This window comes from Ischnura elegans, chromosome 2 (assembly GCF_921293095.1).
Source record: "Ischnura elegans chromosome 2, ioIscEleg1.1, whole genome shotgun sequence".
In the NCBI taxonomy this organism is placed as follows: domain Eukaryota; kingdom Metazoa; phylum Arthropoda; class Insecta; order Odonata; family Coenagrionidae; genus Ischnura; species Ischnura elegans.
Window position 1 is genome coordinate 109,680,514 of NC_060247.1, and position 126,897 is coordinate 109,807,410.

Below are 126,897 nucleotides of genomic sequence, written 5' to 3' on the forward strand. Positions count from 1 at the left end.
ATTCAATATTATGTTCCCGATCCGATTTTCGCTTAATGATGACTTCTTGACGAAATATAAGTTGTAACATCTATTAATTGAAAATTTGACGTTCATATGGACGAATAAAAAACTTAATAAAGGGAATAGTCACTCCTCGGTAAACATATTTATCTTGCTTAACAGGTGACTTAATAATTGACACATTTTGAGTTTTTTTTAAATAGCGAAGTACTTATGAAATGTCATTATTATATGAATAAAATTCAGTTAAAACTTACTTTTATCGAAAAAAGGGAATTCTATATTGTTATATCTTTTAAAAATTGACACGAGACTCTCGGCTTTACACATTTATTTGCACAAGTACAACACGACCATGCGTGTGCTCAGGCCAGGGCTCGCATACAATATGCCGCCTCCGGACAGGCTAGCTCGTCGTCAGTTCTTCTTCTCCTCGCGCACGCTAGCGGCGCTCCTTCCGCCACATCCGTCGTCAGCCCGACGTATCCCTCCGCCGCGCCGTGATACTAGCGCGAATTCAAACGCTGCTAACAATATGAAAAAAATTCAATTGAAACAATTTTTTTTTGCATTTCCTCATAATGTTGCGTTTTCGCAACTTGGCCGTAAATGAGTTAAATTCGGGTGACTAGCTTTTATGGTAAGAAATAAAGGGTGGGAACGACTGACAAGTACAGGCAACGATCAGGGCCGGTTAAAACGGTAAGCAAAGACCGCGGCCGCGTAGAACGCCAAGTAAAAGGGGGCGCCTAAGCGTTCATCCTAATGTTCTATACAAATCTATCAAAATGAAAGCTTGAAAAATCTGAAGACTTAAGACTTTTACTTACCCGCCATTTAAAATACCTCACTTCCGGTCCAGTTTTCAACCAGGTATCCGAGATTTTCGTATTCAGCGGTCGACAAAAGGGGAATGAAGGCGCATGCCATAATTTTATACGAAATTCCGCTCGAATTGCGAATTTCTGGACTAGGCAAATTCAAGGGTCTTCGAACTTTTCAATGTAAGGTCCACATTATATATTTCCCACATTCAAGCGGGCCGGAGGAATAAAAAAATATGCAAATCAGTGCTGGTAATTTAATTTCCTCAAAAATTAGAGTTTAAACCTAGGATAATTATAATGAAATCTCGTTGGAAATAAATCAGGGTGACCGAAATAGATTCCTGCCTTTCGTTTCATGCAACCAAATTAGTGTGACGAATGATATTACCGTTTCGACTCCAAACTCCATTAAAATCAGGTTCCAGAGTTGATAATACAATTATGAGAATTGATGTCAAATGGTCATCAAAAAATTTTTCTCGACAGTTAGATTCAACATTGCTTTGAATAATTTCCTAGCTTTGAATAATTCAGCGATTCCAGCCGTATGATGGTTATTTTTTTCAAGTCACAGGGCAAGGGACAGCCTAGATGAGGCCCAATTCCATCCCATAGAAATCGGATTTCTGTTGCCGCTTCGGTCGCATTTTAATCGTTTTTCAAAAATGTCCGCGACGCGACGATGAGTGCAATGCGATCCATAATTGTCCAATATACTGCTGTATTATATTAGTCATTGTGAGAATAGCATTGAAAAGTGATGAGTTTGATAGATCACATCAATCTATCGGGATTATTAATGATAACGTAGCCTACACGTAGCCTCCGAATTAACATATTTAATACATTTAAAAGGTTGATGACTGTTGTAAACAAGCTTAAGCTTATCTTGTATGATGTTAGGCACGATGTGGTGGAAGTTCGTAATATGTTGTTCGCAGTATGTTGAAATGACACATTGCAATATTTCCACATAAGTGGAAATATTGCAATGTGTCATTTCAACTTAAGCTTAAGCTTTCAATAAAGCTTAAGCTTGATATAAATACCTATATATCTAGATGGTATCGCTCTTTTTCAGTTTCTTCCTACGTTGATCAACTATAACAGTGATTAAACCATCATTTTAAATTAAAATAAACCGATGGTATTATTTTTAGTGTATTTGAATACAAGTTGTGCACTTATTGCATAAGTCTGCATCTCCATTTTCTTGTCTCTAGTTATGATTTCTTTAGAAATATCCGCGGCATTCATTCAATAAACACTTCTTGCTGAAAGCCATTGTGAATTGGCGTTTATTTATTGGAAATGGCCTACTTCGCTTGATATGCTATCAACACTCATTTGTTTAAGTGGCTAGGGCACGTAGTTGAATACATAAAGATGGCAGCGCCGTCGAAGTACCAGTGTTTCTAGTGCCGATACTCTGGTAGTACAGCTAAAAAAATAATGGCCGGTACTACCTAGTAAAAAATAGTACTCGGTACTACCGAATACCGGTATTTTTTGCCCATACCTAATCCACCTGCCCAACAACTTGGTGTGGCAAATGATTCGCCACAAGGTAATGTTAACCAACAACTGCTCAATCCATTCAAATTTGATTTCCTTACCAACCATGTGCAAGCGCTGTGTACATTATTATGCCAACGTGTGGTGATACGCGTTTTACGGTTGAAAAATAAGATTGCTTCGGAAAGGTCAAAGTTTATTCTTTCGGTATAAATATTCAATTACTTCACTTATTACTTCACTATTATTCAATAAACTTATACCTAAGTGACCAATTATGCGGTGAATTAAATAAATGATGAACTGGATTAATTTCATTGCCATTTTTTTACTTCCGCTCTTTGACTTCTATCATGCATAATTTTAAACCTTTGCCGACTACATGAAATATTCTTCGGAATGGTCTCGCTGGTAAGCTAAGTCTATTTATTCCCTTGGTATTTCCTACTATTTGTTTTATTGATCGTTTTGTTGTAAAAATATTTGATTTTATATGAAATTATGGACTATCAAAATGGAAATTTGTGATTGAACAGAGACATGAAATATATTTTTTCATTAATTTATTCATCAAATGTCAGTCGTTTTACAAGCTTTTTTCATATTCTCCTCTGAAAATCTCAAATCTTTTTTTTACAACATCTCTTCGCTGGTGGCCCTTAATACACTCATTTTAGAAGTCACAGCTTGTTAGAGTTCAATGACATTGTAAGCAGGTGTATTCTCTGTGCCTAAATTTTACCGAGGAATTTTCAAGGGGTTGCAGTTAGAGACTATATTCCACCGAGAAAAAGAACGAAGACTATTTAAATGAAAATTTAAAAGAATCTGTTACAATAGCATTCCATCAGTAATCGGAAAAAGAATTCCTTGTGATGTGATGTAGGTTATTTTTTGAAAATCCGCATGGTTGTTAAAGATTTAATGATGGTCATTGAATATAATCTGGGCACTTGAAGTAGACGATGGAATCTAAAATAATAAAATTTATTGAAATGGTGTTGAAAATAAAGGTAACACACTCTCCGTTTCACACAGTTTTATTTTTGGAAATAATAGATAAAAATGATGATAGTGGAATCAAAATTATTTTTTGATTGATAGCAGATTTTAAAAAAGTCTACCATTACATTTGGCTCTGATTTTAGGAAAGAGGATTGTTTGTTTTCTTTATCTAATTTTGATTTCTATCATTAGGCATACCATACTGAGTACAAGACATTTTGTAAAGGGTCAGCGAAAAATTAGAAAGAAGGATTTGTTTCGAAAATTTTCAGTGAAACGGCACCTCGTTCAAAAGAATTTCGCATTGAGGAAGCACTCATAGCGTGCATCCCTCCGTACATTAGGGGATGAGGATTCCATATTCCTGAGCAACGACTGACAATTGGCGCGACTATTGGCATCACCTTGAATATTCAGTGAACCACCATTGTATCTCGGCGAGGCCGTTCTATGTCGCTCTTCTCGGAGAACCTCGGGTGGCATATATAGGACATAGGGTCTTTTACGTAAAAAAAATCATCATTTTCGTATACTTCCATCAGCCACCTCCAACGTGGAGGGATGCTCAGCAATTTGAGAAAGTTCGCCATTTGTCGATCAGGCTTCAACTGGTTGTTAAGTTCTTCCATGCATTTGGCGAGTAGTTTCAGGCCGTAAATTACGTACCCCATAACTGTGTCCAGCGGAAGAGATCGCACACTTCTCAATAACGAATGTTTACTTCCGTTGTTGCGCAAATCAAGGATCACATCACGTGCCTTCGTCACGAAGCTCAAGAAATCAGTCAAAGAGTCGTTCGAACATCTATCCTCATCACTCGTGATTAAATGCCTGAGGTGATCTTGTTTTTGCAGTTTATTTTCCAGCTCAGAAACTTGTACTGCTTCTATTGTTTTGAAAATGTGAAGGACGCGGCATACTCCGTTGAGCATATTTCGAGTCAGTACGATAAGTGTTTTGAACGGAAACGTAATCATCAAATACACTGACTTCTCCACTCGATACAGTGCTTTATCAAAGACATTCACGAGGTCTACAGTCAGCTCTATTACTTCGTGCAAAGAATCCTTAGAACAGTTCAATGTGCCGTCTCCAAGAAAGTTTTTGGAAAAATATTGTCTATATTTACTGCGAAAAATTGACACCTTTACATGCTCGCGGAACAATTTCGCAGTCCTGACCACATCCTTCGAGACGTTATAACTACAAATGTTACTCTGCGTCCTCACTGCTTCGTCGTTAGTTCCTGCTTTAGACTTCATCCGTGTGATCACTTGATCGACTCGTTTACTTATTTTCATGAATAGATCGACAACCTCATCTAGGGAGTTTGCATTACAATTGCTTTCTGTCGTCCTATCCGTCACATCCCCGACGTCAGTGGCTCGCTCATAAGCTCTTGCGATCAGAAACTTCAAGCGCATCACGAGGCGTACAACCTGTTCCAGATAATCAACTGGACAACTCTCGGAATATCCCTTTTCTGATTTCCCGTCAGCCTGTTCCGTAGGCCCATCTTCTTGTACCTGCCTGACGACTTTTCTGATCGTATCGATCGCGTTCAAGATGTATCGGGCCACGGTGTCCATTGGATTGTCGGAGCATTTTTCAGTCTTGTGGTTTTCGGCGCCAGTGGGTTCTGGCTCTTTTGCAGCCCTTTTCAGAGCTTCTGATATCAAATCTTTGGCGTGATTGATGTTCTTCAGGAAAGAATCTAGCGTTTCATTACTGTCTTCCGTACCCGGCTTCTTGCTGTCCAGATTCACGAATCGTTCCATTGAGGCCATGGACGAATCTAAGGCGTGCCCTATACTTCTCACAAAATCGTCCATAGTGTCGTTAGTGTGGGGGCAGTTATCGCCATTCTCGTCAGGGAACGGTTGAGCTAGGTTTGCGCGAGTCAAAACTCGCTCTATCGAAGCGAGGAAGAAGAGGCCGGCGTCGTAACATTGTAGGAGCATCATACTCAGCATGTCATTGGGGCAGATCGGCTTTTCAATCATTGGATCTGTGCTGACGAGAAAAGCCTTGGGTGGTCCTTTTAAACGTTGGTCTTCAGCCAGGACTAAGGATATCCCGACGAGGACACAGATGGCCAGGGTGGAGCACAGAATTGCTTTCATCTTCAGTCAGGGATCTTTTCTTCTGGACCGAATGACTCGGTGATCTACGTAACTCCTTGCCTGCGACGTTTTCTGTGGACTCAGCTGGATCTGATCAGCTCATTGATTCAACTCGGGGAGATAGAATGGCTGGAATCTGCTACTGCCACGTACGTAACCTGCTGGCGAAAGAAGTTAGGAAGCATTACATTCACACTTAGGAGCATCTTTGGGTGATTTTTGCAATCCCGCTATAATTTTAAAATACTTTAATTGGATCCAGGTCGAGTCATAGTTAATTATAACAAAGGAGCCATGACTGGAAAGGACAGGGGAACGAAAAATGCCTGGCTTAGAATTTGAAATACCTATCATATTGAAAGAATTTCATTTTAAAACTTAAATAATACTATGTTTAACCCATTTTATCTCTGCTGAACTGAATTTAACTCAACTTATCTGTTAGTGCTATGTATCTCGCGGCAGGATCAACACGCATTGAAAGTTAAGAAAAAAATCTTTGTAACCATTGGCAGTACGAGAAATAATGCTGGATATATTTCCACCGGGAAAACTTTAATCTTTTATACCGTTTATATCCAGAGGTATCCAAAATCATATTTCACTGGGGCCTTACACCTTTCCAGCTTTTATTTACAAAAACAAAAAAAAAAACTTGGGACTTTGAGTCTATATGACAAGAAATCTATTGTCAAATAAAATAAAAGAAACCTCTAGCGTAGTTTTGAATCCAAATAAAAATAAATTGCATATTTTTCTGTTTTCATTTTGGTCCTATGACGCAGTGATTGGATGACTGATGCATTCGGCTGAGGTTGGTTGTGGGACTCGGCATGTGGGTAAAGGTCAATGTGGGTGGCTTTCCTGTAGAATTAATTATAGTGATCCAGAAATGGAAGATTTCTATTTCGGATATATGCATAAATATGTTGTTGTGTGACGTCTCAGAATAGCGAGCTGTATAAACTATGCCTGGAAATTGGCACTTTTCTCTTTCAAGAACGGCAAAACTTTATCGCATTCCTTTTTTACGGAAACATCCCTTATTTCACCTTTCACGGTGGAGAAGCTATGTCACTCACTCATCGGTAGACTCCGTCATCTGTCGACCACTGACTAGTCTCTCGTCATTGGTCAGTCACAATGTAGCCTTCAGTAGGGGTCAAAGTGCGGGCTGTGTGGTCTGTGCTACCGTTGCGCCTCGCTATCCACCAGTGTCAATGCCAGTAGCTCCTCTCCTTCGCGAGACATTGGTAATATCTTAACTTTTTGCTGTCCTTGGCACACAAATTCATTATTTTATGCCTTTTCATTGAATTGATTTGCAATTGGGATTTTAAATGGAAATAAGCCTCGGGCAAAGACTGTATATGTTTCTGTGTGATTATTCGCATCCCAACACCAAGGACAAGCACCCAAACTTTAACGTATGACCCGCATCGTAACTTCGGCTAGGATGTAAAAGGGATCTGTAGGTGCCCCTCTGCACCAGTAGGTACGTTTAAAAAATGATTCTCCAATCTTCTCTTTTCCTCGAGCTCTCACGCCCTCTGGAATTGGAGGATTGAAACCACGTCGATCGCATCACGAACAAATTCGTCAATATTAATTTTTTCTTCGTCCACCGGCAAACAGAAGGATAATAAATCCGCCCTCTCAACGATAGATAACATCTTCAGCCACCCAATAGCAATGCTGAGGCCTAGCACACACGGTGAACTTTCTGCAACTACAGTTGCAACAACAGTTGCAGAATGTTGACCACGTAACTGTTTTTACCTCGACAATGAGACCGGTTCTTGACGTTCCCAAAACAATCTTAAACCAGTGAAACACTACCGTAGTCCCGCGGTCGCAGTTACGTGGCAAACTCCAGTTGCACGAGACCACGTGGAGTTTTGGCGGTATTTTGACGGTCGTGTAGTGTCAGTCTCAACATGTGTCAGTCTCAACATGTGTCAGTCTCAACCCAACAGTGATAAAGAACTCAACAACAAGCTCATTGGAGCAGTGGATAAGCAACAAGAAACAATCTATCGCCTTCGGTATTGACTATAGTTTGAAACCACGGTATAAACTATGCCTCGATATTAGTACTTTTCTCTTTCAAGAACGGCAAAACTTTATCGCATTCCTTTTTTACGGAAACATCCCTTATTTCCCCTTTCCTATGTAATGGCACGGTAGAGAAGCTATGTCACTCACTCACCAGTGGACTCCGTCATCTGTCGACCACTTACTAGTCTCTCGTCAGTGGTCAGTCACAATGTAGCCTTCAGTAGGGGTCAAAGTGCGGGCTGTGTGGTCTGTGCTACGTGTTTAACGTTGTCCTCATCTAAGTCTGACATAGTAAGGGCACCCGGCAAAGCCAAGGCCATAAAATCAATACGCACCGCACTAAATAAGCATTTCACTGATTGAAAAATAGACGCAACTGATTCAAAACCAGCCCTTTGTTCGTACACCCGTGTGAGGACAGAAGTTTTGTTTCAGTTGGGAACTGGTTGCAGACGCAACTGGTTTCCAACTTTTTGACTACAGCTGGAAACCAGTTGCGTCTGCAACCAGTTTCCGGATGTAGTCATAAAATAGTCACTCTGTTTGCTGGGCCTAAGTGGTTATGCAATCTAGCGGGCATTCAACTAAGATACGCAGCCACTTCCATTCTAGCTGAATTTTAGTTTACCGCCACGCCGCATCCCAAATAAAGATATCATCATCGGCATAGAAGTCGCCTTGCGGAAGCTTTTAATGTTGATAAATGTCACTGTCTTTTAGCAAATTTTACAAAATTTTCAATAATTCAAAAGTGAACCTCAAAGTCTCCTCAGATGTATTGCACTGCAATAACAGAGCAGTGAAACTTATGACTTAAAATAACACAGGCCAACAATGAAAAAACTTTTTTCTGAAAATACCTTATTCTTATGTTTTTAAAGTTGCTGAATCCAAATATGATGGTTTTAAAGTTGTATCACCCACCATTTATTCACATTTTACAGTTGAATTTATGAAATCAAGCAATATTATTAGAATTAAACAGCTTTTTATAGTTATAATAAAATTGAAAAAGGAGCTCTAATGTACGAAGATAATGGGGGATTACTGTTGGTACTTTACCGAGAAGTTCAGCAAGCGATTCATCGCAGAAAAAGCTACACATAAGCTTCAATGAAAAAAGGGAAATATAATGTAGACCAATTCCAGTTGACAAGTGAACCCTGTATTATCACGCTGAAGTAAATACAACCAATTTTATCACGATGTAGTAAACAGTATATACAAACAATTTTATGATGTAACACAGTGTTTCATTGATTTCTCTATATACCGTATAAGGGTATTAGACTAAATATTATATATATATTGCTTGGAAACTATGGGCGATAAAAAACTAAGGCAAGGTTTGGATTGGGCACATAAAATCTATAAAGATCAGCTATTAAAACAAAAAAAGTTTTCAAACAAAATTATTTTGTTGGCCTGTGTAATAGAAGTGTGTCAAAGAAAGAGGAGTCCACCGCCATTTATTGTCGAGAGAACAGAATCACCTAAAAAGATTTTTCGGTGACTTAAAGTCAACTATGGTTGTTAGGCATGGAAAGTAATGGGACAGCAAACAGTTATTTCGATGCATTCATATAGACTCCCTGAAAATCCTAGTTTTCCTCCCCTTTTTCGCCTGAAGTGTACTTTGAAACAAATTGGAATTACAAATGAATCACATTGTCCCCGGCTTGTCATTATTTCTCTCTATAGCTGCACTCTGACATCATGTGCAAGCGAACGGAAGGAAGTTCCACGGGACTAAGGAGCGCGAATTAAGCAGCGCGTGGCACGGCAGGTGGTGGGGAGGTGGAGGGCGTGCGGCGCAGTGGCACAGCGAGGGGGGGGTTTGGGGGTTAAAACCCCCCCCAGAGCTCAGAGATATATTTAAGTTTAATCCATTTTACTTAATTGGATTGATATTACAAATAGAATAGTGTAAGGATTAATAAAATATCCCTCAGAAAGCCGTAAAACTCACTATTTTGAACAATTTATCTTAAAATTCCACAATTTATTAATCCCGCACCTACCGCTTATCCTGGTGGATATTCCATACCGCCACACACCCCGGTATTGGTTGCACCTAAACCCCTCCCCCCCAGCCTTAATTCCTGGCTGCGCCCCTGGTGCGACGGGCGCATGTGAGGCAACTTATCCGCATGAAGGAATCAAGACACGACAAAACAGTTGAAATTGTCGTCATTAAAAAAAATTGAAACACCGCGTTTGCCATGGAAAACGTTTTATGCGGGTCGTGAACCTACGCCTGCAAAATAACTGCATTTAGGCCCAATTGACGCCATTAGGCGCCTTAGGCACGCCTATAGCACGAACCTGGGAATTTTTTAAATAATTGTTTTCTCACCGATTCGCACATTTTGAGCCTAAGAACTCTTAAAATTTTGAAATATAAGCGCCGGCCTAACACCAACATGTCGTATAGATACGACAAGATGGCACTAATACTTCGATGAATTCAAAGGCTCTTCCTCCCAATTAACCCTTAGAAAAAAGGTGATACTGGACGACCTTGAATCCAATCCTGACATCATCATTCTGACCGCCGACAGAGGGAATGTCACCTTCATCATCACCAGAATGGATTAGAGAGACAAGTGGAAACTGTTGGTGGAGGATCCGGCCCATCTGAAAACTGAAGGACACAATGGCCAACATGTCATAGAACGGTAAGTAAGGTATCTCATCAAGTAGAGATGGAAAAATCGATTTCAATCAAAATCAAAAATCGAGTTTTAATAGTTAAAAATCGAAGAAATCGAGATCGAGCCATGACCAACGAGTTTCGATCCAAACTCGATTTTTCAACTTCCTCCCGAAAGCCTCCGATACACATGAATTTCGCTGGGGAATCCGCGTTTGAAGATTTATTTTTTTATAATTTTTATTTCATGTGTTAATTGCTTCTTCAATGAATGTCACCTACCTCGATGATTAAGCAGCAGACATTTTGCAACACTGTTGTGTCTTTTTTCTGTCTTGGAGGCATAATTTTTAATTAAAACACTACCTTTGCTGAATACATGTCAACTGACGTCCAAACTTCAGGAAAAAAGAAGATTAATTAATGAATTTATAATGGGGTCGTTCAGCCCATAATTGCAATTTATAAGATAATTGGTAGAGCCGTAGAAAATTTGGGTCCCTGACGTAAAAAAATCTCAATTTAGCTATTTTCCAATAACTTGAAAATGCAAAATTTGAAAAGTTAAAAAAGTCCACTTTTTTTGACGTCGCAAAAGTTCCAGTTCATCGAGCCGTTCTGAGAGACCCGATCCTTGACCCAATGAACCGTTCATGGGAATGTTAATCTTAAAGAAACGCGTTAGACGGATGCACTAGAATGAGAGATTGCGGAGAAGCGATAAGCTGCTATTCAATAGTCAGTGATGTGCGAAAAATCCACAGAGGAAAAATCATTCGCCTTGACCGGGATTCGAACCCGGATCCCTCGATTTCCGGCCGAGTGCTTTAGCCAGTTGAGCTACCGAAGCGTCATTCTCCCTTGTGGAAATTTGTGGACTATACCGGATAAGGTGGTATAGACTGCTGAGCATATGATGCGACTAGCAGTCCAGGTCGTGCGCCTGGCGCCACAGCCGGAGAGCAAAGCCCGAACTTTGAACACGAGAGGTGTTCGCTCTAGACTTATTTAAGTATACCGGGACCAGCCACGGCTCACCTATGATAGTTGCATTATATGCTCAGCAGTCCATACCACCTTGTCCGGTATAGCCCACAAATTGGAGCATTTTGGAATGGAGCAATTTCAATGGGACATTTTATATCACACGGGGTGCAATGCCGACCAAGTGCCGTGTGACTTCCATCTTGACGCTGAAATGAAGATGTGACTTGGAGGGAAGCGTTTTCAAATGGACGATGATGAGCTTCAGGACGAAGGGAAGGGAATTTGGAAACTGTGATAACCATAACCATTTTAAATAGATACCTTCCCTGCATACTCGCTCAGCAATCGCCCACCGAATCAAATCCGCTCATCTAGTAGCCCAACATTACGAATACGCTCAGCTGGCAGTAGCCGGAGCACAAACGCTCACCTCCGATGCTTGGAGAAAGGGAGGTGAGAATTTATGCCCCGGTTATACCAGCTGAGCGGATTCGGATTGTTGGGCTACTAGATGAGCGGATTTGATTCGGTGGGCGATTCCTGAGCGCTTTTGCAGTGGGGGTATCGTAATGTATCATCGGGGTAGCAGAAAAACAGGTAACTATTCAATAATCTTATGGGAAGTGATTAAAAAAATGGTTTAATCTCTGCCATTTCCAATCTCGGCACAGGAAATTTTTTTTCATGGCAGTTAACATGTGAGTTCACCGACTTTCACGCGACAGGCCTAACATAAACGCCTGTATTGGAAATGGTTGTAAAGTCCTTGGTTTGTAAACCGTGATAACCATAGCATTGTGAATGTATCAATCATTAGAGTAGAGGATACAACATGTAACTATTCTATAGTCGCATGGGAAGTGATTTGAAAGATGATTTAAACTTCGAAAAATTTGCGGGATGCGTTGCTATTTAGTTAACGAATACTATTATTAGAACTTAGTTTGGCGCAAAATACCTGAAGACACTCACCTTATCGCGGTAGGATTCTCTGTGACCACCCCGTCAGATTCTCAGCTTTGCCTTTGATCCATTAAAGACTGATATCTCGCTTATATGGCGACTGGATGGACCGTAGACTAAATGTTGTCCTTAAGTTGAGAGGAAACTGGAATACATACATCATTCATTGTTATTGTTTATCAATTATGTTCCTTTTGCGTGTCTCTTAGTCATGCCGGAAGTTTCACGTGCGAACTCAGGCAAAGCAATTAGAAACGTCAATGACGCGTGAACTTGTGAGAATATCGAATCGTCGGAGTTTGTATTTCAGCAAGAATTGCTAGAATTTTAAGAATATCAAGAATAGTAGGTTAGTTAGACCAATTCCTCTTACACAGGCGCATTGTATTTTTTATTCAATGACATCTCTTTATCGTAGTGGGCAAGTGGTTCCATAGGCGCCTCAAGTACGAACCCGAAATCTTAACACTTGGCTGCTGTCTGTCAAAGGCATCTACTAACTTTTGGGTAAGAATATCTTTCCCACCTCTCTAAACATCAATTTTCGCTGATGTGTACTTGCCGTGCGAAGTTTTAATTATTAGTCCCTCGTTACTTAAGTCGCCAGAGTGAAGTCGCCAGTACATGAGCGTGGAGGCGTGGGAGGGGGTTGAGTGTAGAGAAAGGAGCGGTGGAGTTGATGGGAGGAAATGGGGGATGGCGAGTGGTGTGGAGGGAGGGAGCCTCAGGCGGGGAGGAAGGGGATATCCGTAGGCGAGATAAAGAGAGACTGCGGGGGAGGAGATCGACAGGAAGTTGCATAGTATTTATCCCGATGAGGCTCGCGTGGTGCAACAGCCAGGGGCGGGGAAGGTGGAGAGGTACATAATGTGGGGCTAGAGAGGAGACGGGAAGTTTAAACAAAGTTCTATAGATCAGGGTGGGCTTCCTCCAGACAAAGTATTAGATTTTCTATGCCAAAGAAGTTGTCCCTCAAGGAAGCGCATTAGGCCCACTTTAATTTCTTTCACTCTGAACTGATTTACTATTGCTATGATAGACTATTGGGATCGCATTTTGGTCATTACGTATGGAGGTTTCCTTTCAAAAAGCTTTAAGTTATCAAACTCATTTTTGATCAAAATATTTTGGATCAGGATAGACTTCGTCCAGACAAGTGATGTCTTTGGTGGTGTTTGATTTTCTAAGCCGAAAATGAAGTCCTACAAGGAAGCGTAGTAAGCCCAATTTCGTTTTCAATAATCATATTATGGTAACTGGGCGTGAGAATCGCATTTTAGTCAAGTCTTACGGATGATTCTTACAAAAAGGCGTAGCGATAAATTATCAGGCTCTAGTCTAAGCCCGAGTTACCTGCCCCCATTCAATTCTCGCTTGAATTAATAAAGCTTATAGACGAAGCACTATATCTGTTCATTTTATCTCTGCGGGTCATCTTTCGTGAGATCCCGGACACTATCAGAGGGCCTCGCTGAAGGGGGAGGGGTAGTACCGAGAGAGAGAGAGAGAGAGAGCAGGAGCGACCTTAACGTTGCCAAATGTACACAGGCGCCCTAGTGCCCCACTGAAAAGGTGTGACTCATACATGGCCACAGATATTTTGGGCCCGGCGGCGAAACAATGCATACAATGTATAGCTACTTATTTAGAGGGGATTGAGGATAATCCCATCTCAGAAGCCAGGATATTGTCCGCTAAATGCGAGACCGCTGGTGAAAGGCATACATAAGCGTAACATTCTGATAAACGGGGATTGCAAGGGAATTCGTGAGGATGAGGATGCACAAAGAATGGAGAAAAGTAGCACGACGGGTATTTTATTAAATAATTTATTTTGTAACTTATTGCTGGAGTGGTGTGGCTAATAAATCAACCTCCTCGTCTTCCCTCCCGTCAGTGTCTTAATTTTCGGAGTCACTTTCGGAGCCTTCAATAAACACGCTCGGATGTTACTCTTTTAAATCAGAGGTATACAAAACTATATAGGTTGTAATACCCAAAAGTAAATACGGAGTGGAGGAAAAGGGCTAGGGTTTGGTAATAAAGGGATCGGAAAAGTACTGAGAGGGAATAGGTCGAGGGAGGGAGTCGGTGCTGACGGGAATGCAAAAGGTGAATAAAAATTTTCTGGAAAGGCGATGGAAAAGGATTGAAGTGGAAGAATAAGGAACAGTAAGTTATAAGTTGGATTTAAATGGAAGAATCGAATAGCACCAAGAGAACATGCGAGATTTGGCAACAAAGCTAGCAGATTCACGAAGTTGACACGACGGAGGTCTGAGAGCGACTGAAATTCCGAAGTGCTAGGCCACGCCTACTGTCTGCTGATTGGAAGAGGGAAAGTCACGTGTAGATAAACTTTCCCTCCTCTCACCCCAACTCGGTTAAGCCACACCAGCTCACCCGCAAAGATAATGTGAACAGACCTTAGTTAAGGCACCTTGCAATGGTGTGCCATTGCATAATTATGCGAATATGTATTTCCAAGGATTTTACGAGGACTTTCCCCTTCTGCTGTATTCTAAGAAAACAATGAAGAGCGAAAACATTTGGGGTTCACCTACCAACTCAGAAATAGCAATCAGAAACATCAATAACTCGTGGTTTTGTGAGAATTGCTGGCTTGAATGCGTAAAGTGATGAAATAGAGTCGAGGGAGAGGGCATTATTTTAAAAGTATGTGGGGAAGGCTTGGTGCAGCGATCGTGGATATATTGGATGCGGACTGTCGAGCGATTCAAGGAGGAGTCGGAGGTGTGGGGGCCGAGAGGAGAGGGAGATTTCGAGACCCCCTCACACCCCCCACCCCGACGTTTGCCCACGGCCGATGATTTCGGGGAGTCACGTGACTCGATCCCCGCCTCTTTCGATTAAAGGAATCGCCAAAACCAATGTAACGAGGTGTTTCACCTTCCCTTCGGAGGCCCAACTCAACCACCCCCTACTGCTCCCGCCCCCCACGTCACTTCCTCCTCAAAATCCTGAAAGCGATTCGGGGGAGATGCGCGTTTAATTTTAGTGCACCTATCCGACGGTTTGGCGCTGTGTATTTCTTCTCACACACACGCCACAGTGGGCGGAAATTGAAAAAAGCTTGACGAAACTAATATCTCCGTTATTATTTAACGTAGATCCACGATTTTTCCATTTTAAATGATTTTTACCTTCTAAATCCGAATATAATGTTATTTTTTCTGTAGACGTTTACAGTGTACACGAACTCACAAAAACGCCGAGTAAAGAAACCGTCGCTGATTTTCGATTTCAACAGCGGTGAGGGAATCAAACTTCTTCATCGACGAAGAACCAGAGCTTTTCCCGGTGGTTGACATAAAGAACTCTTCTCGGGTTTCCAACCGCATCAGGGTGTGCATTATGTCGGCCCACTTTTCGTTGGGAGACTTTCCCGGCATGTTCACGGCTGATTAATCATTAGTAGTGATGGGTACTGTGCGAGTGAGTCAGCTCAAATGATCGACTCAGCAGATAGAGCTGTGAGGTGAGGGAGTCTTATTTGGTGAGTCGCGACTACCTCCCCTTCGAAGTCCACACACGACTCTCTCCCCTCCGCGCTCACTGTGCATGTTGGAGTTGTGAGCGGTAGAAGTCGGTTCAATGCGCACACGACTCCCTTAGCGCACGCTGTGCGCTGGAATATGGTGGTTTCCTATTATTTTTTTATTGCCCAAATCGAAAGATTATTACTCCTGGAGCACCCATTTCACGCTTTTAGATTTTTAAATGATGATATCTATTTTCCGCAATTAAATGAAAATTGAAAAATTTCAAGCGCGCGAAAACGCGACGGCTAAGTATGAATGATGGGAAAAGCCCGTGTGACGTCATTCTGGTTCCCGCTGTCGCCGTGTGAGGTGACCTTGGGGCGAGGGTATGTGCTTCGCTGCGATGCAGGCTGCTATTAGGTAGCAGAGTACCCTGCTACCGGGTAGCGCTTGGCTTAAATAAGGATTATAAATACCTTATGAAAAGAACGAAACTTTCCGACCAAAGGCAGTTTTAATAGATGATTATTAAGAGATGTTTCCCTGAGCTCTGTGCCTCATGCATACCTTGGTAATCTCAGACGATGTAAAACTCCTGACCACTCGTATAGCAACTAGGTTCCTGTGACGTCACGTGGAGTGGCATCGCATTGGCGACAATCTGTCCTTTTTCAAATGATGTTAAAATTGACCATTGCCATTCGTCTAAACTGGGATTTGTAAAACCAAATAACTTGTATATTATGAATACACTAATGTTGGGTAACGAATGACAATCAGTTGTGGTGATTGATCACCCCCTGCCAAACACCCTAGTGGTGGCTCGCAGGGTATTATGTAGATGTATGTAGATGAATCAATGCCTTTCGTTTCCTTTGATGAAGGAAACTAGCCTAATGTGCGAGGCGAAGTCAGACTCCCGGCGCCCATGACTCCCTCAGTGCACACTGTGCGTGTTGGAGTCGTGAGCAGTGGAAGTCGGACTCCATGTGCACACGAATGCTTCCACAAAAATTTTCCGTGTGAGGCTCATCGCATGTTTGGCGGGTCTAAGGGAGCACATGGCACTTTTCGCGGGTAGCCCACTGCTCACCTTTACAGGCCGCTTGAAAGATTCTCCTGATTCATTTTCTGGGTATTACTCTTAACAATATCACATGAACCTTATCTTAATTATCTCTCCTAAATGTCCCATGCATCGTGAAAGAAAAATGGTGGAAGATGCTCATGTTTAAGTTTTCGGCAACGGAAAATTTATGAAAATAATACAAGACAAAAATGAAAATTTGTTCTTACACAAACAACTAAGATTAATCGAGGAAATTTATTATGAATTGTTAACATGATCATGTAGTTTTGGAGAGACTATTTTGTTACAACAGAATTTTTTAATTGTCGTCTTCTCTAAGCACCGGAAACTTAATACATTTTCCTACTTCCATGAAAGATATAACGTATCGGCAAAAATAGTTCCTCAGTTATATCACCTGTTAAACATTGTTACTATTCAATATGTGATTGATTTGAAATCAAATTTTCAAATTGTCATCTCGGAAATGTTGCATTTTAAAAGCTCGTTCAGAAATCTCCCCCGCACCACCTACCCCTCTTCCCAGAAGCGCTTTGCTTAGTCGCACTGTGTGAGCGGCTCTCTCATTAGGCCTGAAGTAGCCGGGAAAGTCTGCCAATGAAACGTAGGCCGACACGAGGCAGACTCTGACCCGGTTGGAATCCTGAGAAGAGTTCTTCATCCATGGTAGGCAGGCAGATCGAAGAGATACCAGGAATGTCCAATGCTACGTTAGATGTATTGAAGATGTGAAAAATAAATCAGCGAAGGAATAGTACCTATTCATTAATCACCAGTGTCATAATACACTTTTAGTCTAAAAGGATATGGAAAGATGGAATAACACACCGGGATAAATACATGACCGGGATGGGTGGAGGAGAGCTGTTTGCGAGGCCAAAGCCTAGCTTAGGTGTGAGTTGAAGTCAAAGCCTAGCTTACCACATAAGTAAGTAAGTAAATTAGCACAATACTCACCAGTGAAATTCTACTATTTCATGTGAACACAATCCATGCTGGAAAGTATCATTGCCACAAATGGACGCGTTCAGGGATATAAAATATGGAATAGATTGTCGGTAAAATTAAGGAGTACATCCAGGGGTGGATCCAGGATCTCTCTCCGGGGGGGGCACATGCAAGGCCGTATCCAGGATTTTTTTGCGGGGGAAGGCCCAAGGATACCCCGCAATACAAAACGAAATCAATGATAACGGGACCGTATTAAAAATCTTGCATATTTTTTTAAGGTTTGGGGGGGCACGTGGCTCCGTACCCTCCCTCCCTAGATCAGACTATGAGTACATCAGTGTGCTACTCAAAACTCGGTCGTTATTTTCGGCGACTAATTACCCAAATCAGTAACAACCTCATGTAAATAATAACTCAAAACATGGAGTGACTATCTCGAGTCTTCAGCGAATGTATAAATAAGTACATCGAAGATACTATTTTTACGTGGTGAACAGCAGTAGCATAGATGTAGACCGCAATATACCGAGGGAATTATGAGAAGGTTGTCACTAAAAAAGAGTAAAAAATACTGCACTTCTTTCCGCATTTGGAGAGACACTACTTGGGGGCAGTCAAAGATGGTTCCGATGGGACAGGAATGAGGTAAGAAATCTCGGCCTTAACCCATTCGGGTAAATAGACGGCGATTCGCCGGTTGGATACGATTTTCCTCAAGGTAAAGAGTCGGCGAACTACCGGTAGCGTCATTGTTGTTGCTGCATTTGAAAATTGTTTATTGAATGAATATTATCTTTAAACTAAATATCATGTGGGAAAAAAACAAATAAAATTATCCCATAAAAATTCTATGCATCTTGACACTAAATTTCATATTCTATAAAATAATAGGTAAATGAAAACCCTTGGAAAAATATTAAAGGCATTTATTTTAGAAACCATGAAAAATTAAGATGCGAATGGGTTTAAAGGATGCGTAGAGTGTAGGGTGCTACGCAGAACGGTCCGGGAAATCGTGGTGCACTAAATATGGAATATATTGCGCATTTGGAGGGGGAAGACGAGGTACGGCCACTTGGATGGGCGGGAGAAAGCCAGTTTCGGCGTGGGGGGGGGGGGGGGCAGTGGCGTAACCAGGAGGGAGGTACGGGGGGTCCGAACCCTCCCCCCCGAAATATAAAAGGACAATTATTTTCCTTTATAAAAGAAAACTGATCACTTTCGAACGTGATTATAGGAATTGTGGACTGTATGTTACGAATTACTATTACAATTTTTCGATCAAAGTAGAGCCATGCTGGCGCATACCACTCACGGTCACGGTCACGATCCGGTCACGCTGCGGGCAGGCCGATAGCTCCGTCTCCCAGGGTTGCTCTTCCATCATGCACGTAGGAAGTTCACAGGACGACTCCTCACAACACAAATTCACTCCCGTCCGCGAAGTGAAAAAAAAACTAAAGCAAATCGAAAACTCGAAAGTTAGTGGCATCGCCAAAAGGTGGCGTGGCTCGACTTTGTGTTGGGCAAAATACACAACCGTACAAAAACAAAATATTGAAAAATCATGAATTTACAAAATATTTTTTTTAACAAATGAAGTTTTTTCGATTATGAAAAGAGTTCAAACCCATTACTTGGTAACCTATTTTTTGCCCCTCTAGTTTTGGACGCCCCCGAACGAAATTCCTGGTTACGACACTGGAGGGGAGCTCGATGGATATTGTGGCCATAATCCTGAATGAAGAGGTAGGTCTCTACATTTTATGCCCAATATGAACGCCGATTTTTTCTCGGCTTATATTTTGCGATCCAGAGAGCGCACGGTCGAAGTAGAAGGCCGACGCGACGCTTCCGATGGTCTTGGTTAAAAAGCGAGCGGTAGAGTTTTCGTGGACCGCGATAGGCCGGGAAGAATGAAAGCCGGGAAAAATATCTTTCCATCTCTGGGTAGATGGAATAATGAACGCCACAACATATTACCCCGGCAGTTTATTCTTCCTTGAGGGATGCGATCGAAGAGTTTCGAGTAAGATGTAACTGTTGATGCGAGAGAAAACAGCGTTAGATTAAACCGGGCACAAAGTGGTGAAGATTTAAAGCTGGAACGGAACCCGGAAAATGAAATGTTTTGAAAAATTGTATGGTTAGTGAAGATTAATTTTATGCCCTACATGAAGTTACTTACAATATTAATATTCATGTAATGGGCTACAAACATATAAGTTTAAAAAAATTTAAGACCTCGGCGGCCACGAGGCTTAGTATTTATGAAGACACTAATTATTTTTGACAGGCTTTCACGGAAATTACACTTATGATATTTAAGAGCCATTCAATAGCGCACTCAAAAAGGTACAAGTACTAGGTGAATATCAGTTTTTATAGCCAACGGACATTTTAAGGCAAGTTACAACTATAATGAACGAGTGTTTTTTTCACGCAGGTGTTAAATTTTCAACGCGTCAATCTTGTTTCACAAATCTTACTAACCAAGTAAATATGCTGAATCACATAGGACGATGCGAAAAAATATATCAATTATGGCTAAGGAGATCGAAAGAAGCCGTCAAAGGGTCATCTCAAGAGAGCCGCAATCGACCCTCTTGAATAATAGTAGATAATCATAACGAGATAATATGTAGTGAACATAATCGAACACACTCAGGTAAACTTTGATATTGACTGTTAGCGTTACTTATATAGGCTCATTTCTTGAGTTTTTTGGTTTTCGAGTGGACAACACGCTGAGTTTACTTAACTCATCATTCCTTATCTAATAACATGAAAAGGGACATGTTATGCGATAAGAGCATAGCACGACAAGCACCCTATCGAATTTCCGATAAGAGACAGGAAAAAATGTATACCTCGTATTCCAGAATTTCTCAAATGATAGCTGATGAGCGAGAAAGCATTAAAAACACTGGGTAATACACAGTAATAAATACACGTTGTAGGTTCTCCTACTCATTCAAATTCAACCCTACAAAACTGAAGGTGGTTTCGCCATAAACTATACCTACTCCAATTATTCAACACTGTATTGAGTCCTAGAATTCCAAGACACCATATGCCTCGTTAGAATATCACTCAGCTATCATATGTTATTACAAACCGTTTTGCAAAACTGATTTGATTTTGGCTCCCAAATTGACTTAGGAATACTTGCTTGAGATAAAAGTGTCAATACATCAGGCATCGCACAACTAGTGTGCGCTCACTTCTCGTAATATCCCTGCATTTGTGAGAACGAAAACCGCGTTATGAAAACCGTATACCTTTGGTAAGACTTTACTTCTATTATGCCATATAATCCAAAGATATCTACCTGCTAGCAGAAAGAGAGAAATAGGACAAGTAAACAGTTCCAAGAGATATAAACTGATCTACCCGGGGTAGCACTGAGGAAATAGACAATATTGAATTAATTCGAGGAACTGGATAAAGAAAAAATACACTTCAACTATCAAAATTTCCAATAAATATGATAATAAAAGCCAATAATCGCTTAGGCCTAAAGTTAGGATTTAATAGCATTTAAATTTTCAACATATATCCGAAAGAAATACCCTATAGGTATTATAGTTTATTTTGAAATTAGTTATGTAGTAAGACAGGTCTTCAGATTTAGATATAAGCTTTTTGAACGAAGGATTCAGAATAGCTGTAACTCATTTCTTAATAGCATGCCTCTGAGTTAATATTACCCTCTTGACGTGGGAACTTACATTGCATAATCAAGGTTCGTCGTTCGCTTTTACCTTCCGTAGTAAAGTTTACTATGTGGCAAGTAGTGACCTGAAAATACGTTTTCTATAGTTATACGTAAGCGAAGTATTGATTTCTCAAAAGCATACCAGGTGCCAAGAGTGAAAAATATTAGCATACACCTATTAATATATAGCTTTGATTGGAGTTCTAAATTTGTGAGCCTTGAAAGCCTTGACCCTTTTATTTTCCCTTTTCTTCTAAAATTAATTCAAGTTCAGGAGTTGGCTGCTGTTGTTTTTTTTCAATTCCTTTGTAAAAATTGTGGAAATAATTCTGCTGTTTTGGCAATTTCATGGAAATTATTTTCAGTTATGCTTGAAACTTAACGTTGAAGCCAGTGGGGCAAGCTGGAATTTTTCTCGGGGGGGAGGGGTACAAAACTAGGGGGGAAATTTTGAAAAACGGGGTTTAACTAATTGGAAAGTTTTGAAATTTTTTAAAACTCTTTTCATAATCGAAAGAACTTCATTTTTCAAATAAATAAATGTTTTGTATATTCGTGATTTTTCAATATTTTGTTGTGTTTGCCGAAGCAAATTAATTATGCTTATTTTTTGGGGGGTGTCCGGAACCCCCGTACCCCCTTTCTGAATACGCCACTTGTTGAAGCGTGTTCGTATTGTTGCCCCAGTGGTGATGATGATGGAGCTTCCTCACGTATCTAACTTTAAATTTAATCCGAACTTTAAAAGCTTATTAGCCCGGGACAAAAACAGACATCCGAAGTGCAAAAGTAAGATTTCTTACCTGTTATAACAACTTTCTCGTTAGATCTCACTTTTTACCCCGGTATGGTGCATGAGAATATAGCAACAGGTAAGGGTTTTCCGTTTTCCATGGTACAAATGTTTACGAGGGGGACCTGCGTCGGAAGCCTATGGAAATCTTCATCTACATCTACATACTACGCCGCAAGCTGCCCAAATAGGAGTGTGGCAGGGGGTGTTAGGACATCAGCCGTTTACACATAATAAAGATTGATCAACAAAATTACAACTAGCATTTATTTAAGTTCTTTAAGGTTCGGGGGAAAAACAAATTTTCATATCTATCCGTTCCGCTAAATATATCTCTTAGTTTATCGCTTCTGTCGGACCTGGAAATATAGTGGGGCTCTAATTTTATGTTCTCCGTGTCGCTCTTAAAGATATCTATTCTCAATTGCTCAAGCAAGCTAAGCCTAGCGCGCAGCCTCCGAGTCTCCAGTGGCTCCCAGCCTAATTCGCTTAACCGCTCGATAACTCTGTCTGTACGCTTGTATCAGTTTATGGCGAATAAAGAAGCCTTCCTTTGTATTTTTTCAGCTCACGGATTAAGTCTTTCCTCACCGGAGCCAATATGCTCGCCGCATATTCAAGGTGCATTTGGATGATTGCGAGATAGCACCTTTCTTTTACTTTCTCATCCGTAAATTGCAATCCAAACTTCTTCAGGGCTATGCCGCAAATATTCCTTAAATATCTTGTTGCGTATTTGTGCTGTAACCATTTTTTTCAGGTGTTGTTATCACACAATGGCAAGATGATTTATTTTAATGTAAGCATTTAAACTGCTTTGTTTAATGTCACAACTAAAATTTTTCACGAAAAAATGGTATCGCCTTGAAGTCTTTTTTATGCATTTAGAATATTGACGTCACGAGTACAAAAGCTTAGTTGCAATGCACATCTAAGAAAACCTCTGGAATTTTTATGAGGATATTTCTTCGATGACCCGATTCTGGCGACAGAAAATGCGTAATATTCAGTGTCGATGATATAAATTGAACGAAATAAATATTCTCAATCTTATTCTAACTAAAAGTTGAAAAATTCTCATCAGTTGTGTAAATCTTATCGTAATGTAAATCGTAGTCCATCACTCTCACGTGAATCCGCAATTTTGGTGTTCAGCGGGTTCAGAATAAGGGAATAAGGGCTGATGTCCGAATTTAATGAGAAATTTCATTCGGCGTGCGAATTTCTGGAATTTAGCCAGGACTATAGGAAGGAATGATTTGAGAGTAAGTATTAAGCTGCCTCGGTTTGCCACTTTTTCGAAGGAACGAATCGTAATACCCGGGCAAAAGTTACAGACTCGAATGGGGATTACAAATACGATTTTTTCTCCAAATCGGTTAATATCATATGTCCACCACTTTGCCTTAAAATTTCTAAATTTTTAACGAAAAATGTAAATAATTTAAATTTGGTTTGAACGAGAAATCGTTTTTTTTTTGCGATTGGGTATAACTTTGGACATTAAATGATATATATTAGACCAATTATGTCATGAGATCAGGACCCAGGTCCTCTGAGGGTTACAACACACCAGGGCCGGGAACCTAGTCGGAGACTTACAAGTCTTAGCTCCCGGGGAGGGGTTTGGAAAGGAAGGAAAAAGGAAAGAGGCGCCGCCGTGATAGGAGCCCGACGGCCGCTATAGGATAGGGATAGGGAAGGAAGGGATGGACGGGGATTTAGTGGGCCCTCGCCGCTATGGAAGCGACCAGGGGCCCACGAAATAGCGAAACCCAGCATCAGCCATTAATGTGCCAACGGTTTTGGAGGATTTTCCTACTAAAGAGAAAACCCATCGATCAAATCGTTGAATACCAAATATTTCAGCTACATTTCTTTTCATTATCAAGAAAATGACCTTATATCGTGTCCTTGAATAAGACTTTTTTTGGGTAGGAAACCCGCAACCCGCCGCGTCACTTTACGCTACCAATGCTTACGTTGAATGAGATAGAAATGTTTTTCTGGCAAAAACGTGGCGATCATGCCTGAAAGTGTCAAGAGTAGTCACCAAGATGGGAACCCGGAGGCAGAAAACATTAACCGAATTGGAAAAAAATGGGGAATTCCACTGAAAATGGATGATTATGCGATTAAAAAATATCCATGGCGCTGAAAATTACATTGAAAGCAGTTCTTCTCTAACCTGCGTAATATTCGTAAAATTTCAATTTGAAAATTGTATATTAATCTTGCGCTCATAACGACCCATCGCCATGTTGGCTGAGCATGACGTCAGAGTCCAGTAAACAATAGGTTTACGTGGTGCCTGTAGATTTTTTGTCCCAGTTTAAAAAAAAAACCTATGTATCTGACTATACAAATAATTTTTTATATGTTAATTCCATCATCAGTCATGTGAAATATTTATCCTGAATAGTTTAAAGAATGTATGCTTACTGTATGATCCATCACAATCTTGACAAATAGCGTTTATTACTTTTTCATCCTCCTCATCCACGGCGATTTCCACAGAGTAAGATTATTGTTCTCAATTAATGCTCTGGTGTCACCTTAGCCCCAACATTGCAAACGCTCAAATTTATTAACACTTGAACCTAACAATTTCGGAAGCACCGTACGTCTCTCTTCCAGACCTTATGAATGCTAAGTAAATCGGCGTAAAATATGATCCGTTGTATTTCTCCAAAACGTTAACTTCACCTATTCCAATATTTCACCAAGTAAGTACACATTAAAAGCAATGAGCAAATGACAGTAGTTGAATGAGAGACAAACCAAGCTTTAGATTACTATCGAACGAGATTATTGATTTAATTTTTGTTACATTTCAATTTTGCGGCTTCTCAACTCCGCGCCGATAAATCTTTATTACTGGAGAAGAAATAAGCGACCATGAATTAATATAACTTCAGAATGTTCCCAGAATGCGTCTTTACGAAGTTGGGGTCAACCATTGCGCAATATAAGTACCGTAAAAACTTTTTAACTATTCACACACCCTTAACGTTATGGATCATTATCATCGTAGATAATTGTTATCGTCGTTACTGTTTTGTTATTGCCATGGAGCGAGTCTGCTTACTCGCATTCTGACATCACATGGTGTTTTTGTAGCGCGAAAGAATTTAGTAATTTTTGCGAACTTTGAAGCTCTCTAGAAACGAGAATATTGAGAATTATGAAGTCATATTTAGCATACGTTAATAACTTTAACTGACTTATCTAAACTTGTAAAAAAATTACCTTTTTAATTTTATGAGAGCACCCCATTCATATTTGTTATTCCCATGCGGGTACCAAACTTTTGCCGGGTATAACGAGACGCTCCCAAAAAAAGTGGCAAAACAAGGCACTCTAGTAAGTATCAGGGGTGTACAGTAGGGCGGATCGCAAAAATCGATTTTTTTCAAATCCATCTGGCCCAATGAAAAAAAGTTGTGGGTCCGATCAAAAATAAGGCCTGAAAATTTTGAGACCTCTAGGTGAACCCCTGACCCTCGCTCAAATGTAATTTAGGGGGGGAGGGTCAAAATTCGAAAAATACAATATTTTATGGTCATTCCCTATAGATTTTGCCGAGTTACTGCACTTATAGGGCAAACATTTCGTGCATTTTGACGTATCTACCACCGTTTAGCCACAAAATGCCTAATTTGAGTCCGCGTCCGCGAAGAAAATATTCCAACGCCCACGCAGCGTCGCGGATACCAGTGCCGCAGGCCGATCCCTTCCCCTCCACGCTCGCTTCTCCCCCTCCCACGCCTCTAATACAGCAAAATTCATCCCGCGCATGCTGCTAGGAGGTCGTTTATCTTTGATAATATAAATCAGAAGATGGTAGAAGGTAAAAAGCGATGCGTAGTGAGACCACTTGTCCCTTATTTGGCGCCTCGTCGGCGTTAAACAAATCGATATTACCAACTTTTAGACATGTGATGAAATAATTTTAGACCTGCGCACGCAGGAAAGGAGACTACGGTCTTGAAGACGCCTCTCGAGTGGCTATGAAGGTCTGCTCTTCATGCGTTTTTAAAAATTAGTGTGTGTTCTACTAATTTTTATTCTATATTTCGTGCTAACTCAGTTCATTCAGTTACAGCAGTAAGTAATGTTTTTATTTTTGAAGTTATTCTTCTTTTTTGTTGTATGAATTAATACTAGACATTATTTTTGGAAAGGGCATTCGTAAAATGTTTTATTCGCATAAAAGTTAGACTGTTTTATGCAGTTTTACTCCTGTTTGTAAACACTGAATTGTCTATGTCTTCTCTGCGTAAAAATTAAAGCACAAACTTATCCGTTTATTCTTTTTTCCGAATGTTACCTCATGCGAGTCGCTATGCCTTATCATAAAACTCGTGGAGGAGGGGGGGCTCAAGTGAGGAGAGGGGCGCTCAATGGAGAAGTGCTTATATCGTGACTTTGAGTAAATCCGTCCCTTGGGGTGTAAGGGGGCTGAAACAGGAGTAAAATAAGGCTAAGGTATGATGGAAGGGCGGAAGGTTAGGGGACCAAAGGCATGAGGTAAAGCTAACCGACATCTTTCTACTCATTCCATTTTGCTATTGATTTCCTTACCCGCCATACTAAAGTGCTGTGTACATAATTATGCCAGCGTGTGTTGATATTCGTTCCACGGTTGACAATAAGAACAAAGTTTATTCTTTCGGCAAAAATATTCAATATTTCTCCGTAGGCTTCAAGAGACCGATTATACTGTAAACCAAATAAATAATGAATGGGATGAACTGGGCTGGAACTAAACCTGAGTCAAACACATTAAAAATTCTTCGGAATAGTCTCACTGGTAACCTAAGTAATTTAAATACATTGATAGTTCCTACTATTTGTTAAGTAATAGTTTTGGTGAAAAAATGCATCATCAACATGTGATATTGTCAGTGAAACCAGACATGATACATATTTTTTCACTCATTTATTCAATATCAATTGCTTTAAATTTTTTTATATTCTCCTCTGAACATCTCGAGATCTGGGAAACAAATGTTAAATATTATGGCACCATCTTGAATTGTCAATGAAGCGCCAGTGTACCTTGGTGAGACTATTCTAAGTACATGAAAATGAGAAGGAGACTTCATTGCTTTCCACAGATTTATTTCGTCCGTACGACATGTTTCGACCATAGAGGTCATTATCAAGTACAAAAATTTCGAATTTTAAGCAAACACATATACTCTTTGAAGGGGTTGAGGGAAAGAGTGGAAGGGGTGGGTGTCTTCCACTCTTTCCCAATTCTACGGTCTACGGTCAGCCCACCTAGTTCAACCAAAGAGTCGTGAGGACAGTTCTCCGTGCCCACTGCATGAAATTGTTCGGAAAAAAAGTGAATATACAATGCGAAAAATGGACTGCTTTAAATACTTGCGGAACAATTTGACAGTCCCTACTCCATCCTTCGAGACGTTGTGACGACACATGTCACTCTGCTTACTCACTGCTTCGTCGTCATTTCCGGTATTTGACGATTTCCCTGCGATCACTTGATCGACTTGATCACTTGCTTTCACGAATAGATCCACTACTACATCTAGCGAGTCCTTGGTACAGTTGCTTTCTCTCGTCATTTCCGTCGTATCCCAAACGCCCGTGACACACCCGTAAGCTCATGTGATAAGATATTTTGCGCGCATCAGGAGACGCACGATTTGCTCCAGATATTCTTCTGGACAACCCTTGCAATGTCCCTTTTTCAATTTCTCGTCAGCTATTTCCGTCGGCCCATCTTCTTGTATCTTCCTGGCTAATTTCCCGAACAGATCGATCGAATTTAAGTGGTATCGGGCCACAGTGTCTAGCGCATTGGGAGAACATTTTTGAGCCTCGTTGTTTTCGAAGGGGTTGAGGGAAAGAGTGGAAGGGGTGGGTGTCTTCCACTCTTTCCCACCCCTTCCACTCTTTCCCTCAACCCCTTCAAAGAGTATACCTATATGTTTGCTTAAAATTCGAAATTTTTGTACTTGATAATGACCTCTATGGTCGAAACATGTCGTACGGACGAAATAAATCTGTGGAAAGCAACGAAGTCTCCTTTTCGTTTTCGTGTATTAATATCCACAAAGTTGAGCCGGAAACCATTGAATGTACTATGCTAAGTCTTTCGCCACGGATATTACTTGGCATATGTAGAGCATTGGATCTTCTACGCCAAGAGCACCGGTAATTTCGCTTATTTCGATCAACCACTTCAAACGTGGAGGGATGTTCAGCATTTTAACAAGCATCACCATTTGTTTATCAGACTTCAACTGGTCATTAAGTTCTTCCAAATATTTGCCGTATATTTTCAGGCCGTAAATTGCGTGCCCCATTACTGTGTCCAGCGGAAGAGATTGCACACTTCCCAAAGACGAATGATTGCTTCCGTTGCAGTACAAATCAAGGATCACATCACGTGCCTCCGCCATGAAGCTCAGGAAATCAGTCATAGAGACGTCCGAACATCTATCCCCATCACTCGTGATCAAATGGCTGAGATGATCTTGGTTTTGCAGTTTATTTTCCAGCACAGAAACTGGTAGGGCTTCTATTGTTTTCGAAATGTTACGGACACGGCATATTCCGTTGAGAAAATTTGGAATCAGTTCTATAATTGTTAGGAACGGGAACGGCTCCTGTAAATACACTGATTTATTCACTCGCATTAGCGCTTTGTCACAGACATTCACGAGGTCTACGGTCAGCCCACCTAGTTCAACCAAAGAGTCGTGAGGACAGTTCTCCGTGCCCACTGCATGAAATTGTTCGGAAAAAAAGTGAATATACAATGCGAAAAATGGACTGCTTTAAATACTTGCGGAACAATTTGACAGTCCCTACTCCATCCTTCGAGACGTTGTGACGACACATGTCACTCTGCTTACTCACTGCTTCGTCGTCATTTCCGGTATTTGACGATTTCCCTGCGATCACTTGATCGACTTGATCACTTGCTTTCACGAATAGATCCACTACTACATCTAGCGAGTCCTTGGTACAGTTGCTTTCTCTCGTCATTTCCGTCGTATCCCAAACGCCCGTGACACACCCGTAAGCTCTTGTGATAAGATATTTTGCGCGCATCAGGAGACGCACGATTTGCTCCAGATATTCTTCTGGACAACCCTTGCAATGTCCCTTTTTCAATTTCTCGTCAGCTATTTCCGTCGGCCCATCTTCTTGTATCTTCCTGGCTAATTTCCCGAACAGATCGATCGAATTTAAGTGGTATCGGGCCACAGTGTCTAGCGCATTGGGAGAACATTTTTGAGCCTCGTTGTTTTCGACGCCGGAGGTTTCCGGCTCGTTTTCGGCCCTTTTAAGAGCATCAGACCACAAATCTCTAGCATGAATGATGTTCTTTAGGACGCAATCTAGCGTTTCATTGCCGTCCTCCGTACCCGACTTTTTGGTGTCCATATCCAGGAGTCGTTCCATCGAGCTCAGGGTCGAATCTAAAGCGTTCCATATACTGCTCGCGAAATCGTCCATGTTGTCATCAGCGTGGGGGCAATTATCGCCTTGTTCGTCAGTGGACGGTTGAGATCGAGTCAAAATTCGCTCTATCGAAGTGAAAAATTAGATGCTGGTATTGTGATGTTGTTGGACTATCGTGTTCAGTATTTCATCGGAGCAGTTCGCCTTTTCACTCGTTGGATCTGGCTCTCTAAGTGTTGATCTTCGGCCAAGACTAAGGATATCCCGACGAGGACGCAGATGGTCAGGGTTGAGCACAGAATTGCTTTCATCTTCAGTTAGGGATCTTCTCTTCTGGATCGAATGATCTCGGTGATCTACTTAACCCCTTGCGTGGGAAGTTTTCTGTGGGCTCAGCTGGATCTGATCAACTCAATGGCTCAACTCCAAAACATATAATCGCTGTAATCTGCTACTGCCACGCATGTAACCTGTTGGCGTAAGAAGGTAGGAACCATTAAATTCACATTTGGGGATATTTTCAGGTGATTTATTTTTATACTGCCATAGTTTTAAAAGACTTTGATTAGATCCTGGTAGAGCCATAGTTAAATACTTTGATGAGAGAGCTATGCTCGATCAAACCGCGGGGGATAGGGGAGCGGAAAATCCGTGGCTGAGGACTTGAAACACGTGTCATAATAAAAGAATTTCATTTTAAGACTTAAATAAAACTGTCTTTAATCTTCAACGCGTTTCATCCCTGTTGTATCGGGGGTTAGATGGAAGATGGGACTTTCTAGTCCCAACATCGCCCAATAAAGACGTTTTATTATTATTATTATCATCGAATTCAACTCGACTTATCCGACACTGTTGCATAGAGCGTGAAAGCGTCTACACATAGCTAGCGGTCCCATTATGCATAAGTTTCTTGATTTCTGAACTCGGTACTGTTTTGCGGAACGGATTTAGAATTCAAATGGTTGCAAATCTATAACTGGATACGGATTGAATACCAAGGCGAGCTGATAGATTTGTTAAAAATTGCTACGATAAACAAATTAATGCTAGCGAATTTGTAAGAGATGTGAATGGGAAAGTCTAAACGATCAAAGGGAAAATTTTTTATTACATATTTTTCATAATTGCAAGTTTAATTATTCTTGCCTTATGTTTAAGATGCATTGAGAGAGCCTAATTGTAACGGTGGAAACTATTGCATGGATAAAGTTAGGGAAATAGACTACAAAATCGATAGATTTGAGATTCTGTTTTTTCCGCGTAAAATAAGAGACCGCAATACCTACAATAATTTAGCTGTAAGATAGCTTGACACGGAGTGTGTAAAATAGGCTCTGCATGCATAGTAAATTACTTACTTTAATTGTCAACACTAGGTATCTGCATGCATTTCTTGGTTTATTATAACTCATGCATGAATCACTCACTTAGCTAACTTCTCGTTTTCTATCATTAAATATTAGTTTTATTTGCATGGCAGCATGTTTGTATCTTTATCACTCTCCTAGTTTATTAGGACTTAAGGTCTGGCTACGCGTATCGTTGTCCTGACTGGTTGATCTGTTTCTGACAAAAGAGTGCGTTCCTGCACCTCGATTATGTAAATCTGACAGCAACGACGGCCAGTGGCGCAGCGAGGGGGGGTTTTGGGGGATAAACCCCCCCCCCCCAGAGCTGAGAGAAACTTTTAAGCTAAATCTATTTTACTTAATTGGATCAATATTGCTTACAGAATAGTGTGAGCATTAACAAAATATCCCGCAGAAGGCCGTAAAACTCAACATTTTGAACCATTTATCTTAAATTTTTTTCTGGCGGAGGGCCTCCGCACCTCCCGATTACCTTGGCGGGTATACCACACCCCCAGGCACCCCAGTATTAGTTGCGCCTGAAACCCCTCTAGCCTTAATTTATAGCTGCGCCCCTGACGACGGCGATAGGTGAATATCACGTTCTCCTATCACTTTCTGCTGCATCGAGCGATCATTTAAGCCACCGTCTTCGCGCATATCACGTCCGTGATGTGACGTCACACGCCAAGATTCGAATCGCCTTTCACGGTAACGGAATCCTGCGACACATCTCTGTCCGAGAATGCGTTGTCTGCGGTGTATTTGAAACAACAATGACAAACAACGATAACGTAAAGTGGAGGCTGTTCAAGGATAAGTACTTCTCAATTGGTAATATTATGATCAATTATTATGGTAAAGTTATGGCGTTAATTGAAGTGTGTTTAACGGTGTTGATGTATCGGAGAATGTTCTTGGCAAATGTTGATGATAAAACTTCGATGTAAAGTAATTGACGTTTAAATAACGGATGTACTTCAATTTTTAATTGGAATCTCTGATTTGGTTTGATTTGGTTTGCACGGTTTGTAATAAACCTTAGGATATTATTAACCCTAGAACGGTAACGCGGGGTGAAAAAACACCCCAGACTGGTTTAAAACTCGCGGTAAAAAGAAATGCCTTACGTTTACGACCCCGGACCGTAACCATAATTCAGTTTCAAGGTCTGAGAGTGGAGGAAGCACACTCGCAGCGTCAGTAGCGCGTGGAGGCTTGAGCAGTGAATGTATGAAGTACGTCTGGGGTGTTTTTTCACCCCACGATACCGTTTGCGTATAGTTTTCGTCATTTTAAAGTTTTTTTTTTAATTTTCATGTTGCTTGCACTTTTTAGGTAAGTAATGGGTGTATATTGACCCCCTATTTATATATTTACATATATATTGTCGCGCGTGTATAAGATAGCATCCCTTTTGTTTTTGTTGTGTAAAGATTCGAAAAATGGCTAGGAAGTACAACTTGAGATCTACGATCTGTGCGGCAAAAACGATTTTTCAAGTTTGCGCATTTCTCAAAATAAATGCCTTTTATGGAGAATTGACCAAAACCTTTATAATGCCCTTAAAAAATAGTATCTCCTCTTCAGAACCTCGTTGGAATTACTCAATTTAGTCAAAAATTTACTAAGATATCGTAATTTAAACGAAAAATGTTATTTTTTTCTAGTTTTTCACGTTTTTTGCCGTTATTGATCGATTGTTCCGGACCCTTCAGCTTTTTAGGAAAACTAGTGAGCTCTCTTGATTTTTGATGAAAAGACAAAAAAATGAGCCATCCTGAAATCTTTAAAGCTACACTGGGCCCGAGATACGGGCCCTTGAAAATTGGGGTGTTTTTTCACCCCGCGATACCAGAATAGGTAAAGAAAAATAGCGTTACCGTTCTAGGGTTAACGTCTTAAATATTACTATGTATGCACATGTGATAAAGATATCACATGTACATCAGAGAAATAACAAGATATTATAGTGACTCTACATAACTAACAATTATCATAACTTTTAAATTAATTAAATTAACTGTTTCGTATGACTTAACTTTTCTAGTATTTTATCTAAAAAAGTAAATACCTGAAATATAAACTGTAGTGTTTCGGATGAATAAAGTGCCACCATTATTCCTGAAAGATGCCATTTCTTTGTAACTTACCTCCAAGAGCTATGAACATAATTACATCATATACCCGTATATGTAATTGTATATACCCTTCGCATTTTAATTAAGTCTAGCCTACTATTATCTAGTGAACTTGTTAACTTTTTGCCCTTACAAGATTGATTCGCAGTTTTTAAAAGCCACCCGAATCTTCCCGCTATGGTCGAGTCTTCATATGTTATAATTAGAGATACGTGGAAATCGCACTTTCATTTTTATTTTATCGCCCTTTCAATAACAGTTTATAGCGTCTATTTTTTTATTTTCATAATGAGGTAGATGACGATAAAATATAGTGAAACAGTTATATGACAAAATACAGAATATTTTAAATAATTATGTTGTAGAAGATATAAGACATGTAGTGGTGTAGGTATAGCTTGCCCGCGCCCACTTGCAGCTCGCGACCACGTAGAGTCCCAGCCAACTAGCAGCTGGCCAGTCGCTCACATGCTTTCAGCGGTGAGTGTCGGCGGAGCATTTAAACTGCGCTCGGCACAAAATGTACGAATTTTACCGTCGAAAAGGCAAATTTGCGTAAAAATATCAAAAAGCCTAGTCATCCCATCTATGTCGCATTTATTTGCACACATCGCATCTATATCGCATTTGCGATTTTCACGCATCTCTAGTTATAATTCGTGATTATAACATATGGAAAACGAAATTATGCACTCGTCGGTAATTACATTAGGGTTTCTTCTTCCAAGTCCTTGGGTTCGTTTGCAGTAGTCTTCCATCGTTGTCTGTCTTCCGCCAGCCTTTTCAGCTCCAGGTAATTGTTTCAGCCTTTGTCTTTTATTACTTGGGTAGTGTAATTCAACCTCGGTCTTACTCTGCTGTTCTTTCCTTCCCCGGTGCCTTCCAAAATTGTCTTTACCAATCCATCATGTCTCAGTAAATGACCAACCCACTTATGTCTTCTTGCAGTTAAAATATTCCACGGGTCTGCTTTCACTCCCAGTCTGTCCAGTATATCCTCAGTCCTAACCCGGTCTACCCATGAAACTTTTTACATCCTAAGGTGGCACCATTGCTCAAAAGCATCAATTATTTTTTTCTCTGCTGCTCCTATTGTCCAAGTTTCACTACCATAAAGCAAATACAAAAGTTTTGAGTATATTCATCTTTATCTTGATACTCATGTTTTTTGAAATGTATATCTTTCTCTTCTTGTTGAAAGCTATTTTTGCCTGTTGCATTCTACTGCTAATTTACCTTTTGATTCTGGCATCCGTGGTGATCTTGTTTCCTGAATACGTGAATTCTTCTGCATTATTCAGCAGTGTATTACCCAAGGTTATATGTGCTGGTATTCCTGTTTTGCTTACAATGAGTGTCTTGGTTTTTGTCCTACTAAACTTTATAGATTGTATCTAGCCATCGTGACTTCCATCTCCCTACGCACTTCCTGTAGTTGGTCTTCACTTTCTGCCAAGTCTGCTAAGTCGTCCGCAAAACATAGCTTATATATTCTCTTATTTATTACATTAGGGTAAATAGGGGTAAATTACGAGCAATTCGTGATATTGTTTGAGGTATTATCTCCGCAAAGTGTGTACTGGAATGATTTTAATCGCATAAAACGTAACGTAATGGTTATCGTATAATTAATCGTTGAAAAAAATTGTTGGTTCAAACTTTAAAACGAAACGGACGCGTATTCTTTTATGTGAAATACTCTTCAACTGTTTCACAACGTATTTCTGAATGAAAATGGCCATGGACTAAGGTAATTAAATGTTCTGTCGATGAAAATTGACATACCCGATGCCACGGCCGACGTAATAGACACCTTTCACCATCGGGGCCGGATTTACGGTTTGGCTAAATAGGGACGTGTCTAGGGGCGTCGCAGTCCAAGGGGCGCCTTCAAGGGCGACATTTCATTCAGTATTAGAAGTGCGTAATGTTTTTATTTTCGAAGTTACTATTCTTTTTTGTTTTATAAATTAAGGTTACACATTATTTTTGGAAATGATATTCATAAAGTGTTTTAGTTACATAAAATTTAAACTGTTTTGTGTAGTTTTACTCCAAGCTGTTTTTCTTTAACTTAATTGTCTATGTTTCCCCTGCGTAAAAATTTAAGCATAAATTTATGCTGTCTGCCATACATCTGTTTATTCCTTTTTTCCGAACCTTACTTCACGCGAGTGGCTATGCCTCATCATAACAATCGGGGAGTAGTTGGGGGCTCAAGTGACGAGGGGCGCTCAATGGAGAGGTGCCTATTGCGTAACTTTGGGTAAATCCGGCCCTGATCACTATCTATTATCAAAGTGCTATCACGGATACATAATGGCTGTGATCACCCTTCGTCGTTAGTATCACGTTGCTCCTAGCAACTACGTCGCTCTCACCCTTCTCATAGTTACATATTCGAGGTGCTGATCAAGGCAAGGATGAGTGCTGCTTGTCTTGTGTGTGATCACCCCGTGCCATAAACCCTGGCGGTGGCTTGCACGATCGACGTAGATGACGATGAATTACTGGTAAACATGCACTTTCGGAGATCATCGAATGAAAAGAAATGCATCGAAAAAAATGTTTAATACACAATTATATATTCACCACAATAGTTATGGCTTGGCGATTGATAATATCTCAAAAATTTTCTGTTAACAACAGTGTTTACCCCAAGAAAAAATAGTTTGAAAATAACAAAGCAGTCGCATCAGGAGCTGATTTCATTTATTCGACAAAGCGTTCACTTATCCCGATAAACGTGATCAAAATCGTGATTCTTCAAGAGACGATCATGGGAGTACGTGGATATTCTGCCCTGCGCGTCGCGTCGTGGCCAAGGACGTTGGAATATACCTGAGGGGTTCGAGGTGCCTCGAATGCGCCCGTCGCACCAGGGGCGCAGCTAGGAATTAAGGCTGGTGGGAAATTTAGGTGCAACTACTACCGGAGTGTGTGGGGGTATGGAATACCCACCAGGATAAGCGGTAGGTGCGACAATAAATTGCGGAAATTGAAGATAAGCGGTTCAAAATGGTGAGCTTTACGGCTTTCTGAAGGATATTTAATTAATGCTTACACTATTCTATTAGTAATAACAATCCAATTAAGTAAAATGGTTTAACTTAAAAATTTCTCTGAGCTCTGGGGGGGGGGGGTGTTTAACCCCAAAACCCCCACTCCTCGCTGCGCCACTGGAGGGGACACTGTAAAATAAAATTTACAAGTGTAATCTTGTCATTTTCCTGCACTTTAACGGGTATTAAATTTTATTATAGCCAAGGGAAATCTAACAATCACGGTATAAAAGTATATTTTCCACGATATCCCCACCAGTGACGTAGCAAGCAGGACACAGAGTTCATACATTGAAAAAAGTATCGCAAATGTTGGGAAAACACCGATGACAATCACCAGATGAATATTAGTGATATGGTAGTATTTTTAACCCAATAGGGTGGTTTCCTATTATTTTTTTACTGTCTAAATTGAAAGTTATTATATATTTACTGTCTAAATTGAAAACTCCTGGAGTACGCATTTCACGCTTTCGGATTTTTAAATAACGTTATCCATTTTTCGCAATTAAATGAAAAGGGAAAATTTTCAAGCGCGCGAAAACGCGATGGCTAAGTATGAGTATTGGGAAAAGCCCGTGTGACGTTATTCTGGTTCCCGCTGCCGCCGTGTGAGGTGAACTTGGGGCGAAGGTATGTGCTTCGCTGCGATGCAGACTGCTAGCAGGTGGCAGAGTCCCCTGTCAGCATGTAGCGCTTGGCTTTAATAAGGATTATTAATACCTTATCAAACGATGGAAACTTTCCGACCAAAAGCAGTTTTAATAGGTGATTATTAAGACATGTTTCCCTGAGCTCTGTTCCTCATGCATGCATTGGTAATCTCACACGATGTATAACTCCTATCCACTCTTATAGAAACTAGGTACCTGTGACGTCACGTGGAGTGGCATCGCATCGACGCCAATCTGGCTGTTTTCGAATTATGCGGTTAAAATTGACCATTGCCATTCGTCTAAACTGGGATTTGTAAAACCAAATAGCTTGTATATTATGAATACACTAATGTTGGGTAACGAATCGCAATCAATGCCTTTCGTTTTCTTTGATGAAGGAAACTACCCTATTTAGCACATTTGCAAAACAAAACTTAGCCACCTCAAAATATCAGTCAGAGTCGAAGTCCAAAAATTGTCAAACCAAGATGGCGGAAGTCTGAAAACATTAAAAATTCGGTAACAGCGCCTCCAGATATTCCAACTTACTTGGATTTGGTCTAACAGTGGTGCAAGGCGGAGGGGTTTTGAGGGATAACCCTCCCCCAGAGCTCAGAGAAATTTTTGAATTTAATCCATTTTACTTAATTGGATTGCCATTACTAATAGAATAGTGTAAGGATTAATTAAATATCCCTCAGAAAGCCGTAAAATTCACAATTTTGAACCATTCACCTTAAAATTCCGCAATTTATTAATCTCGCCGGTTATCCTTGTGGAATCTACTAATCATACAGCTTATCCTGGTGGGTATTTCATACCCCCACTCACCCTGGTATTAGTTGCACCTAACCCCCCCCCCCCCAGCCTTAATCCCTAGCTGCGCCTCTGTGGCCTATAACAGTGTTAATAAATATATTAGTAAAACACTTAACTGCCAGGTTCTTGGGCCTCCTTTTTTGGAATCCCCTTGAGTAATACTCTGCGGTGACATTTCATCTGGTGACCATGTGGTAGGGAAACAGTCGGAGGGCTGAAAGTTTACAGGTCACGCCATGGGAACTGCAGATCCTGGATAGCGTTGTGGTTTACGCAGTGGCTCGGAAAGGCAACTATCTGAGAGTCGAATCCCGATGCAAGGGAATTTTTTCTCATGGCATTTACAGTAAATTCACCGCCGTTCACGCCGCAGGTTTGAAATAAACCAAATTCACGCCAGTCGAAGAAATGTCGGCTGTAGGTACATGCCATATTTTATAGACGGCGAAAACCATAATATTAAAAATATATCATCAGGGTGACAGACACAGCAAATAACTCTTTGTTAATGCGATAGGAAGTAATTTAAAAATGGTGTAAACGTTACTAATTCCTCTATGCGCTGCTATTCAGTTGATGGATTGAATTTTAACTACGAAGGTCGTTCAATAAGTACCTTGAATTTACGGGAGATTGCTCTCTTGGAATAAAAAAATAAATTTTCCCAGGAAGCGACACTCTTGATTAGTTAGCTGTTAGAGTTTCAGCTGTATGAATCCCATAGTTTCATTGTTGTTGCCGATTCCAGTGAACAACTTTCATTTGTTTATAAAAATACATTGCAGTGAGTTTCGTGCGGTGATCAAACACTTGTTTTTGAAAGGGTTAATGTCGAAAGAAATCGAAGTACCTTTGATTGAAGTTGACGGAAGATATGCTTCTATGTTTTCAAATATTTAAAAATGGGTATACTAATTTAAACGTGGCCATACACGCAAAAAAAGGAACGTCACTCTAAACGCCCTGTGGAAGTGTCTTCCGCGAAATGATTGGCGCAATCCACGAGACGTTTTTATGTGATTGACAAATCAAATTGTGCGATATACTAAATACCACAGACATTTTGTAAGACACGACCGCTTTAATGTTGCACGAAAAATTGGTTTTGAAAATAATCTTGGCAATATGGCTACCGCGTTTGCTTATAGTAGAGAATAAACCCAATGGTGTTGGGGTTTTGGCGCCTTTCAGTGGCAATCCCGAAGACTTTCTGCGTCGATATATAAGTTCTGATGAAATATGGATTACGCTACATTATAGAGACAAAAGAACTGCTAGAGAACATAAGTTTTGAAGGTAAAAGGCCTCCAAAGCAGGCAAATATGGTGAAATGGGTCGGCCAGGTTATAGCTACGATCTTTTGGGATGCAAGCGGAGAAATTATACATTGATTGTTTTGAAAAGAAAAGAACGATAACAGGAGAGCATCATGCATCATTTTTGGACCGGTTGGTGGGAGAAAACAAAAAAAGCGTCCTCCTTTGAAGCTAAAAAAATTCCTCTTTCAAGAAGACAGTGCATGGGTGCACATCTGTGCTGTGGCGAACACCAAAATGTCGGAAGTAAAGTTCAACCGTTAAAAAAATTAACCGTATTAATTAGATTTCGCCCCAAGTGACTTTTTCTTATTTTATTACCAGAAGAAATGGCTTGGTGGACAAAGTTTAGCGTCTAAAGAGGAGATAGTTGCCAAAAAAATGCCTATTTTGACTAGATTCCGAACTTTTTTACTTTTTTGGACGACTAAAAGTGTTTGAAAAATGCTTTAAAATGTTAAAGAGCTAATTTACGACTATGTTGAAAAATATATTCAAACTGTCCTAAAATAGTTTGTTTTTCTACCTTTTTCTATAGAATAAGTTCTTACATAGGATAAGTTTCTATAGAACAAGTTTATAAAGACTTATTGAACGTCTCTCTTATTATTAGAATTTAGTTTGGCGGAAAATGAGTCAAGACACTCACCTTATTCACGGTAGGATTCTCTGTTGCCTCCATGCCACAACCTTCTTCCTTCGATCTATTCAAAACTGATCACTCTTATATAGAGAGTGGATGGACCGTGGACTCGGTGTTGTTCCTAAGTTAAGAGGAAACTGGGATGCAAACGTCATTAATAGATATTGTTTATCAAGTATGTTGATTTTGCGTGAATCTTAGTCATACCGGACGTTTCACGTGTCAACTCAGGCAAAGTAGTTAGAAACATCTATGACGCGTGCTTCTGTGAGAATATCGAATAACAGTCGGAGTTCGTATTTCAGCATTCAGCGATAACAACAAGAATAACAAAATATCTATGGCTATAGGGTGGTTTCCAATTTTTTTTAATTGCCCAAATCGAAAGATTATTACTCCTGGAGTACGTATTTCACGCTTATGGATTTTTAAATGACGATATCTATTTTTTGCGATTAAATGAAAAGGGAAAATTTTCAAGCGCGTGAAAACGCGACGGCCTAGTATGAATGCTGGGGAAAGCCCGTGTGACGTCATTCTGGTTCCAGCTACCGCCGTGTGAGGCCACCTTGGTTCGATGCTATGAACGCTGATGCGATGCAGGCTGCTAGCAGGTAGCAGAGTACCCTGCTATATGTAGAGCGTTCCAAATTCAGTTGACCGTATGGGTTCTTATGGGGATTCGTTTCCCATGTTAATCTCCATTAGGTCGGGAGCGCGGTGTTGTCAATAGCAGCATAAAAAATTAATATTGCGTTATGCACTGTTTAGAAGTGTATTCTTATGTAAAAAGAGATGCTGCATTCATTGGCGTCAATCATTTTTACGTAAAAGTTATAGCAAGGCTATAAAAAACATTTCCTTCAATTTACGTTGCAAACGTGTATTTTTTTAAATTTTGTCTTCTTCTAGCAATTGCCGCACAACCGTTAAATATATTGAATCGAATCCCCTACAAAAAGTTCTTCATGCCATTTTCTCTGTGAAGGTTTTCACCGATTTTACAATAATTGAGAAAAAATATAGTTATGGTGAAACACACTTTAGGGAACGAAAATTGGAATTTTTGTGAGGTAAAAAGTAGTCGCCTACTAACTTACGTTTATTACGTAGTAGGTCCCTCTATGCTGCGTATCAAATTTGAAGACAACTGCAAAGTTACTTCTAGTGAAAAAAATCATGTACTTACCTTAATTTCGGGCGGAAAAGGAGATTTTTGTCCATCCATACCAGGAAATATGTACTCCTTCGTTACAATGTTTTTATTTCAATATATTGGTACATGAAGGAAAGCAAATTTTGACGACTTGGAAATAAGACGCAAATTTTACCTTGGGCCTTTCGGTCTATTCAAGGACACCAAGACAGGAAATTCTCATAATCTGTGCGAAGGACTACCCCTTCCAGGGCATGAATTTTACAAAAGGGCACTCTGAGTTTTTCCTCAAGTTCCATAAAACCAAGTTTCATTGGGTACCATAAAACATGTGAACGAGGTGCGACCCCAGAGGGGCCAGGGGAAGGATTAGCAAAGGGGTTTGTCGTTGCATTTTTTGGAGTGAACGAGTGTTGTGTGGTATGCTATAAGTTTGAGATTTGTTGAGTGTTTTTATACCAATCTCTGCTGTAATGTGCCCTTAACACAATGTACGAAACGAAGAGGAGGAGAGAAGGTGAGAAGCTCAGAAGCTGCGAAAGTGAGTTGGTAGTCAGCGTTTTCTCGTACTTCGCAAAATCTCTCAGCATCACTGAAATCTGCCGATAAACTTTGAAAAAGCCAACTGGGTGCTCGGAATTTACTGCTCACAAAGTAATAAAGGAAGGTTTCCATGGACTATTTATGACAACTTAAAAAAATTAGTTACCCTTTCAGAAATTACAAAGTAAAATGCTGAAATAGGGACGTCTGCTTTCCGCCATATGAGCAATGTAATTTTAAGCTGAATATTATGATTTTCAAATCTAGTTTTTAGCGCTAAATGGCCTTGACCCCCAATTATTTTTTTACAGAGCGACTGAGGCATCATTTCTCTTCAATGTATGAAATATCAGGGCATGTTTTCGAAAGTCCTTGTAGTAGAGGTTCTACCATAAAAGGACAACATTATATCGTCTTCTTGAGGACATAAGCTTCGGGTACGAACGCAGAATAAAAAGAAGCAGCCTTATCTGCAGGAATGATATTATTCGTTGGCGGCTAATTATTTTAGGCATCTAAAAAATACCGTCGCGAACAGAGGATCATTGTACTAACAGACGAAACCTGGATTTATGTTGGAAAATCAGAGGAAAAAATAGACTTGCCGCGACAAAAAATAGAAACTCCGTTTCTATTTTTTGTCGCGGCATTCAGCTTCGGCATTATACTGCTCGGCATTCAGTCCCCACTTCCCGAGGACGATTTGCAATTGCACATACGGGGATAGAAAAAGGGCTCATAAAAAGAGCATCGCATGTGTTCCATGCGAGAAGAACTCAATGGATGGGCATAACGAAGTTGATGTCGAATGCTACAAGACCTGGTTTGATCACTCACGTCCTGTAAACCTAACCGAAGGTCCTACTGTATTGGTAGATCATAATAGCATTTTTCCATGCATTTTAAGCCGTCCAAAAAGTAGAATTTCGGGATCTTCTTAATATAGGCATTACTTGGGGCTATGTCCTACCCATTAGATGCAAACCTTTGACCACCAAGCTATTTATTGAAGTTTTAAAATGAGAAAAAGTCATTGGAGGTCAAATCTTGTCCATACGGAAAGTTTTGTAACGATTGGAACATAAATACCATCAGTATGTCAAGGAAGTGGACATAGACATTACGCTCAGGGCCCGTATTATTATTTATGGTTAAACCTCACGTTAACTAACGTCGAGATAACGGTAACGTGGAGTTTAACGAGAGGTTGAGTTTTATAAAGCAAATCCTATCGCCGGTTGGCTGATGGGAACTTTGACGAGAGGAAAGCGCAGCTACTGTAATTCTCATACCAACAATTGATTGTGAAAAGTGAAACAAACGAAATTCGAAATTGAAAAACCGAGTGTGGAGTATAGTGAAAGATTTGTTTACGTTTGTTTTGAAGCGATGGTTAGCCTTGAAAACGAAGATGACACCAATATTTTCGCTTTAATCGTTGGCGATCTTATGGTCAATCATCAGTGTGTCGTTAAAATAAAAATACTCGCGTCAATTTGTGAATATTTCGCAGTTACAAGTATTAATTGTATGAGTACTGCGATTCGAGTAAACCATAAATTACACGGAGATAATGAATGACTATTTGTGAATGGATCGAATCAAAGTGGAGTCCCTTTGCAAGAAATAGTGGGAAATCAACCCTGTTTGTGCTTGTTACACGGGAACGAAGATTCTCATTTGTATTGTGAATCCAATTGAAATGGTTTTCTATTGAGTAGACAACCAGAGCGATTTTAGGAATATTTTGAGGCTACAATGTAATCATAATGACGATAAGTTTTAATCCTACTTTTGTGGTAAGATATATCTTCCTTAGCGTTAGTATGGCCCGTACGATAGCTTATCATCATCTCTGCGTTCCTTACGGAATTAGAAACTACTTGCAAGTTGTGAATAATCAAAGCCTTCCCCGTTTTAAAAGTACTCACCATGGCCATAATTTCAATAACAGAATTTATAACCAACAACCGTCTAACAGACAAATTCATCAGTGTTCATTAAAAACGATAATGTGCAGAATGGCTTCTGTCTCACTGAAGATGTCATTATTATGATCAGTTATTTGACAAATAATTCATGATAATTCCTTAGATTATATAAGAAACGGTCTCGGGCGTTGCTTTGTGGAATTTATTCATCATAGAATAAAATAAAATTACTTTGTTTTATTTTATTTTTTCCTATCATTAGATGATATTTGTGTTTTTATAGAAGAATTTTCGGATTTATTAAAATGTTCACAATAAGGAGGTATCTTCAGCCATTTGCCGCTCATGTAACAGACACGAAAAGAATTGAGCCATATAATTGTCAGCTAGCAGCGGATATTTCATAACTTTAAATTATCTCATCTTATTTATGACTATATATATACTGGTGAGAAGCAATATGTTTCGTAAAATTTTAATTAAGGATAGAACTAAGTTTAAATTTCTTCATTAGAGAGACAAAAACCTATTGCATGACACCAATCAGCCCTTACCATTGAAGTGTAAGGTGAAATATATTTTGATACTGGCTGTCAATAGTGAAGCTAATATCATAATAGGGAGGACTGTGAGTCTTAATGGTAATGTCATTGAGAATGAATTCATTGCCATCGTGAAATTTAATTAATGTTTAGAAATCACTGATTATGAACATAAATTCACTGTCTAAAATTAAATTTAGAGAGGAATGAATAAATTTTAAATTACTTATACTTAAACCTACCACAGTTACTACAAGGGCTCATGACCTAGTAAACTTGCCATCAAGTGATTAAATAAATTTTGCAGTTTGCAGCAAACCTATCATACTTGACAAGTAGGCTGCATGTTATAACAATATGCACCTGTAACAAAATATAGCTACTCTTTTTGGCTCATAGCATGGGATGGGAATCTATTCTTTATGTAAAGACTATTTTTGCAAACCTTGTGTTAGAATAAGTGTTAAGTGCTATCGCAACTGGACTTCATATCAAATCAACAGCAAAGGCTTTGATTGTATTAAAGATTTAAAGAAAAGAGATTAGGTGCAAAGATATTAAAGTTGTTGGGTTCAATTTTAACAAAATCTATTGAGAGAGATTAGAGTTACTTTTCATGACAACATTGAAAAGCCACTTACCCGTCTGATATAACCATCGTTGTCTAAAGCAACATTGCCTTTCATGGAATACTAGCCAGAGCAGCAAAATATTGCATAATATGGAAGGAATAGAAATTTAGTCGCATTCAGAAGTGGCGATACAGTTTATTTCTTCACTTAATAGTTATTTTTTTACATTACAGATTTGTTTGCATTGTTTAGCTTGTGTATATGGAATAAGTACATGTATAAAATAACAAAATACTTTTACTTTTATATTGCAGCAAAGGTATTTTAGTTTACGCTTATAAATTTCTTAATTTATGCCGTCTTTCGAGTGATCCCAAATTCCTATTTACACCATTTTGGTGCTCTATTATGTGTGGTCGCATACGATGTCAGGATGCCTGCCGGCGGAGCGGAAGCTTGGCAACACTGTTATCCATAATACACGTACTGTAAAATTAACGTGGAACGCTCAGTAGCAAGGATTATTAATACCCGATCAAACGATGGTAGCTTTCCTATCATAGAAAATTTTAATGGGTGATTATTAAATTATGTGTCCCTGAGCTCTCTGCTACATGCATGCATTGGTAATCTCAGACGATATAAAACTCCTGACTACTCGTGTAGCATCTGGGCCTCTGTGACGTCACGTGGAATGGCATCGCATGGGCGCCAATCTGGCCTTTTTCAAATGCAGTTAAAATTGACCATTGCCATTCGTCTAAACTGGGATTTCTAAACCCAAATAAATTGTATATTATGAATAAAATAATGGTGGGTAACGAATCGCAATCAATGCCTTTCGTTTTCTTTGATGAAGGAAACTATCATATTCTCCGAATATTTTATTTCAAGAAAGGTTGTTAGACTTTGTCTCCGGTTGTAACCGATACTGTTCATGTCTAACCCGAATAAATCAATTAATCAATCAAAAATTCAATGCCCAACAAATGACCAACTATAATCTATTAACTTTATGCTTGCGGGTGAGCTGTCGTGAGAGTCCGGATCAAGGAAGATGTAAATATCTGGAGGGGGCACCACTGATTTCGAGCATGCAGCGAAGTGCGGCCGGAATGGCGGTGCTTGGGTAGAATAAGCCACGCCGACTTTGACCGAAACATTGACAATCTCACAAGGGTCAATGCTTGCTATTTGGTGAAATTTTTGGACATAACTCGTTAATACATTAAAATAAACTATCGAACGCACAATGTAAACTTTTGTTCTTACTTCATTGGTAGACTTCGCGAAGTTATGACTCAAACATCTTTTCCCAGGGAAAAATTATTATCAATCGCCACGGTTACGTTCTTCAACCAGCTCAGCTGATAATAAAATTTTACGAGAATAAACTAGCCGCTTATCTGCACTTATGCTGGTAGTTTATTTTATTATAGCCAACGGAAATTAACTAGTACAATAATAAAGTATGTTTTCAAGGATATCCCCCTCAGTAAAGTGGCTAGCATACACTGAGTTTATACAAAGAAGAAGTATCGCGAATGTTGAGAAAAATTCTATGACAATCACCGGCAACATACTAACAATTATGGTAGCATTTTCCACTTAATTTAGTTCATTTTTAGAAAAAATCTTACCCACCTCAAAATATCAGTCAGAGACTGGGTCCAGAAATTGTCAAACTAGATGGCGTAACTTTGACCACGCCAAAAATTCGGAAATAGTGACTCCAGATATTTACAACCTACTTGGGCCTGAACACAATTAGAGGGCTTCGCTACTGGGGTGGGGGTAATGCCGAGGAAGAGCGAACTTAACGTTGCCAAATGTTCGTAGCCGCCCTAGTTTGTCACTAAAAACGTGTGAGTCATGAATGGCCACAGGAATTTTGGGCCCGGAACCGAGACAACGTACCTACTTAATTGGAAGTTATTGAGGATAATCCTCTCACAGAAGCCCAAGACATTGTCAGCAACCACGCTCAATGAGGTGAGGTGAAAGGCATAGTTAACGATATACAAGGAGAACGCGTGAGGTTTGGCAACGCAGTTCAACGAGCAGATTCACGATGTAAACTAGACGGAGGCCTGAGAGCGGCTGACAGAGGCCACGCCTGCTGTTTTCTGATTGGTAATGGGAAAGTCACGTGTCGAGAAACTTTCCTATCCCTCACCCCCACTTGCTTGCTTTAGCCACACCAGCTCACCCGCAAAGATAAAATGAATAGAGAATAGGGCTTGATGGATAAAATGATTCACTTCAAATGAAGAACTGATAGCCGGAGTTGACAACTATTTGCAGGCCTAGAGAAATCTCATTTTCTAGATGGGATCAAGGCGCTAGAATATCGTTGGAAAAAATGTAGTAATCTACAAGGAGACTATATTGAAAAATAAAATAATTTCAGTGATGTATGAACATTTTTTCTATTACATTTCGAGAACTTTTAAAACCACCCTCGTACTATCCCTTTGATGGAAATTTCCTATTCAACCAGCTCCCCTCCGCATCTTTGCCCTCACCCCAAAATTTCGTTGAAAAAATCGGTCTTCGACCTTCGTTGATGTGTCTTTGCTGTGCGAAGTTATTATTATTAGTGCCCCGTCACTTAAGTCACCACAGCTTGAAATGATTACATCGGGATTTTCATGCAAAACTCACGGATGCAGAGATGACGGTAAACCCACAATATACTGGATTTCTCTCCTCTTATGCCCCGTTCACATTACGATCGTCCGAGCCGTCGTCCTAACGATAGTTGACCGAACTAGCCGTGTGAATGCAAGTTCTGACTATAGTTGACGTAGTTCCCAACGTTGCCACTTTACTATGGTTAGGCGCTGGGAGACCGGAAACGGAAGCGACAAGAGAAGGACGAAAAGCTCGTTAAGCTCTATTATTTTCATGGATTTGTACTAGGAAGGAAGAATATGAGCGGAAGAAAAATTATTCGGTAAATACACGTTGAAAACAGTAACATCTTGTCAATGCAAACCTCAACAGCTTTGCTAATCATCAATTTCCCGTTCACTTTAGATGTCAGCACTAGAGAGCAGCACAGGTTTCAACCATCGTAATGTGAATGCACGATAGTTCCGACGACGGCTCGGACGATCGTAATGTGAACGAGGCATTTGAAAATGGCGAAACAATTGAATTTCTACTCTAGGTTTGCGGGGAATGAATTTAAAAAAATATGAGAAAATAATTTTCACAATGTTGTAGACCCAAAAATTCTTGGATTTTAATTCACTTTAGAATGTGTTTAGCAATAAAAGTTGTGAGCCATTACCGAATGAAACACTAAATTAAAGCTTAAAGCTTACATGTAAGTCTTTTTAATAATTACATTTAAATGATAGTCAAACAACTGCATAGATCTTGTTTCGGAGGTTTTAGTTTCAATTCCTCTATCAATCATATTCAAATTCATCTCTTGTGTGGGAATGCTGAGACTTCCTTCTGCGTGAAATTTTGTAGTTAGGAAACATCGGCATCATAGATGCTAACCAACATGGGAACCAGTGTTTGATTGGCTGTTCATTCACTCTCTGCCTCACCGTAATATTCTTTACACGGCTCTTCATTCTTCAGTGCCTTCTTGGCAGCTGTCAATACTCTTAACTCATCCCCTTGGCATGACGTCATTTCCTTCTCTGTGCATTCGAAAATGCGAAGAATTTGGCTAATGTGTGAAATAAAGAAAAAAGAAATGACTTAGGATCGATAATAATTTCGAAGCTGAAGTGTATTGTGTTAAAAATGAGTTTGTTATTTAGAAAATAGTCGGTATCTTGTTTGAATGATGATGATAATAATAATAGTAATAACCTTGCTTCTTACTTACCAACAAGCACCTTCCACAGTTTTAGGCTCATCACCCTCATTGCAGTTCAAAGCTGTCGGAAAAGTGCTTGGGACTGTGCTGTTATCTTGGCAAAAACTGATGTTGTCCATGAAGCAATTTCCGTTATCGCTGGCGGCCATGGCTGTAAAATTAAATTTTAGTCTCGGACAAAACAATAACTCCCTCTTTAATGATACCTGTATGCGAGTGCATCAGGGTGTAACCTGTTTTGCTTACAAAAAAAAATCTCCGATTCTTAAATTCAAACTATTCAAATACGCCGTTGGGAGTGTGATATCAGTATGCTAAAAAATGTGTCTATTGGTAGAAAACGGGGGAATTGAGCCTTAGACAAATTTGGTATTTTTCAAATCTTACTTCCTTTACATCCTTAAAAGTTTCAGGAAAATTCAGTTTTTTTTTCAATTACGCTCAACATCAAATAGGAGTTTTATCAGGTAATTAAGTCATCGAGCAAAATGAAAATTAGAACCTTGTCACACTCTATCAGCGATGTGGTGATATTCCCACCCTCTTATAGTAAGGTCTTAAAGAGGAAACCGGCGAAGGGCAATAAAAAAGTGCGTAAATAAAGAGGAGCTGATTTATTAATCATTGGCTCAAAATGTCATCTGGTTACGTAGCATATGATTGAGTTTAGTACCCGAGACTTCATGAAGCAAATACGTAGGAGTAGCTACCTCACAGTTGCGATAATACTTACAACTCTTCATCATTCACACATTCGGGATTTTCTCTCGTGTTTTTATTCGCTCTGCATTCCTTAAAAATTCTCTCTTTTAGATAACTGCCTTTACCTTGGCCTTTGAAAAAATGCACTTTGTTTCAAATTATTGCGGCCCCTTCATACCAGTGCTCACCATGAAATTCTCTCCACACATCCCTCTAACTTCACCTCAGCATTCTTTCCACCGTTTCATCACCGCTAGAATCCCCCATCGCTTTGAAAGCATTTTCGCTCTCATTCATCAAGATCCGTTTAAAATAATCACGGGGCATTAGAACTAAAAGGGCAACGTTTTATTTAACAGTGCATGATACAGTCCAAGAAAAGATTTTTTCACATATTAGCAGTGTAGAGATTCCAAAGAAGACAAAATAACATTGCGGTGAACAATTTCTTACTAACTCTGACATTAATGTAATTGATTAAATTTAATTTTTAAAAACCAATCTTCAAACAGGAAGTGGAGTTTGATTCATAATTCCGTAAGCCCTATTCCAGCATATGTTTCCGCGACAAACTCAAAGACTGGCCAGAAGATGTTCGCGGGATCTCCGGCTACACTGTAGACATCAAACATTAAAAAGCACGAGGGAAGTCTGTTAAATATTGTATCTAAGAGATCTAATCTGTTTACTATTTACTGTGTTGAGTTAAAGTAAAATAATATTGTCCTGTGCGTTGTGTGAAGTTATCAGTAAAATAATTAAAGAATCAGTGGAAGTTTCAACAGGTCATGGACCCAGGCACCAATATCCACCGAACGTTTGGATTTCAATGAAAACGTAAAAATATGGAAGACAGAAAAAAGACAATATTGGCAATAAAAAACACTAACAGAATATTGCAAAAAAAATAACGCACTCGGAAACAATGACAGAAGATCTATCAAACATTGAAATACTAAAAGGAGCTGAAACTTTTGAATTGTGGAAGTTCCAAATACGAATATTCTTCCGAGCAAGTGGCCTACTGGACGTGGTCGACGGAATTCAACGTCTGACTGACGTGAAAGATGAAAAAGACGTACGTCACTGGAAGATGTTGGACGCCAAGTCACAGAAGTATACATCTACATCTACAAATTACCCTGCGAGCCACCTCTAGGGTGTTTGGCAGGGGGTGATCAATCACCAGCATGCATTTGGACTCCCACATGCACACCACACCGTCCAAGAAACGTCCCGTATAATAACAAGCTATACTACTATATGCTGTTAGAAATAGAATATAGAATAGAAATTCAGAAACATGCAGTAAGTTTTACATAGGTTAGTAGGCTACATTACAAGTCATGCAATCTATTTACGCGTTCTATTGCTGCCGTTATAATCTCTTATTGATCGTGGAAAAAATGACATTCGGAATCTGTCTGTTCTGCAATCTATCTCTCTTATTTTATTTATATGATCTGATCTTCCGTAGTACGTTGGCGTCCGCAAGATATGGTTAACTTCGTCAGAAAAGACACTGCTCTTGAATTTATCTAAAAGGTTTAGTCTATTTTTCAATCTACGGTCCGACAGAGATTCCCATCCGAGTTTATGTAAGAGGTCAGTTACACTAACAAGACTATCGTAACGACCTTTCACATACCTGGCAGCTCTTCTTTGCACGCGTTCTAACTCTGTTATTAAGCCTTTTTCATGAGGGTCCCAAACACTGGCAGCGTATTCCAAATGTGGTCTAACGAGGGAAAAGTAGCTAATTTCTCTCACTTTGTCGTCGCACTTTCCTAATATTCTTTTAACAAAACCCATTTTACGATTAGCTTGACCGGTTATTTCTCGAATATGTTTATTAAAAAGATAATGGTGCATATTATGCCTTGTTTTACTGCCCATGATATGTTTAAAGCCCTGACGAATATATACGAGCGTGATACGGAGCAACAGAAGTGTCATTTACTGCAACAGTTCTACAATTTCCGTTTCGGGAAGAGTGCCGACATAATGACGAATATTTCCAACATCCAATCAATAGTTCATAAACTTAAAATGCTGCAGCAAAATATTGATGAAACCATGTTAATAACGAAGATACTTAGTGTGCTGCCCGCTGATTATCAAAACTTCAGCTCCGCGTGGGAGTCTACCGCGAAAGACGAAAGAACAATTGAAAACTTCATAGCGAAATTGGCGGCAGAGGTACAAACATTTAAAAGCTCTAACGATGAAGTAATACAGAACTCAGCATTAAGAGCAGAAACGAAATACTCGAGGAACCAAAATAAATGTAATAGCAAACCATTGCTTTGCAGTATTTGAAAGAAAAATAATCACGAAGAAAAGAATTGTTATTTCCGAGAAAGATCGAAATATCAAAAAGTGTGTGATCAAGGCAAGAGACCGGGACATTTCATCAAGCAATGCTGTTTCCTGAAGGATGAAGAAAGGAAAGATAAAACAAGTAAAAATGCATTCATCAGTTCTACTGCATTTTTCAATGAACGAGTAAATTAAGAAATATGGTACTTAGACAGCGGAGCCAGCGAACACATGTGCAATGAAATTGGAATATTTAAGGAATACCAAGAGATTAGCGAACCCAAGAAAATAAAAATTGGAGACGTATCAACGCTGGATGCGGTTGGATGCGGGACGATAAAACTTCTGGCGAACAACGGTGAAGAATGGATGCATACAATCCTTAAAAATCTAGTATGTGCCTGAACTTAAAACTAACCTTTTTTCTATGGGACTAGCCCTTGATAAGGGATACAAACTGGAGTCTGATGATAAGAAATGCGTAAAGAAGAACATGAACAATAAAATCTGTGCACAAGATATTCGATCCGGTAAATGGTGCGTAATGGATTTTCGAACAACCAAGCAATCAACTGGTGAGTTATATTTGGCAAAGGAATCCGAAACTTTGCAGGAGTGGCATTATAGATTTTGCCATTAAAACTTCACCTTAGTGGAAAGAGTTTTGGAGGAAAATAAAATTCCATTTATAGAAAACAACCTCAATTTTCGCAATTCCTGTGTAGAAGGGAAATATGCAAAAAGAAAATTCACTCCAACCAGCAGAGGCTCTAAAAGCATATGTGAATTAATACATGCAGGCCTATGTGGACCGATGGAGACAGAGTCGATTGGACGAAGCAAGTATTTTCTGTTATTGAAAGATGACCTATCACACTTCAAAGTAGTATATTTTCTCAGAAACAAAAGCGAAGTGAAAGAAAAGCTGAAAGTTTTTATAAAATACGTAAAAAATCAGACTGGAGAAGGGAGTAAAATTTTTAGAAGTGACAATGGATCTGAGTTTGTAAATAAGGAAGCAAGAAAACTATTTTTGAAGGTGAAGGCATTTGTCATCAAAAATCTGTGCCCTACAATCCTGAGCGAAATGGGAAAGCCGAACGAGAGATGAGAACTTTGGTAGAATCAGCTAGAACAATGATGTTGAATAAGAAACTGAGCAAAGAATTTACGGCCGAAGCAATAAAAAATCAGACTGGAGAAGGGAGTAAAATTTTTAGAAGTGACAATGGATCTGAGTTTGTAAATAAGGAAGCAAGAAAACTATTTTTGAAGGTGAAGGCATTTGTCATCAAAAATCTGTGCCCTACAATCCTGAGCGAAATGGGAAAGCCGAACGAGAGATGAGAACTTTGGTAGAATCAGCTAGAACAATGATGTTGAATAAGAAACTGAGCAAAGAATTTACGGCCGAAGCAGTTCATACTGCAGTGTATGTGATCAATAGAACTGGAACAACCTCAATAAAAGGCAAAACTCCTTATGAGTTTTGGATCGGTAAACCATTTGGAGATTTTGAAAAGCTCAGAGTTTTTGGATCAATAGTCTATGCTCATGGGCCATATCAGAAGAGACAAAAGTGGGATGCCAAAGGCAAAAAAGGGATGTTTGTGGGATATGAAGATTGTTCAAAATGAGTATGAGTATTTTTTATGGACAAAAGAACAGTTGAGGTAGTTAGAGATGCAGTCTTCATTCCTGGAATTCAAAATAACAGCAAGGAAGAGAGAGAAATTAAAAAGGACATAAATAGAGTAAAGGTGGAAAATCAAGATGAAGAAGATATAGTACAAGAAACAGAAGGTGTAACAGCTGGAAGAGAAAAAGAAGATGAAGGATTACACTACAATCATAGAGACAGAAATAAACTTAAAGCACCAGATAACTTGAAGGAATATCAATGTAAAATGGCTTTAATTTCGTATAATGAGGCTGTAACTGGACAGGAAAAAGATAAATGGATAGAAGCAATTGAAGATTTAAGTTTTAATTGGCATAGAGGTAAAAAAAAACTAAGGACTCTATTTTCCTATCTCAGAAGGGGTATACAGATCATATATTACATAAATTCGAGATGAAAAATACCAAGGGAGCTGATACACCTTTTCAAATTGGGAAAAGAGTTGATGAGCACGAAGAAAGGGATTAAAGTGTTCTCAAGATTACTTACAGAGAATTGGTTGGTAGTCTTTTATATTTGACGAATAAAACAAGACCTGACATGGCTTTTGCAGTCAACTATGAAAGCAGAGGTCTAGAAAATCCAACAAAAACAGACATTGAAAATGTAAAAAGAACATTCAAGTATTTAAAGATTACAGAGAACCTGGGTATTCGGTACAAAAGAAGATCAAACTTGACTCTGGCTGCTTATACTGACTCTGACTATGCAGGTGACTTAAAGACTAGGAAGAGCACAAGTGGACACGTCCTGATGTTCTGTGGAGGTCTAGTAGCCTGGTGGTCACGTAAACAACCAATTGTGGCTCTCTCCACTACAGAGGCAGAAAATATTGCAGCATCTGAGTGTGTGAAGGAAGTTGCAAAAACATTTATTGAAGAATTGGTTGGTAAAGAATTAAGTGTAAGATTACATCTGGATAATCAAAGCACTATTCGACTAATTGAGAAAGGACAGCTTAATAGACGAAGCAAGCACATTGATGTAAGATGTCATTTCATTTCTGAAAAGGTGTCACAAAAAGTATTGACTTTAAATTACTGTCCAACACAATATCAGTTAGCTGATAAATTTAAAAAAGCCCCTCAATAGCATAAAGTTTCATGCACATAAAAACTTATTACTGTCAAGTAATTGAAGGAATTTTAATTTTTGCTAAAACGTAAATGTAAGATTAATTTTTGTTGTATAATGGTTATAATTATATGAATTAATTCTATGATATAATTTTCAAAAAACGTTTTATGGTGCTGAATGATGTAATTTATTTTCTTATGTTTCTAAAGAAAAAAATTAAGAGAGAGAGTTAAATATTGTATCTACGAGATCTAATCTGTTTACTATTTACTGTGTTGAGTTGAAGTACAATAATATTGTACTGTGCGTGGTATGAAGTAATTAGTAAAATAATTAAAGAATCAGTGGAAGTTTCAACAAAGTCAACAAAATAGAAAAGAACTATTCATCCACCGAAGAACACCGGCAAATTATATAATAAATACGTGCGGCTTTTGGCGAATCAGCTAATACCTTTAGACTATAAATAAATACACGGTGACGTAAAATAATGTTTTCATTACTTATATTGTCATCAAAAATGATTTCTCGTACAATCGTAAAGAAAGAGGGACATTTCACCTCATTTATTCCATAATTATAAAAAAAAATAACATTGGACACTGCGCAACATTCTTCAAAATCAGTAATTGGCGTAAAAATATGGTGATCTTAAATGGTATTTACCACTCGCACAACATGATTATCCTTAAAACAAACAAATATTTTATCCACCCTCCTCTTCGTGGACAGAGCTCAGCCACAGCCACCTAGTCACTTCATTACAATGGAATTTAGCATAGGGAATAGAACTTGGCGAATTATCTGCCGCACGCCAGCAGACGGCATATCTGGCGCGGCAACAATACTTTCGTTTACCTTGGAAACCACAAAACGTAGCCGTACGGTGACATTTTATCAATTGGATTTTCCAAGCGATAGAGAGCGGATGCGTTAGCATATTGTGGTGTTATAAACGAAGTTTCAACGCACTGTTTACAGTATCAAACAGCTACAGTGAGTAATACATCAATCACTTGAGTAGCAGAAGAAGAATATAGTCATCTTGCAGGCGTTTGCAGTCAGCAACAGCCGGCGGAGTTCCGTCTTCGGGCGGCAGAGTTCGAAAAGAACACGTGCAAATACGAGATTCCATTTATATCCTGCAGTTGAATCTCACAATCGATTCCATTCGGTGAATTTGGAGTTGATACAAAACAGCATATCTCGCCATCCATATTTTCCGCCACGTACATCATGGAACGGATTTTAAAGAGATGTGCATCGAGCATCTCTGGAAGTGTGATGGGAAACAGCCTGGAGGAGAGGCTGGATCAAGAGTACATCGTCCACCTGGAGCACATTCAACCATATTTGATTAAAACTCCAAACGAGCTTCGCAACCAGGCTGAAAAATGGTTGATTTATCTAGTCGGAGTGACTCCCAAGACCCTGGACGAAAAGGAGAGGCGAAACATTCACCTGTCCGTTCTCCTCAATGACATGGCATCCGGAACTCTCACGGGGAAACACAAGCTGACGAATCCCCCAAGGCCAGGGGAGCCAATGCCTCCGTGCTCGGAAATGAACTTCGACGACAAAGAGGAGAAATTGCTGGCCGCGGAAGACGTTGAAGAAGACCTGAGCGACGCGTTGTGCTCAGAACTCACCGAAGCGGAAGGTGATGGTGCAAATTCGGCCAAAGGAGAACGTGTTCAAGACCATCCAGTGACACAAACTCCTGTCGTCGCTAGTGAAAGCTCGTCTGGTGACAAAAACCGTCTTCCCATGCCAGATGAGAAGGATAGAGAAGGACACGAAAAAAGGAGTGGTAACACCAACGTTCGTCCAGATACCGAAGGTGATGGAGCAAATTCTGCCAAAAGAGAACGTGTTCAAGACCATCCAGAAACTTTAGCAAAGGGAAAGGCTCACAAAAATGGGAACCTTACGGGCGATGTTGCAAATGACGGCACTTATTACGGAAAAAATGAAGATCATCCATCTGAGAGTAAAATAATTGGAAGGAAATATGACTCTGGAGTCGAGAATCATTTCTTTCATGGGAACGGTAACGGTATTAAAGCACATCACTACTCACCAGAGCCATTTCATGACTTCGAATATTCTCTTATGCCGCCTAGGAAACAAATATTTTGCCATAACATTAAAACGGGATGCAATGACGCTTTCGGCCATGGTGAAGGTGATTCATTAAAGCCAATTTATATCCCATCAGAACCCGTCGACGCCAACAACCTTCCTCATAAGTTGGCTGAATACGATAGAAAGAAATGGGACAATGGAATGGACCGCGAGAAACCATGTCAACATACCGAAGGTGATTATATAAATAAAAACTTCATTCCATCACAAAAAACCAGAGCCTCCTACCATACTCTTGAGCCGACTCAGCGGATGGAATATAGGACCCACAGAATGGATCGCAAGAACCCTCATCTTCACAACGAAGGTGCCTTTATGAACGAAAACTACGTTCCATCGCAATCACGTAGAGCCTTCCAAGATACTTATGAGCCATCTGAGCAGATGAGATTCTGTTCTCACGGATTGGACGCGAAGAATAGTCGCTTCAAAGCTGAAAATGACTTCAGGCATCCATGCCAACATGGACTCACAGAAGAACGGGAACAACGGAAAGGTGCGATGCCTGGTGTCAGGTTCGCAACTGATCCACCACCACCAAGGCGACCCCCAGGAAATCTGGGAATCTCAGAAATGCCGTTGGATTACCTCTTGGAGCTGGTGGACCGGGCTTGGAGAGGCGAGGCAATTGTGGAAGTTGAGATACTCCTGGAAAGCGTTTACGAGGATATGAGGGAGGAGCCAGAAAATGAATGGCTGTGGGAACAGCCCGACCCCCTAATAATAAGAGGGGCCCTACTACACAGGTTGACGGAGACAATCATCAACGAAATGGGGCGACAGGAGCATGAAGAGCTCCACCCGCAACAGACGACCCCTTCCCGCCAATACTTCGGCCAGACTTCACCTGGATACAAGTGTTCCTGCCACTCTTACTACCAAATGCATTCATCCCAAAATGTAAGTACATAATTCAAATTATATTAAAATACCTTTGCCGAGGGTAAAGGGTTTGTTTCCTCTGAGTTACATACTAAATATGCACAAGAGCGAGAATCGATTTCTGTTCTTGAGGCCGATATTGAAACGGTGAAAATCTAGATGCCGCGGTTGATCACGAACAATGCTCTCCACTTCTATAAGTCTTTCCCATGTCTTATAAGTCTTTCCCATGTCATATAAGTCTTTACCTTCTTCTAATCATAGGCCATGAATAACTATTGTTCTTTTATTAAATTTCCAATTTTTGTGAGAATGCTCCACATAAAAAGAAAATACATCACAAAAACATTTGAATGACCCCATTCAAAACTTATTTCTAAAAGCACATTAAAAGGCGTAGCCAAAATGATGAGTTCGAGGGCCACGTACAGGGAGGACCAGGGGCGTTGAACTCCCCTCTCGGGAATATATGAAGACATTTGTCTCTAGTAATCTCATTTTATGCTATTTTGACACTTAAAATTGCACGTTTAATCGGTCGTCGGGAAGTTGTTTGGCTAAACCATATTGGTGGAGTAGAATAAATTTGTTTTTTTACGTTAATATTTTTCTGCTTAAATGAATTGTCTTAGGGAATGACTGTCCCCCAGTGCCCCCCTTTCTACGCTGTTGACCACTTTAGATATCAGCTCAACATTATCCATAACGAACGCTTCCTTTTTCATCGCAGACGACTCGTAAGGATGACGGCGATGCATGGGAAGGAGAAGAAAGAACAAATCATTCCCGCACCCATTGCCGTAAACACATCATACCATCCATGGAGGAAACAAACCACTCCCAACGCAGAACTGAACATCTGGAAGGAAAAGTAGCTGATGAAACTCAGCCGCGAGGAAGACAGCGGAGAGATTCAGCAGATATGGCTGCCTATCTGCAAAAGTACGAAGAAATGGATCGCGATTTGAGAATTCTCGAGAAGAAGAGGAAATCTATGATAACGGCATACAATGAAGGGCTGCAGAAAATATCCAACCCAAATATTCCACTCCAAAGTGTATGGATGCCACTTCGCAGCGAACTGGATGACATCACGCGCGAGATAAATATGTTAAAATTAGAAGTATCTAAATTGGATCAATATTATGAAATAGATGTCAAAAAAGATATTCACTCTTGTCAACCTGTGATTGTACACAAACCTGTGATTGTGACACAAACTCCTGTCGTCGCTAGTGAAAGCTCGTCTGGTGACAAAAACCGTCTTCCCATGCCGGATGAGAAGGATAGAGAAGGACACGAAAATAGGAGTGGTAACACCAACGTTCGTCCAGATGCCGAAGGTGATGGAGCAAATTTTGCCAAAAGAGAACGTGTTCAAGACCATCCAGAAACTTTGGCAAAGGGAAAGGCTCACAAAAATGGGAACCTTACGGGCGATGTTGCAAATGACGGCACTTATTACGGAAACTATCAAGATCATCCATCTGAGAGTAAAATAATTGGAAGGAAATATGACTCTGGAGTCGAGAATCATTTCTTTCATGGGAACGGTAACGGTATTAAAGCACATCACTTCTCACCAGAGACATTTCATGACTTCGAATATTCTCTTATGCCGCCTAGGAAACAAATATTTTGCCATAACATTAAAACGGGATGCAATGACGCTTTCGGCCATGGTGAAGGTGATTCATTTAAGCCAATTTATATCCCATCAGAACCCGTCGACGCCAACAACCTTCCTCATAAGTTGGCTGAATACGATAGAAAGAATTGGGACAATGGAATGGACCGCGAGAAACCATGTCAACATACCGAAGGTGATTATATAAATAAAAACTTCATTCCATCACAAAAAACCAGAGCCTCCTACCATACTCTTGAGCCGACTCAGCGGATGGAATATAGGACCAACAGAATGGATCGCAAGAACCCTCATCTTCACAACGAAGGTGCCTTTATGAACGAAAACTACGTTCCATCGCAATCACGTAGAGCCTTCCAAGATACTTATGAGCCATCTGAGCAGATGAGATTCTGTACTCACGGATTGGACGCGAAGAATAGTCGCTTCAAAGCTGAAAATGACTTCAGGCATCCATGCCAACATGGACTCACAGAAGAACGGGAACAACGGAAAGGTGCGATGCCTGGTGTCAGGTTTGCAACTGATCCACCACCACCAAGGCGACCCCCAGGAAATCTGGGAATCTCAGAAATGCCGTTGGATTACCTCTTGGAGCTGGTGGACCGGGCTTGGAGAGGCGAGGCAATTGTGGAAGTTGAGATACTCCTGGAAAGCGTTTACGAGGATATGAGGGAGGAGCCAGAAAATGAATGGCTGTGGGAACAGCCCGACCCCCTAATAATAAGAGGGGCCCTACTACACAGGTTGACGGAGACAATCATCAACGAAATGGGGCGACAGGAGCATGAAGAGCTCCACCCGCAACAGACGACCCCTTCCCGCCAATACTTCGGCCAGACTTCACCTGGATACAAGTGTTCCTGCCACTCTTACTACCAAATGCATTCATCCCAAAATGTAAGTACATAATTCAAATTATATTAAAATACCTTTGCCGAGGGTAAAGGGTTTGTTTCCTCTGAGTTACATACTAAATATGCACAAGAGCGAGAATCGATTTCTGTTCTTGAGGCCGATATTGAAACGGTGAAAATCTAGATGCCGCGGTTGATCACGAACAATGCTCTCCACTTCTATAAGTCTTTCCCATGTCTTATAAGTCTTTCCCATGTCATATAAGTCTTTACCTTCTTCTAATCATAGGCCATGAATAACTATTGTTCTTTTATTAAATTTCCAATTTTTGTGAGAATGCTCCACATAAAAAGAAAATACATCACAAAAACATTTGAATGACCCCATTCAAAACTTATTTCTAAAAGCACATTAAAAGGCGTAGCCAAAATGATGAGTTCGAGGGCCACGTACAGGGAGGACCAGGGGCGTTGAACTCCCCTCTCGGGAATATATGAAGACATTTGTCTCTAGTAATCTCAATTTATGCTATTTTGACACTTAAAATTGCACGTTTAATCGGTCGTCGGGAAGTTGTTTGGCTAAACCATATTGGTGGAGTAGAATAAATTTGTTTTTTACGTTAATATTTATCTGCTTAAATGAATTGTCTTAGGGAATGACTGTCCCCCAGTGCCCCCCTTTCTACGCTGTTGACCACTTTAGATATCAGCTAAACATTATCCATAACGAACGCTTCCTTTTTCATCGCAGGCAACTCGTAAGGATTACGGCGATGCATGGGAAGGAGAAGAAAGAACAAATCATTCCCGCACCCATTGCCGTAAACACAACATACCATCCATGGAGGAAACAAACCGCTACCAACGCAGAACTGAACATCTGGAAGGAAAAGTAGCTGATGAAACTCAGCCACGAGGAAGACAGCGGAGAGATACAGCAGATATGGCTGCCTATCTGCAAAAGTACGAAGAAATGGATCGCGATTTGAAAATTCTCGAGAAAAAGAGGATATCTATGATAACGGCATACAATGAAGGGCTGCAGAAAATATCTAACCCAAATATTCCACTCCAAAGTGTATGGATGCCACTTCGCAGCGAACTGGATGACATCACGCGCGAGTTAAATATGTTAAAATTAGAAGTATCTCAATTGGATCAATTTTATGGAATAGATGCCAAAAAAGATATTCAATGTCGTCAACCTGTGAGACAATATTAATAGTTTCACAGTCATCATGTAGCAATAGGTGATCAAGTTCGAAATTATACTCTATGTAGAATGAAAAATTTTAGTTGCCACGATCCCTGATCAAACCATGGCATTAATAAAGTTTGTAAGAGCAGCAGGTCATTCATGATGAGCTCTACTAGCTCAAAAAATATTTCTCGAATGCTTTCATTTTCCTGATTTTTGAATTTTGTGTGTAAATGTGATTTTTCCCTGCATGGCCATATTGTTCTACATATGATGCATGTCACCAAAAGCATCGTCACAACGTCACCATGGCATGCCAAACACCAAATTATGTTTCATTGGATGTACTTTGGAATGCATTAAAATTTGATGACGTGGTTGGATATCTAATTGTATTGCATTATAATATTTTACCCTTATTCACCCGTTGATCTCTATAGATTATATATTCCGCTGAATTTCATTATTTGTAATGACATCCACTGCGCGTTATTTTTTTTTAATGGCCCAAAGTTCTTTGCTAATTATTTTTCAAGTTTTGAAGTATTCAATTGGTGCCACTTTAAATCTCTATCCACGCTTAATTAAGCCAGAATGACGCGACCAATATTCATTAACTTGTTCAGGGATGCCGCAATAGACGGCACATATTATGGCTCTCGGACGTAATCATTTTCAGATGCCATCATATTCCCTATATCCATCATTTTTTTCCATTGAGTTTGCCATCATTGGACACTTACGTGGAATAAGCAGCAGTGAATCAAAGTACGACAACGATAAGGAAGCCTTAAATGACGGAGTGATATAGAGAATGATGGTTTACGCAATATTTCCACAAGGGGTCTGCATAGAGGAGGTTCAATGTCATTCCGTAAAAGGCTGATGTATGTTGCCACTGCGGACACATTTTAATCTGTTTTCAAAAATTTCCGCGGCTCTGTGGTGTGTGTAACGCGATCCCCTTTCATCCAATATTTTGCAGTACAAAGTTTGTCATTGCGAGGAACAGCATTGAAAAATAACAAATTTGACAGATCACATCATCATGGGCGTACCCAGCGGGGGAAGGTCCAGTAGGGGGAAGCTGCCCTTCCCCCCCCCTGTAAGCAAAAGTAAATTTACCTCAAAGCTAAATTTTTTAAAGAAATTTTCTTCAGGAAATCCAAGAAAAGGGGAAGTTATATTAGTGCAGGGGAATGGAATTTTTACGCTTGTAAAATGTTATTTTCGGCTAAGCTAGTTGCACAGCGGAACCGTGATGATTGACAATAATTTTTCCCTGGGAAAATATATTCCAGGCATATTTTCACGAAGCCATCCCGTAATGACAGAAAAAAGGTTTACTGTGTTCGTTTGCGATAGTTTATTTTAGCGTAATAACCGAATATTTCACCAAATAGTTAGCATTTACTCTTAAGGGATTATCAATGTTTTGGTTAAAGTGGGCGTGGCTATCCTACCCAATTACCACCATTCCTGCCACACTTTGCTACACGCTCGAAACCAGTGGTTCCCCCTCCAGTATATTTACCTACAACCTCCTTGGCGACAACATATTTAGAGGACGACATGAGGATCCTCTTTTAATATTCGTGCTTTCCCCAGTCAAAGAAAATCATAACTGAAATGCGTGAATGCGTGAACTGAAGTACCCTGGATCGCCACCGTGTCATCAAATGCATTTCTGCCGACGTTTCGATGTCCAACTCGGCCATCGTCCCATGGCCTATTAGCGTTAGTTTTCACTCAATAGCCCTGAGGATTATGGCCGAGTCGGACATCGAAACGTCGGCTGTAATGCAGTTGCTGACACGGTGGCGATCCCGAGAACACTTCACGGAATCTATTCGCAGGGAAAGCACCAAATCATAGCTGAAATTATGACTGGATGATATTATGGACGACGTCACACGCAGGATAAATATGATAAGATTACATCGATCTCAAATGGATAAATATTGTGGATTCGATATCCAAAATATTACTCCCTCACGTCAACCAGTGAGGCAATATTATTAGTTTCGATGTTCTTATGTCGCAATAGGTGATCAAGTCCCAAATTATATTCTCTATAGTACTCCACTCAGGGGCGCAGGTAGGAATGAAGGCTGGGGGGATTGGGTGCAACTAATACCAAGGTGCGTGGAGGTATGGTATACCCACCAGGATAAGCGTTAGGTGCGAGATTAATAAATTGAGCAATTTGAAGATAAATGGTTCAAAATGGTGAGTTTTACGGCTTTCTGAGGGATATTTTACTATTTCGTTCACTATTCTATATTAATATCAATTCAATTAAGTAAAATGGATTAAACATAAAAACTTCTCTGAGCTCTAGGAGGGGGGTTTATCCCACTAACTCCCCCCCCCCCCCCGCCCTTCGCCTCTGATTCTGCTCAACTTTGTGGAAGTTCATTCTATGATATGAAAATAAAATTGTATTTATCCACCAATTTTATCTCGCGTTACAACTAGTATCGACGCAACGGCGTCTTCTTCAGGCACCTAATGATGATGAATGTACCTGATGAAGATGCCGCCTCGTCGAAAATAGTTGTACCGCGGATATAAATTGGCGGAAAAATACATACTTTCCTTTTCATTCCCCAGACTCTATCATTGGCCCTCACATTACGAGCTTTAAAATGCAAAATGAAGGAACATCCAAGGGCCACCAAGAATAGACAATATCACCTATCCGCCTTCGTCGAGCATGTATGGGAAGGACAAACGCAAAAGGCTTCGAAAATGCTTTACTCATTCCTAAAGAGAAGTATTACTATCAACGACTCATGCGAGAGGCTATCTAAGTAGACAAAAAACACCTAATTTCAAAAGGGAGGATAGCTAATCTTTCTCCAACTCCTCGATGAAACTCGTCCTTAAATCGAACAGTTAACAGGCACCTGCCCAAAACGAAGGATTATGTAAGACGGGAGAAAACTTGCAACCGACACTTCAAGCCTGAAGACGCCCGCAGCAATGCCGACGAAACTGTCATAGCGAAAATGAATTGACGCGGAGGACAACCCGAAAGCCAAGCTGCGAGTAATCTCCGTTGTATTCCACACACTATTTAATAAAGTCTCGACCGGTTTCAACCTTTTCAGGTCATTATCTTATGTCAGGTCAGTATTATGGTTCATTTTTTTCAATTACTCCATACTTCAAATAGGAGTTGTATCAGATACTAAATTATCGACCAAGATGATCATTGGAATCTTCTCACAATCAATCCGCAAGCTTGTGGTATTACCACTCTCTTAAAGTAAGGTCTTATGCCTGACATCGGTGGAAGACAATTTTTTTAAAATACTTAACTCGAGAAGGAGCTGATTCATTCCACATTGGCTCAAAATTCCACCATTTTATATAGCATACGATGAAGAAAGAAAGAAAAGGAGTAGGTAAACCGCATTCAATACTATATATAGATTACTGAAAACCGAATAAATAAAGAAATTTCAACGTGAGGGAATGAGGAGAGGCTAGATATATTAGCAAAATGTTTCATTTAAACCCGGATAAATCGAAATGAAAAACCCCGGATTAAAAATCTTCTTATGAAAGTTCAAGCATTCTCATGACTCTTCTACACGTCGCTGCATCAGTCAGTCCTGGTTCTTATTAAAATCACGCAAGCATTCATAAAATGAATTTGACCCATAGCTATTGTATCCCGTTACGTCCGAAAAAGGGTAGTTTCCTTCATCAAAGAAAACGAAAGGCATTCATTGCGATTCGTTACCCACCATAAGTGTATTCATAATACACAAATTATTTGGTTTTGGAAATCCCAGTTCAGACGAATGGCAATGGTCAATGTTAACCTCTTTGAAATAAGATCTGTTGGGCGCCCATGCGATGCCACTCCACGTGAAGTCACAGGCACCTAGACAAGTAGTCAGGAGTTTTACTACCTCTGATTTTACCATTGCATGCATGTATCACAGAGCTCAAACATTTCTTAATAATCACCTATTGAAATTGCCTATGATGGAAAAATTTTCTTCGTTTGATAGGGTACTAATAACCCTTATTTAATGCAAGTGCTACCTGCTAGCAGAGTACTATACACTTTCGCAATACTCGCCAGCAAGCAGCCTGCATCGTAGCGGCGTTCGTGGCCTCGCACCAAGGTAGCCTCACACAGCAGCAACCAGACGTCACACCGGCTTTTCCCAGCATTCATACTTAGCCGTCGCGTTTTCGCGCTCTTGAAAATTTTCACTTTTCATTTTATCGAGAAAAATAGATATCGTCATTTTAAAAGCTAAAGGCGTGAAATATGTACTCCAGGATTAATATTCTTTTGATTTAGGCAATAAAAATAATACGAAAACACTCTAGTGGCCGGAATCCGAGAGACCTACAGAATTGCCGGACATGTCATAATTAAAACACAAAGTGGACTGTATGGAAAAAGATAACTAGCCTCCAGGGAAGCACTGAGTGACTTACTCCAGGCCGCCAGGCTGTAGGCTCCACGGTCAGGCGTCTTGAATATTACGATGATGCCCGTTAGCCGGTGCGTCAGTGAGTGAGGCCGAATTCGTAGCCTCATGGGCCGAGGAAGGCATTAGATAACGAAAAAATATTCCGACAGGTGTCGCGGTTAGTGGCAAATCCCTTACTACCCTCTTTAGACCATAAAAGAAAATCCACTACAGGGCGCGAATATCAAACATCTATAGTTCTATTAATAACATCATTAAGGATACAATGTGGAAAGAAAAGACTAAAATTTTCCGTTCATTGAACTGCTAATTTGGAATAAGAGTTACGGGCATTAAGTATGGCCACAGTGTGACATCTTGAAAAATAACAATAATAATAATGAATTTTTTTTGGTGAATATCTCAGAATAACTTCATTTTGCGGGTCTAAAATTCTCTATTCGTGCTTATATAATGTATGCTGGTATTTTCCCTTTAGCCCGATGCCTGGAATTCCCGATTTTGACTTGAATTCTTAATAATTACAATTTATTCCAAATTTTCAAAATTTATGCACCTAATTTAGTCCATTTATTCTTCTAAGTATTTTAACCATATCTGGCTCCTAATCTATTTACTTATGATATAGGTAGTGCTAAATATTTTTCATGTGGAAGTCCGGTTGTATTGGAAATGAAATTACTAAGGCATTTTATATGCCAAAGAGGGCTGTTAAATCAATGCTAAGGGTTTTAATAAGGATTTAAGAAGGTCATAATACTCTGCCATGTATTAATATTCTGAATTGTTCTATGCTTGTCAGAAGTAATCGACAACTGTTTCTATTCAATGCTGCTATACGTAGCCATGAGACACGTGGTAGTGTTTATGTGGCTAATCAGCCTTTAAATATAAGCAAGAAAGGTCCTCACCATTAGGCCTCCATGATCAACAATAAGATTGAAGTTTCACTTCAACGTTTAGCCTGCCAAAATACCTTAAAATAAATTAGGAGGATTTAAAACTGCTTATTCATAATCACTAACGCAGCGTTGATGAGTTTTTTAGTGATTAATTTTTGTAGTATTCATTTTATTACTTGTTTTCTTCCTTTGTATGTAATTATTGTGTGTAGTTTTTTATATGACTGTCTTATTTTTAACTTGCACAATCAGCATGGCATTAAATATTATTATTTTTAGATTATTATTACCTCTGAGCATCTCTGCGTCATTGTCGCATGCAAAGGATACCAGCCTCGTCAGCATATCCCTCATAAAAACTCCTGTGTCTGTGGCGTTGTCAAATGTTCGCGTTAAGTTATCCGAACGCTCTCTCAGGCAATCAACAATGATGTCTTGACGGCTGTGGGAGGAGAGGAGACATTGAAATTCGGTACTGAAGAATTTTTCTCAGACGTTTTCACATATTGTGGATCATTTAAACCTCAGTCAGTACGGAACTGACTTATATTGATTTTACTTCGTGTATCTAAGAGACATAAAGGGTGGTTTTAGAGGGAATCGATAATTCTTCAGGAGATGGTAGGGGAGGAAATGTTAAGCTTTTTTTTCCAGTACCTAAACCTGGGGTTGGAACTCCTTAGTTACTGAGCGATGGCGATGCAAACTTTTTTTGGTCGCATCGCAGTTGCCGTGAATACGCTTTTTCTTGGGTATCAATTTTTTGCGACATTTTTTCAATACTTTGTATTTTTGCTGGAAATTGTAATTAAGGTTAGAATAAAATATATTACTATAATTTTCGGAAACGATTAATATTTGAAGAATCTGAGCTTTTCCCGGTGAATAGCATGGGTGAATGCTTATCGGGTTTCCGATCGGGTGCATGGTGTAGGCCGAGATATCGTTGTGAGACTTTTCCAGTATCATCAGGGCTGATGATGATGAATAATGAATCATAATCAGTGCTGAGAATGTTGGGGAAGTCTCTCAACAAAACGTCGGAATACACTATGCATACCCTGTCCCGGTTTGACACCCGAGAAGCTAATATCCAATAAATCTTTGCGCTGAATTATAAGAGAGATTGTAGAGGGTATCAACAATACGATGGCACAATCTCAACTATTTTAAAATTGCTTCAGGCAATTATAATCGCACATTTATGTTTAATCTTAATTATTTTAATATAAGACACGGTCTCCGGCGTTACTTTGAGGAACTGCTTCACCATAAAATAAAATATAAATGCTTTGTTCTATTCCACACTTTATTTAAAATAGTACGACGCGGGTTTCTACCACCTGATGACAGCATGATATGCAAAAACCCGGGTCGTAGTATTTTAGATAAAGTGCGGAATAGAACAAAGCATTTTTATTTTATTTTTTAATCATTTTATGTTCTTAAAAATGCAGAGGATTAAATAAAATGTCGAAAAGGCTTGATACTCAAGAAAAACCGATTTCATAAGATTTGAAAAGAGCATTCAAAAAAGGTTTTTGATGACATAGCTCAGTATCTAAAGAGTTTCGACCCCATTTTAATGGACAAAAAATGCTTAAAATTGTCTCCCCTACCACCTCAGACACACCCTGTTTATGACTCATTTACAAAATTCATTTTGTGGGACCATTGAACGATAAATATTAACGAAATCACTTGGTAAAGTTCCACAGAAATGAATTACATCGGGCTAGGTTTCAATTGAAACAGTCATTATAAAGATGCCAATATTTCACCGACTTATATATGAGGGGGTGAGAAGCCAAGGGGTATTGGCGGATCCAGGATAGAGCCAAGGGGGTGCTAAGTTTGGGGTAACCTCCCAGATAGAATTACCATTCTATCTAGTGTAAATTGTATATTCAAGGGGGGTTAACAATTTTAGTCCCTTAGCCCCCCTCCCCAATAGATACGCCACTGCGAAGGAGTACAAGCGATTTTTTTCTAAACAGAGTTAGTTACAGTTAATTGTTAAAAGAAATATAGAAAAACTTGGCTGCCAAGGGGTACGATCGAGTCTCTGTTCTGTACTGACATCGAGTGGAATATAAAATGCACTACTAAATGTCTAATCGATCTCCTTTGTTTCCTTTACCTAATTTCTGTACCTAACTCTGTTTAGAAAAAAATAAATCACCTGTACCCCTTAGCTTCTCACCCGCTCATATATATCAGGGCATTGTGTACGACATCACCCTCCTCGCCTCTTACTCCATAATGTAGTGTATAAGGTGGCTCGTGTTGAAACCTTCATAATGACACTTAAAGAATTAAGTTGAAACTTAGGTCGGTGATATAAATGTTTGTGGAACTTTGAAAAGTGATCTTATTTCGTTGTAGTATAGCTAAGGAGTTGGCAACTTGAGAAATGTGTCTTCTGACTTATAATAACTTTAAATGGCCTAGCTTTTATTTTTTAAATTTACTGTATGATATTGAAAGTAATACAGCAATAATGCCAATTTACAGTGGCCCAATAACTTGAATTGAAATTGCCATTAGCGGAGAGCATTATAAGTTTCTCTTTAAATTATCCATCAACAAGGACCGTAATGATTTCAATATAATGTCATTAGAAGTGTCAAAAGTTTTCTTAAATTGATTTCACTACAAATTCTCGGTTATTGGTGGGTTGTGACATATCAACGGTCATTCGTAAAATGTTATTAGACATTATGTGCCTATGAATATCAACATTAGTTTCCTTGTGATCTCACCCGCAAAACTGGCTTATGCGATTAGTTGTCCCATTTTCTGCTTTTGGATCCTCATCCGGTATTTCATGCTGAATACACGGCCATAAATATGTTGCTTCAGCCTGTAATTGAAAAAATTACGATTTCATTAGATGAATGTGATAATCAAAAGTACAGTTCAGGGTAACCACATATCCGAAAAACCCCGAGAAAACCCATTTAATTAAAGTTTTTCCAACGCGTCCATTGGAAATTAGCCAACTAAATCTTTAATTTTCTGAATTTACGAAATCAGAACACTTAATGATATTTCTATAAGGAGAAAATATTTTTTTAGGAAATACTTAAATTTATAGGTATTTAAACACTAAATTTGATTACTGGGCCGTTGTTTAAAAAAATAATATTAATTGCATGCCAAGGTATTATTGATATTGTAGAAGGTGTAAAAATTATGTTGAATTTTTTTGTTTAGTCGCTATTTTAGGCTATTTAAATTGAATTTAATCATTTTCTTGTCTTTTATTGCTTTCAATATTAAGTATAGGACCTTTCTGTATGATTTCATACACTTGTGAACATTGTAACTTTAAAGGATTTTTCGAGCAGTCGCACAGCTCACACCAAGAAAATGTTCGGGACACTCACTGAATGATGTCATCCACGGTATCTTACTTTTCAGGATGAGAGTATTCTCACTGTCAATGGTGAGGGTAATACCAAGAGCTGGGGTTCATGGACAATTGGTCGTAAACAGTCTCACTCCACACCCCCTGACTGTAAGCTCTGTACACTTGGGCGGATCGGAAAAATCGATTTTAAAAAATCCATTTGGCTCAATGGAAAAAAGTTGTGGGGCTGATCAAAAATAAGGCCTGGAAACTTTGAAACCTCTAAGTAAACCCCAGACCCTCGCTCAAATGCCATATAGGGGGGAGGGTAAAATATCGGAAAATTAAATACGTCATTCCCCAATTTAATATGGTATTTAATACAGTCATTCCCTGTAGTAAAGTATAGTATAATTTCAGGGAGCTGCGCTGCCTAACTGGCTGCATATTTTATTTTTTCAACTAAATTCCCGGAAAATTTCGTGACTGAAAAGTTTAAAGATTTTTCTGGAAAAGGAAACCACCCGAGTCACGTAGCACCATTGATAAACATGGAATTTGACCCGTACTTACATGAACCTCCCGTTCTCGCTCAACGGAATCATCATCACTGACGACCGTTGCTAAAACTTGGTTAACCATGAGGAATGCAACTAGTGTGCAAGTACCTGTGAAACAAGAAAACTTAAATGTTTTTTCAATACCTTGAGCCACAAGAAAGAGAAGAGCCTTCTTCCATTTGTCATGCTGGAATGATTTCAAATAAAAGGATGCACCCGCATAGATTCAGAGTAAGTATTCGTGTACTATCTTGTTTCCATTTTACACCTTGGGCATCTACCACTGCCGAGTTGGTTCCTATAAAATATCGTGACTGTTCACCAGCTGTCAGTCTATGAGCCATTCTTAAAAAAATGTGCGCTTTCCAAAGCCAAATTTTTTAAGGAAACATTTTGCTCGCCTGCTCTTAAATAAAGTATTTGTATAAAAATCATCTCCAAAGATGTTGTCCAATTAGTGGTCGTAGTACTCTAATAAAACTTTCCATTTTGTAAATACAAATAAATTTTTTATTTGAGTGGAGAATTTTGAAGCGTAATTTTGGATATAATCCAACAGAACTTTCGGACCTAAACATAATTATTATATTTTTAGACAAGACAAATTTTACCTTATTAATTTAAAAATAACATTCAGGTTAATAGTAATTTTTTAAAAACTTTGAAAATGAAAATGCATTGCTGAAAAACTTCTAACTAGTTTTTTCAACAATAAGCTTCACATCAGTAATTCGATTGAAGCCATATTAACGCTGATGAATGAGAGAGTAAAATCAATCAGCTAAAAGAAATCCACGCAAAAAATATTAAATGTACTTATTTACAGTGAATGTCCTTGAAAACATGTTGTGATTTCACACTCCTGTGGCTACGTCCGGAGAATTTCACTCACTTATCCATACCAGACTTTGGGTTAATTCACTGTGTGAATGACTTGAAACAATTCAAATTCAAGGAAGATCTGAGGTTTTCCGGCGTATGATGATGTGGAAGTTGTTTCGGGTTTCCCACCGGATGAGGTTCTCCATCTCTGCCGACGTTTCGACACGACCATCGAAACGTCGGCAGAGATGGTAAACCTCATCCGGTGGGAAACCCGAAACAACTTCAACAATTCAAATTCAACTAATAACGATGACGGCAAAAAGAAATAGTACGATACAACGAATGACAAAAATATCCTTCTCATCAACATCATACAATTTTTTTCTCTTATCTTCTGGAGTTTTAAAATAATTTTGGCCAGTTTGTGGAGAAAATAGACTGTGTAATCAACATAATTTTCTCAGAACGAATCAACAAGATAACAGAGCCACGCCTTCTGTAGACTCGACATCATTTAAGGGCGTCTTCTACTTATCTGAGAAGGCCGTCTATTTTTCGCTGCTTGGTCAAGAAGTAGAAAACGAATCGAAAAATGGAAATATGAGGGTGTCTTTTTTTCAAACTCTAACGAAATTAGCAGTATTTGATTCATTATCGCTTTAAATGAGGTGAATCGAATATCGAAGATTTTAACGTCGATAGTGATAAAAATTTCTCTTAGAACCCTCATTAAGACGAAAATCACATAGAATTTTAGCCAAGTCTTTATGCAAAAAACAACCACCTCTCATTGTATGAAACCAATGAAGTATGAACTTTTAAAAATTTGCAAATAAAAATGAACATTGTGACGGGAAACTTTTCTGTGAAGAAAATCAAGCAAAAATTAAAAAGTCAATGCCTTTACGTACGAGTAACCAATCTCTAATTTTATGCTTAAGTATAAAAATGCCTCTCTATTGAAGTTTCTAAAATATAACTCATCAATTATTTTCCAATTTTAACGTAAAAGAATTAGAGATAAGGAAAAAAATAAAATAGTGATTGATACTTAGTATGGCGATGGATAAGGAAAACATACGGACTAGGGGTATATGAAATTTACCATGAGTTGAGTGAGTGCCAATGGAGAGCTAACGGTATAATATATATGAATATAATTTCGCATTTCATAAATTTATTATTCACTAAGCGACATTTACTTACCCCTCACAAGTAACACTTTGGTCGACGAAGTCATGCTGGCGGCAAGTGATGCTAACCCCAGTTCAATATCAAAAATATATTCTAATGTCCAAAAAGATGCTGTAATGTGTAATTTTTCACTGAATCAAACTGGCGGTTCAAGTATTCTTCTCAAGGAAAGATACCAAAGTAGTAAGGAGAATTTCCTCCTACTGTTGCCAGCCGATTTCGTGATCTTTGACTGGGATAATGATTTCGGAATAGTTTTTTTTCCGATTAACTTGTCACTTGATGGCCGAAGGTCGATTCTTGAATGGGCAATAAAAATGCATAGGAGGAAAATTTTCCTCTTGGCGACACCGCTTCGACAAACTTACTCGGAGATTATGGGTAGATGAATTGCTACTTTGAGTTAATTCGCTCGTGAACGTTGGCCAAAATATCGATAGGTTATAGTGCCGTAAACGAACGACTATATCTCAACAATAGTTATTTTGGGAGCAGGTTGATATTCTCTTGCCCATAACAATTAGGTCACACCTAAAAACTTGATTAAAAAGTTCTCGCTCCGAATGTTCGACAGCTATATTTTCGTTCAAAATGGTGTTTACTGAGTTGCAAACGAACTTTAGCTTGAAGCCACTCAAATGGCATATTAAAAATATTATTAAATATGCGAGCGGCATGTTTGTTAGTTAAGTATAATCGAATGTAGCTAATAACAGTGAGGACATAGTGTTTATATTGATATTCTTCCTTTTATTGATAACTTCGCGACAAGTAAGTGCCGATTGCTGCCTATTTCGACGAATGTCTTATGCCTCTTTACTATACTAGTTTTTTAGTGCGCCTCATTCCTAACGTATTTTGTTTGCACTCGGCAAATGAAGGAATAAATATTTATGTTTGTTTTTCATTGCAAGTGATATCATGAATTTCTTTCAAATGAAGCTGGAGTATATAGTACCTCATTTCTGGGAATAGGACCCTCTCTGCGCTACGTCATATCCAATGATATTTGAACTTAATCGGTTAGGATTTTTAGATGTAACGTAAGGGACTGGCCTTATTATGAAAAGAGCGAAGTACATGAATGTAGTGGTGGCTGCCAGAATTCTTCTTAAGTACTCCATGGAAGCCTACCCAAATTGGTACAATAATTAAATAATATCTTGTAGGCCGCCCAGCCGAAGGCGTACCCACGATAATAACTAGGGGGGGCAAGCCAAGTTGTGACATTTGAAAAAATAGTTTTATTTTTCTTACATATCTTTTACTAATACATATCATTTTTCGTGGGTTTATAGAAAATTTGTTGAATACCGGGTGTTTATAAATGAATATCGGGGTTTTAACGCATTATAATATTTATTACATTATACTTATAGTTATAAATTATATGTCAAATGAAAGAGCAACTCAAACAGTTTTTTTTTTAGCAACAATGCACATTTGTGTGAAAATTTTCCGCCGCGATCCGCTAGACAGCGGTAGTAGCAAAGATGGCGACTAGTGAACAGAAAGCATTTTGTGCTTTACAGTTTGTTAAGACTGAATCTGTAGTTATTGTGCAACGTGTGTCAGTAATAACTGTTAACGGTAGGGACGTAGTTGTAAGCTTTTCCTTAAAACTTTCCAAGCAGTCGAAACAGGAATTTCTAATTCAGGACTAGCCTTCCGGACTGATTTCTTTGGACTACGAGAGAACGACTCTAACTCGCTCAACAGTCTCTTCGCTAATCCTTGGTCGTGGAACGCACGTTGCACACATTCAGTCTTTGAAAACTGTAAAACACAAAACGCTTTCTCTTCACTAGTTGCCATTTTGCTGCTATCGCTTTCTTGCGGATTGCGGCGGAAACATTTTACTCACATGTATATTGTTGCTAAAAAAAAACAAAACTGTTGGAGTTGCTCTTTTATTTGACATATAATTTATAACTGTAAGTATAATGTCATAAATATTATAAAGCGTAAAACCCCCGGTACTTTCATTTCAATTCAGTACTAATTTTCATTAAAGACTTTTGCGATTTTTGCTTCTGGGGGGGGGGGGGGGGCGGAGGGGGTGGTGGGCAGCTGCCCCCTCTGCCCTTCGCTGGGTACGCCCATACACCCGGCATTGTTCGGTGAGGATAGTACCCAGAGAAAAGGGAATCTTGGAACTTGGAATTCATGGCCACATAGCACGATGTTTAGGTGAAGGTGCAAAGCAGGTGTGATGACGGCATGAAAATATTCATTCCTGTGTTCGGTAAAGAGATCATCGGCCTATAACCCGCTCCATAACATTGATAATTGTGTGTGTATATATGTGCGTATAACAAAAATGTCATGTGAACGCAAACCCCGATAAAAAAGTTTGCACGGAGGGAATGATTAGGAAAATGTAGTATCTTTTGAGTTAAGTTTAACCTTAGAGAGTGTCAAGAGGTGTGCCTATCATACTTTATCGAATGTAAATTTCAAAGAACTGCCAATGATAATGGTCGAGGGAGTGAGCGTACCGTTCTGTAACAGAGTGAAAAATTTGGGGCTGACAACCATGAATCTTTCCGGGAAAGAAAACACGATGAGGATATCTAACAAAATAAATGCAATTCTACATCAATTAAGTGCATTTATAAGAAATACTTCAATATCTTTCCTCATTTCATTTTATCGTCATTAGTTTTCCTGAAAGCCCATAAAGGGATTCATAGGCGCTATAAATGAGAGGGAATAATGTTTCAATGAAATCAAATATTTCCTCAATGACACTAATGACCTTATTTTTTTACCGTCCATCGCAGAAATAATCTTTTCTAATCGCATCTTAGGCAAGGGCAGGATGCTTTTTCCTCATGTGTCGAAATTCCTATAAACATAATAGTTATCGGAATATAGAATCTGGCATATAAAGAACGCCTTTAACTCTTCTGGCAGTCTGAGGTAAAGACAGAGTGGAGGGAATAGATCTCTGCAGCCAAAACACAGGACTAACAGGTGCGTGTATCTTTTCATTGAGAAGCAGTAGTATTTATTGGTAATTGAGTTGTTTTTCGCTTGATCTAGTGGAATTCGAACGTGTTAGTTATAAATAATACATTATTGGTAACTTTCCACCAATGCTTAAATTTCACCTCATGTAAAGTTCCAATAAATTTCGTATTATTACTTTGGGTGTATCACCAGTGATTCATTATTACTGTCACTTTAGGCCTCTGCACGGCACTCTTGATAATATTTACTTGTTCCTCTGGGCACCCAATCATCTGTTGGCAAAGAAAGAGAATATTACGGCTATTGGACAGTAGGCCGGCCCTTATTTTTCAGAATTGAGAAAAGTTATGTTTTCCTAGTCTCAAAATGATCCGAATGAGGCTTATATTCTCGTGTTAAAATTTAGTTACTTTAAAATAACGGCAACCCGTGCCCCAAGGGCCCTAAGTACTGAGGACCCTCAACTGAGTTATTTTGGGCCAAAAAAGTGCTGTCCCTATTTAAAACGTAAAAGTAAAGCCCTTTAGGGCCGATTTTTTTGTTTGTTTTGACCTATCTCTAATCGTTTACGAGATATTGTGCGTCGTAATGTAATCCACACTCCAGGGCGCTACCCCGCACCGCGGCGCAGGTACGGCCCGCACCACTTACTAGAGACTTCCCCTCCACCCCTCCCCTCCGTCAGCAAAGTCTTTGCTCCTATTGGCAAGATTTAGCCTCTGAAGAAATGTGCTTCCGTTAGAAATAATTTAATTGCCATGACAGTATTTCCAATGCGAGTGATCAATTTATTTTCACTCTGTCCATGATTTTCGGTACATATTAACCAAAATAAAATACATTTTCAGTGTATTTCTAATCTTTCATTGACACCCCATATTTGACAATTAAAGTGTCCTTGCGCACGTTGGGGTCGTGTTACGATGAAAATTCACACTCAGTAATTCACTCTTTCTCCTACGTAACTGACTTAAAATCTTGAATTAGTTTCACCCATTTCCCTGCACGATCATTTACCACTTGAAGACCCCGAGTAATTTACAAATCGTTCTTGTAATCAGTATGTTCATCCCATTCTCACGTGGGCACATCAAAGAATGCCATGCATATTTCCAATGTATTAAATAGCTTTGTAGAATTAGTTGTGACAAAATTTGATATAGATACCTAAGTCAGGTCTTTGTGTTTATAGAATGCGTTCTTAGGTGGATCATATTATCCCTCACATGTCCTCGTACAGCGTATCACGTTTTCCTTTTCAATACTAGAAAAGGATCCGTCAATGAAAGACAGGCCTACCAACTCCTCACTCAGGTACCACTAGTGGTTTGAAAACCTCTTTTTTACTGCTTTCGCTAAGTCCAGGTTTACACTTTCGTAATTAACAAGTCTTTTTAGGAACTGCAGGTCACTTTTGCAGCAGATGTAGCACAAGGAGCGGAGAACATCATCTATTTCTTTCTTCTTGAACATATTGAAATATATCCCTCCAATAACTGCATTCCGTGCTCCTCTTTGATTGCGTAAGAATTTTATTTCTTCAGCCCAAGCTCATTTTTCCGAGAGATCAACTGCACATTCCTCCTCGTGTGTCAAAAATTCAATGGCACCGCTCCTTGCAATGTCAAACAAATCATCAAGTTTTGTCACGAAGGATTCTCTTCTCTTCATCTCTACGGTAATTCCCGTTCTCTTCTAATGTCGTCGCACTTTTATCCATTCCTTGTGTACTTTTTCCAACTTTTCAATCGCCTCATTCTCTGTAATATTCGGAATTCTCGTTTTTTCCATGGGTAAACGCATTCATGATGTTTTTTCGCGCACCAAGTCAACTACATTTCGAACCCATTGGGTGATAGAGAAAACACTCAGTACTTCTCTCACTGTAGGTAACTTTGAGCCAAGTATTTCTCCACTTTCTTTTTCTACCAGTTCAATGTCTGAATTTAGTCTTGAATTCATGCCTTTCGTTGTTGGCCTATTCTTAAAACGAACGTCAGGTGTATTCATTGTAAACTAGTTATTTCACTACTTTTCTCCTTAAATCCTGAAGAATTAGCACTCCCTATCCTTTGCACACTATATACAAGAACTATCTCTCCATATTGATCTACATCAGTGAACTGACTGCGTCATTTCTTTTACCTTAAATATTTCTATCTCCTGGAAGCCCTGCTCATTTCTTTAATTCCTTGATAATTCACGAACGCAATTGTATGACATACTCATAATATTGTATACATGAAGAGCACTTTGGAACAAAGCATGCTGGAATGGTGCACGGTCGTATGGTGGCAACAAATTAAGATTTAAGGGGTCGGTACCTAGTACACAAGGCGGCGTTGAAGGGTTAAAATTGACATTGCGGGATTTAACAACATTAATCATGACAAAAGAGGAACAGTCTGATCAAATCCGTACCACTGGCATGTAAATCTTGCCATCAGGAGCAGTCTTTGCCGAGGGAGGGGAGGGGGTGGAGGGGAAGTCTCTAGTAAGTGGTGCGGGCCGTACCTCAGCGGCGCCGCGGTGCGGGGTAGCGCCCTAAAGGGTGGATTACATTACGACGCACAATATCTCGTAAACGATTAGAGATAGGTCAAAACAAACAAAAAAATCGGTCCAAAAGGGCTTTACTTTTACGTTTTACATAGGGACAGCACTTTTTTGGCCCAAAATAACTCAGTTGAGGGTCCTCAGTACTTAGGGCCCTTGGGGCACGGGTTCCCGTTATTTTATAGTAACCAAATTTTAGCACGTGAATATAAGCCACATTTGGATCATTTTGAGACTAGGAAAACATAACTTTTCTCAATTCTGAAAAATAAGGGCCGGCCTATTGGACAGTTGCAGCATCCGCTTGACTACCACAAATGAAATAGAGTGATTGATGCGTGTCCCGTTAACCCGGAATGTTCTCTATTTGCAGAATGGAAAAGAGGGCGTTGCTAGCACTCTGCTTGGCGGTGGTCCTCCTGGCTCGAACGGGGACTGCGGAGTTTCCTGACGGTCAAGGGGACATGGGGATGCCGGTATCTGATGATGACGACTCAGCCTCGCATACTGACGCGCCGATGCGCTTCGGGAGAGGACTAAAGGACGAGCAAGTGGACTTGGGGAGGTCGGCATCTGATGATGACGACTCAGCCTCGCATACTGACGCGCCGATGCGCTTCGGGAGAGGACTAAAGGACGAGCAAGTGGACTTGGGGAGGCCGGCATCTGATGATGACGACTCAGCCTCGCATACTGACGCGCCGATGCGCTTCGGGAGAGGACTAAAGGACGAGCAAGTGGACTTGGGGAGGTCGGCATCTGATGATGACGACTCAGCCTCGCATACTGACGCGCCGATGCGCTTCGGGAGAGGACTAAAGGACGAGCAAGTGGACTTGGGAAGGCCGGCATCTGATGATGACGACTCAGCCTCGTATACTGACGCGCGGATGCGCTTCGGGAGAGGACTGAAGGACGAGCAAGTGGACTTGGGGAGGTCGGCATCTGATGATGACGACTCAGCCTCGCATACTGACGCGCCGATGCGCTTCGGGAGAGGACTAAAGGACGAGCAAGTGGACTTGGGGAGGCCGGCATCTGATGATGACGACTCAGCCTCGCATACTGACGCGCCAATGCGCTTCGGGAGAGGACTAAAGTACGAGCAAGTGGACTTGGGGAGGCCGGCATCTGATGATGACGACTCAGCCTCGCATACTGACGCGCCAATGCGCTTCGGGAGAGGACTAAAGTACGAGCAAGTGGACTTGGGGAGGTCGGCATCTGATGATGACGACTCAGCCTCGCATACTGACGCGCCGATGCGCTTCGGGTGAGGACTCACGTACGAGCAAATGAGAGCTGCCGCTGAGGCGATCGCTCTTCCGACCCCGCCGCCAACTCCATACACCGGACAAGTGGGCATTCCGCTTTAATACTGAGGAACCCGTTTTACAAAACTTACAATCCGTTGAGATACCAAGAGGTACCACGGTTTTTTTCTCTCTCTCTCGCAAATACCGGTTTTCACTCCGTTTCTTTGCAAATATAAGAGGAAAGAAGTTTGGGCTTGTAATACACAGAGGACATATTTCATGAATTCCTGTAAAAATATGGACAATAAACGATTCAAAATGAATAAAAATACAAAATTATTTTGAGAAAACGAGCGTAATTTCTTTTTTTCATCCTTTTCTTTTTTTCATCCCCCTATTTCCGGCAAAGCACGAGTACTGTATAAGTTGCTTCGAAAGAGAATAGGAATTTGGTGGGGGGGGGGGGATCGGGCTGGTGTGGTAGTTAGAGTGTTGACTTCCAACCTCATTGCGTGGAGAACATTTCGAGCGCAACTCTCCGTCCGTCGGATGGGACCAATGCCGACGCTGGGTTTCCCACCACTCTTCCCTCACGGCAAATTAGCTAAACTGTCGGTAGCCTCCTCCAAAATACCATACCAAGGAATTTGGTGAAACAAAATGTAAATAAATCCCGTTGATTTCGGAAACTCATTACAATGGGTTGAAGGGCTCGGTGGTTTGACGTCGAGTAAACCATCCACCAATGTAAGCCCCAAATCTGTCAAAGGAACGCACCTTTGTCCACCCGAGCCCGCCTCGAATACCATATTTTTCACGCAAACACTTGTTTTCTGGCAATTTTTTCTGGTAACCCTGTAAAAGCAGGAGATGGTACATCCATGCAAATAAGTAAGCTTTGCGAAATAAGGGGAAATAACCGAATAAGGGATTGCTAATGAAAAAATACAGAAAGTTTTCGAGGAAACAACTTACTAGTCACTGATTTCACATCTAGCTCTTGCGTAAGTGCACCATATGGCCTTACGCTCTCCAGTGTAAACGATCGTGTTTTAGAAGCACGATTGCTAATGATTAATGGACGTTGTTGATCAAGAAGTGAAGTGTAAAGTGTTAAAAAGGGATGAATGCCAACAAGAAGAGATAAAGTAATGCAGTCAATAAAGAGAAAATCGGCAAAAATTGCGGGAAATACTTGAATCCTTCACCTCTCGTTTTCAAAGCCTGTCATTGGATACAAGTGAAAAAATGGCAATGATCAGTGAAATCATTGTAATTGTATCTGATTTGATTTATTTGCTTCTTTTACCTTGCCCAGATGAGGCCACAATCCGGCCCCCTCTTCCTCTGGGCCAGGGCTTACTTTACAAGGTTATCAATACGGAAATAAAGGAATACAGGCATTTGTAAAACATTAATGTGACGGTAGATAAATTTACATTATAATGTAGTTAGGCCACGTTATATTTTTGTCAGCTGTCGGATCATCCTCGTCATTGACCAGTCGCGTCCGTCGCATCTCTTGTCATCCGACAGGGTGCTAAATGAGCCGACGAAGGTACATATAAATGATACTGCCTTAGCGAGAACCTATAGATTGGGAGCAGAAATTTGTTTCCCCCCGTGTCGCGTGTTCCAAGTATATACTGTATATCACCAAGCAGAGACATGCTGTTGTGGATCAAGGATGGAGTACGGTGCTTGAAATTTTCCACCCGGTTTGCAGCACTGCGGGTGTTCGACGCTCCTTGATTTTCGCCACCCTTCACGAGCTTAAAGGGGAGTCTGTGTCTTATAAAAAGTGTATAACACGGTCTGATGGTTAAACCATTGTTTCAGAAATCAAAGAGAAGTGACCTCGAATATCTTTCTACATACTAGACGATCTTTGACAGGGGGGCTACCTGTGGACGTCTGATTCTAAATAAATATTTTGCGTGATTATAAACAATTTTCGTACTCTTAGCAATCGACTATTATTGAATGACGTCCCAGATCACGTGGCTCGTGCTATCTTTCCCTGACCTCTCCGTATCTGGGATGATCCCTGCTTGCCCGATGCCGACGTTGGAGCTTGTTAGGATGTAGTTTATTACGATTGAATCTATCAACATCAAACGTAGAACTAAGGAAGAAGGAGATTGATCTATTCATAAAATTTATTTAATTTTACTATAGTTAAAACTTCCATTTTCTTGGGAAAATTATGCATTTCAAAGTTACAATGTTATCCTTAGATTTTAATCACAGCGCGGCCACTTTGATTGCTCTGTTTATATAAGCGCTTAGATTGTGAGTTTGGAGACCGTGAAAACAGCAAAAAAAAAAGCTATCAGTAAAACTCATCATCGAATCCAAATGAAGAAAATAGCATTTCTGGGAGTGAAGCGCCGTTTGAGTAGTTGCTATTATATCTATTCAGCTAAGTTCGATATCCCTGTCCTAAAATGTGAACATATGTACCTGCATCGAGTATAAATACCGCGGAAGTGGTCACTTGTCTACGTGAGCAACTGATTTCCAGCCATACACCTATTGTAGGTGTCTACAAGGTTATTCCGGCCGTTTTCCCAGCCTTCAATAGTTTTTACATATTTTGTTACATAAATAATCGTCGGAAGGTCATTTTTTATAGAAAAAAAGAGATTTGGAAGAATCACGAAAAATCGAGGAAATCGGCGATTGAGAATTGTGGAATAAAAATTACCCTTCAGTAAGATTAATAAATGATTTTGGCTGACTTTGCGTTAATTTATATTTCTAAGGAACCTTTATTACCTTCCAACGGATATTTATTATTTATATTCGTCACCATGTTTGTAAATTTATAAATAAGGTTAATTCCATCACATTTCCTTGGATATTTTTTTATCAAGCAAGTATTCATAACAAGGCTAGTTAGTCCTTAGGAAGTTAGTCCTCTCCGATGTTACACCGGATCAGAATCTCAACGTTGACCAATGTTACGTTATATTTATTTTTTGGCAAAATGGTCAGACGAACTATTCTGTTTTTCCTGAAGACTTTTGCTGAACGAGCGGGCCATACGTTTATTTTTGAGAGCTCATTCTGGCCGTGTGGCTGTTTGCAAGTCAGAAAATGCCTTTTATTTCGAAGAGGCGTTCGTGTAGTACCTTTTATGTTTGTGAAAGCTCATCCCCCAACAAACACGCTGAACGGTGAACACTAGCCGGCCATTTGATTTTCAAGCTCAGTGTTTTATCCTCTCTACACGTATGTCAAATGTAATGGGTCATAACGATTCCCTCTTATCTCCCTCCACTCAACTTCTGGGAAAGAGCCTTAACTACTAGAAGACGAGGTTCGATCAATTTAGTTCCGTTCCCCGGAGTAAAGTTTCTTCCTTCGTCGAAACTGAACTCCTTGGTGATTTAAATGTCGTGCGGGAAGAAAACTAAACCTAGACCTCGTATTTTCGTTTCCTTCCATGTCGAAACGAAACATTTTCGATTCATTTCACTTTCCATCTCTGCTTGAATACCGTCGCTGCCCTCCCATAAACGTAAAACGCAACCTAAAACCGTTTAATGCTGAATTAAGAGCGGAGCCGGAATTTTTTATTATTACTGTCTTTAAACCAACAACATTTGATTTTATTCTTGGATCAATTACTCCAACAATCCAAAAACGAAACGTTAACTATGGGCAGTGCATAACTCAAGAGGAAGGACTCTTGATGACATTAAAGCAAGGTTATTTATGCTATAAGTTCTCTCAACAACTAGAAAATACCACATTTTTCGCCTGTCCCTATAACTGCACTGCACTGCGGCGATCCCCGCGCATGCGCAGAACGAATTGTCTGAAGACTTCCGTCCGACTGGCGAAAATCGACAAGGCCCTGTTTTTAAGCCGCAGTTAATGTTGAAATTTTGGTCGTATTTCCTACTTTACAACGGCTCGCGGACTAAACGGGGCACGAATATTACCATAGAGGATCCTCAAGTCCGCCTCGTAATGTGTTATCGCCTACCGCTCACTTAAATGGGTTTACAGAAGTCGCCACTCGCGTTGCTGACGGACAAATAGGGTGGTTTCCTATAATTTTTTATTGCCTAAATCGAAAGATTATTACTCCTGGAGTACGTATTTCACGCATTTAGATTTTTAAACGACGATATCTATTTTTCGCGATTAAATGAAAAGTGAAAATTTTCAAGGGCGCGAAAACGCGACGGGTAAGTATGAATGCCGGGAAAACTCCGTGTGACGTCGTTCTGGTTCCCGACGCCGCAAGTGAGGTGACCTTGGGGCGAGGCTTTGAGCACCGATACGACGCAGGAAGCTAGCAGGTAGCTGAGTACCCTGCTAGCTGGCAGCGCTTGGCTTAAATAAGGATTATTACTACCTTATCAAACGAAGAAAACTTTCCAACCTTAGCCAGTTTTAATTAGTGATTATTAATACATGTTTCCCTGGGCTCTGTGCCTAATGCATGGATTGGTAATCTCAGACGATGCAAAACTCCTATCTACTCGTATAGAAACTAGGTCCTTTTGACGTCACGTGGAGTGGCATCGCATGGGCGCCAATCTGGCCTTTTTCAAATGAGGATAAAAATTGACCATTGCCATTCGTCTAAACCGGTATTTCTAAAACCATATAATTTGTTTATTATGAATACACTAATGGTGGGTAACAAATCGCAATCAACGCCTTTCGCTTTCTTTGATGAAGGAAACTACCCTATTCATGGGGACTGCATCAAGGAGGTTGTATATATACTGGAGCGGGCACCACTGGTTTCGGACGTGAGGGGAAGTGTGGCCGGAATGGGGGTGCTTGGGTAGGACAAGTCATGCCCACTTTGACCAAAACATTGACAATCTCATAAGGGTCAATGCTTACTATGCGTTGACGTTTTTGGCCATAGCTCGTTAATATTATACATTAAAATAAACTATGGAATGCACAATGTAAACCTTCTTTTCTTTCTTCATTGATAGACTTCGCGAAGTTATGACTCGAGCATCTTTTCCCAGGGATATATTACCTATTATCAATCACCACGGTTACGTTATAAAACTAGCTTAGGTGAAAATGAAATTTTACGAGTGCAAAATAGTCATTTCCCTGCACTTATATTGGTACCTATTTAATTTATTATAGGCAACAGGGGAGCAGCTAAGAATTAGGGCTGGAGGGAATTTTAGGTGCACTAATACCGGGGTGTGTAGTTTGTGGTAGATGGAATACCCACCAGGATAAGCGGTATGTGCGAGAGTAATAAATTGCGGAATTTTAAGATAAACGGTTCAAAGTGGTGAGTTTTTCTGAGAGATATTTTATTAACCCTTACACTATTCTACTAGTAATATCAATCCAATTAAGTAAAATGGATTAAACTTATAAATTTCTCTGAACTCTGGGGGGGTGGGTTTATCCCCCAAAACCCCCCTCTCGCTGCGCCACTGATAGGCAATGGCAATCCAAAAATTACTGTACAAAAGTATATTTTCAAGGACCCCCACCAGTAAAGTGGCTAACCGACACAGAGTTTATACAGTAATAGAAATATCGCTGATGATGGGAAAAACCCAATGACAATCACCGGCGAAATACTAATGATTGTGGTAGCATTTTTCAATTGATGTAGCTTATTTTTAGAACAAAATTTAGCCACCTCAAAATATCAATCGGATACCAAGTCCATAAAATTGTCAAACCAAGATGGCGGAACTTTGACCACGCCAAAAACTCGGAAACAGCACCTCCAAATATTTATAACCTCCTTTGAATGCATAGAGGAGGCCCAATTCCATCCGACGGAAGGCTAATTTCTGTCGCCTTTTCGGCCGCATTTTAATAGCTTTTCAAAAATGTCTGCGGCGCGGTCATGAGAGCAATGCGATCCAATTTTATTCCAATATTTTTCAGTATAATGTTTGTCATTGCGAGGAATAGCATTTAAAAGTAATGAATTCGATAGATAGCATCATCACCTGTATTAATTTAGCTTAATACTCTTAATTGCACTATATTTATCCTTGAAAATCGGATAAAATTTGCCGTCAGCTAGACACTCGTGTAGCTAAAGAATTTTGTGAGCTAGGCGAATGTTGTGAGCGCATTTAAATGCGTAGTGGGATACTACACATTTAGAGGCAGACTCGAGGATCCTCTTTTGTAATATTCCTGTGTTGGCCATTGCGCCTGCCAGGAGCTCACTTTACTATACTCTCCTTGTTCTTACCACTCCCATACATTTCACCTCCCCTATTTTGAGCACGTAATGGACGAAAGTTATTGCGAAAACCGTGGGGACAACCCATTTGAAGTACTCACATCAGTCACACGTTTGCATTCGAGGAATTGTTCGCTTGGTGTGAATTCTGGGATCAATTTGCCCGTTAGCGACACGAGTAGTGACATTTGTAAGCTCATTTAAATGCGCGGTGGGTGACTACACATTTAGAGGCCGACTTGAGGATCCTCTTTTGTAATATTCGTGGACAAATTGATCCGAGTTTCACGGGGAAATAAGGTATAATTAGGGGTGTCAACCGAAAGTTACAATAATAATGATGTTATTTATCAAATTCATAACCCCTTATTTGCCATCCTTCCCATTTGCAAACACCTTGCTGAAAAATATTGGAAAAAAAGTGGATCACATTGCACACATCATCGTGCTGTGGACATTTTTGAAAGTCGATTAAAATGCTACCGAAGTGGCAACAGAGATCAGTCTTATATGGGATGGAATTTAGCCTCCTCTATGAAGTTCCCTTGAGCCGGGGTTGAAAGTTTTCACCTCGGCCATTACTTTGGTATTTTGGAAGTTAATCGCGTGTTCCGAGGCTGCATGTTCCGTCACCACCAATTTTAATGGTTGTCCCAGCCAAACGGCACGCCTGTGCTCTTCTGTCTGGCTTTCACGGAGCGTCCGGTTTCGCCGATTTATTCGTTAGGGTCTTCAACCCGCTGCGCGCCGGCTTATTTCTCGCGGCCCCTTGAGGCTGAAGAAAATATTGTATCACAACAGCAAAAATAAAGCCAAATATCGACACAACCGTCAAAAATAAACAATGACAAAAATCGATTTGATTGATTGATTGGACTTTTTAACCAATCTTCTATATTATTTCTACTGTATAGATACCTTTTTCTCAACTAATTCGCAGCCAAACTCTACAAATGGAGTACCAAAATGCACAGAACTTATCAGAGAACATGCGACGGCATATCTTACTTCCTAAATATTGCTATTGTTTCCTAAAATTGGTTTTTAAATAATGAAAAAAAACGGTAAATATTCCTGACGTTAACGGCGCACAAACTGATACATTTGTTCATTTGCAACAATACCTCGCATTCTTTAAATAACTTTTATCAAAATGCGGCTAATTCCACATTCAAGTCTTCTGTTGATACGTAAGTATGAGTCATCATGTGCGTTTGATAGAGGATTGTGTAATTACTTCCAATGTTGTGTTTAAAGAGGCCCTCTGACCTCAATTTGTACATGAACATTACAATTAAATTTTTTCATAAGACCCTGCCTTTCTTTCTACATTTTAAAATTAGAAACGCGCTTATCCCTCTGTGGACCTGCGTTGAAAAGAGCGGGGGAAGCCCGCTGGGAGCGGGCGCAGCACGCTCATAAAGATTATTGCACTCTTTAAATTATTCGTTTTTTTTGTATAGTTTAATGATGTGGTGGTAAATTGACGAAGAGAATTGTGGCCCTCCGGACGATCTGAAATCGATTTTTGGACATTGCATTAAAAAAGGTTGAAGACACCTGTCTTAGGGCAATCCTAGCAGGTTGTTAATCCTTACTTGGTTTTGTGTGGTGATATTTATTAACGAGCCACGTTGTGTTCAGAAAGTAGCGGAAACTAAAGTATCTCGCTTATTTGGAAAGTCCGATTGTTATCATTTATTTTTATTATAGTTTTACCTCAGAGTAAGGATGGGGGAGAGTGCGCTTTGGCTACTGCGCATGTAGTCAAGATCCCGCATACACAGCATATACATCCCACACTTCCCACAATTCTTCCCACAAGGGATTCCCGCACTACTTCCCACGATCACGTGGTAACCATGTTGACTACAAGAATCTGCTACTGCGCAGCCTGATAGCGCCCTCTACCCCAATCCTTACTCTTAGAGTTTTACACATTCCCCTGAAGTATTATGAAATTTTCAGCTGCGTTAATTGTTTACTTTGTCTGTGGCAACCGCCAAGTTAACGCGTGTTTTTGTGAGCTGGGCGACTTTCGGCTCACACTTCATTGCTTTCTAGTGAATTTTTGGACAAAATCAGTTCTGTAACGATACCTCAGCCCCCCAAATTCACCAGGAAATACTCCGTGTGACTTATTACTGTTTTCAAATGTGAGAGAACCTTGAAGGGCCGTCGTTTTACAAGCATAGATGACATTAAATAAAATCGCTGACTTGAGCTAAAGACTATCCCCTGGACTGGCCCAATGGAATAAAGTAATGGGGCTGATCAAAAATAAGGCCTGGAAACTTTGAAACCTGTAGGTGAACCCCTGACCCTCGCTCAAATGTCATATAGTGGGGGAGGGTAAAATATCGGAAAATTAAATACGTCATTCCCTAATTTAATATGGTATTTAATACAGTCATTCTTTGTAGTAAAGTGTAGTATAATTTCAGGGAGCTGCGCTGCCTAACTGGCTGCATATTTTATTTTTTCAATTAAATTCGCGGAACATTTCGTGACTGAAAAGTTTACATGAATTTTAAAGATTTTTCTGGAAAAGGAAACCACCCGAGTCACGTAGCACCATTGATACACATGGAATTTGACCCGTACTTACATGAACCTCCTGTTCTCGCTCAACGGAATCATCATCACTGACGACCGTTGCTAAAACTTGGTTAACCATGAGGACTGCAACTAGTGTGCAGGTACCTGTGAAACAAGAAAACGTAAATGTTTTTTTTCAATACCTTGAGCAACAAGAAAGATAAGAGCCTTCTTCCATTTGTCTTGCTGGAATGATTTCAAATAAAAGGATTTACCCGCATAGATTCAGAGTAGGTATTCGTGTACTATCTTGTTTCCATTTAACACCTTGGACATCTATCACTGCCGAGTTGGTTCCTATAAAATATCGTAACTGTTCACCAGCTATCAGTCTATGAGCCATTAAAAAAAATGTGCGCTTTCCAAAGCCAAATTTTTTAAGCAAACATTTTACTCGCCTGCTCTTAAATAAAGTATTTGTATAAAAATCATCTCCAAAGATGTTGTCCAATAAGTGGTCGTAATACTCTAATAAAAGTTTCCATTTTGTAAATATAAATAAATATTATGTTTGAATGGAGAATTTAGAAGCGTATTTTTGGATAGAATCCAACAGAACTTTTGGACCTAAACATAATTATTATATTTTAAGACAAGACAAATTTTACCTTATAAATTTAAAAATAACATTCAGGTTAATAGTAATTTGTTAAAAACTATGAAAATGAAAATGCATTGCTGAAAATTTTCTAACTTGATTTTTCAACAATAAGCTTCATTTAAGTAATTTGATTGAAACCATATTAGTGCTGATGAATGAGAGAATAAAATCAATCAGCAAAAAGAAATCTACGCAAAAAAATATTAAATGTACTTATTTAAAGTGAATGTACTTGCAATTTTTTGTTGTGATTTTACACTCCTGTGGCTATTTCCGGAGTGAACACTTCACTCACTTATCCATATATACCTTTGGGTTGATTCACTGAGTGAATGACTTGAAACAATTCAAATTTAACTTATAACGATGACGGCAAAAAGAAATAGAACGATACGATGAATCACAAAATATCCTTCTCCTCAACATCATACAATTTCTTCCTCTTATCTTCTGGAGGTTTAAAATAATGTGCCTTGGTGGCTTGCCCATAAGGACTCTCGGACGCCGCCCATCCCAAAGATTTGAAACAGGAAAAAAGTAAATACCAATTCAATTATTATGGTACATCTAATTAACAAAAGTGTTTTTTTCAATCGCATACATCGGAAATGTAGGGAAAAAAAGCAAAAATAGCGCGAGAAGTTCGTATTTTTAGCCGTGGGGCGCTGGCCAGAACGTCCCAATCCATCGCCATGCAGTTATATGAAGAGTGGTAGCGGTAGGGGCTGCTGATGCTATGACGCGACTAAGCTTGTGTCTTATGGAAGTCTTGGGACGCTGCCCGAGCATGCGCAGAGCGATGTATCTACTGAAAGTACGTCGCCGCGCCGGCCGGCGGCCGTATAATCCGGCGTCTACTTGGTGCTGCAGTGTTGCAGAATATCTTGTTTTGCTTTAAATTTTACTGATATAAATATTTAAATCATATTATTTTAAATTAAACAAATTTAATACCTAGATAGCCTTAAAAAATCACTGGAATACCAAATTATTAAAAAAAAAAAATGTCGACACCCCGGTGTAGTCCCCCCGAACATTTGACTCACGAGCCGCCACTGTAATATTGGCCAGTTTTTGGAGAAATTAGACCGTGTAATCAAAATAATTTTTACAGTACGAATCAGCAAGATTACATAGCCACGCCTCATGTAGACACGACATCATTTAAGGGCGTCTTCTACTCATCAGCGAAGGCCGTCTATTTTTCGCTGCGTTGCTCGAGAAGTAGGAAACGAATCGAAAAATGGAATAATTTGGGTCTCTTTGCTTTTCAAACACTAACGAAATCAGCAGTATTCGCTTCATTATCGCTGGAAAATAGGTAAATGGAATATCGAAGATTTTAATGTCGCTAGTGATAAAAATTGCTCTTACAATCTTCATTAAGACGAGAATCACATAGAATTTTAGCCAAGTCTTTATGCAAAAAACAACTACCTCTCATTGCGTGAAACCAATGAAGTTTGAACTTTGGAAAATTTGTAATTAAAAATGAACATTGTGACGGGAAAATTTTCTGTGAAGAAAATCAAGCAAAAATTAAGAAGTCAATGCCTTTACATAGGAGTAACCAATCTCTAATTTTATGCTTAAGTATAAAAATGCCTCTCTATTGAAGTTTCTTAAATATTCCTCATAAATTATTTTCCAGTTTTAACGTAAAACAATTAGATATTAGGAGAAAAGGAAATAGTGATTGATACTTAGTATGGCGATGGACAAGGAAAACAAACGGACTAGGGGTATATGAAATTTACCGTGACTTGAGTTAGTGCCAATAGAGAGCTAACGGCATTGAATATAATTTCGCATTTCATAAATTTATTATTCACTAAGCTATACTTACTTACCGCTCACAGATAACACTTTGGTCGACGTAGTCATGCTGGCAGCAAGTGATGCTACCCCGGTTAATTTCAAAAATATATTAAAATATCCGAAAAGATATTTAAATATTTAATTTTCAACTGAATCGAACTGGCGGTTCAAGTATTCTTCTCAAGGAAAGATACCAGAGTAGTAAGGAGAATTTCCTCCTACTGTTGCCAGCCATCTTTGACTGGGATAATGATTTCGGAATAGTTTTTTTCCGATTAACTTGTCACTTGATGGCCGAAGGTCGATTCTTGAATGGGCAATAAAAATACATAAGAGGAAAATTTTCCTCATGGCGACACCTCTTCGACCAACTTACTCGGAGATTATGGGTAGATGAATGGCTACTTTGAGTTAATTCTCTCGTGAATGTTGGCCAATATATCGACAGGTTATAATGTCGTAAATGGACGATATTATCTCAACACTAGTTAATTTGGGAGCAGGATGACATTCTTTTGTCCATAACAATTAGGCCACACCTAAAAATTTGATTAAACAGTTCTGGCTCCGATCCTTCGACAGCTATATTTACGTTCAAAATGGTGTTTACAGAGTTTCAAACGAACTTTAGCTTGAAACCACCCGAATGACCTATTAAAAATGTTATTAAATAAGCAAGCTGCATGTTCGTTAGTGAAGTATAATCGAATGTAGATAAAAACAGTGAGGACATAATGTTTATATTGATATTCTTACTTTTATTGATAACTTCGCGACAAGTAAGTACCGAGTGCTGCCTATTTCGACGAATGTCTTATCCCTCTTTGTGATACAATTTTTTTTGGTGCGGTTCATTCTTAACGTATTTTGTTTGCAGTCGGCGAATGAAGGAATTATTATTTAAGTTTGGTTTTCATTATAAGTGATATCATTAATTGCTTTGAAACAAAGCTGGAGTATATAGGACCTCATTTCGGCGAAAATGACCCTCTCTGCGCCCTACATCATATCCCATATTTAAATGTATACGATTAGGATTTTTAAATGGAACGTAAGGGAGTGGGCCTTCAATTGCGAATTGAAGAGGGAAATACATGAAAGAAGTGGTGGCTGTCAGAATGCTTCTTTTGCAAATGCAACAGCAGAAATTGAATGACGTGTCGTAACAAAAGGTAATTAGAACGACGCAAAAGACGCGTTGGAAATTACTAGAAGTAGCACTATGGGCTTCGGGGGCATGAGGTGCACCTACGGACTAACTTTGATTGCTATCCATGCCGCCGTATGAAAATGCATAGCGGACAGACAAACAGACATTATCTTTTTATATATATATGGATGAGAAGAATATCGCTGCAAGTCGCGGCCTTGCCATTGCGCATGATTTAATGAACTATTGCGGTTGCTATTTATTTTATGTTTTCCTCATTTTTAGGTCGGAGGGGAGCGGTCCCCGGGGCAACCCATTCACATACCCCCAGCCGGAGCACTACATATTTGGCATTGATTTGTTGCTTACTGAATGTCCATATAAACCTCATAATTCAGAGTATACTTGAATAGCATTTACGTGTTGACATAATCCCTGAGTTAGTGGGAGAAACAGTTGTGTAGCAAAATATAGTTTTCCAACAACCAAGCAATATTATGATGTGATATTTTTTCTCATCATAATGGAAAGAAATTCATTTGGTTTTGCTATTGTTACTGATTAAAAAAAGTAAACAACTAACGGCAAGTAATATGATAGCAGTTAGAATTATCAGCATGTAGCTAAATTGCGAATCAAAGTGAATTGATAAGAAATATTTCAAGATCTTTCCTCACTCGTTTTATCATTATTAGCTTTCCAGGGAGCCCATAAAGAGAGTCATAGACAATTTAAATGAGAGGGTTTATGTAGGTTCGAAGATTTTTGCGGCGTTGATGAGATGATCTCAAGAGAATGCAGAGAGGGTTTATGGTTTCTATGGATTTCAATGTATCCAATGTCCTTATTTTTTACCGTCCATCGCAAAAATAATCTTTTCTAATCGCATCTTAACCAAGTGTGGGATGCTTTTTTCCCCATGTATCGAAATTCCTCGAAAAAAATATTCTTCATCGGAACATAGAATCGGGCATATAAAGAACGCCTTAAACTCTTCTGGCAGTCTGAGGCAAAGAAAGAGTGGAGTGAATACATCTCTGCAGCAAAAGCGCAGGACTAACAGGTGCGTACATCATGTCATTCAGAAGCAGTAATATTTATTGGTATGAGCATAGACGGATCTAAAGGGTGGGGAGCATGGGGGCACGTGACCCCACCACACCCTCAAAAAATATGCAAGATTTTTAATACGGTCCCATTATCATTGCGTTCGTTTTGTATCACGGGGTATCCTTATGCCCCCCCAGAATAAAATCCTGGATACGGCCTTACTTGTGCTCCTCCCAGAAAGAAATCCTGGATCCGCGCCTGGGTAAGAGAGCTGTTTTTGGCTTGACCTGGAGGAATTCGAATGCATTACTTATAAATAATACATTGTTGGTAGTTTTCCGTGAATAATTTAATTTCACTTCATGAGTAGTTCCAATAAATTTCGTATATTACGGTTGGTATATCATCAGTAATTCAATATTACTGTCACTTTAGGCCTCTGCACGGCACTCTTGATTAGACAATCTTATATTTACCCTGTTCCTCTGGACACCCCATCATCTGGCAAAGTAAGAGAAGATTCCGGTCGTTTGGGCTATTGTATAGTTGCAGTGGCGGATCTAGGATAGGGACAGGGTGTGGGGGTTAAAATTCCAGCTGTAGTGGGGTCGGAAAAAAATTAACATTCTACCTAGTGTAAATTGGATACCCAAAGGGTGGTCTATAGCCCCCTCAGATCCGACACTGGATAGTTGGAGCATCCCCTAGACCGCGACAAATGAAATAGAGTGGTTCAGTGGCGTAGCCAGGGGGGGGGGGGGGTCCGGGGGGTCCGGACCCCCGAAATATAAAAACACAATTATTGTCTTTCATAAAAGAAAACAAAATATTGAAAATCAGGAATTTACAAAATGTTTCTTTAACAAATTAAGTTTTTTAGATTGTGAAAAGTACTAAAATTAGTTGAAAAACCATTAATTAGAGCCCGGTTTTTCAAAACATTTTCCCCCTGGTTTTGGACACCCCTCCCGAACGAAATTCCAGGCTACGCCACTGGAGTGGTTGATATGTGTCCCGTTTAACCGGAATGTTCCCTATTTGCAGAATGGAAAAGAGGGCGTTGCTAGCGTTCTGCTTGGTGGTGGTCCTCCTGGCTGGAGCGGGGACTGCGGAGTTTCCTGACGGTCAAGTGGACTTGGGGAGGCCGGCGTCTGATGGCGACGACTCAGGCTCGCTTTCTTTCGCTCGGCGGCGCTTCAGGAGACTCACGTACGAGCAGATGAGGGCTGCCGCTGAGGCGATCACTCTTCCGACCCTGCCGCCAACTCCATACACCGGACAAGTGGGCCGTGCGATTTGATGCAGAGGAACCCGTTCTACAAAACTTACAATCCTTAAGGATACCAAAATGTACCGCGGCTATTTTTCCCTAGCAAATGCCGATTTTCAGTCCATTACTTAGCAAGTATAAGGAGTAAGAAGGTGTGCCTTAAAAACACAGAGGACAGATTTTATAAATTCCTGTGAAAATATAGAGAATAAACGATTGAAAATGAATAAAAATACAAAATAATTTTTGGGGAAACGGCTGTCGTTTCATTTTTTCATTCTTTAACCCTAACCTATGACCTATTTGCGGCAAAGAACGAGTAAATGTATAAGCTGCTTCGAAAGGAATTTGGTGGGAAATTGCCTTGATGCGGTGGTTGGAGGATTTCCCACCCCGTTGTGTCGAGGATATTTCGAGTGCAACTCTCCGTCCGTCGGATGGGACGTTAAGCCGTGGTCCCCATGGTGCCTTTAGTTTTGAACAGTGATGGCAATCGAATGTACTTGAACGAAAGTCAAAACCAGTGTAATTTCAATAGCTTCGTTCCCGGGACCGAAATGTAGATACGAAACGAAAAAGCATTGAACCTTGGGAGCTAAATTCAGGGTCGAAACGAAATCGGAGTCAAAACTTCTTCGGGTCGAAACTAAACTAAAACTCTGAGACGAAACGAAACGCAGATAATGCTTAGCACCGAGAGGACCACGTGCTTCGCCTTCGAACAGTTTAGTTTTGACCCACGCGCCGAGTGCGAAGTATGGTTGAGTGAAGTATAGGTTCGGCCTAACGCCATCAGATGCATAGGCCACTCGTACTTTTATCCTTGACAGGAGAACGGTGAAAGGAAACTGGACATTTGATTTTTAAGCTCGATGTTTTAACCTCTCAACACGCACGTCAAACGTTATGGGTTGAAACTATTCCCTCTTTTCCACTATTATATATTCCACTCAACTTCTGTGATTGAAAATTTGCAATGAGCAGCGGTGTATCAATTAATTTATTTTCGTTCCTGGGAATTAAGTTTCGTCCCGGGTCGAAACTAAATTCCTTGGTGATTTTAATTTCGTGCGGGAACGAAAGTAAACCTAGGCCTCGTATTTTCGTTTCCCTCTGGGTCGAAATGAAACATTTTCGTTTCGTTTCACTTGCCACCTCTGGTTTAGAGGAGGCTAATGCCGACGCCGGGTTTTCCTCCTCCCGTTCTTCCATACCCTTCCCTCATGGCAAATTACTTAAGCTCTCTGTCGCCTCATCTAAATAGGTACCATACCTTGGATTTTGGTGAAAAAACATTTAAATGAATCCCATTTCTTTCGGCACCTCATTAAAAATGGGTTGAAGGACTTGATGGCTTGACGTCGAGTAATCTATCCACTAAGCCCCAAATCTATGAACTATACGCATCTTTGTCTACCCGAACCCGCCTCGAGTTACACATTTTTCTCGGAAACAATTGTTTTCTGGCAATTTCTTTTGGTAGCCCTGTAAAAGCAGAAGATAGTACATTCATGCAAAGAACACAGCTTTGCGAAATAAGAGGAAATACCCGAGTAAGGGAATGATCATGAAGAAAATACAGGAAATTTTCGAGGAAACAACTAAAATTTGTCACTGATTTCACATCTAGTTCTTGCGTATATGCATCATATGGCCTTACGCCCTCCCGTGTAAGCGAACGTGTTTTAGAGGCATGATTGCTAATTATTTAAGGACGTTGTTGATTAAGAAATGAAGTGTAAAGTGTTAAAAAAGGAATGAATGCCAACAAGAAGAGAAAGAGTAATGCAGTCAATAAAAAGAAAATCGGCAAAAATTGCGGGAAATACTTTAATCCTTCATCTCCCGTTTACAAAGCCTGCCTTTCGATACAAGGGGAAAAAATGGCAATGATGTGTGAAATCATAATTGTATGTGTGTCTTTTAAAAAGTATTTAAGACGGTCTGACATTATTTAAAAAACATAGAGAAGTGACCTCGAATATAGTGATATATACTGGAAGGCCTTTGACAGGGGGCGCTACCTGTGGGCGTCTGATTATAAGCAAATATTATCCATGATTGTAAACAATTTTCGTCCACTACTCATACGACAATTATTGAATGACATCCTAGATCACGTGACTCCTGTTACCTTTCTCTGACCTCTCCGTATCTGGGATGATCCCTGCTTGGCTGATGCCGATGTTTGAGCTTGTTTGAATGTTGTTTATTACGACTGAATCTATCTACATCAAACGTAGAACTCGGGAAGAAGGAGATTGATGTATTCATAAAATATATTTACTTTTATTGTAATAACTTCCATTTTCTCGGGAAAATAATGCATTTCAAAGTTACGATGTTACCCTTAGATTTTAATTACAGCGCAGCCACCTTGAATGCTCTGTTTATGTATGCACTTAGATTGTGAGTTTTGAGACCGTGAAAACAGTAAAAAAGCTATCAGTGAAACTCATCATCGAATCAAAATGAAGAAAATAGTATTTCTGGGAGTAAAGCGCTGTTCTAATATTTGCTATTATTATTCGTCCAGCTAAGTTTGACTACCCTGTCCTTATCTGTGGACATATATACCTATATCGGATATAAATGCTGCATCTTTCGCGGAAGTGGTCTATTGCCTACGTGAGCAACTGACTTCCAGCCATACACCTATTGTAGGCGTCTACAAGGTTATTCCGGCCGTTTTCCAGGCCTTTAATATATCTACATCTACGTAATACCCCGCAAGCCGCCTATGAGGCGTGTGGCAGGGGGTGTTAGGACACCAGCCGTTTAATCATAAAAAATGAAGTGCTCTAACGAAGTTGGTACTAGCGTTTATTAAAGTCCTTTACGGTTCGGGGGAAAAACGAATCCTCATATCTATCCGTTCGGCAAAACATCTCCCTTAATTTGTCGCCTCTATCGGACCTGGAAATGTAATGCGGCTCTAGTATTATGTTCTCTGTGTCGCTCTTAAAAATATCCAATTTAAATTGTTCAAGCGATCTAAGTCTAGCGTTGTCTGTACGCCCGTAGCAGTTTTTGACGAACCTCGCAGTCCTCCTTAATATTTTGTTCAATTCGCGGATTAAGTCTTTCTGCACCTTATCTCATACTCTCGCGGCATGTTCAAGGTGCGGGCGGACGAGTGCGAAATAGCACCTTTCTTTTACTTTCTCATCCGAAAATCTTCCCACATAACGCTTGATGAATCCTAATTTCTTCATGGCTATGCCGCAAATATTCCTTGTATGTGATCCCCACGAGTCTCGAGGTTATCGTAACTCCAAGGCACTTCACTTCGTTTGTTGCCTTTACGTTTATACCATCTATTGTATAAATATGGTTATAGGTGGACGAATTACGCAAGAAATGCACCGTTATACATTTACTCAGATTAAGTTTGAGACCCCACTCTTGGCCACGCAAATGAACGTTGTTGTCCGATGATAGAAATTCATGGTGAGAGTGATCACTAATTTCGCGATATATTACAGCGTCGTCAGCAAATAAACGTATTTTATTTCTAATGCGGGAGCAGAGTTGTTACGTATTTTGTATTTTTAGTTAGTTAAAGTTGTTACGTATTTTTATTACGTATTTTATATTGCGTATTTTATACTTTTTAATTTTTTAAATATTTTAGTAATTTACTTTCTATCGTAACTACCTGGTACTTCACTTCATATATATTCGCATCCATTTCGAATAAATATTTCGGTTTGCCCTTTCGCGCTGCATCTTTCATATATTTTTTCAGAATGGGGAAGATGGCGCTAGTTTGTTACTTGGCGGTAACCGCACTCATCGGGGTCATCAACGCTGTACCATTAGAGCCTCCTGGTGATGTAGAAGTGACGGCCTTGTTGATAGCGCTGAGATTGAGAAGAGATCAACAGAAGAAACAGATCCATCATCGTAAGAAAGCGAATCATCATTGAAAGCGATGTATCAAATGTTATGTGGGAAATCCCAGCCCACTCAAAATGATCAAAAACGATCCAAAACCCACTCCAAGACTGAAAAATAATCGCAGAGCTTCGCGATGACCTAGCCATTTCTCAGGACTGCTGATTACAATCTACCAGAAGGATGAAGCTGCCGATCGTGTATTACGGTGTAACTTGAATATATTGAGGAAAGGGATCAACTATTGTAATAAATTTTTTTCGTCCAATAAAGTATCCTACTCCAAAAGTATGATTATTTTTTTTACTACTCTTACCTACTACTCTTAAAAAAACACGGTACACTCACCCCCATTTTCAATTTTTGAAGTACCCCTCCTTCAAGCAACGACCTCTTCGGTTATTTATAAAAGCGATGCTTTGTTATCAGAGCTTCCTTTGGATACATGTCATGAACAGAAAAGGCTTTGCATAAGTGGAGGTGTAAGCTATATCTTGGTTCGACGACCCAGATTGTTTCAATTACGTCAAAACTTATTTCAAAGAGAAAAATTGGGAAAAAAATCACATGCCGCATGAACACAAAAAATGGAGTGCATTTATATAAGCGTTCTGCATAAGTGTAGGTTCGAAGATTTTCGCGGCGTTGATTAGATGATCTCTGAATTCTATCCGGGTTTTCACCGCGTCCGTTGTGTTTTGGCTACAACAGTTTCGCTGACATTGCAGTCAGCGTCTTCAGGTCTTCCTTCTACCTGAAGACGCTGACTGCAATGTCAGCGAAATTGTTGTCGCCAAAACACAACGGACGCGGTGAAAACCCGAATAGAATGCAGAGATCGTTCGGCATAAGTGTTTTTAATAAATAAAACTTATTAATAGCATCCATGCGGAGTGAGATTTCAACTACTGTGTCTCAGAAAATAGCTTACAGAGGTATTACATTATTGGTGGTGTGGTATGTTATTTGGAGGAGGCGACCGACAGCTGAGGTCATTTGCGCCATGAGGGAAGGGAAGGTAAGGAAAAGTGGAGAGAAATCCGGCGTCGGAACCAGCCTATTGTTAACGAAAGGCGCCAAGGGGACCACGGCTTAACGTCCCATCCGACGGACGGAGTGCTGCGCTTGAAATATCCTCCACACAACATTCAAGCAGGGATCGGACAGTATCTGAGAACTCTCTGCCGTCGGGATTTGAGCCCGAGCCCGACGGGACGGAAGCCAACACTGTAGCCACCAACCCAACCCGAAATCGCAACTTATATTTGTAAAACAACAAAGGGTAAATGAACGGGAAAGATAAGGCGTGACGCAAAAAAATAATCAACTTTTAGACATTATTTCATAATTTAAAAATGAAAAAAAATACTACAGTTGCTTCCCACGTTTCATGAGTTAGTGACGTTGTTAGTTACGTTGCCCGAAAGGATTGACTGTTAATCGCCGGTTGATCCAGAGATGAACTGAAATCCAAATTATTGCTGAAACCCAGACATTTTACCGGCCTGCGAGCCACCCCTTTGTCATGAAATGAAACTCTGAGGAGAGAGCCCCGGATTGGGGAAGATGGGGCCACCTGGCCTCACCGAACCCAGGTTAAATAAACAAAAATCAAGTCAAGTCATTGGAGAACTGGCTCATTGGCGGGTTACAATATCCATTGGGTGGATGTTGTAACTGCGGACACATCTTAAAGTCTCTTTCCTGCGCATATTAGGCCTCAGAAGTAATATCCATCAAATGGATATATCAACCCGATGCACCAGAGAACCGGCGGATACGTACAATTACCGGCAGAGCCTGAAATCTGACATGGCTTTTAGATATTCATCGATTATTTAAAAAAAATCGTTTCATGGATCCTCCATGCATTACAAATAAGGGATATGAGTTGTTTGTCAAAGTGGTGAAATGAGAATTTCATTGGAGAACTTCTTTATAGTGACCTATCCTGCCTCCCATAGCGTTCATGGATTATTTTCTGGTGGTGGGGGCACAAGGGTCTGATTGGCAAACGGTCTTCTCACATTTGAGGTTAAAAACAATATACAGCAATTGAGAGGATAAGAAGCCAACGGGTTTGAGTGATTTTAATTCAAAACAGTGTTACGTACAGAAATTGATAGAAGAAATATACAAAAACTTGTTGGCCAAGGGATATATAAGTGAGTCTTTGTTCTGTGCTGACATCTAGTGGAAAATCAAATGCACTACTAAATATGTTTTTGTTCTCCTTTGTTTGCTTTACCTAATTTCTGTATCTAACTCTGTTTATAAAAAAAATAACCGGTGCTCCTGGGACTTTAACTCCCTAAATTATTGTGCCAAATATCTCTTTAATTTAATGTAAACGTTATTGATGTGAAAATATTAATAAGTTACAAGCATATTAACGACAGTTTTCGAGCTCCTTTCCCACTTGGACGATGCTTTTCTTCGAGCGCTGACTAGTGAATAACCAATGACTGGCAAATCTGCCTTCCTGAATTGCGCTCAAGGCTTCAATGATTGAAGTTCCGTCATACACAAAACAAAACGAACGTAATGATAACCGTGTAATTAGTCTTATCTACTTTTTAAGAGTCTGGAGGGGTGGGGGCACGTGCCCCCACGTGCCCCCGGAACCCCGCCCCCTGAATCCACGTATGTAGATGCTCATATTTTTATTGTTTCTAGAAAATACAGGGGAACCTCCCTCCCGCGCGCCCTCCCCCTTAATCTGCCGCTAGTTTTTTTGAATTCGGGAACACAATCGCTGCTGTAGAGAAGGTAAATGTGTGAGGTTGGTCAAATGGAGTCAAATCTTCCTGCGACAAGGCGCGTCTCCGCAATGCCCTATTCGATCCTTCGAATGGCTCAAGGCGATGCCTATCCCCGCCTCGGGAACCCGGAGTTCGACTAATGACGCCTCACCATACCTCCAGCCAGGAGGGGGGATGGCTTTCCCGCGTCCACCGGTCGTCACAAATTGCTAGGTAGGTACTCCAAATCCACCAACTCGCCGAACCAGCTCCATTCAAAACTTTCAGTTTGTGCTTCCTTCCTCCCCTCCAGAGCTTACGCCCTCCCCTCAAGAAAATCCTGGATCTACCTATAACCCCTCATACTTCTCCCATTCTCCGCTAACCAAGCGGCGAATGAAGGACGCCTGTTGTCGTTCATTTCTTTTCACGTTGGCTTTGGAACCGAACTTGTTGCGTGTTTGTGCTGTGGGAGTTCTTTCTAGTTCATTATTTGGAATTTCACGTGTGGCTTTGCGGCGAAACAATGCAGCATATTACTCTTCATTAAGTATTTATTACTTCGACACTATTCGGAAGAGCTTTATCTCGAGTCATTGAAGAACGTCTGTTTTCGTTCATTTTTTTCGCGATGGCTCTGGAACCGAACCTGCTACGTACGTGGTCCGTGAAAGTTCTGTCCAGCTGAATATATGGAATTCTACGTTTGCATTTACGGCTTAGCAGTGCAACATTGTGTTCCTAATTCGGTGTTCATCTCTTCGAGTGTATTTTGTGAAGCCTGCGTCAGTGTCACGTAACCAGTGTTCGCGTGGGGAATCGGGAAGGTGTGGTGTCTTCCCTCCGTGAGAGTCCCGCTTCGAATCCCAACGGTGCTGGATAATTTTCAGAGACTACGCGATCCCTGATTGAGTTTTGTGGAGGACACTTCAAGTTCAGCACTCCGTCCGTCGTATGGGCAGTTAAGCCGTTGTCTCCTTGCTGCCTTTCGTTAAAAGTTGGCCAATTCCGACGCCGGATTTCTATCTTCCTTCCGTTCTTAGCCTTCCCCCATGGCGAAAATGGCCATACTGTACCATTTTTCTCGTCAAAGAAGGTTTTTTGGGCCTCTAGCCGGGTTATCTCTCTCCAATTGGTCGACGTTTCGGAACCCGAGTCGCGTTCCATCATCAGGGCTGATGGCTAGTGTCCGTCTGTCCTCAAAATTTGCCCAGCTTATATCTGGTAAGTGACCAGCTGCCGGTGATTATATATACCACCTGTTCAGCGGCGAGAATTGTTCGCAAAGTACACGCGCAGGGAGAAAATGGCAACACAAGGGACCAGTGTAACCTTCCCAGTGTTAGTGCAGGTGGCTTCAGCCAACCGAATTCTCATTAGGGCCGATTTCCTCGCATTGTTGAGTGAATACCAAAGTACCTGTAAGGTCCTTGTAAGCCCGATGTACCGGGGATTAAGGTGTAAACATATTCCGAACACGCATTAATGCAAAGGGAGTTTATTGGCTCCAAGAAAAGAAAATATATTTTACAATACACTGTGACACTGTTAGTTATGAAGCACTGACACTCAGCCGACACGCGCGTAAGTCCTTATCACCAGTCCTCTCTCTCCGTAGAACTAACTGTACTTTCTCGCGCCCCTGGCGTGGCGCTCCTCATCCCTCTATCGGCGAGCCCTTAAATTACTTGCTGGAGACTCGCACAGGGGCGCCACACCACCCCCTTCCTAGTGACAGAGGCAATCTGGCATGACAAAAGAAAGAGAAAAAAAAAAGAAAATTTAAATGCAAACAAAATTAACCCACTGAGAGAGACAATTTAAGGCAAAAAAATCCCGGAGGTGCTCAGGAAAGTGCACTCTTCTTCCCGATCGGGTCGTCTGCCCTTCCTTTTCGGGTGCTGTGGGCACTCTGAGGGGTTCCCTCTGTGGTCCCCCTGACGCTATGACCCCCTGTGGAGGTATCAATGGTGTCTCAGGTCGTGGTGGCCGCAGGATGGTACTTGCTGGTGCAGCTGGTGTGGCCACTGTTGGGTCATCGGAGGCGATGAAAGCGGGCTTAAGGCGGTCAATTGAAACATTGGCCTCCGCGTGTGAGATCACACCTAACAAAAACAAAGGGAGAAGAGAACAAGGATTTAAATACAAATGTTGATCGTGCTCCATGGCGCGAAGCAGGTTGGGGACGAAGGCTTTGCATATGCTGCCGCAGCTGGACCACATAGTTGGTTTGGTCGTCTATGGTGTGGCTCTCGGTGGGGGAATGGAAATCTCCTGGTAGGCGAAGCGGCTCTCCATATACCAACTCTGCTGATGTGGTCTGCAGGTCCTCCTTCCAGGCGGAGCGGAGGCCGAGGAGGATGGTCGGAAGAATATCCACCCAACCCTCAGTCTCATGACTGCGGATGGCGGCTTTCAGCTGCCGATGGAGGCGTTCCACAAAACCATTTGAGGCAGGGTGGTAAGCCGTCGTCCGCAGGTGTACGGCTCCGGAGAGATCTGCCAGTTGTTGGAAGAGCTGGCTCTCGAATTGGCGACCCTGGTCGGTGGTAATGCGCTGTGGGACGCCAAAACGAGCGATCCACTCGCGAAAGAAGGCTTGGGCCACCGTCTCCGCCGTGATGTTTGCTATGGGGATGGCTTCCGGCCATCGGGTGTAACGGTCGATGACCGTGAGGCAGAACCTACAGCCCCGGGAGTGCGGTAATGGGCCCACAATGTCCATGTGGACGTGCTCGAAGCGGTGGGAGGGTGTTGGAAATGTACCAATAGGGGACTGCACATGGCGTGTTATCTTCGCGCGCTGACAGGGGAGGCACTCTCTTGCCCAAGAAATGCAATCCTTCCTCATGAAGGGCCACACGTAACGGGACCCGACCAGGCGCGAGGACGCCTTTCCACCCGGATGGGACAAGCCGTGAAGGGAGAGGAAGACTCGTCGGCGTAACTGGGAGGGCACAAAGGGGCGGGCTTTCGAAGTAGAAACGTCACAGTACAGGGCCACTTCACTGTGCGGGAGTAATACTTGTCGCAGGACGAGCGAGGAGGAATTTGAGCGGAGCAGCTCGGCGAGTTCGCTGTCACCCTCCTGCGCTACAGCGAGTTCATCGTGATTGACGGCGGCGGTGATTTCCTCGATCCGAGAGAGTGTCGGCCACTAAATTGTCCTTTCCAGCTAAATGGCGTACGTCTACGGTGAACTGAGCGATGTATGTCAGATGACGGCACTGTCTTGGCGATGTTTTATCATTCTTCTGCCGAAAGGCAAAAATGAGGGGCTTGTGGTCAGTGAATACACTGAATTCGCGGCCTTCGACCATGTGCCGGAAATGGCGCACAGATTCGAAAATGGCCAAGAGCTCCCGGTCGTAAGGGCTATAATTTTGTTGCGGCTTGGTCAGCTTACGGGAAAAGAATGCTAAAGGTTGCCAACCTAAAGGGGTCTTCTGTTGGAGGGCTGCTCCAATTGCAAAATCCGAGGCATCCGTGAAAAGGGCTAATGGTAGAGTCACGTCCGGGTGTGCGAGGAGGGCTGCATTTGCTAAACTGTTTTTGCAGGCGTCAAACGCTTTCCGTAACCCCGGTGTCCACGAAATGCGGTCCTTCCCCTTAGCCCCCCCGCGTAGCACTTCACTTAAAGGCGCCTGAAATTTAGCCGCGCCTGGTATGAAACGGCGGTAAAAGTTCACCATGCCCAGAAACTTTCTTAAATGCTCCACCGTTTCTGGCAAGCCAAAACCCGTTATCGCGTCCACCTTTTCCGGTAAAGGCGTGTAACCACTGCCAGACACACGATAACCGAGGAAATCCACCTCCGGCTGCCCAAAGACGCACTTAGATGGGTTGATGACTATCCCGTACTTACACAATCGGGCGCATAGCTGGTGGAGGTGATCTTCGTGCTCCTCTGCGGATTCCGATGCAACCAGGATGTCGTCGATGTACACGAAGCAAAACTCTAACCCCCGGAGGACCTCGTCCATGAAGCGTTGGAATGTCTGAGCGGCATTTCGTAGTCCAAACGTCATGTACGGGAATTCGAACAAGCCGAAAGGTTTTGTGATGGCTGTTTTCGGGATGTCATCTGGGTTGATGGGGATCTGGTTGTACGCGCGCACAAGGTCAACGGTGGAAAACGCGCGGTTTCCGCGGAGGTTGTGGGCAAAGTCTGCAATATGCGGAACTGGATATTGGTCAGGTATCGTCCGGGCGTTGAGAGCCCGATAATCACCGCAGGGCCTCCACTCATCCCCCTTCTTCGGGACTAGGTGGAGGGGGGATGACCAACAACTCTCGGACGGGCGCGCCGTACCAGCGCGCAACATGTCATCAAACACCCGCTTAGCGACACGCTGATGATCCGGTGCGAGTCTTCGCGGTCGGCAAGAAGTGGGTGGTCCGGCTGTGGTGCGAATGTAGTGCACGGTAGAATGTAGGGGATCTCTAGGGGCACCAGCTGGGCGCGTAATATCCGGGAAACAAGCGAGAATGCGGTGAAATTTGTTGTCGCTGCTTACCGCTTTTACGTGTGGGAACGGTTCCCGCACGGCTTTACCGCTCGCTTTAAGGTGGGTGGTGCCGTCGATGAGGCGTTGGTTCCTCATGTCCACTAGCAGTCCGTAAAAACGGAGAAAATCCGCACCAATGATGGGTTTGGACACGTCCGCCACCACAAAGCGCCAATTGAAGTCCCGCCGGAGGCCAAGGTTTATACATAATTCCAGCGCTCCATACGTCGGGATGACACAGTCCAGTTCATAAGTGGACTTCGTACGGGGGCCTCTCACTAGAGCGCGAGGGTATACACAGAGGTCCGAACCCGTGTCTACAAGGAATTGCCGCTTAGTGCTCGCGTCTGTGACAAAAAGGCGGCTGACATTCGGGCGGTAGTCGGTGGCCGCGTTCACCGACGGCCCTATAGGTTTCCCGCCGCCGTGTAAGAACACGGGGATTCGCAGCGGTGAGCCTTCTCTCCGAAGGTATAGTGGTACCAGCACATGTCCGACTCCCTATGACGGGAGCGGCGGCGAGGGTTCCCCCGGGAATGGCTGCGGGACCTCGGGCGGGACCGGTTATCCGTAGGACCGGAGATTTGCGCTGTGACGGCGGTGGCCATGTTTGTCATCTGCGTCATCAGGGCAGCGACTTGTTTGGTTAGTTCCTCTACCCGCTGGAGGAGGGCGTCGTTATCGGCGGGGGCGGTTGCGCTGGCCACTTGGGGGTGGGGGGTTACCTCGTGCACCTTATCCGCCAAGGCGGAAAGCGAGTCTAGGTCCGCTCCGCTCTGTACGGACAAAATGGCGTGCATGTTGGCGGGAAGGCGATTGACCCAAAGGGTGCGAAGAAAAGCGTCCGGAACGACGCCGCCTGCGAGGTTGCGGAGGTGGCGCAAAAGTTGAGACGGCTTTCGATCTCCCATCTCTTCATGCTCCAGGAGCTGTCGGATGCGCTGCTCCTGCGATGCCGTCAAGCGCCTGATAAGTTCCTCTTTTAGGCGGACGTATTTGTCTTGGGCGGGAGGGGAAGTAATTATGTCACTCACTTCCGCGGCATATTTATGGTCCAATTGTGACATAACGTAGTAAAATTTAGTGGCATCCTGGGTGATGCCATTAAAGTGAAACTGCCCTTCCACTTGCGCGAACCATACCGCGGGATCCTCGGGCCAGAATGGGGGCACACGAATACTGATTCGGTCGACGGACGCGGCTGAACCTCCCTCCATTTTTGCAAGGGGAAATAAAAAATAATGGCGAAAATACAGGTCACAAACACACACAAAAATAAAACGGCGCACACGGTCACTAGGGGGAATAAGACGGCCCACGTGGTCGTTAACTTTATCGGGGATCACGTCGGGGTCACCACTGTAAGCCCGATGTACCGGGGATTAAGGTTAACATATTCCGAACACGCATTAATGCAAAGGGAGTTTATTGGCTCCAAGAAAAGAAAATATATTTTACAATACACTGTGACACTGTTAGTTATGAAGCACTGACACTCAGCCGACACGCGCGTAAGTCCTTATCACCAGTCCTCTCTCTCCATAGAACTAACTGTACTGTCTCGCGCCCCTGGCGTGGCGCTCCTCATCCCTCTATCGGCGAGCCCTTAAATTACTTGCTGGAGACTCGCACAGGGGCGCCACAGTCCTCATTGACGGAGCTCAGGATAATAGAGACTGAATCTTTTCAACGTAAAGAAGAGGATGGCTACCTTGGGACGATATTGGGCTATCTCGCTGAAGGTGCAATACGTTTGCGGAGTTGGAAGGTAAGTAGTTTCAAACATTCTAAATGTGCTAGTTCTTCTTGACTTAAAATTTTCATACGTCCGGAAAATTCCGTGTTCCTACTCATGGAGCTCGATTATTCGAAATTACGGTTTTTTTATTTCATATGCATCAACTTAGCCTGTCTTTCTGGGTGCAAAATACCTTTAAAAATTGGCTTTGAAGCTGAATCACCCTTCCTGTGTTCAGACTGAGGTGTGATCCACCGATAGTTCATGGGTATATTTCTCATTGTCTCTTTCTCCTCTCATCGATTTCTCTTCATTCTGCTCAGTGTGACTCACTGGTGGACCTCAGGACAATCTTTTAGCCTCTGTCTGTAGGTAGTACTAAAAGTTCTGGTCTTCCTATAAAGGGTATGAGTTCTGAGGAAGCGATGGAGTAAAGGAAAATTACAGTTTTGGGTCCACTGCAGCCCTTAATTGAGATTACGTTACAGTGCAGTGCATATACATTGAGGTACATGCATTTGGCCTCTTAGGGGTCTATGCACATTTGATTTCTGATCAATCTGTCATCACCTGGGATGCACCACCTAAGTGGTCCCATAAACGCACTGCACACCCTTGCCTGGTTATTCAAAGTTGTCACATGCATATGGATCACCAAAATTAGCCTGTACCACCAAAAAAACCCTTTCTTTGACTCACCAAATCAAAGGATTAGTTCCTTTGGGTCCTTCACGATTGTCGTTCCATCTGGCTCTTTTCTTTGTTGGCAGTTGAAATGTAACTTATGAGTTTATGAATGATCAAACAAGGTTTCTAAGTGAGATAAGAGAGAATATTAACACAAAACATTCACTTGCCACAGGCATAAAGGATTGGTTTAACTTGCAGCAAATGAAATCTCATAAAAAATTGATCATAATTCAAGAAATAATAGGGGTTTAAAAGAACAGTTACAAATCAGTAAATATTTTGATTGGAATTCAGCATACAGTATCATGAAGCTTTGCTCAAGAATTTAGTATTTAGTAGATTAAGGTGACCTGCATCATAAAAAAACAAACAATGGTACATATATTTGACAAATGTTATGATAAATGGCATTTATAGTGAGTATAGGAATATTATGAAAAAAAACCTGTGTCAATATTCAAAATGCAAAACTGGATGTTGAGCTATTACGGCCTCGAAACTGTAAAAAGGAAAATATGTACTCAGATGACCATATAATTTTCATTCCTATTTATGTTAGGTTATCCTCCCGTCCTCTCCACTTTCAGCCTCGTGTTGGAAGTACTTTTGATTTTCGTTTAGCTCACTGAAGAGGGCTACCTTGTAGCTGAAATACGTATACGTATGGTTCCTTGTCCCCTTGCTGATCCTCGAGGACGCTCTCTTTGAAGCAATTTTTTCTCCCGGAAGATTGAAGCCATCTGTGGGTGAGTGAATGTGTGTGAGACTGCTTATTGAGTGTGTGTTTCTGCAAATCACTGGCTATCCCTAGCAGCAGTGGCACAGTGAGGGGGGGGAGGGGCTGGGGGATAAAACCCCCCCCAGATCTCAGAGAAATTTTTAAGTTTAATCCATTTTACTTATTTGGATCAGTATTACCCATAGAATAGTGCTATGATTAATCAAACATCCCTAAGAAAGCTATAAAACTCGCCATTTTGAACCATTATTCTTAAATTTTTTCTGGAGGAGGGCCCCCAGAACTCCTGCTTACCCTGGTGGGTATTCAATACCCCCACATTCGTTAGTACTAGTTGCTCCAAACCCCACCTCCCCCCAGCATTAATTCTTAGCTGCGCCCCTGCCTAGCAGACCTATCCTGTGAAGATTCACGTGTTTTTTGTGGAGCAAGAATCCTTAGTGGAGGTCCCTACAGCTCCCACAACCATCTTGTTTTGTATGTTTGTTGTGAGTGAATGTGTGTGTGATTCGGGCTTTCCGGTTGAGAGGCTAGAGTTTGGTCCCAGCAATGAATTTCGCCCCCTTCCCGCACACCAACGCAGTGACAATTTTGACTTGCAAGCTGGACAAGCCATGGGAGAATTATACGACCATCTGAGCATTTTTCTTTTTACAATATGAAAAATGAAGAAGGAATTTTTTGAAATGTTTTATGACGCATTCATTTTGAAAACAAATGTACTAATCTTCCTATTTTTTCTTTTCAGGCATAAGTATTCCCACTCAGACAATTACACACACCTCCATATATGAACCGCAAAATTTTAAATTTTTAAGGTGAGGAGTACCAATGGCGCAGCGAGGGGAGGGTTTTGGGGGATAAAACCCCCCCCAGAGCTCAGGGAAACTTTTAAATTTAATCCATTTTACTTAATTTGATTGATATTACTAATAGAAAAGTGTAAGTATTAATGAAAACTCCCTCAGGAAGCCGTAAAACTCACAATTTTGAACCATTTATCTTAAATTTCAGCAATTTATTAATCTCGCACCGACGGCTTATCGTGGTGGGTATACCATACCCCCACACACACCCCGATATTAGTTACACCTAAACCCCCTCAGCCTCCTAGCTGTGCCCCTGAGGAGTACAGGTTGATTCGGCAGTATATTTTCTCGTTCCCCTTCTCACTTTCATGCATATGCTGTTGCTCGTGGCAGTGATCACAAAAGAAATAGTGATCTTTTATATAAGAGTTGACAGTTGTCTTCATCCGACCATAATGTCCCACGATGTGGTCAATTAATATATACCATTGTCTAGGGGTTTTAGAAGTTTTCTCATTTCTCCAAATCTTCTAATGACTTCCTCACGACTCACTTGTTTTAACATTTTATCTTTATCATTGTGCTATTGCACACTACATTTGAAATGCTTACACTATCAGATTCTCTGCTCCTCTAATATCCATACCATACTGCCATTAAGAAACATACAAGCGTAGCATTTGATGGATTGTTTCTGTACTTCAATGCTTTTATTGTTAGCTTTCAGTATATTTCTTTTGTGCTGAAGATTTTACGTACAGCATCTTAAATCTTACTTAAACTTCTTCACCCAGGGCCGGCCCTAGCAGGTGCGGGGCTAGGGGCGAACCTTCAGTGCGTGGCCCTTCACTTAAAATATTAAACTCTATACCCCATCTACAAACTCGAGCATTTTGAATCCCTACCACTCTCTGGCTAAGTATGTGTTCCCCTCCCAAATTCAGACTTCGTAATTACTCACTCATGTCAAGTTCTCTCACTCGTTGTCATCACTCACATGACACAGTACTGTACTGACAAACGCAATTGCACAATAAAAATTACTGCATTATTATTACTTTTTCATAATATTATTTTTTGTCTAGCACGGACTTAACAATACAGTAATAGTTGAAATTGCGTTTTCAAATCTATAGTATATATATTTTTTTTTTTTCACAGCGGGGCCCCCCAAAGCGCGGGGCCCGGGGCGGTCGCCACGCCCCAAGGCCAGCCCTGTCTTCACCTGCTCTACTACACCACTGGTTTCTTGTACTGCGTGTCACGGATCCCTAGGTAGAAAAACTCTTTTAAGCTTCTATTTTTCTAGTTAAATAAAAGTTGGTCCTTGTCTCCTCTTCACTGCTGCATACTGCATGCTATACAATACTTTGGCTCTTTCTTCATATTAATTGCCAGCTCTCCAAGCTTAATTTTTGCCATAGCCTCCTTTCTTTTGCTGCAAACTAATTTTTAGTCTTCATTTTGCTGATTTGCAGGTGATATTTGACCATTGTCCTTTTCATAATTGTCAAAGTCTTCTTAAAATCATTCTCTGCCTTGGCTATTACTGCTTTGTCATCAGAAAATTGCAGCATACCAATTTCTTCTCCATGGATATTGGCACCTAAAGCCTTCTCTTTGTTTTCATTGATGGCTTCCTTGATGTGAACATAAAAAACTACTGGTTACCATGCTCTATCTTGTCTATTTCCTTTCCTTATTCTTGATTCTTTGTAGTTATGACCAGAATTTTATTTCTAATACATACATATATTACAGCTACTTCTTTTTTATATTGACTGAGGACAAGTCTTTGGTCTTTCTTCCCTCCAATTTCTTTCATAATTCTGAGAATTAAATTCCAACTCACCCTGTCAAAGGCCTTCTCCAAGTCCATAAATACTATGAATAGTGGGTTATTTTCTTCTATGTAGCTGCCTAAGGGTCAATATTACTTATTACTTCTCTTTGCCCTTGCTTTTACTGCATCTGATTCATTCCTCATCCATGAACTCTTCAGCTCTTGGTTCTATTCTCTAAATGTTAATTCTTGTCAATATCTTAGATGCATATGTCGTCGGACAGACTACCCTAGAATCTTACCTTATATGCTCTTTAACTTTTGAGATGGGAATAATGTTCTTAACACGTACATATTAATGCAAATAATGTTCTTAGGTCTATTTCCTGTTGAGCACATTTCACAAATGGATTGTTAGAGCAGGATAAAAGTCTTCTTACATGTATTTTTGATTAGCACTGTAGGAATATCATCTATTCCTCCACAGGTTTCTGCAGCTTTGCTAAAATGAGATCTTAGGATTCTGGCTCCCAGGTCATCTTCTTCACTTTCCTTTTGTTACTACTTTCGAGTTTAGATTGCCTTCCTTGTGTAGCTTGTTCAGGAATTTTTTCAACATCTTCACTTAGTCTTAGAAGGGGTTAGATAGTATAGTGCTAAACCTCACTTCAATGAAGTAAACGAAAGTAAATAGGACCAGGTTTATTAGATGTCAAGCAATTCAGTGATCAGTCCCTCATTACACTGCCAGTCTTGAGCAGGAGGAAGTCCTCTCTCTTTACTGTTCTGTCTCTCTCTCTCACGGTGCCTTGCTGGCACTAGGCACCGCTCACCCTGGCTCCATCGAGAGGGACTTTGGGGCCCCAAGGCAACGACCTCAGCCAGGTTGTACATCAAATCATTGGTTCTATATTCACTCTTCTCTAGTGCTCCTTGCTCACAGAGAAGTCTTGTTAGAATTTTGTTATATGAAGCCTACCCTTCATCAGTTCTCACATTCTTATTCTTTCCTCTTTCTTCAGTATGTTCTAATTTTAAGATTACATTTTCTTATTTATGACTTTTTCTTTGCAAGATTTCTTCTCCTCAGAATTCCTCTCATAGCTTCCATTTCAGTGGCGCTGACTCCATGGGGCCTGAGGGGGCCCGAGCCCCCTCAAAAATTCGTTATGGTTGTGAGAAAAAATGTGTCAGGCTTGTCGATTTTCCCCGGAGTGTCCAGATATCGAGATTTAAGTTATCAAGGTCCTAATGTTGATCATATGACTCTTCTAAAATGCTTAAAAAACTTAAAACCCAATACTTATAAAATTTCCCGGGGCAAGATCCTTGGTTTGGGCCCCCCCCAATATTTTTTCTAAGTCGGCACCCCTGTTCCATTTAAAATTAAAGATATTTTTCTGGCCCTTTTCCGTTGATTTCTCATTAAGATATTTTCCTTTTTGTTCTCCCCTGCCTCTTGAAAGACATGCGTTTGTTGTGACTCCTTCAGTTTCTCTTCTTGCCATATGCTGTACATTGTTTTCTTTGATTTTTTCAATTGAATGGCATTTTATTATCACTATGTTATGATTACAGTCAACATCTGCCCCAGAGTAGCTTTTGTAGTCTTTCTCCTGATTCCTAAACTTCTGATTCACTAAATGATAATTTACATGCTTGAAATCTCCTTCATATAAATGCATTTCACATGAGTATCTTCTTTGGATGTAACTCTTAAACCATGTGTTGGCAAACACTGCATTGTATTCTGAGCAGGATATTTGGAGTCCTTCTCCTTTTTCATTTCAATTTTCTAATCCATATTTTCCAGCTTTTCTTTGATTTTAGCCTTCTGTCAAACAATAATTTCTCCAACAAGAGCATTTCAACCACTAAAAATATTTTTTTATTCCCCTTATACATGTTTGATCACCTCTATGTCATTTTCAACTATCACTTCTTCATCTGTCTTCATGTCTCACTTCTTCATCTGTATAGAATAGTGGTTGGCATTTAGACCTACAGCACTTGAATATCTTCTGGTTAAGTCTCAATCCTTACATTTTCATAATGAGACTACTTGGCTGAGGCTTTTCATCTTGATCATTTTTGGAAATAATTTTTTTATGTACATATTGTGATTCATTGTGACATTAACCCATTAATGCCCAGAAGAATTTTTTCAAAATAATTTACTTTTTTTGATTAAATTATGATTAGACATCACACCTGATGTGGGAAAAAATGTTTTAAAAAATCTCTAACATTTGCATAGTACTTAATCCTATACGTATCTTAAGATACGTCTGGGCACTTAAGGGGTCAAAAAAATGTACATTATCATTTAATTGTGTTGATGCACGTTTTTGCTATATAATTCATAACTGATGCCTTCATCAGTGATTTTTGTACATGAATTTTAATTTTTACGCATCAAATAATATAATGTTGAGTATTATTATAGTATTATAACGTGAACAATTTACATTTGCACTTTGAAATTTTACAGCGGTGTGACCCTGTAACCCAGTTTTCTATACCGTAGCCATCCCTGTACAACTGATACATCAAGTCTCATCTAAAATAAGTGAACCAATTTTTATTCCTGACTGTTGTACGGTAACTTGCCAAGAATTGATCGCACAGGTCCACTCCACCCATGTGATAATTGTATTCTGCGATCGCCAGTGGCATTGGAATATAATTTTTTTCTTTTCGGAAACAGAAAAACAAACAGGAGTTTTCATTTTATTATGCATGCTATCAGTAATCATGGTAACTACCTATGTATTATTCATCGTTAGAAACTTTTCGATTTAACTTCAGCATTCCCCCTTTTGATTTTTGAAATGCAGCTTTTTCTGGAAGGATATACACATAATTGATTCTACTGTCACGAAGTGTTCCAGTGCCACACAAGCTCCTTCCAGTCAACTTTCTAAGCAGCTTTTCTGATATGAATAAGTTGCCAACAAATATGTTTATACCTGGTGGTAATTTACACTCATCCACGAGTCCTAAAACTACATCTCCTCCTTGACCAAGATCAGTTCTCTCAAGATTGGCACCAGCATGATAAACGTTGACGTGATTCAGAAATACATCATAATTTTAACCCAAATCTTACTGATTTCCCTCTAATACATTGCTTGCAGCCATATCTACCATAGTAGGGGTTGATTGATTCATCCACCGAACAGTATCCTCCAGCACTTACAATTTTGAAAGTCTTGTTCAAAATCTCAAACAAAAGTTGAACTTTATATAGCTTATCCTTGCCATCATTCTTCCCATTATAATAATTATCTGCCAGATGCAGAAACCTTAAAATTTATTCAAAACTGTTCCTTCGCATTGACTGAGAAACTATTTCGATGGTGCAGTCTGGAGATGACCTCCGATAAAGCCATCGACTAGGTAGACGGTGATAACCTGAGAGTAGCGATATTCCAAACACTTTATAAATCTCTTAGATTTGTACGAACGAATGTACTAAAATTTTAACAATTGTTCAGAAAACTTATCTTGAATTTTAGTGCTGACAGCGTTGATGGTAGAGCTATTTCAGATATGTTTCACCTCTGCTCCATCACTAAGGTACTTCTTCTCTTCTCAGCGGTGAATGGGAGCCCCTATGCTGTTTTCTTGACTTACATAGCAAGGGGTGTGCAACAAAAGTAACAAAAAAATCACTTACATAAGAGACGTTTGAGAAATTTTTAAAGCGCCGATTCCTCCTTATGTCAGGCATATCCTTCGAAAACTCGGACTTGAATACAAAGTACAAAGTTTTGGGTGACATAGCGTGATACATAATTTCTTTACCAATGTTCACTAAAGTTACTTATTTCCTACACTGATTTCCGGCTTGCAATCTGGATTTCATTGCCTGCGGAAAGTTTAACGAGAAACAAAGTAATCAATGCATTCCACCGTCGGCGATACAGAATACAAGTGAATCCAGGATAGTGGCGAATACACATGGACGGCCAAGGGTCACGCGCCCCCCTCTTACGGGGCCGCCCGCATTGCCTAATATCGCAGAACTACAATTGTAACTCCTTCACATCATAAGATAGCATTGCCTTGTATATATGGGTATAATTATTTTAAATAAAACTTTCCTAAACTTTGAATGTGACTTGATTTTTTTCGTTACGATACAAGTAAAGGTAGCTCAAGATATCTTTTGCGCCCCCCTTGAATTTTTTCTGATTCCGCTACTGTGCCAGGATAGGCAACTTGATATCGCGAGAATTTGTGCCTCCAGAAATTCAATACTGGTTCATTTTATGCTTCCAATGAAGGTAATTTATCACAATTCAAATGAGGATACCACACACCACCATTCTGAGAAAAAACCTGTTTTTTCTGTATTTACTTAATTGTTCAATATTATACTTCATGAAATGGCAGAAATATAAAATTGTCTCTGAGCTATCACACAATTAGGATTATAAAATAATTATTTACTTATTTAATCAGTAAATATAATGAAAAATTCATATAAGTCAAAACTTGAATTTTTAGTACCACAAGTGCCCAGACGTATCTTTAGATACGTCAAAACTTTACTGATTAGTTTTGCCATGAGCTTGAAAGAAAAATGAATTTCTTTAAAATGATAATATTCCTTATACATTTAAAATAAAACAGGTAAAAACTGGATTCATATAACTCAATGCTTTATACAAAAAATAAATTTTCACATGACCATACCGTAGCGCTTTCCGAGTAGTTCATGACCAGCCATGTAAAATTAAGCATAAAAATTGCAAATATAGAGTTAAATCATCTAAATCACTTGTATAGAATTTGAAGACTTTCTTCTGTCATATTACGAAAAGAAATTGCATAAAAAACAAACTAAAGCATATTTAGGAATTTTTAAAGTATGACGTATCTTAAGATACGTCTGGGCATTAATGGGTTAACTGAGAGATAGCTGGCTATTCCTGGACTTAGGTCCATAGCTCCCACTCATTGAGCTCTGTGATCCTTACACTAAAAAATACTTTTCGACATAATTAGGTGGAAACTTAACTTATCATCTTAAACGTTATTTTAGATTAGCCCCAGCAAAGGGTCAACTTAGTTTCTTATGCCTTGGGTGCTCACTAAAGCTCTTCAAGTTACTATATTTCAAAATTAAATTGCATAATACTACCTTCCAAATAAGAACACACAACATACCCTCCCATTCATCAAATCAAGAACTTCAACAGCTGATACGTGTGTTCAGCTGTTCTTGATGCTCCCACATCAGAAATATTCCTGATGTCATCAGCTTCATTCAACGGTTGTTGCGTTCAAGTATTGAGTTAAAGTGAAATGTATAGTGCATGGTCATTTTTAGTGCAGTTGAAAGTGTCTTAGTGTTTGTGTGTGTGCATCGAGGGATCGTCGGTGGAAAGCAGAGACACCTCCACCGTTGGACCAAGCAGTTTGATGGTAGGGAGTCGTCTCCTCTCCTTGCATGTCATCTAGGTGGTCTAGCTGGCACTCGAAAGTAGGCTTGTGCCACTTTTATGCAGGGAATATACTCAACGCCTTCTTCGTAACCAATTTAGTTATTGCCCCCGGCATAAACATTTCATAAGGTCAGGGTAGGCAGATGTGGCAGCCATGACAAAGAGAATATTACCGTAATACTCAGCCATTAATGCAATGTTTCGATAGCAAAACTTAAAATACTGATGGTAGCCTGACTTTGACTTCCCTGTCTGTATAAAATTCCAAGTCTCACTTGATGAGCTTGAGATTGGCCATTGCAGATCCCTTCCTCATCCTGAAGGGAGTGACAGAATTGACCTTGTGTGTGCTTTAATAATCTGCTTGCCTTTTCATCCACCTTGTATGTTGCCTTAAATAATTATGCGCATATTCTTCGTCCCTTTCACTCAAAACTTTCAAGTGTTGAAGCATGTCATGATACCTATGCATAGTGGTTATCTCATATATCTCTTTTAGTGAAGGAATTTCATCAGTTTAAGGATAAACATCAATGGAAGTATAGATACAAGATAATTCTCCGACAATGAGTTTATGCCAACCGTGAAACGTAATATTTATAATATTTCGGTTTGTCAAAAATTATCAGAGTTAAATATTTTTTTGCTGTTAGTGAAACTGGCTCTTAGCCCGAGTCCCAACCTTTGTAGGGCCCTGCTGCAACCCTGATGGGCCATTTGAAGTACATATCCTAATTTTTTTGCAACTTCTTCGAAGTGATCAGGTTGCTGTCTTCAATGAATTGTAAATCTCCTTTTACTACCCTCTTGTTACCATTGGTGCTAGTCAAACACATACACTTGATACGCACAATTTTTGGACCTCGTTTAACACGTTCCGTGCTGATGACGTAGCGTCTACGTCATGGCAGCCACTACCCAGTGACTGATGACGTAGACGCTACGTCATGATTCCCTTTTGCGTTATATTCCGCCCTGAGCGCCAGCCACCGCTGTTAGGGTATGGGAGAGGGTCAGTCACCACTCTTCGCCTGTTTGCCGTGCGGAAAGCTCCGGAAAATTTTTTTTTTCGATTTTTTCTGTGTTTTTCTATTTTACCTGGTTTTTCTCTGCAATGACGTCTTTGGGAGTGGCTTTTTACAATGTATTTTTTATTACTTTCATTTTATAATGCAGAAAACAGTTATATATTCTCACAATTGGTATTATACCTAAAAAAAAAACTTTTACAAATATTCAAAGCAAAATTATAAAAAGATACTTTTGCATTTGACGAGGATAGGTAATTACTTTATTACAAGGTATTTTGTCTTTCTTTATGACTTTTAACGCAATGATTAGATTGTGTTTATTTAATTGGTTTTTATAAGAAGGAATACAAATATTTTTCCCTTGTTGTTATATTTATTTTTAACTTCAATTAACGCTATCGTGGTAAATTGCTTAGCTGGTTGCCTAATTTCGGACATACTCCAGGTATGTGTATTTTTATCCTTACGATAACAATAAATGCTTCCGTTCTTATGCTTTTAAAGTTTCCGAGTGAATTTTATTTGCTATGATTTCATAATGGCAAAATTTGTTGTTATCCCTATGTTTATTTGCTGCTATGCATGAAATAATAAGTATATTTGCATAAATTTTACAATAACTTCAGTAAAGTCCTGGTTCCACATTACAATTTATTTTTACTATTTGCATTTCTTGCACAATAGGTAGACTTCCCCATCCTTATGTTCACTAGCATTTGAATTAGAGACTCATTACTTGATTTTTTCCATAATATCCAAAATACTTACAAGCATTCTATTTGGCATCCTCCCCAACAAAAAAAAAGCCTAAGATAACAATTTCCACTAACCCAGTTACGTGCCGCCGAACTCGGAGAAACTGATCCAGCCCGAGGATATATACATCCGAGGATATAAAATGGGCTATATGTGTCCTGAAGGAAATTTACTAGAGGAAATATTTAACCATAGAAGAATTTCCCCACTTTTTGGCCTTATTTTTCGTGCTAGAATTATCCAAATCTCCCGTAACTCCAATAATTGAAAATCTTGATCTTTATACGACTTGAATTGCTTCAGGAGAGAGAGGTCGCTTGAGATCAATTCATGTCGATTCTCCAAGCCCTTCAAATCAACAAGAACCTATCTACGTTCTCTGACTCTAACACTCCTCTGGCCCACTGATTATTCAAAATTAGCGCCATATAGACGCAATCAAGGAATCAATGGAAAAAGTAGTTACCCGCTCACGTGACCTAAGTTTGGAAGAGTATATGGTTCCTTGGAGAGCTAGGCTGAGATATAGTGAATATGTGAGGGGAAAGCGCTACAGGTACGCAATAAAGTTGTATATGTTGACGGAAGCAAAGGGTTTGGCACTGCAGGTCCTCCAACTCAGAAGTGTCTGGAAAAGGGCATTCCGAGAAGATGGTAAAGAAATGATGGAGGATCATTTAGACTGAGGCTAATCCTTTTAAATTGATAACTTTTATAACAGTGTAGCCAGTTCTAGACTCCATCCAAATGGGAAACCTAACTTGACGGGGACACTGAGGAGAGGCAAGAAAGTTATTCCTCTTGTGGTGCTCTGCTGCGAATTAAAGAAAGGTGAGGTGGTGGAGGCCTTTCATGAGTATAAAATCGGTATCCTAAGGTGGACGGATAAGAGGGAAGTGCGGATGATCATCGCTGAATTCAGTGCAAAAAATGAACGAATCTACGAAAAAACGAGGGTGCACGCCGAGAAAGCCACATGCGGTGGTTGAATACAGCAATTACAATTGTGGCCTCGATCATTGGGATCAAATGATGTCTGACTTTCCCATTGAAAGGAAATCCATCAAATGGTACTAAAAATTGGGAATCCACCTGTTGCTGAAACGTTGCTGAAAATCACTGTTGCTGAAACGTAATTTTTATTCAAAGAAAATTTTTGTAAAATTGCTCTCATCGACTTTCTAATTCCAGTTATAGAATCTCTTATGACAATATCTGTACCTTCGATCCCTTTGAGGAGATAGTCATCCTAGCCTGCCTCAACCAAAACCAAGGGCTTATTAGGACATTTACCCGATTATATGAAAAACACGATAGACAGAAAAGACGAAAACAGAAGAGATGTAGGCAGTGCTTCAAGAAGAATGTCAACCAGGATACATCATATTATAGCCCTGCCTATCTGATCCTCGATTGTGCCTTGACTGTTTCCAGAAGTATCACAAGAATTTGTGATGTAGAAAATTATTTACCCAGCAGAAAAAAATTATTTTTTAATGTTTACCTTTTATATTTTCTATTTAAATATTTATTTAAAAAGATATTATTTTATGCGAAGTATTTAGTAACTGAAAAATTATTCTAAAAATGCTGGTCAATTTTTGATTTGTAAAACAATATGTTTCGTTGCAACAATTCTTCGTTTATACAAAATTTCCCTTTCATTTATAAACCAATGTTTATCATTATAAAATCTTATCCAGAGGATATCATATAGTTCATAATAATTTTTCCACCATAGGGAGCAACACTTTTGCTGGAAATATAGGTAAGACTCGCAATATTTTCTTTTGAGCAATAAAACATTTAAAATCGTATTTGAATGTATCATTTCCAGATTATAAAAATAATGTTTGCTGCATTACTATTTCCATTAGTTTTTTCCAGAAAGTGATGAAGTCTGAACGGGTTTTCGCTACAGTACTGACATAGAGCAAAGAAATGTGGGAAACATGGAGGTGTGTTGCGGGAAGGCATCAAAAGTTTGACAGGATACTTTGAAAATTTAAATTTCATATTTTCAACAAATGAAGGGTTATTTAAAAAAAAAAGTTCGAAAGCATGTAGCAGGCATCACAAATCATAAGATCACGTCGTTAAAATAATAATAAAAAAATACAAATTTTTGCCAAAAAGTCAGCCACAGGGCATTTTCTTCAAAAAACGGTCAGCACGGAATGTGTTAATTGCTTTGCTTTGCATTGCTTTGTGATTTCTTTTGTTAAACTTATGATGTGATGTAGCAGTGATCTACTTTTTTTGTCCTTCAATGATATCCCTTTCCTGAGTGTTCCTTAAGATAAAGAGAGGAGCCCTATTATTTTGCTCTTGCTGTTCTCTCACTTGTTAGGTTAGGGCTCCTATTCACCAGAGGAATTGGGGTTTGGAATGTCATAAAGACCCATGATCTTCTATGCATGTGTTGAGGAAATATTTGAGGTGTCTTAACCCATTCACCTCTTAATTCTTCGTGGAAATTTTGGGCCTAAATCCCTTTTTATTTTTAAAGTTATCATTTACATAATATTATACTTAATATGGAATTTTATTAAGAAATGGACTCAGCTTTTTCTTGTTCTGTGAAAATCAGGAATTTGTAGAAAATTCCCACATAATGTAATTCCTTCATATTTTTCAAATTCCATGCTGTGTGTTTTTTTAAATATTTTATAAAAATCTCTCAGTGTTCAATAAATATGAAATAATTTCTTAATGTGACTGAAAAAAGGTTTTGATAATATTGAAAGAAATTTGTTGCGAAGATTACCTACATTTCTGTACATGATTTTAAATAGTGGCTAGATACCCTTTATTTTGCTATATTAGAGGTTAGCTTTTAGTCTCCTGTATACTTGGACCAAAATTTTTTGTACATTCTCCTGTGCATATTTATGTTAAAATCATTCAATTTTAATCTCCTCATTATAAATTCTTGTGGTAGACATTAAGTAAAAGTAAATTCTTTTATAATTAGAAGAAGTTGCATTTATGTGGAGAAAAATCTATGTATTGATTGTAAGGCTATGATATGAAAAAAGCTTGGCTAAATTTATCATGCCATTCCAAAGCCATTATATGAATGATTTACTACCTATCATGTGTGCTGACATGATTGTATCCATGCTAGTCTTAGGTGTTCATTAGTTTTGAATCTCCAATTGTGATTAGCTCAATTTTTCTCTATTTCATTATATATTGTCTTTGCAACTTATCTCTTTATTTTTATTTTCAATAAAATATCCAAAAATGGAATAATTTGGCTGTTTATTCATCAAAGGTAAATGATATTGAGACAGTTTTGACACAGCTCCCCACACATTTCGCCGATCAGCTTATCTTATCATATTTTCTTTTTCTATTATACTATAAACATTGCCATACCTTACTTTCTATACAAAGTTTACCATCAATATATTTACAAACATACTTTACATATCTCATTGGTGGATCAAGGAGAGGGGGAATGTGGAGAGGACCACACTCCCACTGGTAATTTCTGGGTGAATTGAAAAGATTGTAACCTTTCAGGTTGCTCTCCAACAAGTTTTTATTTCACCAGCTAAAAAATATTTAAAAATGATTGATGAATACCTAAAAGCCACTGTTTTATGCATATCAGGCCTCAGACTCTTTGCGATTGAGGGGTGCTGCGCAGTGGCATGGCCATGGGGAGATTTTCCGGATTGCAATGCCCTCTATGAGCCTTTTTAAGAGGTGCCTAAAACTTTATGCACTTTATTTAAATAAATACTTTTACAAAACTACTGTTTTTGAGTCCTATACATCATGATCTCAATGTCAAAAATCCCAAAATTTTCCCAGGACCCCCCTTTGCCCTGGTGTGTTTTCCATACACCCCATAAGGGCCCCAAAATCTCCTGTAGGCATAGGCGGATCTAGGGGAGGGCACGGGGGCACGTGCCCCCCCTCCCCAGACCCTTAAAAATATGCAAACTTTTTAATGCGGTACCATTATTATTGCGTTCATTTTGTATTACGAGGTATCGGTGTGCCCCTCCCAGAACAAAATCCTGGATATGGTCTTGCTTGTGCCCCCCCAGAAAGAAATCCTGGATCCGCCCCTGCCTGTAAGCCCCCCATTTTAAAATCCTGGCTGCACCACTCAGGGGTGCAGCTAAGAATTACGGTTGTGGGGGATTTAGGAGCAACTAATACTTAGGGGTATGGTGGTATTGCATACCCGCCAAGGTAAGCGGGATTTGTGGGGGCCCTCCTCCAGAAAATTTTTAAGATTAATGGTTCAAAATGGCGAGTTTTACGGGTTTCTGAAGGATATGTGATTAATCCTAACACTGTTCTATAAGTAATCCTAATCTAATGAAGTAAAATGGATTAAACTTAAATATTTCTCTGAGCTCTGGAGGGGGTTTTATCCCCCAAAACCCCCCTTTGCTGCGCCACTGGCACCACTGGTGCTGCATACTAGGAATGAACCTCTCCCGCTCCAAGAAAATTATGATTAGGTTTGTATTCTAAATAATGCATTGTGTGCTGTGAAGCAGATCTCATAGAGGGAGTTGTCATCACATGGCTGAGAATAGGGTAATGCACCCAAATCTACTTATAGTGACTTACAGCCAGTGTAGCTTACGGGGAAAGGAGTAGCCGACCATAATTTCTGAAAAATTGAAATGATAAGTGGCTTAACTGTGGGGGGGATGAGGGGCTAGATCCCCTCACAAAGAGTCGTAGAAATATTTTTTAAAACTACTATTGTGTGTAAAAGTAAGAGAAGCAGGTGAAATATAGTGGAATGACATCCTGTAAGTATCAAAAGAATAGAGAGATTGCACTTTTCCACATGTTGAAACACGTCGTACTCTCACTAAACCTGTGGAAAAGTGCCATCTTTCTATTCTTTCAATGCTTACTATTGTGTAGTTTTGATTTATAATAACTGCATCTGCTTAAAGTTAAATTTCAAGCGCCAATATTATGTAAAATGTATTTGCAGGTATGCCTTTTTTAAAAAATTTTCCCGGACCTCCCCTTGCCTGGGGGGGTCACTCCCTTGAGGCCACCCCATCCCTCCCCAAAGCATATTCCTAGCTAAGCCACTGGAAATGATGGTTATCTATAAGGTTGCTTTCCCATGAAAGTTTATTTCATCAGTAAAAAAAAAACATTTAAATATAATTTGAGGTCTGAAAGTCACTGATCAGGGTATTAGATCTCGGATGCATTCCATGAACTTTTCGTGGGTTTGCATGTAGGTAAGAAATTCTAAGGCAGCCTACGAGAAAAGTTTATTCATTCTATTTGCCTGGAAAGAGTTAAATCATTCATCTCAGAATCAGATACATCGTCGCTGAGAGGTGTGGCATACCAGCAAGGCGGCACAGAAAGTAGCAGTTATAATAATAACTAAAATCCCCAACTCACAACATTAAGCTGCATCTATTCACCGCGGAGAAAACTGTAGGAGAGATGAGAGAAATTGCCCTCTTATTTATGGAAGTGAGGCGTCAGTGGCCAAGTTTTTCTTACCAGGGATAATTGTGGCATTTTTAAATGATAATACCCAACAAATACTCAATTTATCGCAAAATTGGCTTCAAAATGGCAAGATGTGAAGTGATGCTTCACATCATTAAAAATTTTGTGAGTCAAATGTGTTGCCAACTCTCTTAAATTGTCAACATTCCTGACTCATAATGAAACCATAGTTTTTACTAAATAAAATTTAAGTTTTGCTTATACTTAAAGGAAGTCGATTTCTGTTGACAATTCTGTTCCTTTTCAAGTGATTTTCAAAAATGTGCGCAGCATTCAGGGGCGGTCTAGGGACAATGGGGGCCCTCGGCTAGGTCTCAAAATAGGGCCCTCCGTACCGAGGGATTAGGAGTCCTCCCCTGGGAAATTCCATGCCTGAAAATGGATTTTGACGCTATTCTGGCTCTTTAAAACTAGATAATTGGTAACAGAAAATAGCAATGTCGCTAAAAAATACATTATCAAAAGTCGGAATGTTACATCTTATAAAATTTAGTATGTATAGTATTACGGTTTTATCATCTACTAGCTGGCCACCCGGCGTTGCTCGGGAAGGATAGTACCCGGATAAGTGAGAAACTTGGATTTCAAGATCATAGTAATCATAGGATTTTTGTTATTTCGCTTTGATAGCGTCAAGTGGTGTGCCTACCCTGCAGGATGTCCAATTGCAGAAGTTGTATAACGTGACGTAGCAAACTGTAATGAGGAAAAGAGGCTAAGGACGCATTGGCTGCACTCCGGGGTTTGGGAGAATGAGATGCGCATGTGTATTAACTTTGGTCGAATTCATTGTAGCCGTATGGAAACGCATAGCGAACAGACAAACAGCCATCCTCTTTCATATATATAGATGTATACGTATATACAAGGGAGGAACTCTGTGAATTTATTCCTAGAAACTGCAATGAAATTAAAAAAAAAACTTCGAAAATAACCTTTCCGAATTACACTTTCAGAAAAAAATAATCAGGTTTTCTTTTATCTTCTGACACCGTTTTTTTTCAACCTCCGATGGGCCATGAACAGAAGACGAAGTGATTGATTAAAAATTATTTCATTGCTGAGTGCTGAGCACACTTGTGGTATCCTTTCTAAATAATCTCCTCGGCGATTGAGGAATTGGTAGTGCCTGTGGAAAAGCTTTACTAGGCCTTCTTCATAGGATGTTGCAGCCAATAACTTCCTACGAATTTTGCCTTTGCCCTGAAGCTCATCTCCCGTTTGAAAACGCTTCCCTTCCAACCGCGGCTGCATTTCAATGTTAAGATGTAAGTCACACGGCACTATGTTGACATTGCACGGTGGGTGATCGAAAATGTCCCATTGAAATGGCTCAAGGAGTAGTTGGGCTGCACCAATGCTGAGATGACGAGCGTTGCCATGGATCAGAACACTTTCAGAAGTCAGCATGTCTCCCCTTTTGTTTAGAATGGGAATGGGTGTCATGATGCACTCTGTTTCATACTCTAGCCACGGTGCATTAAAAAATTCTCATTTATTGGTATGTGAATTTTTTTCCCATATGAATGAATGAATGGGGATTGGCGTAATGTGTCACACTGAGCAGCTGAATTAACGCAAAAATCTCTTTTTACCGGCATAAGGATGAAGACGTGTCAATCCTGAAGCCATTCGGCGAGTTTTCTGGCTCTCTCTCCGCAGTGCACGCCCAGCGGGAGAATCAATTGAGGCAATGTAGGTAATGAGATTGCTACTAACCTTAAACTAACAACTTAAGGTCAAAAATGATTTGAGGGCTTGGCACGGAGGACAGAAAATACCTTACCTGCGCAGAACCCGCCTGTCGCTTGTATGGTGTTTTTAATGAGCAACCAGGGGTTGAAAAAAAAACCGCCCTCGTCTTTTTCAATAACCTTTATTTATACTTGTAGTACGTCGTAAATAAAAAAATTAATAAAAATGTATTATTTTACAACTACACAAAAAAATTGGTTCAAGTAATCTAAGTCTTTTCTATTACACTTTCCATAGAGACTTCACGATAGACGCGAGCGCCGTGGGGGGCCACCCTAAGCTCGAGGCCCTCTTCGACCACCGACCAGCCGTCCTTGCCAGACCGCCCCTGGCAGTACTGCAGAGTGAGCCAAATTTTTTTTCAAACGAATGCGGTATCGTATCAAGGGCGCACCCTGGATCGAAACTAGAGGGGGGCAAGCCGAGGTCGTTCAGGCTGTAGGTAACACAGAAAAGTTTAAGGAAACCAAACTTTCAAAAAATTATTACAGCGCTTTATTGGATTATATAATTATTTGCTCAGAAAAATATTTTTATTTTTATTACATGTTTTATACTAATATCACTTTTCTTGGATATAAAGAAAAATTTTCAAAAATTTCTTTGAACTAAATTTAGTTTTGCTTCTAGGGGGGCAGAAGCCCCTTCCAGTCCCCCGCTTGGTCTTCCATGTATCGTATTTGCAATCACGAGGAAGGTAAAGTTAATAATCTGATTGACGGCACTTTTGCAATCATAAATTTTGTTAGCCGCCCAAATTATATTACAAATATCTTCTGTTGTGCTAGGATAATTCATTTCTAGAGGCGTATTTGGAGTTATGAGAATTTATCAAAATTCCACAGTTCTCTCACCTGTAGTTTTGGATGTCTTCTGAAGAATAGCTTTATAGTTTCTCTATAACTCGTCAACTCTATTTGGTAAGGAACTTATTGTATTCTTTTTTTTTTACCTCATTAGCACAGAACTGAAGGGCAAAAGTGAAAATTCATTGATTATCTGGATGAAGAATTGAAGAGAGAATTGGAAATAGTGGCTTCATATCAAACGATGACTTGAAAGCTGATAATAGCGATTTCAAATATCAGTGTAAATATATTACGCCAGTAGTTATTTCACCTCTTAATTCATACGAGCAAGTAAATTTATTTCTTATCAAGCTAACTACTTTACTTTAGTATGAAATCGTGAGCTGTATGAAAATAAAATAGCTTTACCATCGAATTAATTACCATGTGTTTTTGTCTATAGCTATCACTAACTTAGCTATATTACTAAACTATATAGATTGGGGAATCTACACTAGTCTATCGAACTCATCGCAAATGCGTTTCTCAACTCAATGTGTCTTTCAATAAAGAAACACGATTGCTATATTCAGGGGAAGTCTGGAGTAAATGGGGTCCTCGGGTTTAGGGTCGGCTGGGGCCCTCCAGAAAATCTTAGGGAATTGCATGCTCGGAAATGAATTGACGCTATTCTGGCTCTTAAATACAAAATAAAGGTAAAAATATCAATTTCGTATTAAAAAAACACAGAAAAAATTGAAAATATCTCAGCTTATGTAATAATACGAATCTAAAAAAACCTCTAAAATAACCTTGAATGACCCTTTCAAAAAAGAATCAGGTCCTCCTGATTCTTGTGACTCCTTTTTTTAATTTATTTATTTTTATGTGAAAACCTTACACTGAGAATTTTGTAAATAAAGCAAATCAATGAAAGCTTTGAGTTTAATAGCATTGCAGAAACAAGTGACTTTGTACGCAATCACGCGCATGGGTGCGAAGTTGAATACACCAACGGATGAAGTTTGCCATGAAATAATATTTGATTTAGCCGGGATTCGAACCCGGATATCCCGATTGTCGGTAGGGTATGTTAGCCAGTTACACCACCGAGGCAAATATTTTTTCGAGGCGGACTTCATCCTTTGGTGTATTTAGGATTTTATAATAGCAAAAAAAGTTTGGTTCAAGTAATCCTAGTCTA

The 126,897-nt window shown here is 40.1% G+C and overlaps 6 protein-coding genes across 10 annotated transcripts; 2 read left to right on the forward strand and 4 right to left on the reverse strand.

Annotated features, from left to right (window-relative positions):
- Window positions 1-2,891: 2,891 nt before the first annotated feature.
- Window positions 2,892-13,605, reverse strand: LOC124154351. 2 transcript variants are annotated; one of them, XM_046528025.1, is made up of 2 exons: window positions 12,144-13,605; window positions 2,892-5,631 (listed from the first exon to the last, which is right to left on the reverse strand). In XM_046528025.1, the coding sequence occupies exon 2, from the start codon at window positions 5,471-5,473 to the stop codon at window positions 3,764-3,766; it is 1,710 nt and encodes a 569-aa protein (XP_046383981.1). In that variant the 5' UTR covers window positions 5,474-5,631; window positions 12,144-13,605; the 3' UTR covers window positions 2,892-3,763. The 2 variants fall into 2 exon arrangements, with proteins under 2 accessions (XP_046383981.1, XP_046383982.1); XM_046528026.1 differs by having other exon boundaries at window positions 2,892-5,634.
- A 14,788-nt stretch (window positions 13,606-28,393) lies between these two features.
- On the reverse strand, window positions 28,394-90,206 carry LOC124154353. Of its 4 annotated transcripts, XM_046528030.1 has the most exons (7): window positions 90,051-90,206; window positions 87,610-87,704; window positions 70,006-70,100; window positions 68,843-68,943; window positions 66,371-66,522; window positions 48,216-48,357; window positions 47,574-48,053 (listed from the first exon to the last, which is right to left on the reverse strand). In XM_046528030.1, the coding sequence occupies exons 3-7, from the start codon at window positions 70,072-70,074 to the stop codon at window positions 47,909-47,911; spliced, it is 609 nt and encodes a 202-aa protein (XP_046383986.1). In that variant the 5' UTR covers window positions 70,075-70,100; window positions 87,610-87,704; window positions 90,051-90,206; the 3' UTR covers window positions 47,574-47,908. The 4 variants fall into 4 exon arrangements, with proteins under 4 accessions (XP_046383987.1, XP_046383984.1, XP_046383986.1 ...); XM_046528029.1 differs by lacking the exons at window positions 87,610-87,704; window positions 90,051-90,206 and adding an exon at window positions 72,024-72,253; XM_046528031.1 differs by lacking the exons at window positions 47,574-48,053; window positions 48,216-48,357; window positions 87,610-87,704; window positions 90,051-90,206 and adding exons at window positions 28,394-30,102; window positions 72,024-72,256.
- Window positions 74,881-79,146, forward strand: LOC124154352 (FMRFamide-related neuropeptides-like). The gene is made up of 2 exons (XM_046528027.1): window positions 74,881-74,987; window positions 77,914-79,146. The coding sequence occupies exon 2, from the start codon at window positions 77,915-77,917 to the stop codon at window positions 78,815-78,817; it is 903 nt and encodes a 300-aa protein (XP_046383983.1). The 5' UTR covers window positions 74,881-74,987; window position 77,914; the 3' UTR covers window positions 78,818-79,146.
- A 1,852-nt stretch (window positions 90,207-92,058) lies between the features above and the next one.
- On the forward strand, window positions 92,059-93,739 carry LOC124174117. Its single transcript, XM_046553244.1, has 2 exons — window positions 92,059-92,231; window positions 93,263-93,739. Exons 1-2 carry the CDS (start codon window positions 92,074-92,076, stop codon window positions 93,516-93,518), a joined length of 414 nt encoding a protein of 137 aa, XP_046409200.1. The 5' UTR covers window positions 92,059-92,073; the 3' UTR covers window positions 93,519-93,739.
- An 8,455-nt stretch (window positions 93,740-102,194) lies between these two features.
- LOC124153233 (protein NYNRIN-like) lies at window positions 102,195-102,851 on the reverse strand. The gene has a single exon (XM_046526332.1). It carries the CDS (start codon window positions 102,849-102,851, stop codon window positions 102,195-102,197), a length of 657 nt encoding a protein of 218 aa, XP_046382288.1.
- Window positions 102,852-105,041: 2,190 nt separating this feature from the next.
- Window positions 105,042-105,851, reverse strand: LOC124153234. The gene has a single exon (XM_046526333.1). It carries the CDS (start codon window positions 105,849-105,851, stop codon window positions 105,042-105,044), a length of 810 nt encoding a protein of 269 aa, XP_046382289.1.
- Between the last annotated feature and the right edge of the window lie 21,046 nt (window positions 105,852-126,897).

Coding starts and splice junctions, on each gene's coding strand:
- LOC124174117 (XM_046553244.1), top strand. CDS start 92,074: ATGCTTTTTTCCCCATGTATCGAAATTCCTCGAAAAAAATATTCTTCA. Junction 92,232..93,262: donor CAAAAGCGCAGGACTAACAG/GTGCGTACATCA, acceptor CCCTATTTGCAG/AATGGAAAAGAGGGCGTTGC.
- LOC124153234 (XM_046526333.1), bottom strand. CDS start 105,851: ATGGAGGGAGGTTCAGCCGCGTCCGTCGACCGAATCAGTATTCGTGTG.
- LOC124153233 (XM_046526332.1), bottom strand. CDS start 102,851: ATGGACATTGTGGGCCCATTACCGCACTCCCGGGGCTGTAGGTTCTGC.
- LOC124154351 (XM_046528025.1), bottom strand. CDS start 5,473: ATGAAAGCAATTCTGTGCTCCACCCTGGCCATCTGTGTCCTCGTCGGG.
- LOC124154352 (XM_046528027.1), top strand. CDS start 77,915: ATGGAAAAGAGGGCGTTGCTAGCACTCTGCTTGGCGGTGGTCCTCCTG.
- LOC124154353 (XM_046528028.1), bottom strand. CDS start 29,686: ATGGACGATTTCGCGAGCAGTATATGGAACGCTTTAGATTCGACCCTG.